General features: G+C 18.0%; 25 protein-coding genes and 1 pseudogene across 25 annotated transcripts in view, besides 1 other annotated feature; 13 read left to right on the top strand and 13 right to left on the bottom strand.

Annotated features, from left to right (window-relative positions):
* The window catches only part of IMC1b (inner membrane complex protein 1b, putative), a gene marked incomplete at both ends in the record, with an annotated part of 1,509 nt that extends 120 nt beyond the window's left edge, over positions 1-1,389 (top strand). The window contains one exon of the mRNA XM_028676844.1: positions 1-1,389. This exon is cut by the window's left edge and continues 120 nt beyond it. Coding sequence (XP_028533293.1) covers positions 1-1,389 — 1,389 coding nt within the window.
* A 2,830-nt stretch (positions 1,390-4,219) lies between these two features.
* PRELSG_0939200 (phd finger protein, putative) lies at positions 4,220-5,989 on the top strand (the record flags this gene model as incomplete). The annotated part of the gene is made up of 7 exons (XM_028676843.1): positions 4,220-4,486; positions 4,603-4,660; positions 4,759-4,810; positions 4,905-5,044; positions 5,151-5,414; positions 5,579-5,650; positions 5,730-5,989. 7 exons carry the CDS (start codon positions 4,220-4,222, stop codon positions 5,987-5,989), a joined length of 1,113 nt encoding a protein of 370 aa, XP_028533292.1.
* A 573-nt stretch (positions 5,990-6,562) lies between these two features.
* On the bottom strand, positions 6,563-7,945 carry PRELSG_0939100 (conserved Plasmodium protein, unknown function; the record flags this gene model as incomplete). The annotated part of the gene is made up of 5 exons (XM_028676842.1): positions 6,563-6,600; positions 6,700-6,757; positions 6,867-6,948; positions 7,113-7,158; positions 7,228-7,945. The coding sequence occupies 5 exons, from the start codon at positions 7,943-7,945 to the stop codon at positions 6,563-6,565; spliced, it is 942 nt and encodes a 313-aa protein (XP_028533291.1).
* An 819-nt stretch (positions 7,946-8,764) lies between these two features.
* On the top strand, positions 8,765-9,487 carry DPM1 (dolichol-phosphate mannosyltransferase, putative; the record flags this gene model as incomplete). The annotated part of the gene is made up of 1 exon (XM_028676841.1): positions 8,765-9,487. The coding sequence occupies one exon, from the start codon at positions 8,765-8,767 to the stop codon at positions 9,485-9,487; it is 723 nt and encodes a 240-aa protein (XP_028533290.1).
* A 307-nt stretch (positions 9,488-9,794) lies between these two features.
* PRELSG_0938900 (conserved Plasmodium protein, unknown function) lies at positions 9,795-11,991 on the bottom strand (the record flags this gene model as incomplete). Its single annotated transcript, XM_028676840.1, has 14 exons — positions 9,795-9,845; positions 9,925-9,998; positions 10,078-10,088; positions 10,176-10,206; positions 10,302-10,323; positions 10,400-10,476; positions 10,697-10,797; positions 10,875-10,932; positions 11,005-11,022; positions 11,146-11,241; positions 11,377-11,506; positions 11,596-11,633; positions 11,698-11,745; positions 11,844-11,991. 14 exons carry the CDS (start codon positions 11,989-11,991, stop codon positions 9,795-9,797), a joined length of 903 nt encoding a protein of 300 aa, XP_028533289.1.
* A 296-nt stretch (positions 11,992-12,287) lies between these two features.
* PIGH (phosphatidylinositol N-acetylglucosaminyltransferase subunit H, putative) lies at positions 12,288-13,710 on the bottom strand (the record flags this gene model as incomplete). Its single annotated transcript, XM_028676839.1, has 5 exons — positions 12,288-12,617; positions 12,699-12,773; positions 12,924-13,036; positions 13,127-13,226; positions 13,579-13,710. The coding sequence occupies 5 exons, from the start codon at positions 13,708-13,710 to the stop codon at positions 12,288-12,290; spliced, it is 750 nt and encodes a 249-aa protein (XP_028533288.1).
* A 937-nt stretch (positions 13,711-14,647) lies between these two features.
* Positions 14,648-17,591, top strand: PRELSG_0938700 (conserved Plasmodium protein, unknown function; the record flags this gene model as incomplete). The annotated part of the gene is made up of 2 exons (XM_028676838.1): positions 14,648-17,065; positions 17,196-17,591. 2 exons carry the CDS (start codon positions 14,648-14,650, stop codon positions 17,589-17,591), a joined length of 2,814 nt encoding a protein of 937 aa, XP_028533287.1.
* Positions 17,592-18,505: 914 nt separating this feature from the next.
* Positions 18,506-18,931, top strand: PRELSG_0938600 (conserved Plasmodium protein, unknown function; the record flags this gene model as incomplete). The annotated part of the gene is made up of 2 exons (XM_028676837.1): positions 18,506-18,666; positions 18,757-18,931. The coding sequence occupies 2 exons, from the start codon at positions 18,506-18,508 to the stop codon at positions 18,929-18,931; spliced, it is 336 nt and encodes a 111-aa protein (XP_028533286.1).
* A 1,325-nt stretch (positions 18,932-20,256) lies between these two features.
* On the bottom strand, positions 20,257-29,400 carry PRELSG_0938500 (conserved Plasmodium protein, unknown function; the record flags this gene model as incomplete). Its single annotated transcript, XM_028676836.1, has 1 exon — positions 20,257-29,400. The coding sequence occupies one exon, from the start codon at positions 29,398-29,400 to the stop codon at positions 20,257-20,259; it is 9,144 nt and encodes a 3,047-aa protein (XP_028533285.1).
* Positions 29,401-32,091: 2,691 nt separating this feature from the next.
* PRELSG_0938400 (conserved Plasmodium protein, unknown function) lies at positions 32,092-41,793 on the bottom strand (the record flags this gene model as incomplete). Its single annotated transcript, XM_028676835.1, has 1 exon — positions 32,092-41,793. The coding sequence occupies one exon, from the start codon at positions 41,791-41,793 to the stop codon at positions 32,092-32,094; it is 9,702 nt and encodes a 3,233-aa protein (XP_028533284.1).
* A 1,918-nt stretch (positions 41,794-43,711) lies between these two features.
* Positions 43,712-49,733, top strand: PRELSG_0938300 (conserved Plasmodium protein, unknown function; the record flags this gene model as incomplete). Its single annotated transcript, XM_028676833.1, has 6 exons — positions 43,712-44,170; positions 44,301-44,501; positions 44,710-45,382; positions 45,564-48,038; positions 48,307-49,582; positions 49,709-49,733. The coding sequence occupies 6 exons, from the start codon at positions 43,712-43,714 to the stop codon at positions 49,731-49,733; spliced, it is 5,109 nt and encodes a 1,702-aa protein (XP_028533283.1).
* A 414-nt stretch (positions 49,734-50,147) lies between these two features.
* On the bottom strand, positions 50,148-52,358 carry PRELSG_0938200 (conserved Plasmodium protein, unknown function; the record flags this gene model as incomplete). The annotated part of the gene is made up of 1 exon (XM_028676832.1): positions 50,148-52,358. The coding sequence occupies one exon, from the start codon at positions 52,356-52,358 to the stop codon at positions 50,148-50,150; it is 2,211 nt and encodes a 736-aa protein (XP_028533282.1).
* A 2,479-nt stretch (positions 52,359-54,837) lies between these two features.
* On the top strand, positions 54,838-63,892 carry PRELSG_0938100 (conserved Plasmodium protein, unknown function; the record flags this gene model as incomplete). The annotated part of the gene is made up of 3 exons (XM_028676831.1): positions 54,838-63,482; positions 63,577-63,694; positions 63,785-63,892. 3 exons carry the CDS (start codon positions 54,838-54,840, stop codon positions 63,890-63,892), a joined length of 8,871 nt encoding a protein of 2,956 aa, XP_028533281.1.
* Positions 63,893-88,982: 25,090 nt separating this feature from the next.
* On the top strand, positions 88,983-96,350 carry PRELSG_0938000 (conserved Plasmodium protein, unknown function; the record flags this gene model as incomplete). The annotated part of the gene is made up of 1 exon (XM_028676830.1): positions 88,983-96,350. One exon carries the CDS (start codon positions 88,983-88,985, stop codon positions 96,348-96,350), a length of 7,368 nt encoding a protein of 2,455 aa, XP_028533280.1.
* A 459-nt stretch (positions 96,351-96,809) lies between these two features.
* MyoF (myosin F, putative) lies at positions 96,810-102,116 on the bottom strand (the record flags this gene model as incomplete). The annotated part of the gene is made up of 5 exons (XM_028676829.1): positions 96,810-96,896; positions 96,989-97,060; positions 97,160-97,449; positions 97,725-98,160; positions 98,262-102,116. 5 exons carry the CDS (start codon positions 102,114-102,116, stop codon positions 96,810-96,812), a joined length of 4,740 nt encoding a protein of 1,579 aa, XP_028533279.1.
* A 2,596-nt stretch (positions 102,117-104,712) lies between these two features.
* On the bottom strand, positions 104,713-105,362 carry PRELSG_0937800 (conserved Plasmodium protein, unknown function; the record flags this gene model as incomplete). The annotated part of the gene is made up of 2 exons (XM_028676828.1): positions 104,713-104,892; positions 105,036-105,362. The coding sequence occupies 2 exons, from the start codon at positions 105,360-105,362 to the stop codon at positions 104,713-104,715; spliced, it is 507 nt and encodes a 168-aa protein (XP_028533278.1).
* Positions 105,363-107,484: 2,122 nt separating this feature from the next.
* PRELSG_0937700 (P-loop containing nucleoside triphosphate hydrolase, putative) lies at positions 107,485-108,573 on the bottom strand (the record flags this gene model as incomplete). Its single annotated transcript, XM_028676827.1, has 1 exon — positions 107,485-108,573. The coding sequence occupies one exon, from the start codon at positions 108,571-108,573 to the stop codon at positions 107,485-107,487; it is 1,089 nt and encodes a 362-aa protein (XP_028533277.1).
* Positions 108,574-110,660: 2,087 nt separating this feature from the next.
* Positions 110,661-112,096, top strand: PRELSG_0937600 (conserved Plasmodium protein, unknown function; the record flags this gene model as incomplete). The annotated part of the gene is made up of 2 exons (XM_028676826.1): positions 110,661-110,664; positions 110,934-112,096. The coding sequence occupies 2 exons, from the start codon at positions 110,661-110,663 to the stop codon at positions 112,094-112,096; spliced, it is 1,167 nt and encodes a 388-aa protein (XP_028533276.1).
* A 1,050-nt stretch (positions 112,097-113,146) lies between these two features.
* Positions 113,147-113,975, top strand: PRELSG_0937500 (vacuolar ATP synthase subunit f, putative; the record flags this gene model as incomplete). The annotated part of the gene is made up of 4 exons (XM_028676825.1): positions 113,147-113,212; positions 113,275-113,356; positions 113,559-113,641; positions 113,820-113,975. The coding sequence occupies 4 exons, from the start codon at positions 113,147-113,149 to the stop codon at positions 113,973-113,975; spliced, it is 387 nt and encodes a 128-aa protein (XP_028533275.1).
* Positions 113,976-114,765: 790 nt separating this feature from the next.
* Positions 114,766-116,884, bottom strand: CA (carbonic anhydrase, putative; the record flags this gene model as incomplete). The annotated part of the gene is made up of 2 exons (XM_028676824.1): positions 114,766-115,238; positions 115,336-116,884. 2 exons carry the CDS (start codon positions 116,882-116,884, stop codon positions 114,766-114,768), a joined length of 2,022 nt encoding a protein of 673 aa, XP_028533274.1.
* Positions 116,885-117,566: 682 nt separating this feature from the next.
* Positions 117,567-118,731, bottom strand: PRELSG_0937300 (conserved Plasmodium protein, unknown function; the record flags this gene model as incomplete). The annotated part of the gene is made up of 4 exons (XM_028676822.1): positions 117,567-117,651; positions 117,769-117,866; positions 117,984-118,184; positions 118,522-118,731. The coding sequence occupies 4 exons, from the start codon at positions 118,729-118,731 to the stop codon at positions 117,567-117,569; spliced, it is 594 nt and encodes a 197-aa protein (XP_028533273.1).
* Positions 118,732-120,072: 1,341 nt separating this feature from the next.
* Positions 120,073-125,685, top strand: PRELSG_0937200 (conserved Plasmodium protein, unknown function; the record flags this gene model as incomplete). Its single annotated transcript, XM_028676821.1, has 1 exon — positions 120,073-125,685. One exon carries the CDS (start codon positions 120,073-120,075, stop codon positions 125,683-125,685), a length of 5,613 nt encoding a protein of 1,870 aa, XP_028533272.1.
* Positions 125,686-126,467: 782 nt separating this feature from the next.
* Positions 126,468-127,949, top strand: PRELSG_0937100 (adrenodoxin reductase, putative; the record flags this gene model as incomplete). Its single annotated transcript, XM_028676820.1, has 1 exon — positions 126,468-127,949. The coding sequence occupies one exon, from the start codon at positions 126,468-126,470 to the stop codon at positions 127,947-127,949; it is 1,482 nt and encodes a 493-aa protein (XP_028533271.1).
* A 1,103-nt stretch (positions 127,950-129,052) lies between these two features.
* PRELSG_0937000 (conserved Plasmodium protein, unknown function) lies at positions 129,053-131,683 on the bottom strand (the record flags this gene model as incomplete). The annotated part of the gene is made up of 1 exon (XM_028676819.1): positions 129,053-131,683. One exon carries the CDS (start codon positions 131,681-131,683, stop codon positions 129,053-129,055), a length of 2,631 nt encoding a protein of 876 aa, XP_028533270.1.
* A 1,850-nt stretch (positions 131,684-133,533) lies between these two features.
* Positions 133,534-136,085, top strand: PRELSG_0936900 (AAA family ATPase, putative; the record flags this gene model as incomplete). The annotated part of the gene is made up of 7 exons (XM_028676818.1): positions 133,534-134,530; positions 134,810-135,106; positions 135,186-135,292; positions 135,413-135,481; positions 135,551-135,582; positions 135,656-135,758; positions 135,948-136,085. The coding sequence occupies 7 exons, from the start codon at positions 133,534-133,536 to the stop codon at positions 136,083-136,085; spliced, it is 1,743 nt and encodes a 580-aa protein (XP_028533269.1).
* A 453-nt stretch (positions 136,086-136,538) lies between these two features.
* On the bottom strand, positions 136,539-140,785 carry PRELSG_0936850 (annotated as a pseudogene).
* Positions 136,539-140,785: a sequence feature (hypothetical protein, pseudogene).
* Positions 140,786-144,179: the final 3,394 nt, after the last annotated feature.

The following is a 144,179-nucleotide window of genomic DNA, read 5'->3' as shown; positions in this document are numbered from 1 at the left end:
AAACCTTTAAAATACGATATAAAAGAAAAGAAGTCGTGGGTTGCATTAACCAGAAATATTCCAATAGACACATGTAATCGTGTTATAAATGTTCCTATAAAAGAAACAAAAATAATCCATAAACCAAAGATTGAACTAGTTGAAAAAATAAAGGAAGTTCCAACTTACTTTGTTCAAAATAAAAATAAGGTAATAGAAGTTCCAGAAGTGAAATTTGTGGACAAAATTCAATATGACCCTTTTGTTGTTGAAAAGCTTAAATATGTTCCAAAAGAAATAACAAAATATAATATTATTAAGAAACCTATAGTCAAAAACATTATAACAGAAAAAAAAGTGGATGTTCTACAAGTTCAAGAAAAAATAAGTTTTAAGGACCAAGAAATTGTAGAAGAAGTTTATCATTATTTTGATAAAGATAAGAACAAATTTCTTAACGAAGATGGAAATACAATAGAAGATGACAACTGTTCAAAAGATAGAGATATGCAAATCAACTTTGAAAATCCCAAGTATCAGTATATAGATGATAATAATATATTACCACCCTTATTAACTCCATTTGGCCCACAAGTAAAATTGACAGAAAATAAAACAGTGGAAAATGTCTTTATACCTAAAGTTGAAAAAGTAGTTGAAATAAGAAAAAAAATTGATATACCAATAAATCTACCAGTTCCTTATATAGTTCCAAAACCGAAAATTATAGATGTAGATGTTCCTGTTTTTAAATTTAATGATAAATATGTCCCTGTTCCTGTTCGTAGAAAAATAATACCAAAAATAACATGGAGTGATAAGGTTTATAAAGTAGATTGCCTTGTTGAAAAGCCTTATTTAGTCTATCACAATATAATAAAAATTATACCAACGGATTCAAAAATAAATGTTAGAGAATATCCAAAAGGAATAACTAAAATAAATCCAGAAGAATTATATGAAGTAGACAACTTGGCTCTATGGATGAGAGTAAATGCAGATTTGAAAAAAGAGAAAGACAAATTAAAAAAAAGTGAAAATTTATCGGAACGCACATGTGAATGCTCAGATTCTGAATGTAATGAGCAATTTTCCAGTACTGAATTAAATTCATCACAAGAAGATACAACTACCATTAAATCTTCTAACGAAAATATTTTTGAAACTCTTCCACTACACCCAGGACATCCTTTGGAAATGGTGCATTTACAAAATAAGTGGATTAAACAAGATACTACAAAGACTCAAGATTTATATGATGAAAAATTTATGGATGCTCATAGAAATGCTATATTTAATTTAACTACCCAAATCCCTCGTGAAGCAGAAATAGAAATAAAACAAATTTCAGAACTTCAAAAACAAATGAGAAAGGGAGAACTTAATACCACTCATAGTGAATCATCTTAGTTGCATAAAGAGAAAATATATATCTAATTTTGAGATTCTAATTAAAAAATCTATATACTCTTGAACTTAAAAATATATAGTATTTATAAATTATTAAATAAAAACTCATTTAAAAATAGTCTTTTGTTTTACTAAAGAAAATTACTAAAAAAAAAAGTTTTTAAAATATTTTAACTTAAAATAAAAAAGGAAAATTTTTGTAATTATGTCTATTATTAATTTTACTATTTCATTTTTATTCTATTTTTTTTTTAATCTAATCCTTTTCTAATTTTATATTATATTTGTTTTTGTTTTTGTTTTTGTTTTTGTTTTTGTTTTTGTTTTTGTTTTTGTTTTTGTTTTTGTTTTTGTTTTTGTTTTTGTTTTTGTTTTTGTTTTTGTTTTTGTTTTTGTTTTTGTTTTTGTTTTTGTTTTTGTTTTTGTTTGTGTTTTTGTTTTTGTTTTTGTTTTTGTTTCGACCTAACATGTTACAATATATATATTATAATTTATATAATAATTATTAAGATTGTAACTAAATAACTTAATTTAAAACTAGGATCAATTAATGTTTATCATTAAAAAAAAGATTATGATAATAAATTATTTATATAATTTTTTCTTTTTATTTTAGAACTATTCTCATTTATAAATTAAAAAAAAAGAAAAAGAAAATTTTTAATAAATAAAAAAAAAAATATATACTACTAAAGAAATATAATTAAAATAACAATTTTATATATATGTTAAAAAGAAAAATATTATTTTCTGCATTTTATATATATAATATTATTTTCAATGCAAATATTTTTGTAAGCATGTAACTTGAAATTTTATCTCACTTTGCGCCTTTTTTTGGAATTTTATTCACATTTTCATTCCATTTTAATTATTTTACTAATATTTATTAATTATATAAGTTACATTTATAATTTTTATTTACTTTATAATTATTATATTTCTCAAACATAATTACTTTTTTTAATCATTCATTTTTGCTCGTTTTACATAAAAAGGAGAAGTATACGATTACAATTTAATATAAAAGAATATATTATTAAAATAATTAAATATATGCTTAACTTTTTAATTTAATTATTAATAATTAATTTATTAAAAAAATTATATATCAATAAATAATAGTAAAATACAATTAGGATAAAAGCAATTTAAACCAATGTTGCACATTTTGTATTTCATTGTAAACATTTTATTTTAAAACCTTTGTAATAATTCAATTGATTTTTTCAGAAATAAATCAAAAAAATACGTAAAATTTACATAAATATATATATGCACTCGGCCGAATAGCGTATTTTTAAACCAGCATTTATTTAAAAAAAATAGTATCTTTTATTTGTATTCAAAAAAAATATTATAAAGAGAATAAATAAGAATAAGAGTAAAATATAAATAATTTTAAATTGTTAAGATTATGAATTTTTGATTTTTTTTTTTTTTTTTTTTGATTTTCTTTTTTTAATTTAATTTATAATTTATATAATTCTTGTATAATTGTAAAATTTAAGTTTAAAGTGAAAATTTTGGGATAATTCAATCATTTAATCATAATAAAAATTGTTGGTAAAATAAAAAATGTTTGTGTATGTTTATTGTAAATTTATCAGTTTTATTGAAAAAAAAACATAAATAAAATAAAAAAAATAGAACTACAATTGAAATAAAAAATAAAATAATTTTTAATTGTGTGTATATATATTACTCCATGTAAATTTTTTTTTTTTTCATTTCATATATCGCTTTAATCGCAAAATTTTGTATATTTTTTTTCTTTTTTAATTTTATGTAAAATATAACATGTACATTGCTAATTAAATACAAAAACTTTATACAACTACATAAAAAAAAAATTCTTGTCGCTGTTGTTTTTTTTTTTTTATTTTATTTTATTTTTTTTCTTTGGAAAATTTGATATCATAATATTATTTATTTTTTTAATAAAATTTCATTGCCATTAATAAAAACATTTTTTTTATATTTTTTTCGTTTGATTGATTGTATTTTTATATTTTTAAAGAAATAATAGAATATTGTATAAATTAAAAAAAATATATATATACGTATCAGTATATATATATATATATATATATATATATATATATATATGCATATTTATGTACTTATATTAAAAAAATAAATTGGACACGTAAGAGTAATTTTAAAGTATTTTAAAAATACAACTGATATTATGTGCAATCTAATTATTATATCATAAATCATACACAAATATATATATAAATGTATAGTTAAATATAAAAATTTTATATACAAAATTAGCATGTTTTGTGTGCAATTAATAATAATTAGTAGTTAGAATAAAAATACTATGTAAATCAAATATGTTACATAATGTTGTATAATAGAGTGTAAAAGCAAATGAAAATCAGAAAGAATATTACATTTATAAAAATAAAAATATATGAAAACTCAAGAAATTAAGCTTTTAGATTTAAAGTGTACAATAAATAACATTTCTTTCATTTAAGAAAAGAATAAAATTTAGGTAAAATATTAAAATTATATTTCTTTTTCATAATGTATTTGTATATTTTCATAAATTTAATAAAAAAAAAAAAGATTAATATATAACATTTAAATATATATTATATGCAAATTTATTACAGAACACATAAATTATATATGTATATATAAACTAAAGTGTAACTATTTTTTTTTATTTTGAATTAACAAAATAATTGTAGAATATTTTAATATGAAGTTTTATACATATTAAATTAAAAAATTTGTATTAAATTTTTATTTCTCGTATATTTTTATTAATTGTATTTTTTATCTAGAAAAACATATAGAAAAAAGTATTGTGATTATGCATGATAAAATAAAAAGAAGAGAAATAGATAAAACAAAAGCAAAGGACGTAGCCTTAATAAAAAATTATGGAATTAATAATAAGAATGAAATATATGAAGACAATGATAAGAAAATAAATAATAAAAATTTTAAATCTGAAAATACAAATTCTACATCAAGAAATTGCAGTGATAATAATGAAAATGATTCTTTCTGTTATGAATGTTACCATGGAGGGAATTTAATTTGTTGTGACCATTGTATTAGATCTTATCATATATATGTATATTATATATATACACATTTTGAACATATATAATAATTCTTATTAAAAAAAAATTCTATCTTTTTTTTTATATATTTACCTGCGTTTTTACTTATTTTTTTTTTAATTAATAGTGTCTAAGTGCAACAGATAGACCACAGGCAAATTACAATTATTGGTATTGCCCACTATGTAAAAGAAGAGGTAATGAACTAGAATTTTTAATTTTATTTTATCTTATTACAAAATATATCTTAATAAAATTTTTATCATTTTTTTTTTTTTTAAAGGTGTATCTATTGACATTTCATGGAAAAAAAGAAAAAAAATAAAAACTATCAGGTAAAAACATATGAGAAATTAAAAAGAAATTATAAATTTTTCTTTACATATATATATAATTTTATTATATATTTTTTCTTTTTTATTTTTATAGTACATATGAAAAGAAAAAAGAAAAAGTTAAGCAAAAAAGTGAAGGAAGCAAATATACAAGCCAAATTAATGTAGGAGAAAATTATCAGGTCTCAAATGTCTCAACATTTTTTTTAAATAATCATTCAGAAAAATATGATGGTATTGCATATGTTCATATATATATATATATATATAGTTTATTCTCTTATTTTATGTAGTTTCCATTTTTCTTAAATTATATCGATAATTCTTTTTTATTTTTTAGAAGTACATAAATCTGAGTTAGTTTATTCACCTTATTTACTGGAAAGAATGAAAGAAAAATTTTTAAGTGAAGGGCAATATGAATTAGTTATCAAAAATGATTACGAGCTAGCAATTTTTATAAAAGAATTAGCAAAAAATTGGAAATGTCAGTTAGGTTGGCATCCTTTTACCCCTGAATATGCCTTCAAAATTTTACATAGAGTTGATTATAATCCCAAAAAAGCTATAGAATTATTGAAAAGTTCAGATTTTAATTTTTTAGGTAAAAATATTAGAAATACTCTATTATCCAATATAAATATATATATATATATATATCCTTATGTTGACATATTATTGTATCAATATAAGTACATAAATTTGTTCAATAGTTATAATTCCTTTTTTTTTTTTTTATTATCCTTTTTTTTTATTCCTCATGTAAAGAAATTTGTGATCCTCCTATACGTAAATATGAAAACAAATGGAGACCTAGAGATAAACGAGGTCAAATATCAGGTAAAGTTTATTAGAAAAAAAATGAAATATATATATATATATATATATATAACTTTTTTTTTATTTTTATTTCTTTTAGATTCACCATATCCTTCATCTGAACTCCTACAAAGTTATATTAAGCGTTCAGTTGAAATTACATTAGACGAAAAGAAATATAATTATAACACTAATGAAAAAAATAAATATTATTGTGAAATAAATAAAAATAATATAATAGAACAAAATTACCCACATGAAAGAACAAGAAATGCTTTAAGAAAAGAAGTCAATGAAGAGGATGAAGATGAGGAATATGAAGAGGAAGAAGAAGAAGAGAAGCAAATAGATATAATGTAATTATGTAAATTCACTTAATAGTTGTAAAATTATAATCTCTAAAAGAATTTCATATATGTTATAGATAGATGTGTTTAACATTTATTTGTATGCATTAATATTATATGAATTTACATTTGTATATATTTTTTTTTTTAATTTGTCCATATATATATATAATTTTTTTTAAAAATATATTATTAAAAAATTTTTTTTTGTTGAAAAAACTATTATATGTTATTTTATATACATTTGTCAGTATTTTAATTAAAAACTTTAAATTAACATTATTACTATATATTATTTGTTCTTTCTTTTTTTTTCTTATGTGTTTTTTTTTTTTTTTAAGCAAAAAGAAAAAATTAAAAAAAAGAAAAGGTACCTAACGTCTTTTATTAATAATAATTTCTTATAAAATATTTTTATTTTCTGATTAGAAAAAATTTCAATTTTTATAATACACAAAGATACAGAAACAGTTCTTTTGTTTTTATTTACTTATTCATCTAAATTGTATAAAGACACTATGTTATAAAATTGAAAATCATTTTTTATTATTTAGAAATACCTTTATAAATTTTCTTTTTTTTTTTTTTACGTTTTTATATCTACAACAGAATTATAATGCTTGCCTATAAAAAGAATAAGAAATGATGAATTAATAATTTAAAAATAAAATAACCTTTAATACAAAATTATTTCTTAAATAATGCTTTATAAATATTTTTTACCTAATGCATATAATTTATGATGAAAGCATATATATAATTCTTCGTCGTAATTTTCTTCCTAATTAAGAATAATTAAAGGTTTCAAAATATTAAAAATGGAGAGAAAAAAAAATGTATGAAATTTATGATTATACACATTTTTTTTTTATTTATTTATATATATATACATATGACACTTGCATATTTACATCATAAACGGTAATTTTTTTTTTTAAAATATTTGATAAGGCTTTTATTTCAATTTCACTCCTATACAAAAATTAAATCAAAAAAAAATATATAATTTTATTCATTAATTTAAAAATACAAAGAGAATATTTTTATAACAATAAAAATTATAAAAAAAGAGAAACGAAAATATATAAATATTATTAAATTAATATATATTATTAATTTTATTTTTATTTCTTTACCCGTAAATACCATTAATAATTTCTTGACAGTAATCAAAATAGGGGTCTACAAAGAATGAAGGAAAAATAATTTTTTTCATTTTGATTTTTTAATATTTAGAAAAAGCTTTTATACCATTATCTGAATTACAGTTTGTATTATTTTGATTACAATAAATAAAATCCATAAATAAAGATTTATTTTGCAATAAGTAAACTGATGTAACGAATCTTAAAATATCGTTACTTAAATCATATGGATTTATACTAGGAAAAATACTAAAATCAAAATTATTTTTATCTTTATAATCGTTTAAGTCAACATTACTTAATGAGAAATTTTCTTTATTTATAATATTTAAAAAATCAGTTATACTATATTTATAATTTTTATTTCTTTCTCTAAGTTGATGTAAAATTGATTCATATAAACAATTTCCGTCAGGAGGAATAGGAAAAATTGTTTTATTTAACTTCTTCAAATTTTCTAATAATTCTTCATACTCTTTTTCTCCAAATTTATTTTTTGATTTTTCATTTCTTAATTCTTCTAATTCTCTCTGTTTCACTTTATTCCTATTTTTTAAAGTTTTTTTAGAAACTTCACTATATAAATATAAATTATCAGTAATTAAATTATTTATATTTTCATCATCATTTTTATTTTGGCAATCACTATTATTTTCCTTATTATATAAAGCATTCAATTTATTCAACTCTTCTTCTAGTTTCAATAAATTTTCACTTTTTTTAATTTTGTTACTAGTCTTTTTTTTTTCTTTTTTTATTTCTTCAGTAATTTTTTTTAGCCTCCTTTTATATTCATGATAACTTATATGATTATCATTCTTCATTTTTAAAATTTCAAAAGATTATTTTTCAACAAAAAATGTGGCTTTTAAAATTTCTTTTAATCACATAATATATAAATTTATTTTATTAAAAAAATAAAATTTTTATTAAATGGTTCCTCTTTATATTTAAGCAATACGGAATATGTAAATTACACTTTTGAAAATAAAGTGTATATGTATATTATATATTACTTATATAAAAATTTAATTTTTTTTTAAGTGTGAATTTCAATAAAAAAAAAAAAAATTAAAAATACTAAGAACAAAATGGAAAAGAAAAAACAAGTGATGGATTAAAAAATAAAATATAAAAAAAAAAAGAGTTCTTAATAATAAATAGTAATATTAAAATGAAATATAGGAAAAAAGAAAAATATATTCAATTTGGTTTATATGCACATAAGGAAATTACGTTTTTTTGTTTTTTTTTCAAAGTACTTTAATCTAAAGAATAAATTTTAACTTGTTTAATATTATTTTATTAAAGAATATTAAAGATATGAATGCTTATTTTATTTTTAATCCTTTCATCAAAAAATAAAAAAATAAATAAATATGAAAAAACAATACTATAGAAGTTTCTAAAAGCTGTATTAGTGAACTGTTGATACATATATATATATATATATATATATATATATATATATATATATATATATATATATATTGATTTTTAATATAAATAGGGTAATATAGTTTGTATTTTTTTTATTAAATATTTTCCACCTTTTTTTTTTTTCTTTTTATATATATAATTAAATTTTATTTTTTCATATGATTAAGTATATTTTTTTATTATTCTTATTTTTAAAAATAAAAATGTCTTGTTTAGATGTTTATTCTATAATTGTACCAACATATAATGAGAAAGAAAATTTACCTTACTTAGTTTATATGATTATAAATGAAATGAAAAAGAAAACTATAAATTTTGAAATAATATTAGTAGACGATAATAGTGAAGATAAAACAGCTAATGTTTATAGAAAACTTCAATCAATCTTTAAAGAAGAAAAATTATTACTAGTTGAAAGAAAAGAAAAACTAGGTCTAAGGTCAGCCTATATAGATGCTTTAAAAATAGTGTCTGGAAATTTTGTTATTATAATGGATGCTGACTTATCTCATCATCCTAAATATATAAAAGATTTCATAAAAAAACAAAAAGAAACAAATTGTGACATTGTTACAGGATCTAGATATAATAAAGATGGAGGAATATCTGGGTGGAGTTTTAAAAGAGTTATAATTAGTCGTGTAGCAAATTTTTTGTCTCAATTTCTTTTGTTTATTAATTACAGTGATCTAACTGGCTCATTCAGACTATATAGAACAGAAACACTAAAAGAAATTATTGAACAAGTTGAAGGAAAAGGATATATATTTCAGATGGAAGTTATTGTAAGAGCAAAAAAATTAAATAAAAAAATTGAAGAGGTTGGCTATATATTTGTTGATAGATTATTTGGGAAATCAAAATTAGATTCAAAAGAAATTTTTCAGTATCTTTTTGGTTTATTAAAACTATTTTGGATAATTTAAAAAAAAAAAAAAGAATGCCTAAATTTTGTTTCTTTGATATATTTTTTGTTCCATAAAAAAAAATAGTTCTAATTGCGATAATATAGAAATAATTTTACATAAATATTTTTTTCTCTTTTTCATAATTATAAAAACAATATATCATTTTTTTCTTTTATTCATTTATTTATTCCTTCATTTGTTTTTTTTTCTCCAAATAGTTCTTAACAAAACTTTTTTACAGAATAGCTCTTTAAATTTTTTCGTGTTAACTTTTTATTTCATTTATTAATTTATATTTTATTTTTTTTTAACTTTTATACCTCCATTATGCCTTTTCTTGGAATCCTTTATATCTCAATATAATATATGGTTTCTCCTGTAAAAAAAGTAATATAAAAGAAAATATTAAGAAAAGAAATATTAACATAAATACAATTTCCATTTAAAAAAAATACCTTAAGATAATTATCAACAAAATAACTATTTTTAGTGTGATTTAGATATTTGAATCTACTTTTCATTAAAAAGACTTCAATAAAAAAAAATAAAAATAATATTTATATATATGCTTTTTATTTTTTATTTTTATCTAATTTTTCTCTTTCAACCTTTCTCTTCCCTTAAAAAAAAAAAATATATCAAATTATTAATTTTATTATGTAATATATTATTAAGTGTAGCCTCTTATTCTATTTTTTATATTAACCTCTTTTCATCGTTCTTATCCTTATATAAATCTTTTTATATGTAGAAAATATATTAGTGAATATTAATCTTTTATTTGATTTTTTTTAATATATATATATATTTTTTAAAGAATGAAAATTATTACCATTTATGTCTTTTATATTAATCTGCATTTATTAACAAAATTTATTATATATAAAATAAGAAAATTTATAGTAAATTATTATTCTTCATTATTTGTACTTTTTTATTAATCTTTTCATTTTTATTTTTTAACATAATTGATTTCATTATTTCTGTTGCAAAGCCGCCTCTTCCTTCTTTTTTTTTAGACAATTGAAGGTTATTAAAAATAAAAATAAATAAAAAATAAAGACAAAAAAAGAAATAATTATAGTCATAATTATAATAAATATAAGTAACATTAAAAATTCAAATAACAAGTGATAATTATATATAGAAACAAAACATTATAAAATATATATTTATATTAATATCTTGTATTTTTTTTTTTTTTTTTAAATATAGAAAGGTATTTACTAGCTTGAATATGAGGGTATGAAAATACGAAATTTGAAGGGGTTAATCCTAAACCATAATTTTTTAATGTTAATATTTTATTCTTATCCTTTACTATATCCCTAAAAATGTTCATTTATTATTATTTTTCCTTTAAATATATATACTTCTTTTTTATTTTTTTTTTATACTATTATACATATAATTCTTTGCTGGATCTAGATACACTTCTTTATGGTTACTCATTATATTATCATCTATATGAAAAGAAAAATATAAAATAATTTACAATATCTATTTAAAAATTCATTCCTCATTAATTTTAATACCTTCTTTATAACTGCTTCCTAAAAGAAATAATTTTAATTATTTAAATGGGAGTTAATATATACATGATTATACACATATATATATATATATATATATATATATATATATATATATATATATATATATTAATAATAGAATACTTAATTCATCCAATAGTAATTTTTTTCTTGTTTCAAATAGCATAGCCTTTGTTTTAATGTCTTCTGAAATTCGACTTTTTCTTGTTTCGTCAGGTTCTAAGCAAAAATAGGAAAAACAAAATTTTTTTTCTTTTAAGCATAAATATTTTTATAATTATATATTTTGTGTTATCAATATATTTTTTTCTTAATAAATGATGACAAATTTTTATTTTTTATTAAATAATTAACCATATATATTATTTAATACATCCCTCATACATTTAGTTTCTTCAATTTTTTTTACATATGTATCAATAAAAAATGGATATTTTTTCTCATATGAGTAGTAACTTTCACTAATATCTTCTTTTAACTTATTCTTTTAAAAAAAAACATTTATGTCATTGTACATTTATTATATAATAATCATCTTATTATACATATATAAGTGGTATTCAATTTTTGTACTTTTCTTTCACTTAAAATATCTCTTTGTGTTCTATTATCTTAAAATAAAATTATAAAAATATTTTAAATATATATACAATTAAATGCTTCGTAAAATTTAACTTAAATAAGGAATATAAGTTAAAATATCCTTCATATTCTCCCTTTTTTCTATAATAAAAAAAAAAAAATTTACAGAACAATATTTATAATTTTTTATATATTTTCAAATTTATTTAGGAGATATGCTTTATTTTATATATATATACTTATATAATGAGCATCATGATTTATAATATTTTTATTTAAGTTTCTTTTTTCATCATTATCATTTTCTTTTAAATGCGGAAATTTCAAGAAATCCTCTTTTTTTTCGTAATCATTAAAAAAAGGTATTTTTCTTATGTATTCCCCCATTTCTTTTATTATATGTTATTTTTTATTTTAACTATATATTCCAAAATTATTTTATCTATATGCATTTCAATATTATTTTATTTATATATATTTCAATATCTAAATATATTAGGTATATAAAAATAATTTATTACAATAATTTTTTATTTTTTTATTTAAAATTTTTTTTATTCCTCAAAAAGACAGAAAAAAAATGAAAAAAATTATTAAAAAAAAAAGAATTCTAATATAATTAAAAGGAAGATAAATTAAAAGATTGAATTTTCTTATAATTAAAAAAAATAAATAAAAAGAAATTAGTCGTTCATTATTTCTAATGCTAATTTTTTATTTATATATATATCAAAAGTTTTTTTTTTTGGATGAGGTATAGTTTTATTACTTTTTTTGTTTTCATAAGGACTAAAGTTTAACATTTTAAAAATATTTTCTTCACTTGAAGAATTATTTTTTGCTGAATATGTATCGTTATGTGATACACATTCTTCTTTGCTACTATTTATATTCTCTTCATTTTCAATATGCACCGCTTTTATATTTGCCAATTTTTTGTAATCAGAAAAAAAGAATGTCTTTTTAATATCTCTATATATATCCACTAATTTTTTCATCTCTAAATTAAAATCCTAATAAAAAAAAAAAAAGAAGTAATTCATAATTATAAACATATCCATATAAATAAAGAAAGATAAATATTTTTCCTATACCTCAAAAACAATAATCAAGTTATTATTTTTTAAAGTTAAACATAAATATGGAGAAATTTCAAATATATAAATAACCTAAAAAACATGTATATATATAACAAAAAATTGTGTTTCTCATTTTATTTTATGAATATATATATATATATATATATATATTTATTTATTTATTTATTTATTTATTTATTTATTTATTTATTTATTTGTTTATTTTTAAGAATAATTTACTTCGTTGATAAAAACACTCTTGATATCATTTGCACAAATAAATTTCAACTGATGTTTAAATAAATTTTTTTTCTCAATTTGTATTCCAACGTCATTTATTAAAAATAATTTTTCTGTTTAACCATTTAAAATTAAAAAATAAAAGACAATTATAAATAATATATATATATGTAATTTAATTATTTATGTTCAAAAAAATTAACCAATAGAATAATTATTGAAATAGACAATAATAAGCGATATATATACAAAAAATAGCAATATTTGAAATTCGTCAATGGTTAAATATCCTTGCCTATATGCCTGTTATATGATAAAAAAAAAAATAAGAATAAAAAAATACAATTTATTAATTATTCCATATTTTATTTTAATTGTTTATTTAAAATTACTTTGTTTTTTCATATCTATTTATTTATCTCATTTTATTTCTTTTTTTCTTTTTAAAAAAAATTTTGATATATTTATTAAATGTTTTCTAATTATATTTTTTTTTTTTATCTTATTCTATTTTATAATATATATATTTTCTTATTTTTAATTTTATTAAAATTTATTTATAATTTTCATTTTCTTTTCTTTTTATCTTTTCTCTTTATTTCTTTTTTATCTCTATAGTTTCATAATATACAAACATATTATTATAAATACATACCGCGTATATGTAATACATATAATATAAAGAAAAAATACACAATACAAAAAATAAAAATTTTCTGTTTTCATTTTTTTCTGATACATATTCAATCCCGCACACATATTCAATTTTCCTTATTTCATTTTTCATTTTTTTTCATTTTCTTCTCTTACAATAAAAAAAATATCATAGAATCTCATTCATTAATTACTCTTTAATTTTCTAATTAACCTTGTATATCATTTTTTAATTGTTTAAATATTTTTTTAATTAATTATAAATATTAAAAAAAAAATTTTAAATATTGTTCTTGTTTTAAAAATTTTAAAACTTAACATTCTTGTTTTAAGTGTTATACTTTTTTTTTTTTTTATTGATTGATGTGCGTAAAAGATTTAATCAGTAAATATATGAAGAAAAAAATTAAAATAAAAAATGAAGACTCACAAAAAATCTTTATCAATTATTTTTTTTTTTTTTTATTTTTAAAAAAATACATTTCATATAAAAATAATATGGATAATATGTAACATAATATAATTTAAAAAAAAAGAAATATTCTAAAAAATTTTTTTTTAAATGAAATATTTTTTTTCTTTAAATTTAAAATGAAATACAATAAAATATTTAAGATTAATTGATTATTAATCTATTCTAATAATAAAGGACATATTAGACATATTTTGAATTTGTTTTTTTAGCTTTTTTTTTTTTTTTTAATTATAACTATTTAAAATTTCCATAGTATTCTTTTTTTTAAATTTTTTGTACTTTTTCGTAAATTTATGCAATACTTAAATATCAACTACTTTATTTTTTTGTAATAAAATTTTGAAAGCATTGTTAAGACAATATATATAATATATAAATATATTATTTTTTATATATATTTTTAAATTTATAAAATCCGCAAGTTATTTTTTCCTCTTTAGATTATTATTATTATTATTTTTTTTTTTTATAAAAAAACATACATATTCATTATAATCGTCAAAAAATAAATAATATTTTAAAATTTTTAGTCTTGTTAAAGTAATTTAGTAACTGTTATATTTTCCTTCTCATTTATATTAATTTTTTTTTTAAAATGGAGAAGAAGAAAAAAAATTATAAAATATCTGATGATAACGAGATTAGCGAAATTAATAGAACATCAAAAGATAGAATGGATCCTCTAGTAAAACTAAAAGAAGAGAGAGAAAAATTAATCCAGTGGTCTATTAAATTAAAAAATAATAGTTCTTCATTTCTAAGCTCAGATAAATTAGATAAAGATAAAAGTGAGAAATATTATTCTAGTGATGAATCTTATAACAACAATAAATATAATAACAAGCTGAATAACAATAGCGATAACAGAAAAAAAAAAATAGATAATGAAATAAATTATTATGAGGATAAAGAAGATGAAATAAAAGAAAATAATTTGAATTGTAATGATATAGTTAAAATTAGATTAAAAGGAAATATGGAAAATAAAAATAGAGTTCACATAAATTTTAGAGAAAAAGATTCTCTAAATGAATCATTAGAAGATGACCAATATTTTATGCTTTCAAATTACAAAGGAGGAGATGTTAAGTTAAATAGTAAATTAGAAAAAAATAAAAAAGGTATAAATAATTCAAATAAAGAAAATGAATGTGAAATTCCAAAAAATGAAAAGTATTTAACTGAAAATATTTTTGATAAAAAAAAAATTCTTAGTAAAGAATTTGATTATATTTCTAGCAATGATAGCTCCGCTGATATTACTCAGAAAACTTTTTCTTTTAATACTCTAAAAAAAGATATAAATTGTTATAATAATAATAATAAGATAAATAATTATACTAAAAATGTGTCTGATATACATATTAGGGAGCCTTTTTATAAAATTCCTAAAAATGAAAATAAAACAGGAAATAATTTTATTACGGGAAACGAAGAAAAGATGAAGAAAGAATTATATCCAAATAGCGATATTACGTTTGATGATTTGGGAAATAATAACTTGAAAAATAAAAAAAAAATAAAATTAACAAGAAAAAAAAAAAATGACAACAATAATATTCATTCTTTTAACTTAAAAAACCAAAATATAAATTATCTCAATGATATAAAAATTGAAAAAAATAACAATAAATCTTCTAGTGGCAGCATTCAAACATTTTTACCTATAACATCTTTAATAAATTCAACTGAAAATTCTTCATGCACAACAATATTTTCGAATAATGAAATTAATGAAAATAAGAAAATTAATAATGATAAAATAAAACATATAGAAGCAAAAAAAATGGCAAGTTTATTAAAAGAAAAAGTAAATCTATTGGAAAAGAAAAAAGAAATTTTAAATGATAAAATGAATGATTTACATGATAATGTATATACCTTAGTGGATTCTAAGCAAAGAGATAATTTAGCAATTCAGCATTATGAAACGTTAATAAAAAACTTAGAAACTAAATACAATAAATTATTTAATATGTATCAAGAATTAGATGAACATCGTATTTCCTATGTTGAAGCTTATAGAGAAAAACAAACCAAAATAGAAAATTTATGTGCTATTATGCAAATTAAAAGTGAAGAAAATCTAAAATTAATACAAGAAATGAATATTATTAATAAAAAAGTTGAAGAGTTACAAGGTCACATTTACGAATACACAAAAGATATTGAAGAAAAAGAAATTACGTTAAGTAAAAAAAAGGAAGAAAACATTATGTTAAAAAATTCATTAGACAAGGCTAATAGTGAAATTGAAGAATTAAAAAAAAAATTAGAAAAAAAATCAAAAGAATTAAATGAAATGGCAGAAAAATATAATTCTCTACAAGAAGAAAATGAAAATATAAAACTTAAATATAAAGAAACTGAAGATAAATATGGTGATATAAATAATTTTTATTTACCCAAAATAGATAATTTGCAGTATATTATTAATAAAATTCTACAAATTTTCAAGTTAAATGACGAAAATATTTTAAATTATTCTAATTTTTTTAAAGAAAATGCTAGAATTATTGAAGAAAAACTTAGAAATAATAATAAGAAATATGAAGATATAATTCTTTTATTAGATAGTAATTTAATAGATCCAATTATAAATGTAGTTAAAGAAAGAGAAAGTGAGTATAAACAACAAACAAGAGACATGGAAAATAAATTTGATGATGAATTACTAAAGATGTACGAAAATAATATCAACAATATTGAATTAGCTAAAAACCAAATTGATCAATTTAAAAATAAACTGGCATCAGCAATTCTTCAAAGAAATAATACCAAGAACAAAGCTTTACTATTGTCCCATGGTCAAGGGCGTTTAAATAATAAATCAGTAATCAGAGAATTAAAAAAAATGAATACAGGAACTTTAATTTATAAATGCAAGTATTACACTTTTAAACATAAACCCGTTTTAATATACATGAAAATTGTTGATAACAAATTTATTACATGGAGTAAAAATACTAAAGGAGAAAAAGGATTTAAGAAGAAAAAATTAATAGACATTAAGGTTTAAATTACACATATAACTTAAATATTTTTATAATTTTACATAATTACTATTATATATATATACATCATTTTATATGTATATTATTTTTTTATATATTTAAAATTTTTTTTTTAAATTTTCCATATAGGATGTTATATCAATAGATTTCGGTATAAACAGTAGACCTGTGTATTGGCTCATAGAAAAACAGAATAAAAAAAAACTAGAAAAAAAAAAAATAGAATCTAATCAATTTTACGATAATGAATACCAAATTGATCCTTATAAGTGTTTCACTTTATATACTAAGAAGAGAGCTTATGATTTTTTTTCAGATGATGAAGAAGTAATTGCTACATGGGTAATAGGTCTTGGTGTACTATGTTATGAATACACTAAGAGTCCTAACATTCAGTCAAGATCAGAATTTATCATTAAAAAAGCTCAACTGAAATTAAAATTATATTGTATTAAAAATAATATAAATTATACTATATTGTGGAAAGATGCTATCAAAAAAACTCAAAAACAAATTTCTAAATAATTCTCCTTTATTTATTTCAATTAATAAAATAAAAAAAGTATATTTTAAACAAAAAAAAAAAAAAAAATACCTTCAGTATTTAAATAAGAATAAATAAAGAGTATAATCACATAAATATATATATATATATAATTTATAATATTCCCATTTTTTTTTTTTTGAAAAATAAATTTTTTTTTTTGTAAATATTAAAAATTGTTTTTTCTATACATGATTATCAAAAATCATTCAAATGATCCTTTAACATTTTGAGATGAATGGTGTTAAAAATAAGTGCTTAACAATTATATATTAAAATATTGTTTAGTTATTTTTTTAAATATATATATATATATATTTTTTTTTTAGAATTTCTTATTTAGATAATGTTTAAAATTATATATATTTAAATATCAAAAAATAATAAGTTAGATATAAACAAAAAATTAGGTGTATTCAAACATTCGTTTACATTTATAATTTATAAAAAAAAAATAATGTAGATTCTAAAAATATTATTTTTCTTTTTTTTTTTTTTTGTATTCCTTCGTTATTTTTAATATTTACATTTTAAAAACTTTTATGCATTTGTAATTTTTATTAAATTAAAAAAAAAAAAAAATGATAAATTGAAATTGCAATGTTTTTTACAATAAAATTTAATTCTTCTATTAATATCAATAAATATTTATAATTTATGATTTATATTTTTATATATTTCCACTTCAATAATTGTTTATTTTTAAAAGGTAAATTTTATTTTTTTTTTTTTTTTTTGTTAAAATATGAAAAAAGAAAAACTAAAAATAAATAAAAATATAAATTATTTTTGAAAAATTTAGAAATTTTTTATTTATTTCATAATAAAAATAAAATTCAAAAATAATACGAATTTTTTATATATATATTTTATATATATTTTAATTTTAAAAAAAATGGGTTTTCATATACAAAATTACATTGCCATGATGGGCAGAAGTATAAATCCTAAAACTTGGAGAAAGTTATGGATAAATTACAAAAATAAACAAATAACACATTTATATAATGATGTAGCTGAATTTACTAATAATCAAATAGCTCAAGTTGTTAGAGTGTAAGTTTTAATATTAAATTTTACAATATTTTTCTCATATACATAATATAAAAAAATATATAATTGTAATTTTTTTTTTTTTTCCTATAGTTATCAGTACAGATATTGGTGGTGGGCAAATCCTTTTGGTATGGGTTTAATATTTTATTTAGGATATAAAGCTTGGTATATGATTTATATGAATCATAAGCAAAGGAAAATTGCACAAGTTGTTGCATCAGCATATGGGCAAGGAGGTCAATGGCTTAATCCCGTACCTAAATAAAACAAAATATATTTCTATTTTTTTATTTTATGTTTTTTATAATATCATACTCATTTATACTACTTTTTCTTGTATTTTATTATTTACCTGTTCATTTTTTTGTTTATAATTTTATATTTTTCTTATTTTTTGAACAAATAAATATGTGAGATTCTTTTGTATTTATTTGTTTTTTAAAAAAAATGTTATTTTAAAAAAACAAAATTTTTTAGTGATAGTTGAAAAATTTTTTGAAAATTAATTATAACCAAAATTTTTTTAATTTAAATACTCCTCAAAATATTGATACAACAACAAAAAAAAAAAAAAAAATATTTCTATAAATGAAAATTAAAAATAATTGTAATAGAAATATAAAAACCAACAAAAATAATAATAAAAAAAAAAAATCTTAAATTTCACAAGCACTTCATTTGTAACTTAATGCAATAAAAGAAAGAAAAGAAATAGACAAATAATTGAATCATAAATATATAAATAACCTTTTAAAAATTCATTTATAATTATTATTCATTTAATTATTAATTATATTATCTTATTTATTTTCTTTTTTTTTAAACATACAATTAAATCTAATTTTACTATACAAAATAGTAAAATTTCATTAAAAAAAAAAAAAAATAATAATAATTAAATAACTTCTTTTTTATCTTTAAGAAGCATTATTCATTAAGATAATTTAAATAAACAAGAGATTAAATAAAAAAATACAATTTTTTTACACTTTTTTTAATAGTTTTAGAAATTATAACTTAAATTTTCCTTTTACATTAATGATCATTGATTTATTATTGTTATTAAATAGAGCTATTAATATTATGTCTAATTTTTTATACTTATATACAGTCATTAAAATTATCGTGTATTTTTCATTTAAATATTTTAAGATTTTAAGAAGCTTATATTTCATAGATTCTTTAAATTTTGTTTACTCTTTTTTTTTTTTTATGATGAAAAACTTAGTTATATAAAATTATATTTTGAATAATATTCCTAATATTGTTATTTTACAAATGTATATTTTAGGATAAGGTGTAATGGAAGAGTTTTCTTGTGATATAAATATATATTTACTTAAAACATATTTTATAAACTTCCTTTTTACTAGTTCACAGAATTTTAATTATTTAATATATGCTGACATTAGTTTTTTTATTATTATTATAAATAATTTACATTTTATAATTAATAATATCATACTTTAAATCTTTATTGACTATATTATTCATTAGATGACTGTCAACGAAGTTGTTATTACTTATATTATTTACTAAATTACTATTAGTTCAATTTTGATTGCTTATTTTGTCAATTAAACGTTTATTTTATAAAATGTAATTACCTATATTATTCATTGAATTATTATTATTTAAATGATGATTATCCATATTAGTTATATTAGTCATGATTGGTTTCCCATTACTGATGTAGCATAAACTTTGATTATTAACATTGCCATTAGGTAGTTGGTTATTATTTAAATTAGTGAAACTACAATTAACTGAATTTTTTTTATTTGGATTATTTTGAACTAAATAATTTTTATATAAATTTTCACTAAGTACGTTGTTGCAACTAGAACTATTTTTAACTGCAGAAGCACTACTGTTGTAACTCATATTTCTATTCACTAAAATACTATTTATATCATTATTTTTCAAATTATGATTAACTAAATTATTACTTAAATTTTGATTATTTATATTAATTGTACTAAATGCATTATTATCATAACACATTCTGCTTAAACAATTATTATTTATTAAATTATAATTAGCCATGTGTTGATCATTTAAATTTTTATGGCTTGCAGGTGTAGATATAATTGACTTTTGATTAATCATATTTCCATTAAAAATATTTTTATTTATTAGATTATTGTTGTTATAAGTTTTATTAGTTAAATGATTATTATATGAGGTTTCATTTTTATTTAAGTTGTCATAAATAGTGATGTTGTCATTTTTATTCAATTGATAATTTCTTAAAATGTTTATACCTGAATTATTCAAATTATTCTTTTTTTTTTCATTAGCATGAACATATTTTATTATATTTCCTCCTCCATTCAAACAAAAAGAATTATCTATTCCATTATTCCATAATGAAATGTTAGGAGCATTGCTGTTAACATCTATACGTGTGTTAACAGGAATATTATTAGCAATAGGAATACTATTATTAATAGGAATATTATTGGTAATAGGAATGCCATTATTAACAAGAACACTATTAGTAATAGGAATGCCATTATTAACAGGAATACTACTAGTAATAGGAATGCCATTATTAACAGGAACACTATTAGTAATAGGAATGCCATTATTAACAGGAATACTATTAGTAATAGGAATGCCATTATTAACAGGAATACTATTAGTAATAGGAATGCCATTATTAACAGGAATATTATTAGTAATAGGAATACTATTATGAGTAAAGGCCATATTACAGGTACTATTTCCGTTATTACTGGGGACTTTAATATTACTAAAAATTTCATTATGAATGCTATTATTCTCATTTTGATAATGAATTGTGTTATTATTATTTAAATTATATAAAGTACCATATGAATTTATGCTTTCATTATTATTTAATGAAGAATATGGTGTATTCACAACTTTACTATTATTAGTTTCATTTTTAATCTTATTTAAATTAGTTGTAGATATTTTAGAACCTTCTTCATATAAAAAGCTTATATTTTTTTTTTCATTATTAATATTATCGAATATATTATCCTTAGAATCATTTATGCCTTTACGAGGTGAAGGAATATCAGAATTTTCTATGTTACTATTATAAATGTCAGTTTTTTTTTTAATATTTATATTTGACTCTATTTTTTTTGAATTTGTTTTTGAATTTTTATTTATTTCATTATCGTTTTCCAGATAATAATTTAACTGATTTTTCATATATTCATTTGCCTTAACTATACCTACAATACCATTAAGCGAATTTCCATGCGAGCTTTTATTATTATCATTATTCATACTATATAAATGATGATTTGTTGAATTTATTTTGTTTTTTGTGGAATTTTTATCATTTAATATTTTTAAATCATTTAAATTAAATAATTCTGGAAATTCTGATACATTTAAATTTTCATTTGTCTTTCTCTTTGTTTGAGTTATAGGATTATTCTCTTTGTTTCTATTACTTTCATAAATGCTTTTTGTATTTATATTTTCTTCATAGCTTATTACTTGAGTTGGATTTTCTTTTTCTACTATTTGAATTACATCACTTTTTAATGAATTTTTTTTATCTGAGCTAATATAAGGTATTCCTCTATCTTCTTCATTCGGTAATATGCTATAGTTTTTACTAGGTGTTGTTTTCTCTTCTATTTCATAAGAACTTGAATTATTATTTAAAGACTCTTCATTATTTGTCCTTTTCATTTCATATAACATATTATCATTCAATGAAATACTTTCTTTAAAATTATCTTCTTTATTAATGTTTTTATAAGAATATACAGTATGATTATCGCTTATTTGTTTTGAATTAATTTTTTCTGAATTAAAATTTTTTGTCGACTTATTTAGAGAATTTGTATTTACTAAATCTAAATTAATACTATCATTATTTTCAGATTTTTTTATATAGGAATAAAAACTTTTTGATAAAATTTCATTTTCTTTATTAAAATACTCTCCATTATTAGAAATTCTTTTTATATTTGAATTAGAAGCATGAATATTTAATCCTTCATTTTTTCTTCTTGGATTTTTTACTTCTCTTTTCTTGGAATTTAAGCTATAATTACTCTCAATAGGGTTATTAAAATAATCATTCATACTTGTTTTTATTTGGTTGTTAATCTCTATTTGTGATGAATTGAAATTATTATTTATTTTACTATCATTTTCATTTGATATCACTTGCGATCTTGTATCATCTTCAACTATATTAAAACTAATGTTATATTTTGAATTATTCTTATTTTCATTTATATTTTCAAATGTATTATTATCCTTTGAATTTCTAGTTTTATATGTGTTCTTAGAATTAATATAATTCTTTGAATAATTACTGTTTCTTTCAGAAATATTATTATTTTTTTTTAAATGTAAACTTCTTGAATCTTTTGAAATATTATTATTAGAATGATTTATTGTTTGATTCATTTTGGTTCTATATATTTCTCTCAAGTTATTCATCTTCATACTTTCATGAAAGGTTGAATTTTCATTTTGATCTGAGATGTTATGAGCATTTATTAGCTTTTGTTTATTTTCATTACTTATATATGAGGAAATACTCACATTATTATCTTCGTATATTTTTTTTTTTTTGATATCATCATTTTTAATATTTTCCATACTTCTATATTTTCTGTTTGAATGATCATTTCTATTATGTGACTGAATTTTACTTTCATTATCATTCTCTGGATTTTTTTTGTTACACTGATGCTTTCTTCTTTTTTGTGCATCAACAATTTTTGGTAATAGAGCACTGAGACCCTTTTTATAAGATAGTCTTTCTACATAAAATAAATTGAAATTATTTTCTGATTCACTTTTTGAGTATAGAGATTCGTCACTTTTACAATTAATAATTTCATTCCTTTTTTTTTTAGAATTTTCACTAGAAAATCTCCTATTAAATGAGCCTTTATAATTTTTTGTACTTTCATTTGCATTATTATTTTTTGAAAATCCGCTATTATTGTACCTATCATTTAATTCATATATTTCCTTTTTATTGTTATTTGGAAGAATATCGCAGTTTTTATTTGATCTATGATCTTCTGATGAATGAAAATAATTTAGAGAATTATTATTTTCATCTATATAATTTCTTATATAATTATTTTTGTCTTCCCGAAGATTACATGATTTACTTCTTTTAAATGTATTTAAATAATTATCAGGTAATGATTCATTTTTTGTATTAACGCTAACATTATTATTGTAATGACAATTATAATTTTTTTGCAAATTATTATAATCATTATTTAAATTATCCATATTATTATAATCAGTACTAAAATAATTTTGCTTTTTTCTATTTTCTCTTTTGGTTGAACCTGTTATACTCCTTTGTGACATTGTTCTTTTTATTTTTTGTAATGTTTCTTCATCATATTGTTTTCTTGAGGTACATGATGGACTTATATAATTGGATTCTCTTTTCAAATTTCTATCATCACTAGTTCCATTACAATCATATAATGACTCAGTTATTTCATCCCTCAAATTTAATTTATAATTTTTACTTAAATTATTTTTATTATAATATTCAGAACTTACTGTATAATATCCCTTTTTTCTGTTTTTCTTTTCAAGCAATTCAGAAGATTTTGTGTTCATCATTGATATCTTATCTTTATTTAGTAGAGAACCGTTTTCAGTTATTTCTGCATTATTTTGTTTATTATCTTGATTACATAGATTTAACACATTATTACTAGTTTTCATATACTCTGAACTATTATATAAAAAGTTACTTCCATTATTTTTTTTCTTATGATTCATATTATTAGGTGATATATTACATTTAATGCTTTTTTGTTCTTTATATTCACCAGTTATTTTTTTTTGTGGTAGATTAGTACTACTGTAATAGCTATTCCCATAACTTTTATTATGTTCTATTATATTTCTATTAGTCTTCGAGAAATTAGAAAAATTTTCCGTACATTCCAAATTAATGTCTTTTTCGTAACTTCTATTTTTTTTTGATTTTCTGGAATTCAAATCTTCAGTTGAAAAATTACTTTTTTTTAGAAAATTATCCACATTCATGTATTTTTTTTTATTTTCATATGTCGATTCAATAGTATTTTTTTCATATGGTAAATTTATTGAAGATTCATTTCTTTTATTTTGAAAAGAAATATCTTTGTTTACACTATTATTATGCGCACTGTATAATGAGTCATGCATTTTCTTTTTTTCTCTGTATAATACTACATTCGAGTCATTGTCATAATTGCTACAATTGTCATAATCTTCATTATTTAAATAATTCTTTTTAATATTTTTCAGTGAACTACAGTCTTCTGGAAATGAAACTAATGATTGGTCAATATTTTTTAACTGTGAATATTCCCTTTTTGTATTGTTAATCATTTTTTCATGGGGTATATTTTTATCTTCTTTTCTATTATTCATAAATTCACAAAACTTCTTTGATCCTTTTAAATAAGGAGTTTCTTTATAAATACCATTACTGTTTGTTCTTTTACTTCTGATAAACTCATCCTTATCATTTGATTTTATTTTTAATTTTGGAGAATCAATTTTCCTGTTATAAAGCTCTTCATCATTACATGCATAAGGTACTTTCGAACTTGATTTTTCGCTTATATAACTGTCTACTTTATCCAATGTGTTATATTTGTAAATTTCATATGTATTTACATACATGTTATTATTATTTATACTTTCTTTAGATTTTATACTACTATTGTTTTCATTATCAAGTTCAGATGTAAAGTAATTGTTCTCTTTACTATCCCTGCTATTATTGTTAAATTCTTTTTCTTTTATAATATTTTCTTTTGCATATGAATTATTATAAATATTCTTATTATATGCTCTTTTATTATCATTTGTATTGGTATAATTAGAATTACTATTTAATTTATTACTAATATTATCATTTATATAATCTTTGTTAGAGTTCTTGTTAGAATTTTTTGAATATGCACTAGAATTTCTATCATTGAATGAATAAGTCTCTATTATTTTTTCTGATGAATGTTTGCTTCCTAAAATAGAGTGTTTACAAATATTGTTATGCATATCATCTAAATTTTCTCCAATTATATTTTCATTATTTAAAGATTTCACAATATTTTGTTTGCTCTCATTTCTAAGATAATGATGTTTGGATAAATTTTTAAAAACTTTACGATTTTGTGACTTTATTTCAAAATCATTATTAAAATTAGTATTGATTTCAGAATTATAACTTGATTCTCTATTATTTTTTTCATTATTCTTCCTTAAACATTTATTTGTTGAATAATGGCTATATTTAGAATTCATTTTACCTATTTTTGAATAGTAATGAGAACTACTATCTTTATTGTTTGTTATATAGCTTCTTTTTGAATTAACTGATGATTTTTTTTTATTTATTTTGGAATTTTTCTCAGGACAGAGACTATGTTGTACTTCAATATTGTTAATGTTAGATATACTTTGTGATTTATTTGAGAGTGTAGACAACTTTATTTTATTACTTTTACTGTTTGGAATTTTAGTTTTTGATTTTTTAATTTCTTCGTAGTCTTCATCTGTTAAAATATTTGAAAGTTCTGAAGATTGTAAACTTTCTCCTTTCGACGAACTACTACTATAATCTAAGTTATTTATACCTTTAATTTTTCTTCGTGAAATTTTTCCTAATGATATGTCATTTTTTTCTTTTTCTATAAAGTCATCACATGAACAACATTTAGTTTTACTTTTTTTGATACTATTTAAATAATAATAACCATTTTTCTTATTTTCATCTATTATTTCACCGTTTCTTTTATTTTCTGTTTCTTTATGTTTAAAATTATGCACAGTGTTTGTTCTATTTTTTGAGGAATATATACTGAATCCATAAGGAGATTCGTTTGATACTTTTTTTGTATTGGATTTTTTTTTTTCAAATGAATTAGATATTGCCTTATGGCTGCAATTACTACTTCCATCAATTTTTTCTTCAAAAATGCTGTTGATGCTACCACTTGAATAATAATCATTATTGTCTTTAATTGCTTTATAGTCATAAAAATTTTCACTTTTTGATCTTTTACTGTTTTTTTTTTTTATTTTCATTGAGTGAGTATTATCTTTAAAATTTTTTTTTGCATATATGTTTTTTTCGTCTATCTCCCTATTTGGGTGATTGTTATAATCGTTGTTGTAATCACTTTCATTGCTGCTACTTTCCTTATTTTTCAAAGTTATTGCCTTATTTAATTTATTTTTTAATGAACTTTTGGTTCTACTTTTTCTTGAATTATAGTCAATTATTTCATTACTGTTCTTGTATCCATTTTCATACTTGTACGAATTTATTCCACTTCTATTTTTTTTATCTTCTATTTCTAATAATCTATTATGATATACTTTATTTGATTTTACTTGTTTTAAGTCACAATAATTTCTTTTATTTTTTTTCGAAATTTGGGAAGATTTATGCATTTTTTCACAATTTATCTTATTATTTGTATCAGATAACTTGTATTTATTATTCATATTATATTCTAAAATATTACAATTTTCCAAATTTGAATTTGTTTCATCTGAATTTAAATGATATTCTGAATCGTAAATTTTGGATTTTTTATGAAAACTATATTTCTTAGAATTATTATTTTTATTTTTTACAGGATTTTCTTTATTATTTTTTTCTTCTTTACATAATCTTTTACAATCTGAAACTATAGTCATTGTTCTCAAGTTTCCATATTTTTCTTTACTATCTACTGAATGATCACAAATAGGATAATCTTGAGAATTATTATGGATATAATTTTTACTATACAGACGTCTTCTATTTCCCATATAATTTTCAGTATCTTCTTTTGAATTTTTATCTTTTATTATTCTATAATCTATATCACTTTTCATATTTCTATGGTTATTAATATCGCCATACAAAATTATTTTTTTATTAGATGATTTTATTTGATTTGAAAAACTTTTCTTAATTATCTTCTTATCACTATCATTATTATCAAAATTACTTATCCTGCTACTTTTTTTATCTTCTACTTGTACATATGACTTGTTAATTTTACAATTATCTATATTATTATTTATATGAAAAATGTCATTTTCTAAATTCTTCCTAGAGTTTGAAGAAGTTTTATGTAATTCCCTTGTATGACTTTCATTAAAAGCTTTTTCACATTTATCAAAACTGTTATTGTTAATTTTATCATTTGTTGCTGACATTTTTAATAATTTTTTTTCTTCGTCACTGTTTAAGTTCTCATTTTCTTTTATACTATCTTTTGATATTTTCTTTTCTTTCTTTTTAAGATTAATTGAAGAATTCCTATTTTTTTTATTCTTTTCATTATATAAACAACTTTTATCATTATATGCATATTTTAAATTAATATCATTTCTTAGTGAATTATCACAGACTCTTATATTATTTTCGTTATATGCAATTTGAGAATTTTTTTTATCTAAACCTAAACGAGAATTTTTATTATGGTATTGATGATCAGAATTATAATAATTTATGTTCCTATAATTGTTATGATTTTTCTGGAAGCTGTTATCTGTACTATTGTCTCCATAACAAAATTTTATTTCATTTACATCTTGTTTCCTTTTTATAATATTTTCATTATTGAAATTTGAATTATAAATATTTTCTTCATTCTTCTCTATATGATTACTATAGTTACTTAAAGGTATAGATATTTTGGCTCTCAATTTTTTATCTTGATTAGGAAAATTATTTTTGCTTATGTTTTCCTTATTAAAACAACTAATATTATGATCACACAATGGCATTTTATTACTATTAATTTCACCTGAAATATCATCTAAATATTCTTCTTTATTTCCTTCGTTACTTCTTATTTTTAGGTTAATTTTATTATTTGTTTTGTTGTTATTGTTGTGCTTTTTCAAGTCATGGAAATTATAAGAATTGCAACTATTTAAACCAAGTTCCTTATATTTCATATTTTTTATATGATTACTGTAAAAAGGATCATACATTGTATTTCTTTTAATGTATGTTCCATGTCTGTTGGTTGACAACGTTTTTCTATTTATTCTATTACTCAAACAATTCATATGATTATAAATGCATCTATTATTCATATATCCTCCATTTGTATCCATATTACTACTACTTATATATTTTGATGTATTCAAACTTGTTGGATTAAAATAATTAAGTCCCTTATTATTTTCATATATTCCATATGGATTTATATTAGAAATTTTTATAATTGCTTTATTTTTCATTCTATTATCTAAGTTTCCAACACTCTTAAACCTAACAAACGGTTTTAAATTTATACCATTAAAATCACTTCGAAGTAATGTTTCATGTGGGGTTCTACGTCTATATAATACATTATTAGTTGGTTCGGCATTTAAATATTCATTTGGAAAAATCATTGAATGAGTATCAAATAATAATTTATTATTTTTTTTTTTATTATGCAACCCATTTTTATATATATCTTCCATTTTCTTTACTATATTTTTAATAAAAGATTTATTTTTTTTTCCTGATCTTAAATTTCTTGGACTTTCTAAATTCCAATCTTTTTGTATTTTTATACGTATTTTATCCCTTTTTGTATTCATATTTTTAAATTTCGGTGTAACGCATTCAGTGATTATATTTTCGGGTTCACATTTTCTGTATTCATCACTGTTTGGCTCATTATAAATATTAGTTGTCCCTTCACATAGTGAAGATGTATTTTCATTGGTATCACAATTAATAAACTTTTTTTTTAGTTGTGTCATTGTTAATAAACAAATTAGTTTTATCTATTTTCTATATCTTATTATTATTATTTTATATTTTATCTATTTTTTTTTTTTTTTATATTTATTGTTGGTTTTTATTTAATAAAAAAAAATATATAATTATGCTAAGAAAAAAAAAAAAATTATATTTCATAATTTAAGACATAAATACGAAACGTATCTATAGATACATATGATATATATATTTATGAAGTATTTTTGACAATAGAATTTTTTTTTTCTTTTTTTAAATTAAAAACAACATATACTATAATTAGTATTTTTAACAACTACAAAAAAAGACAAAAAAAAAAAAAAATTAAATAAATATATTTATTTTGTTTTATAATTAAAAAAAATACATGAATTTAACTATCTTTTTTAGAACAAATTAAGACATTTTAAAATACTTATAAACATAAAACATTTTTGAAAAACGAAACATATTATTTTCATATTTTTTTTTATAATATTATATCTTAATATTATATATTATCAATAAATTAATCATAAATATCAAGAAAACAACAATTATGACAAAAAAATTAAAAGGATTTGCTTTATATTTAAACAAAAAAAAAAAAAAAAAAGTTATTAAAAGGAAATATTAAAAAAAAATTATATCAATATATGTAGGGAATATTTAATTAAAATTGAATTAAATAACTAATTAGTGTATTTATTTTACTTTTTTTTTTAAATATAATAATTTATAGAATTTTTTTTTTTTTTTTAAGTACACGCTCTTTTTATGATACAAATTTTTTATTTAAAAAAAAAAAAAAATAAAAAACAAATATATATTTTTATAGAATATAAAATATTAAGTTATTTTTTTGGATATATCTTATTCTAATTATTTAAAATTTTTTTTATTATTGTGTTCTTTAAGCATAATAATTTATTCTACATGGAGAGTGATGTTGTAGAACAAAATTTTAAGAGCCAAAAAAAATTACTATTTTTTTGTATTTCCATGTATAATTTATGTGTAAATGAGTAAGTTTATTTAATAATAATTGCATATAGTTGTAGTTATAATAAAATTGAATGTGATTCTATTGAGGCAATTACCTTTTTTCTGAGATTCTTAGAGATTTATTGTTATCTTTAATTTTAGTTTAATTCTTGTGTATTAACAACACCTTTTAAATATATATACATACAGATGTAAATTTATTAAAATATAATATTTTCTATATTAAAAAATTGAATAATATGATTTATTTTTAATTTTTAATATTATTTTTAATCATATAATATTTTTCTCTATATATTTACTTTTTTTAATACAAAATTTTTTTACTAAACAATGAAATACTAAATTAAAAAAAATTTTAATTAATTAAGATAGAAAATACTATAATACAAATATATATATATATTTTTTTTTTTTTTTTTTTGTAAATATGTATTTTATTCCTTTCAAAAAACACTTAAAAAATAAAATTGTTACAAAAATAACACTATGTTAATTTTAATTGGTTGAATATAGATAAAAATTTATATATTCAATATAAATAGAATAAATATTATATAAATAAATTTAAAGTATTTTTAATATTATATAATAAAAATGAAATTTTTAATATTTTTATGAATAAAATATATGGAATAACTAAAGTCATAATGCAACTTTTTTTTTTATAATATTGTAGGCACATAAAAATTAACCAGCTGTAATAAAATATTAAAAATAAACATAATAAAATTAAAAATAAAATAAATAAAATTTACACCGGAATATTTTTACTATGTAAAAAACAAAAAAATTCTAAATTTTAGTGAACCCTTTTTTTTTAATTTTAAAATGGAGAATATTACTTTTTTTTCTTATATAAATAATAAACATCATATAATAATGTTCTTGTTTTATTAAAAATATTAAGAACATATAGATTTTAAGTATTTTAGAAAACAGTAAACATTTTATTTGTGAAAGGTATACTTTAAGAAATTAATTTAATGTAAAGGTAAAAATTAATATATTTTAAAGATAATTTTATATATTGTTTATTTCATATAATTTAAATATTTAAATTTTTTCATTAATTTTTTGGATTTCATCTTAATACTAATGAAAATATAATTTGCTTTATTTTTATGTTTTTAAAAGATTAAATCCAATATTCGTATTATACTCAAACGATAAATATATAAAATATTACTAAACAAAAATTAAAATCTTTTATTTACAATAATTGTAATTGATTCAAATAATTTTGTGGTAATCACAATAATATATATATAATAAAATAAATAAAAATAATAATAAATAAATGATATTAGAACTCTTAGAAAACAAAAAGAAAATAATGATATGATACAAATATACAAATAAACCTAAAAATATATATATATATATATATTAAATAAATAGATTGTTAATATCTTCATTTTATATATTGTACATATAAACTTTATTTTATAAACTTTCAGAAATATTAACTATTTTTTTAATTTAATCTTTTTTATATCATTTTTATTAAAAATTAGCATTTAAACAAGATTTAGATAAAAATTAAGGATTATAACAAGTCATGTTATTAAAATATAAAATATGTTACTCAACATATTAATATTTTACTTAATTTTTATATCTATGAAAAAAATAATATTTTAAAGAAACATATTTAAATATTAGACAAATTTAAATTTTATTCTTCTATTTTCTATTTTATTTTTTAGTTAATAATTTTCATAAATGTTTTCATCATATTCTTTTTCTATGTAATCACCGTAATACTTGTTATCTGGTGAATCATGATATTGCATGTTTTTATTTGGTACTTGATAATTTTTGTTATTAAAATTATAATGTCTATTAAAATGAGAATATTTACAATCGCATTTTTCTTTTTCATTTTTTTGATAATTATCATTTTCACTTGAATTGTTTTGGCTTGAACTACTTGCATTTGAGCATTTTTTACCCATATAATCTCCTGAAATATCTTCGTCTGAATAATTTTTTGAATTTTTATTTATGTTGTTTTCACATTTTTTTTTCGAATAATTTATCCTTAAATTATTATTGTATTTTTTTTCATTATATAAACTATTTTCTTCGTAACTATTTGAATCATTTTCATCATATACACTATCATAATCAAAGTAACCTTTTTTTCTGTTTAAATTTACATTTTTATAATTTAGTTCAACAAAGTTTCTTTGTTCGTTACTATTTTTTTTATTATTTGTTCCACCGCTATTATCATTAAAATTGTTTTTAGAATATTTTTTTGCATACTCTTTTTCATAAATTTCATTTTCATTTAATTTATTTTGACTACTTATTGATGATATACTATATGAACTATTATTAGATTTATAATTTGATTCTTCATATTTCTTGCTGTAAATTTTTTTATAAGATGATGAACTAAAACTATTTGCTTCCTCATTGTGACATTTTTCTTTTTTTTTTGTTTTAAGTTTAATCTTGTATTTTTTTATAGGTTCTTCCGTATTTTTATTGCTTACGTTCTTGTTTAAATAGTTTAATTTTCCTTTTTTATTATTTTTATTTATTTGATTTGAAAAATTTGATCCATCTGAAGATATTTTATATTTTTTTACTGTGACTACAGTTTTTCTAGTTTTCTTTTTGTTCAAATTATTATTATCCTCCCATTCCGTTTCTGATTTTTCATTAGAATTTTCATATTCTTCAGATGATTCTACACATTTATTTATAGTGTATCTTTCTTTATTTCTATCACATATGACGTTATTTAATCTCACCTGAATTCCCTTTTTTCTGCTTTTGCTTTTATTTGTATCATTATTTGAGATTTTATCATTTAATTTTTTCCTATATTTAAATAAAATACCTTTAGATTTATCTTCGTCGTCATTTCTTTTAGATATTGTGGCAAAAAAACCTGATGTATCATTTAAGTTAGATCCTTCATCATCTGAAATAATAACATCTACTTTTCCTAAGCTTAATCCTTGTTTACTTTTATTTTTGTTTTCATATATATATTTATAATCTTTTATAGCATATGGTATCTTTGATAATTTTATCACTGCTTTCCGTGGTTCACTTTTTTTTGCTTTTTCTTTTTTATATGATTGCATAAATCCTGTTATAGGTTTTAAATTTAATTTATGAAAATCACTAACGGGGTTACTTTTTATGCGTAATGAATTTTTACTTTTAAAATAGTTTTTATTTGTAACAGGAATATAAAAATATTCGTTTGGCAAAAATTTTGTAAAATATTTATTTGTTGTAGTGGTTAATGATCTGTTTTTACATTCATTTCTATGTTTATAGTATTTTTCTTTTACATTTTCTTTATAATTTTCGATTTTAGAGAACAGCTTAGACTTTTCTCCAAAGTTCCACCATCCTAATTTAAATTTATATTTATTTGTATCGTAATTAATGCAAGGGATGGTTGCCCCTTTAGGCCTATTTATAGTAGTTTTAATTGAAATTTTATCAATATTTTCATTCTTTTTATTAGTTATTTTTTTAATATTTGCATTTTCATTATTTGCAGGAATACATTTCCTATTTCTAGATGGTATTTCATGTTGTACTAAATTGTTAGGATTAAAATAATTATTTTTGTAGTATTTATTTTCATTAGAACTTATATTTTTATAATCAAAAATAATTCCATTATTTCTATTTATGTACATCATATATTCATTATTTGAATTTGGTACATTTTCATTATAAATATTTGAAGGTTGGTAAAAGCTCCTTTTCCTATATCCAGGTTTTAAATTATAACTCTGACGATTGTTATTTAAAGAATATTCTAATGGTACATTTATTTGTTGATTATTTTTAACAAAAGAATCCTTTCTATGTAAATAATTATCTTTTATTGGATTCATTTTTTTATTTGAAATGTTGATATTTAGAAGTCCATTATGTGGTATTTCTGACAAAAACCTTTTTCCTAAATTTTTTTTTTTTTTTTCTCTCTCTTTATTTTCTATATAACTTATGGAATCTGAAAAATTATTTTCTTCCTTTTTGTTTTTAATTAATTTTTTTATGTTAATATTTATATTTCCAATTTTATTTATTGAGTTTTTATGAAAAGAATTTTCTTTTCTTTTGTTTTTCTTTTTACGAATCTCTAATCCTACTTTAAATTTTTTTGTATTTTTAGCATTTTCTTCAAATGCTAATTTATTTAATTTTTTATCATATGAATAATTAGAAGTAGATAATACCTCTAGTTTTGAATTATCTATGTTTAATTTATTTTTCTTCTTATTACTCGTGTTACGTATTTTTCTATTTTTGTTTTTTGATGATTTATGATAAAATTTATCTGAGAAATTATTCAGATTTTTTTTTTTTTCATATATATTATCAGAAGATAAGTTTTTGTTGCTATATATACTAGTTTGTGAATTAGTCAATTTATTTATAAAATCATTCGAATTAATAGGTAAGTTACATATATTTCTATTTTTGTAAGTTAATTTTATATTTTCTTTATTTTCATTTTTTATGTTGTTTTCACAACTAGAATAACTGTATGATCTAAAAATATTTTCATCCAAGTTGTTATTTTTGTGGTATATAAAATTACATATATTGTCTTTTTTTTTCTTATTTATTTCACTTGAATTTAATTTACAAGAATTTTCAGTGCTATTTTTAATGTTTATTGTATCATCAAAATTTTTAAGAGAATCCAAAGATTGTTTTTGCACATTAACTCGTATAAATTTTTTATTTGTATTATTTATTTTATTTTTTTCTTTTAAATGGTTTTCACATAAGTCAGTGTCATTTATTTTTATTTTATGATTATTTTTAATGATACTATCTTTTGATGTATTTTTGCTTGAATTTTTTTTAAGAAATACACTTAAGTTTTCTGAATTTTTTTCATGAAAATCAACTTCATTCAAATTTTCTTCAGAAAATGTAGATGACAAATCTCTTTTATTTTCTATACCAACCAAAATATTTTTATTTCTTTTATTTTTCTGAATATTTTCAGGAAATTTTGAAAAAATACTTGAATTTTTTATTTTATTATTTTCATTATTTAGATTATTATTATTATCAATATATTTTTTTTTTAAATTTATATTCATTGGAAAATTAGTAGTATCTTGTGCAACATTTTTTTTTTTTTCTTTTCTATTATTTTCGCGCAACAACTGTACATATTTTTTTTTGTTCATTCGTAACTTTTTTTCAAAATTTTTTTCTATGTTGTCTTCACTTTCTTCTTCCATAAGAGATTTATTGCTTTTTCTTTCTTCTTTTTCAATTTTATAATCTTTTATTTTTATTATACTATCATCTTGTTTATTTTCATTTGCTATATTTGTCTTATTAATTTTACTTTTTTTTTTTTCGTAATTTTTATTTATTTCACTAAAATAGGAACTGTATGTCTCATGATAATCATTTTTATTTTCCTTATTATTTTCATTTATATGACATAAAGATGAGTCAGATGAATTTTTGTTTCGTTTATTTTTTATGTAATTTTTAACTTTCAAATTATTTTCTTTCATTAAATATGTGTACACATTTTTTTTTAAGCATATTAGTTTTTGAAGTTCAAATTTAATTTCCTTTAATTTTTTTTTTTTTTGCTTTTCCAAATACTGTATCTTAAGAAGCATACAGTTAGCTCTTGTGGCCTTGTCTTTTTGTTCTTTATATTTTTTTGATTCATTCACTAAAAAATAATTCATTTTTTCTTTTTTACGTTGAATTTCAATTAGTTTTTCTTCCTCCTTTTTTATGGATTTTTTGAGCATCTCTTTCTTATTTTTTATTTCATCAATTATTTTCTTTTTGTGTCTTGACAAATTCTCAATTTCATAATCAAAAGTTTTATCAAGGTCTCTAAAATAAAATGTATCCTTATTATTTTCATCTTCGTTTAATTCTAATTCTCTACATTTCATATTATTTATAAGATTACGCCTTTTCAATTTTTTTTCGATACTATATATACTGTTTTTTTCTACAGTATCTATGAATTTACCAAATAAAATTTGTTTATTTTTGCCCTTTATTTTATCATCGGAAAAATATGAAAAAATATTCATCCTATTATAAGGATCCAAAAAATGGTTATGTGAACTACGCCTTTTATTTTTATGTATTAATTTTTTAGGGTCTTTTCTTTTTCTATCAAGGTTATCATTAGGAAATACATTTTCTTTATCTTTTAAAATAATTTTATTTTCAAAATCAGAATTAGTAGCCTCCTTAGAAGAAATATATTCACCCATTTCCAAGGATTCATCAGTTATAGGAGTTTCACTGTAACAATGAGTACGGGTGTTAGAACTTTCATTTTTAGTAAGTGATGCTTTTTTTTTACTTAAATTTTTAAAGGATTCGTAATTTTCATTTTCTGAAAATATTTTATTTAATAAATTATTTTCATATTCGCTTTTTGCGTTTTTATTATCGTAATAATTTTTATCATAGATACTGTTCATTTTCTGGGGATTATTAATATAACTACAGCAACTTTTTTTATAATGATCGTTGTGATAATTCTTATTTGGATCATAAATAATTTTTTTGTTATTTTTGTTTTCTAAATGTGAATAATGATTATATTTTGAGGGAGATTTTTCATTTTCTTTTATATTTTCAAAAAAATTATTTATTTTTTTTAAGGATGGATTATTATAATTTCTATTATTACCATTATCTTTCATGCCTCCATTTGAGTGCATTTTATCTGAATTTAAAATAAAATTTTCTTTTTCATTTTTTATTTTATTTTCATAATCTTTAACTTCTCCATTTAAACTTCCTGTATTTTTAATCATTATATTTTTACTGCTTCTATTTATTTCTTTTTTATTAATTTCATGTTCTCTTTTATTTATACCTTTTTCAGAGTTTTCATTTACTAAATATCTAAATATATTAAACTTTTTCATTAAATAACTATGGTTATCATTCGATAACTCATATAATGACACTTCCTTTAATTGATTTTTTACATTATTATTATTGTTATTATTACTATTATTACTACTATTATTATTATTATTACTACTATTATTATTACTACTATTATTATTATTATTACTACTATTATTATTATTACTACTATTATTATTATTATTACTACTATTATTATTATTATTATTATTATTATTATTATTATTATTATTATTATTATTATTATTATTATTATTATTATTATTATTATTATTATTATAATTATCATTATTACTATTATTATTATTATTATTATTATCTTCATTATTATTATTATTAACATTACTTTCATTCATTTTTGATAGGTTTTTTTCTCCAATTTTTCCTTGTTTATTACTGTCTATAATAATATGGCGTAATAAAAACTTATGATCTTTATCATTACAATCAGTATTCAATAAATTTGCATATTCATTTAAAACACCTTTTGCAAATTTTATCTTTTTTAAAAGCATTAAATCTTTAGTATCTTCCTTATGTTTTTTTTTCAGTAATTTTATGTGATTTTTTATTAATTTTTTAATACTTTTATGATAATGTATTATATTTTTGTTAATTGCTTTTACATAAACTTCATTGCTATTATTATTGTAATTCGTTGAAGATTGATATGATATATTTGAATTATTTATTTCATTATCTATATCATTATTTTCTTTTTTGTTTTCCTGTTTTTCTTTTTCTAATTCTTCAACATAATTATTATTGTCTTCTTTTTTTAGTTCCTCAGATGATGATTTACTATTTAAACTAAATAAATTTAATTTACCCACTATTTCTTTGTTAATATTTTGATTATTCCTTGAATTATTATTTTTGATACAAAATTCATTTATATTTTTTGATGAAAATGAGAATGCACTTTCATTAGAATTATTCAAATGCATTTGTTTTTCACACACTTCTATAATATTCCCATTTAAGTTATTTTTACTTAAATTCTTTTTCTTTTTTATATCCTTATTACAACTGCTTATTACTTGAAAACATTCTTGATTATTAATAGGAAATTCTTTATTTTTATAAATATATCTATCAGTAATATTCATGGTTTTGTATTTATCATAATATCTATGAACTAAGTCTTCATTTTCTATATACACTTTGTTTTTATTTGTTTCTTCAAATTCGTCATCTGGACTTATAATTTCTGAATTTGAAAAAAAAAAATTATTATAATTAGATTTATTGGGTTTGCTTTTAGTAGAAACTTTATTTGAACTTTTAAAATTGTCGTCTAAGTTTTTTAATGTTTCATTGCAATATTCCTTCTTTTTTTTGTCTTCAACATTATTCTTTTTTTCTAATATGTCATTAGTACTATAATTTGAATTATTAAAATTATATTTAATTTTGTCTTTAAAACAATCTTTCGTGGAGTATTTTTTATTTTTATCAATTGAATTAAGCAATACATAAAAGTTTGGTGTACGTTTGTCTGAATTATGATTTCCTTTTTTTTTTTTTTTATCCGCAATAAAACTAGATGAATAACTATTTGAACTTGTGCTTTCTTCATATGCAATTTTTTTATCTAGTGATATACTATTATTATTTTCATGTGGATTTAAAATTTTATTCATTTTATGTTTTTTTTTACTTAACAAATTATTTTCATAATTATTATTTGTTTGTAAATTCAAAGGATAATTACTATTTTCTTTTTTATATCCATTTTTATTTTCTATAATATTTTTTTCTATATTACAATGTTTTTTTATTTTCTCATTTTCTTTCTTTTCCTTCTTTTTTTTCTTTTTCTTTTTTTTCTCTTCTTTCTTGATTTGTTTTTCTTCATTTATAATTTTATTTTGATAATCCCTCCTTTCTTTTTCTTTTAACAATATCTTATGCTTTTCATCACTTAAATTTTTTTTATCGTATCTTTCACCTAAGTATTTATTTACTTCAGAAAATAAAATGTTCGCCCTTTTATCTACTTTTTTTTTTTTTTCAATATCTGAAGATATTTTTTTTAGAAGTTTTTTATTTTCCCTAATATTGTATAAGATAATTTTTTTATTTTTTTCTTCTGATGAACTAATAGACTCCTCTAAATATACTATGCCAAGATCATTGTTAAAAAGAAATTTTTTCTTTTTTTGTTTCCCAATAACAATAGATTTATCATAATTTTCGTTATTCATAGTATTATTGAATAGATTCCTAGTTTTTAAATCAATACTTTTATAATTTAAGTTCTTTTTTAATATCACATTTTTTATTTTCTTATTTTTTTCTTTTAACTCTCTTTTATTAGAATATAAATTTACTTTATAGTCTTCAATATTGAAAAAATCATTTTTTAAATTTATATCATTATGAACACATATTTTTAGTTTACATTTTAATGAATCCATATTTCTGTTGTCTATAAAATTATTATTTTTAATAAATGAATAGGCATCTTTCATTTTATATTTTATCATATCATTTATATTATCTCCATTAGGAGTTGTTTCTAACAAATTCATTTTCATGTTTTTGAGATTATTTATATAAGAATCATTATTTTTCATATCATTTTCTAAGAAATTTTTTTTTTTTATCAATTTTTTTTTTTTAATTTTATTATTTTCGCATGTTAGATCATTGAAAAATGTTTCATTAACTCTATTATTTTTACAAAATTTCATTTTTAAATTAATTTTTTCTTTTTCTAGATTATTATTTTTATTGTTATCATTATCAAATATTTCATATTTATTATTTTTTAAATTTATATGTATTTTATATTTCTCAGAATTTTCTTTTGGTATAGAATTATCTAAAGCTTTAGGGATTTCAATTTTTTGATCATCTTCGTAGATTTTCCCTAAATATTTAGTATTCTGTTTTTTAAATTTATTATTATGTGATTTTTTATCATCATTCTTTTTATTTATATTTATATTTCTTATTTCTTTATCAAGAACAATGCTGTTTCTCATATTAATTGAAGAACTTCTTTTTATATTAACACATTCATTTGTTTCAGAGGTATTATAGTATATATTTAAAATGTGATTGATATTATTTTCTATAGAATAATATGTTTCTTTATTTTGAATATTAATAATTGATGACTCTAAATTTATTAAATAATTCACAAGATTTAAATATTTTATATAAATTTCTTTATTTGATGATTTGAACTCATCGTAATAATTTAATAAACATTTAAACATATATATAGTTTCCGTTATTTTATAGAATTCACTATCTAAATACATTATTGTATTTGGTTTTAAAAAGTATTCCGATTCATTTAAATCTTTTAAATAGACATAAATAAATTTATTTATATTTCTATATTTATAAAAATTATTCGATATATATAAGAAGTTTAATTCAAAAGAAAAAGAATTTAAGATATTTAAAGATCCAGAACAATTATTTAATTTTATTAGACTATTTAAATATTTAATTATCATAGCTTTTTTCTTAGTATCAAAAAAAGATTTTTCTTTATTATAAGAATTTTCTTTTATTCTTAAAAAAAATTCAAAAAAGTAATATAAAAAATTCTTTTTAAAACAATTTACATTTTTAATGTTATTAACTCCAATTATGATTATAGAACTATTTTTTATATCTTTATTATCATTGCTATATTTTTTCATTGATTGTATTTTAAATTCAAAAATTTTAAAAGTTACACTTCTTCTGTCTTTTTTCTTCTTATTTTTGCATAGTAATTCAAATATATGCTTTATATTTTTATCATTTAAATATATTTTTTTAATTTCATCATCTTCCCATATATGTGTATTTTTAATTTTGGTACTATGTTTTTTGCATTTTTGCATTTTTTTTTCTTTTATGATATTATCAGCATTTTCATAAAGTAAAATATTATTAGTTTCTTTTTTTATAACGTTTTCTACTATATTTTTACTCCAACATTTGTTATATTTGTTTTCATTTTTGATATTATTTAAAAAATGAATGGGAATTCTAACATTCAATGTGTTATTTTCTGTAGAATATATTTTGTCACACTTTTTAGGTAGATAACTCGAACAATTATCAGCATCAATCATATTATTTTCAATAAAAATATATTTTTTTAAGAGATCTTTCACAGAATTTTTTATTATCTCAAAATAGCTAAATTTTATAACATATTTATAATCATTTTTCTTATTATACACTAAATCATTTATTATATATTGTATAATCCCTAAAGAAGTATAGTTACCTAATGTTAACATTTTTAAGTCTTTTTCATTATTATCTAATACAACAAGTAAGTTATTTATTCCATCAGATATATTTTTAATTCTTTCCTTAAATATGTCATTATAAATTTTTAAATTTGATTTATTTTCGTTATAAACTTTTGTTAAGACTTTTTCTTTTTTTATATAATATTTCTCTTCTTTTCTATATTTATCAAATTCTTGTTCTGGTAAAAATCGTCCATAGCACTTTATTTTTTTCATAGTTCATTTTTTTTTTTTTTTTTAAATTAAAAAGAAATCTTAATGCATAAAGTTTTATTATGCTTTAAGACAGACAAAAAAAAAAAATTATTTAGCATAAATACACATTTTAAGATTATTTTTTTTTTTTTTCCATTTCTAAAAAAATAGAAATGGGGATAAAAAAACAATTAATGTTTAACAAAAAAAAACTAAATATTTGCTTTATTAAATAGCTTTATACTAAAAAATTCAAATAAAAAGCAAAATCAACAAAAAAATTTTAAAAATTTAATTCGTAAAATTTTAATGACAAAAAAAAGTTTTAATATTTTTGTTAAGCTTTCTCTTATTGTTATTTTTTTTTAGAATACAAATTTAAAAAAGAAAAAAAAACAACAACCAACAAAAAAAAAAATACAAAAAAGTGTATAAAATTATGCCAAATTACTATTTTTTTAAATTTTAATTACACTCACGCTGTTCTATATGAAACAGTTTTTATTAAAAAACAAAAAATATTCGAAAATATATTAAAAATTTTTGTTAGTATATTTTATGTTAAAATTTAAAAACATTTTAATTTTTTTTTTTTCTTAAAGCATATATACATATTTTTTTTTTTTTTTCATGTATCTAAATATTTTTTTTTTTTTCATTCATATATAATTTTTTCTCTGTCTTTATTATATTTCTAATTTATTCCAATGATTCATCAAAATTTTTTAATATTTCTATTTTTGTAAAATATATTCATTTAGGCAATTTTCTAATTCGTTTCATACTATTTTACTTTATTTTTAATATACCTTATATTTTTTTTTTGTTATAAAAACATATTTATTATAATATTCTTATGTATTATTCTTTTTTTTTTTTTTTTTGTTCTTATTTTTTTAGTGCCTACATATTCATTTTAAATATGAAGTATTTTTATATATAAGTTACTATTTTTTGAAAAGTTTCTTTTTAATTGTAGTAGGAAGAAATATTTAGTTATATTTATATTAAAACAATGAAGTATTTGTAACATTTTTTTATAAAAAAATAAAAAAATAAGGAAGACCTCTTCAATGCTAGGTAATAGAAGAAAAGGATACATATAAAAAATGAATACATGAATATAATTTTCTTTAATTAATAGAAAATACATATAATTTATTATAAAAGTTACAAAATTTTATAAAGAAAAAAGAGTTGCAGAAATTTAAAAATGAATATTTTAACCAATAAGCTATTAGTTGTATCTTTAAAATAATTTTTTATTGTTATAAAATAAGGAAAAAAAAACAGCTTTTCATAATACCCAAAAATAAAATTAGAAAATTTCTTGAATAATTTATATTTAAAAATTTTATTATTTGAATTTTTTTTTTATTAATATTTTATTTTATTAATTTTTTATATTTTTTAATTTGTTATAAATTTTACATTTAGATTTATTTTTTGTCATTATTTTTTTATTTTTTATGATATTTATAAAGGTTTTTTTTTTTATTATCTTCTGTTTGTAGCACAAATATATATATGTGTATTTTTTTGAAGTTTTCTAATTATATATATATATATGTAAATATATAATATATCATTAGTAATTATGCATAAAACATAAATACATATTTGTATCTTTTTCTTTTACTTGTATATATACACAACTTTTCCATATTTACAAATTCTATCTAAATGTTTCCAAATAAAAAAAAATTTTCTGAAATTTTTTTACTTTAATTATATAAAAATTAACAATAATATGTATATTATAATTATAAAAAAATGTATAATACTTATATAAGATATTCTGACGAAAAAAAAAAAAAAAAATTATATATATATATATATATATATATATATATATATATATATATATACCTATATATAATTATCAGTAATAGAAATAAAATAAAACAATTATTACTTTTATTTTAATGTAATCGAAGTAATGATTAAAAAAATAATAAAAAATTTAAGTATTTTAAATGAAAACAAAGATGATAATTTTAGTCACATTGAAAATATATTAAATCTTATTGAAGCAATAATTATACATGAAAATTCTTATAGGAAGTACGTAAATATATTAAATGAATTAACTACATTATGCTATGAAGATCCAATAAATTTCAGAAAATTATTATTCGTTAAAAGCGAAAAGTTGGATGATCAGAAAAAGAAGGTAAATCAAATAATAGACAGGATATTAATAGTTTTAGAGAAATATGAAGATTCAAGAAATACTTTTATTTATGCTATTACAAAGCTAGTATTGATTAATGATTTTAATTTAAATATAAGTATTTTGCGTGTATTATGTAATTTAGAATTAAATGAAGAATACAAATATTATATTTATTCTGTCTTTGAAGAAATAATAGCATCAATTATACTTAATTCAGTTGAAGTAATTTTTTTACTTTTTTTTTCATTTATTTAAGTACATATATTTTATCATATATATGTTCATTATATCTAATTAAATACATGAATCAATATTTATTTTAATTTTTTTTTTTTTTTTTTGTTAATTTTAGGAAGAAACATTAGATAATATTTTTAAAGGGCTATGCTATTTACCAAAGGATAAATTTATTGCTGGGTGTTTCAATAGCTGTATACATAAAGTTATTCAAATTTTAAGAAATTCATTTAATGAAAACATTTTAGGATTTTTATCAGTTTTAACGTTAGATAAGGAAAACTGTTTAATTGCATATGACGAAGGGCTTCTAAAAGTTAAAAACATTTTATAAATACATTTTATATAAATTCCTATTTTTATTTCCATATATTCTTTTTTGCTTTAATCTTATTATAATGTTTTTTTTTTTATTTTATTAATATATATATATATATTCATCATTTTTTTTTTATAAATTTTATCTTATATTTATGAAAATATTATATATATATATATATATATATATATATTTAAACTCTTAGATATTAACTGAGGAAATTAGAAAATATAAAGATTACGATTTTGATGATATTCCTAATTATTTTAAGGATATTTATATTATAGTTTCACAATTATGTAGTCATTATTTTAAGCATTGCGAAATTTTAACAAAAGATAAAATACATATGAACTTTTTTTATAAAAAGATAAAAGAAATAATAAATGTGAACAAAATGGAAATTTCTAAAAAAAAATCATTTTTTTGTAATATAATAATTTACATATTAAATAATATTTGTAAATTTAATGAAAAATCTCTATTGGAATTGTGCAATACATACCATTTTGTTGATATGTTGCTAATTTGTATAAAAATGGAACTGGGGAACCCTTATTTATTAAGTGCTAGTTTAGATGGGTTATTGGTTGTTTTAAAAAATCAAGAAACATATAAAAGCAATATTGAATATATATTGAATAATACAAATAATTTAAAAATATTATTACCCTTTTTATTTGGACATAAATATAATAATATATTTAATTTTTATTATAAATCTGATGATGAAATAGAATTATACTTACTTGATGTTGTAAAATATACTTTAGATATTATTGCTTTTTTTTTTTTAAAAGAGGTAGACAAATTTTCAATTAAAGTTAAAAAAGAGTTCAGGAATAGCGATATTAATTACTTTTTGTTAGTATGTTTAGGTATATAATAATATATGTTACAATAAGAAAAAAAAAAAATATATCTATATTTATATTGATGATATTTTTTGTTCTAACAATTAATAATAGGAAAAATATATATATGTGCTTATATATATATTTATATTGATTTATATATTAATTATTCATTTCTTATATATTTCTTTTTTTTTTTTTTTAGAAAAAAAAAATGAAGAAATAATTATAAGAATGCTAAAATGCATTTATTTAATTCCTTTTAATGATTACAAGCACATAGAATTGCATAAAATTTTTTTTATTTTACATGAAAAAAATATTATTGTAAATGATAAATGGAAGGAAATTTATTATTACTGTATAAAGATATTTATAAAAGTTTTGAGAAATGAAGAAATTAAAAGAATTGTAGAATATTATAATTTTAAAAATACTATTATAAGTATTTTACGTATTATGAATCAATTTTTATCAAGAATAATTATATTACAAAAAAAAAATGAATATCTAATTTCAAAAAAAAAGATAGGAGAAGAAAATGATAATGAATTGGATCAGGAAGAGAAAGTTGATTTGAATAAAATAAGTGTAGAACTTTTAAATATTTCTTCACGATATACTGACTTACGTCCTTTTATGAGAAATAATTCAGTAACATATTATTTTTTAGAAATTTTATCAAATGAAGATAACTTATTTAGTGAATTTAACATTGATTATGATATATTAATTGAAAAGACTTGGTGTGGTAGTATTGAAAATATGTTTAAAACTTTAATGAAACAAAACATAAAAAAAAATAAAAAAGTTTGTTTACGCCTTTTAATTAATATTGCTGATATATTTAGCGGTTACTTTTATTCATTTAAAAGCAGCGTGAATACAAATATATTTAGATTATGCAATCGTGAGGAAAAACAATGGAATAAAAAAAAAATATTAGAATATTTTTTTTTAATGAATGATGATGACCGTTTAGATTATAAAGAACAAGTTTACATATTTTTAAAACATTATATGGGAAACCTATTTTCTCTATTAGATATATTTATTCAAAATGATATTTTTAAAGGATTAAAAAAAGATCTACAAGAAGGCTATTTTCCTGGGATATTAAAATATAACAAATTAATATATGAAAAAAAGATAAGTAAATTAAAATTAAAAGAAAAGGAGATAAAAGAGAAAATTGAAAATGCTAAAATGAATAAAAATATTTCACAATATAAGCGCTCATATAAAGAACTTCAAAATATCAACGATAAAAAAAGGAGACTTTTTTTAAAATTAGATAATAATAACTTTTTGCAAACATTTGATTTATTTGTTGACAATGAAATAGATAATAATATAGAATTTATGTTTGATATACCTAAAGTTGTGAAAAAAAAAAAGACAATTAAATATTTAAATACCAAGTATAGAAACAAAACAGATGAAGACGTGATTGCTCTAAAAAAAAAAGTAGATAATTTTGAAGTTAACTTAGATGCAGATGAAAAAAAAAATAATAACAATATTAATACAACTGATTATTTGAATAATTATAACGAACTTGAAAATAACGAAAATAGTACAAAAAATAATTTAAATCCTGAAGAAGAAAAATGTATAAAACAAAATGTAAAAAATTCATTAGATAATTCATATTCATCCTATGGTGATTCTTCATCAAGTTCATTAGCTGAAGAAAATCCTAATGAAACTGTATTAGATAAAATTTCATCTCATCTTTTGAGTTTTGATAGAGAAATTGTCTATGAGCATAAGTCTAATAATTTTAATATATTGTTATTCAATAAAAGAGGAGTCTTTATTAATAGTAGTAGAGGAGAAGTGAACGAAGCATATATATTATATTCTGCTTTAAGAATTTTTTATACTTTAATTATAAATAACATAAATAATGAAAATTATTTTAAATTAAAAGAATATTTAGTAAGAATAAATGTAATAAAAACTCTACTGAACTTTTTAAACCAGTGCAGCTTTTATGATTGTAATGTTTTTGCACATTTTCTTCGTTTATATAGTGAAATTTTTAAAAATAATATAACAGCTGTAGAATCTATGAATATGTTAATTTTCTACAATATATTGTTTTATTATTTTAAAATTATGTCTAGGGAATTTATAAAAAAAATTATAAGCAGTGAATATATTTTATCATATAAGGAACAATATTTTTTTGCTGAGCTGTCACAACTTTTCTATTATTTTACACAAAAAATTATATATATTCAATTTTCTCAATATAATGAAATACAAAAATGGTGTGTTGACTGTTCTTTATTTCATTTTTTTTATAAAAATAATATTTTATTATTATTGTATTTATTTATTTATATTCATAATGTTCACTATGGGTCAGTATATGCTTCATATATTTATCATAAAAGAAATTTTCATTTTATTCATACAATGTTTTTTTATACTTTATTTTCTTTATCTTATTTAATGTGCTTCTCCAAAAAGTTGAAATATTTTATATTATACTTTATAAATTATAAGAGATATATACATAAAGTATTATTTAGGAAATCCATTATTCATGCTCTTTTTTTCTATTATAAATTGATATTTCTTCGAATAGCTTTTCAAAATCAGTTATCTTTAGAAAGAAAGGCCCCTACACAAATATATCATATATCTCCTGTTATATATATACGGGAAAATAGTAAAAGATAAAAATTTTAAGAATGTGCGTATTATTGTTAGTTTTTTTTTTTTTTTTTTTATATAGTAAATGTTATTACATTGTATATATATTAATACTAATGAAAAATGAATTTTTGATTATAAATCGTACATATTTTGTTTATAATAGATCTAATGGCATTCATAATATTTGTTGCTTATATTATATTTTTGCATATTATTCATTTTAATTTATTTCATTTTTTTTATTTATTTACATTTCTTTGCTTTAATTCATCTACTGTTAGGTGTAGAATGGTACTTTTTAGCATTAGGTTTAGATAAATATTATTTAGTATATATACCAGATAACTTTGAAGAAAATATAACAGAAGAAAAAGATATAAAATTAATAATACATTCAGAGAAAAAATATGTTGATATAACAAGAATATGCCTAAGTAAAATAAATGATAATTTTTTTGTTTTTGGATACATCAATTTTGAAAGTAATATAAGTTATGAAGAATATGATATATTTATTAGCTTAAATAAATATTTTCGCGATGAAATTATATCATATTCTCAGTTTTTATCTGGTTCTGACTATGAAACAAAGGTTGATTTACTTCAAGATAATATAATTGTAAATAATTTAAAAAATTATATGAATATAAAAAATATAATTATGACATCTTTTGCCTACAAAGAAATTACTCCAAGTGATCAGATAAAAAAGAAAATGAAAGAAAAAGAAAAAAATAAAGAAGAAGAGGATTATGAAGAGTCTTATCAATCTAACACATATTCAGAATATAGTGATTCATTAAGTAAAGACAATGAAAATAAAAAATCTGATATATCTGATAAATCTGATTCTCAATCAGACGACGAGTTTAATATATTCAGAAGAAATACAAATAAAAATAAAAGAAAATTATTATTTTTTGTTTTAACAAAGAATCATTTATATATTTTTAAATTTAATTTTAAGCATTGGATATTTTTAAGTCCATTCCTTGATGATGAAAAAGATGATATACTTCTTTATGTTGAATCAAGTTTAGATAGTGAAGAAAAAAAAAGAAAACTATTTACAAATGATAAAATATATTTAAAAAATTTCTTAGGAATAACGGCTAATATAACTCATAGTGGTGATGTTTCTTTTGTTAGAAAATGTGCTATTAGAAATACTGTAAAACGTTTTTATCAAAGTAGCAACACAGCTTATACAAATGACCAAATTGTGCTAACATCCTATACTACAACCAATACAACCAATTTGTCAAATGAACAGAACAAAGGTAGAATTATAAGAAGTGAAGAGGAATATGCAGAAAAAAGAAGATATGAATATGCAAACAACTTTTTACTAAAAATTATTCATAAATATAATAATGAGTATTTAAATAGAATTAAATTTTTAAATAATTTTGAAAGTATAATTTCATTGAATTATAAAATAAAACAAAATGAAAGAACTACAGAAAAAAAAATTAAAATGGTTTTGTTTGATGATTACACAAGAGAACTATGGAAACGTTCATTAGCACATTCTTTAAATATTCTTATGGCATCATCGTATACTATTAAAATTTCCATATTTTTTATTTTAATTTATATTAAATATTAAAATTTATTTTCTTTCTCTCTTTCTTTTTTTCTTTATTTATTTATTCATTTCTTTATTTAATTTTTTTTTTATAGGGAATGGAGAAGAAAGTGGAACTAAATGGAATATAAAATAAGAATTGTAAAAAAAATAAAACAAAAAATTATATCTTTAAATATTCATTGTATTATCTTTATTTATTCTTAATTTTTTTTTTTTTTTGTTTTTCAATGAAAATTTTTTAATGAAACATGGTTTTATTTAAATAAAATATCATTAAATTTGAGTTAAAAAAAAAAAAATTTTTTAAAACTCGTTAAAATTTACATAAAAACCCATTTAACTTAAAAAATTTAAAAAAAGAAAAATATAAAAAAAGAAACAAAAACAAATAAATAAATATATAATTAAATAAATACGTAAATAAGCAGATGCACAATTAAAAAAAAACAAATAATAGAACTTGTAAGAAAAAAAAAAAATTTAAATAAATTATGTAAATTCTAATTGAAAATTTATGGAAAAAAATATATTTTATTCTTTTAACTTTTCCATTGAATTTTGTAGTTTTATTAGGTTCTCATTATTATCACTTATTAGTGATGATAGTTCAAGCATTTGTGAATTAATCAATATTAATTCTTGTCCAAATATTCTCATTACTTTATCTGATATTTTTGATGCTTCTTCAATATCATTATTGTCAAAACTTTTTAATGTTTCCTTAGATAAATTATTAAATAAAGCATTTAAAATTTTATCTTCTAATGCTTTTTTATGTTCGTTGTTGATACTAGGCATTTTTAAAATAAAATTTATAGGAAGAAATTTTGAAAATTCATTAGATAATAAACTGTGAGCTTGATTACTTGAATGTTTTAAATTTATATCAACATTCCTATGAAGATTTTTTTGTAATGATTTTAACTGCTCACATACAATTTTACTATAAACATTTCTTTCATTCCAAATAGAAATACACCTGTAAAATTTATTGATTATTTCAATATTTACTTGTTCATCTAATATATATCTTAAAACAGGAATTACAAATATTTGAAGGCCTTTTTCAGCTATTGAATTATATATATTTATATCATTTTTGTAATTATTTCTTAATTCTTGAATTAAATGATTGTATACATAAAATATTGCAATTTTTGAATTTATTGTTACTGTTTTGTCCAAAAATACATTAGTCATAATTTGAAATAGTTGTTCAGGGGGATCAATAAAATGTTTTATATAGCAACATACTCTTTCAATGTCAAACTGTAATGTATTTAAAACTCTTAGAGATTCTTCAATTTTACTTTTAGGAAATATTTTACCATTACAAATTGTCTTATCTCTATTGCCATACTCACTTATATCTACCACACTACTTTCATTTGATATGGAAGATTCTTGTAAAGATTTATTATCATTTGATATAAAATTGTATGTGCTATTATATTGCATTTCTTCCTTGTTTTGTAAGTAATTATGCACATTTTCATTATTCAAAGTAAAAAAACCATTATTATTATTATTATTATTATATTCATCTAATGTTTTGTTATTATTTATTTTACTTGTAGTAACTATATTATTTAAATAATTTTTGCTATTTTCATTAGGAAAACTTTTCTCAGCATAATCAACGGTTAGCTCATTTAGCATATGATTACTTTTAGAATGTGAATTTGATTCATTATTAATTAAACATTTTTTTAAATCATTAATTATCATAGTTGTTTTATCATTTACGTAAAAATTACTATTACCATTATCTAAATTATTAAAAGGAATATTTCTAATGTCTGCTAGTTTATTTAACACATTATTGTTTTCATTATTTGGAGGCCATGTGTTATTGCAATTTTTATTTTTCGTATTCATATTATTATTAATGTTTATATTATGCGAATTGTAAAAATTATTAAAACTCGTTTTATAATCATTATTTGCATTATTATATTGCTGCATCTTTAAATAATTTTGATAAATTAATTCGTCGTTTTTATTTGTAACAGATGTATTACTTAAATCATTATCAGATTTACTTACCCCTCCATTTATAATCATATTCATATTATTTGTTTCTTGAATATTATAATTGTTTACATTATTATTAATTGAAGTCATATTAATCATATTTGAATTATTTTCTTCATTTTTTGATGTGCAATATATTAAATTGTACAAATCCTTATTTAAGTTGTTCAATTCAGAATTAATGCTCTTTTCATTTAAATTAATGTTAGTGTCATTATTATTATTATCACTACTATTACTATAATAATTACTACTATTATTATTATCGTTGCTATTATTATTATAATTATTATTATTGATATGGTTATTATAATTATCACTATTATTATTATAGTTACTATAAAAATTAAATTTTGATGATTTTTCTCCTGAACTTCTTATATATTTTTCTTTATGAAATGAATTATTATTTTTTAAGTTATTACACGGCATATTTAATTTTTGATTCCTCATTGTTTTTTTAAATGATTTTGAGTATTCATTTTTATTATTTCGTTTATCTGACAAATTATTCTTCACATCATCATAATTTTTTTTTTTCAAGTTATGAGAAAAAGATGTATAATTTGATTTCGTTGAATTCAATTTATTATTTTGTGATTTATATCCATCGTTGTTGTATTTTTTATTTCTATGATACTCGTCTTTCAATATTTTTTCATTTTTTTTTCTACTCTTATCATTCCAAAATTTTTTCTCATATTTCATTTTACAATTTCCTTTATGTATGTTATTAAAAAAAAAAAAAAATTAAATTAATCAAATATAAAATTTATTTAAATTTATAATACTTAATAGTATTTTCTTAAAATTAATAAGTAAAATTTCATTTATTTAAAAGATGATTTTTTTTTTTTTATTTATATATATATATTATATATATATATTATATATATATATATATATGCATATATTTTTTTTTTTTTTTATGAAGGCACCATTATTTGATATATGTTATTTATTTACATAATTTTTTTTTATACTTCCATTTTTTTTTTTTTTTGCTCTATCCAATGAGTTAACATGCAATATAAAAAATGGTTAAAAACCATTAAGATTCAATAGTCAAATATAAAAAAACAATAAAAAATATTCTATTTTTTATTTTTATATATTCATTGTCAGATTTATGACAAATGTTATCTTTATTTAAAATTATCATGGTATATTAAGAAAATTTTAATATAGCAAACCGTATATCATATAAAGGATTTTTTAATTTTTAATGTTTTTTAGTTAAATACAAAATATGCTATAGGAAATATTGTTTAAGACTGTTTAAAAAAAGAAAAATATTTCATTTAAAATAATTTTTATTTGTTAATATAATTTTGTGTATATACATATATTTTCATATCTATTTATATATATATATATATATATATATATATATATATATATATATTATAATTATACTATATTATATATATGAATATATTAATTTCATAAATATATATATATATTTATAATTAAAGTTTAAGACAAAAATGATATTTACGTAATGCTTTCGAATTTAAATTTTTAGTATTTAAAAATTTTACATTTTTAAAGTCTTAAAAATTAAATGGACAATTTTTTTTTAATATTTTCTATACTTATATTTAAGAGGAGGACAAACTTTTACTATTGCAGTTTGTTATATATATTTTTTTTAGTATTTCATATTATATTTTACTGCATTATATATTTAGGAAAATGATAACAGAAAAATAAATAGAGATTATTTATATATTTATTAAATTTTATAACAAAAAATTATTTAGATATATGTATCACAAAATAACATTAAAAGAAAAAAGTTTATATTTAAATATGAATATTTACCTTTTTAAAATGAAAAATGATTTGTTCATATCTATGTGTGCTTAACTAAGAACATCTTTGTAATATATAAAATATAAATTTTTTTTTTTTTCATGATAATAATAAAGATGGTGCATCATTTTCATTTATCTCTATTTTTCTTTATTGGTTTAAAGATGACGTATTATTTTATTTATTATATTTTTAATACTTTTTTTTTATGACACTTCTTTTTTAAATAAAATTTCATATATTTATGTGTATTTTTATGAAAATATAAATTTAAAAATTTTTCTTAATTTAAAAAAATTATTCATACGAGTAGGAAAAGGAAAACTTTAAGAAAAAAAATTTTATTCTATTATTTTAATTTTACAATTTTTGAATACTTTTAAAAAACTTCTTATTGTGTGCTTTAGGAAATATTTAGAAATATAAAATATTTATAAATCATTTAAAATATATTTTTTACTGTTAAAAAAAATTAATATGGTTTTATATTTAAATAATTCATTATAGATGATAATTTTTTAATAGAGAACTTTAATTTTATAAAATAATTATTTATAAAGAATTATATTTTTTAATAAATATTTATATATATATATATACACATTGATGAAATTTATACAATAACTTAATTTTTCATTTCTAGCAAGATTTAATAATAATCAGAACAAGTTGTATTAAAAAGTATTTAGGGATTGTATATCAAATATTTGCATCTATATTTATTTATAAAAATTGCTATAAAATTGAACTTGGAATACTATTGTATATATTTAAAAAAAAAAAAAATAAATAATCATTTATCTTTTTAAAAAAAAAAAAAAAAATTTCCTTGATTAATATCTACAGCTTTGTGTATTTTTTAAAATTAATTATTAATATATGAAAAATAAGGGTACAAAATTTATATAGTTAAAAAAAAATATATGTATTTTTTTTTTAATATTTAATTGATAAGTATACCAATAATTTTTTTTTTATTTACTGGTATTTTACGTATTTTTTGTGATTCATTTTATATTATCATAATAGTGATACTTGAAAAAAAAAAAAAAAAAAAAAAAAAAATACAGAAAATACATGTACATCAAATAATGCACTTTTTAAACTAATTTTTACTTATTCTACAATATTATTAATTAGCTTGTTTTTCTTTACATAAAAAATATATATTTTTTCATATAAGTTTTAAAATGAAAAAAGGAATATATTTTTTTTTATATATATAAAAATATGCACATGCACATATATATATTATATATATATATATATATATATACATTTATGCACATATTGTATATATATAAATATATATATATAACATATTTGTTTTTATATCTTATAAAAATATCAATAAAAAATATTATTTAAAAAAATGGTATTAAAAAAAAACAAAAGTTATACAAATAAACCTCCAAAAAGAAATAAATTAAAAAATATCATTGATGATGATTATAGTTCAGAAGTTAGCTTAACAGATATTGGAGAACCTGATTATAATGATGTTTTTGAAGTTGAGAAAATTGTAATGGCAAGATATAAATTTAATAGAAAGAAAAAGAAGAATGGTAAAGAGGACAGTTTAGATAATTTCGAATTTTTTATAAAATGGAAAAATTATGATAGCGATGAAAATACTTGGGAACCTTTTGAGAACTTAAGTTCAACATTAAAAAGTCAAGCAAGAGAAGCAGTTTTAAAATTGAAAGAAGAAATGGATAATATTGAAAAAAAAAGAAAAGTAATTAATATTACTGATAATCAACTAAATGAAAGTATGATAGCTAAAGAGATGAAAAATAATCTTTTAGCAATTGAAGATTCTAAAGATATAACTAACAGAGCAGAACTAGAGAGTATTAATAAAAATGCTTGTATGGCAACAAATTTGAATAATTATTTAATAAAAAATAATACTCTGTTGAATGATATAGACATTAATACTCCTGTCGGGGATAATTATGAGAATGGGGATAATTCTCTAAGCAATAAAAATCGAGAAAATGTCCAAAACATTTTACGTGTTTCTGATAAAAAAAATAATGAATATACTGGAAATGTGAGAAATGATATATTAGAGAACATTGATAACAGTTACTACGCAGACAAAAATAATGCATATAGCACAATTGTGAAAAATAATAAGAATGTATTGGATAATTTTTCTAGTAATAATAATGAAGAAATAAGTAATGAGAATAATACAAATATAAAAAATAACGTTAATATATTAGATAATTTTAGTAGAATTCATAATAAGGAGACAAATGAGTCTCATCTTGCAAATATAAGTAATGAATCTAATACTTTAAATGAAAATCGTGATATTAATTATATTTTTTCAAAAAACACTTCTAATGATGATAAAGCGTTATGTGGTAAACATAGAGATAAAAGAAAATTTGAATTATTTAATGTTGGTAATAATAATGCATTAAATGATGATGTGGGATGTGGTTGTGATAAAAGTTTAAAAAAAGTTAATTTAAATAATAATGGGCTATCCAAAGAAGATTTTTTATCCAAAAAACAATATGATTCATCAAATTTTTCAGAATTGTTATTTATCAGCGATGAAATATATGAGCAGTATGAAACAAAAAATGATTTAGATTTATCTAAAAAAGCATTAGAAGATGAAAATATTAACCATCAAATATTAAATAATGATAAGAACACTATATCCAATGTTACGAATGAACTATTGTGTTTAAAATATTATTATCCTAACATTACTGGAGAAGGAAAAGATGTACTCAAAGAATTAAGAGATGAAAATATGAATGTAAAAAAAAGTAATAATAAATATATAATTACACATGCCAAAAATAAAAATTTTGAAAGTGAAGATATGAAAACTGATAGTAATAATCATAATAATAATAATATTAATAATAATAATAATAATAATAATAATAGTATTAATATTAATATTAATAATAATAATGATAATAATGATAATGATAATGATAATAATAATAATAATAATAATAATAATAATAATAATAATAATAATAATAATAATAACAATAATAATAATAATAATAATAATAATAATAATAATAATAATAATATTAATAATAATAATAATAATAATAGTAAAAATAATAATAATAGTAGTGATAATAGTAATAATAATAATAGTAATAATAATAATAATAATAATAATAGTAATAATAGTAATAATAATAATAATAGTAGTGATAATAGTAATAATAATAATAGTAATAATAATGATAATAATAATAATATTAATAATAATAATAGTAATAATAATAATAGTAATAATAATGATAATAGTAATAAAGTTAATGAAAATGAAAACAACGAAAAAAAAGAAAATGATATTAAATTAAAATTAGGAAAAAAAAATAAGATAGTAGAAGAAACATGCATGATTAGTAATGTTAATTTTTTAAGTAAAAATTTAAAAAAAAAAGTATCAGATAAGAAAAAGTTGCAAAAAAAAACATGCACAGGAAATATTTTTAAGGAGAAATTAAATACATTAAAAAAAAATATGAAAAGAATCTCAAATAATGCATACATGTATAAATTAAATATACGTGGGTTAGAAAATAATTATGAGAAAAGATTTTTAGATTTTGATGAAATAAATGATACAAATGAAATAATAGATAAAGGTAAATTTCTTAGTAAGAACATAAATTTATGTAAAAGTGACCATGTTAAGTTGGGAGAAAAAATTCAAGGAAAAGATAAATTATATTTAAATGAAAAAGTGCAAAATGCAGATAATTTGTATGAAAAAAATGATTCTTGCTTAAGTAAAGGTGACCCTAAAGTTAATTCATTACGGAAAATTAATGTAAATGAGGAAAATTATGAAATAATTAGTGAAAATAATCATAACATTCAAAAAGAGAGAGAAATTGAAAAAACATTTAATAATAAAAAATTGAATATTTCTAATGAGAAAATATGTGAAGAAAAAAATATTATTGATTATATTGAAGTTAATAGAAATTTAACTGAAAATAATATAAACGGAAATTTAATTCATAAAATTATAAATAACAACAAAAATAATATATTAGATGAAGAATTAAATTGTCAAAATATCGATGAAAATGGGGAATGTAAAAGTAAAAATTTTGAAGTTAAGCAAAAAATAGTAGAGTCATATTCAGGTGAAAAAAAAAAAAAAATTGAAAAGGAAGCAAATAGTATATCAACTAAAATGAATGAACACGAAATTATTAAAAAACGTCAGTATGAGTATAATTCCAATAAAAAACATATACCTCCATTTTCACAAGAACAAAATAAAAATATAACAGAAAAAGTATATTATTTTAAAGAAATGAATGATATTGAAAAAAAAATGATATCTTCAAATGAAAAAAAAGATGCACCAATAGTTAACAACATAAATTATTGCATAAATGATGAAATTGAATCAATGCATAGATTAAATAAAAATAGCAATGAAGATATAATACAATATGTTTTGAATGCTTCTAATAAAAATAGTAAAAAAATTAATTTAAATATTTCTGGGAAGGTTAATAAAAATGATACAGATAATACAGACAAACCTAAAAGAATAAAATATAAGGACTCTGAGTGTATAACAAAAAAGCTTAATGAAAAAAAAATAATACAATCTAATGTAAATTTAGTAAACAAAAATAATGAAATTATACCTGTTCATGATAAATCAATTAAAAATAATAAAAATGCCATCCATGCATTAGAAAAATCTGATAAAATAAATTTTTTAAAGCAAATAAATCAAAGTAAAAAAAATGAGAAAATAAAAAAAGATAATGCAAAAAAAGTTAATAACAACGATAGTAATAATGATAGCACATGCAACATTAGTTGTGATAATAGCATAAATGATAGTAGCAATCTGAATAATGAAATGATAATAAATATAAAAGATATACTAAATATAGAGAATGATAAATATGATTATTATATTAATTTTCTTGAAAATATTTTAAACACATTAAAAGAAAAACGTCCCTGTAAATCAGGTGACTTAATCTTAATAGATGGATTAAAATCTGATTTAAGTAGTAAGGGTAATGTTATTCAGAATTCTATATTAACAGGAAATAAAGTGCAAACTATTTGTGATACCAAACATATTTATAATAACTCGAATGTGGATTCTAGGGTTAGTGGAAAAAATACTACCGATAAATTTGATAAAAAAAATAAAAGTTCTAATGAGTATGTTAAAATTATGAAATCTTCGAAAAAAGTTAAGTTTGGGGATTGTAAGCGTAATAATGGTAATACAAAAAAAATGGGATTAAAAAATGCAATGCATATTTCTCATGGTTTTATGGAGAATAATGACTCACAATGCAGTTTAAATAATGAATTAAATACTGGAGATTCAAATATTTCAAGTAATAAAAAGTTAAATGAAACTAATAATGACAAAAAAAAGTCTAAAAAGTTGCCTTCTTTATGTAAAAATAATGAAAAACAAAAAAATCAGAATGATGTATCACTAAATTCTAATAATAAAATATTTGTAAAAAATAAAAATGATTTATTAAAAAATGAAATGAAAGAATCAAATGTTACGCATGCTTCAAATAAAAATACTTTAAATAAGGATAGAATTAATGATTATCAATTAGATACATTAAATATAAATGATATTAAAATGAATTATATGGATAGATATAATCAGTACTATACAGCTATTGACAACCTTGTTTTAAATAATATTAGTGCTCTTATTAAAAATATGAATATCATAAATTTTTATAATGCACAAAATAAGAATTGTATTAATTTTATAAATGGAAGTTTTCAAGTACATCTTTTAGAATCATATACTAATATTTTACTATATTTTGATATATTTAATGATTTTAGAAATTATAATTTTATTTGTAAAAATTGTGAATTTATTAATATTTTATTGGATAATTTTTGTAACTCTAAAACTGTAAATAGAAATTCGAGTGTAGATAATTCATTAAATGATATATCAAAAAATATTATGCTATTCGATGAAATATTTAAATTAAATAAAAAAATGAACATATTTTTTAAAAAAATTTTATTATCAATAAATATAAAACCAAATCAATTTTTTTTTCCTTCAGTTGAGTATTTTGAAAAATTATATTTTTATTTAAATTATAAAAGAGATTCTCCTAAAATTAAAAATACAGAGGAAGATACTACGAGCTTAATTAAAAAAAGTAATAAAGGTATTAATTCAAAAGTTAGTAAATGTTTTAAAGATATAAATAATAGTGCACTAAATGAGTTCGATGGGAATATAAAAGATTATAACAATAATAATGAGAATTGTTACAACAGAAATAATGTTGACAATAGTAAAAATCATATTGTTAATTATGAAAAGGATAATTGTCAAACAAACATTTCAAATATTCCAGAGGAAAATATGGAAAATAACACTATCAATGAAAGTACTTTAAGAAATGATGATTTACCTAATTTAGATAAACACTTACAAAATAAAACAGTAATTATACCGAAGCATAATACAAATGAATATTCAGAAAAAGCATTTACGCATAAAGACCATAAGGAAATACTAAAAAAAAATGCTCCATTAAATGAAATGAATAAAAATGAAGAAATTTTAAATGTTTATCATAATAAAATGAAGAATTTTAATGAAAAAAGTATATGTAATAATGATACAAATTTTATAGATAAACATAAAAGCTGTAATGTGGTAAAAAATTTAAAGTGCATAGTGAAAGAAAAAAATGCATGCATTATGAAAAGTAAACAAGATGATAAAGTTGATATTATTAATCATAGTGATAATAATTTATTGAATACAAATATTGTAAAAAACAAAGAAGAAAATGCGTGTCATACAATAAATAATGAATCTACTATCTTAAAAAAGTTTGTAGATGAAAACATGCATATAAATAATATTAATGGAAATGCATCGAATGTGAGAGTATTCAATACTAATGATAATTCAAATATTGTATTGAATAATATGCTATATCATGAAAATAAAGATATGATAGAAAATATATGCAATTCAAATGATGATGGGATTGATAAAAGGTGCATAAATGTAATTAGTTTATATAATAATTCAAATATTATAAAATATGTAGATATTAATAATTTAAATCGAATTAACAATTTGAGTAAAATAAATATAGAAGAGAAAATAATTACCAATGATAGTTCAGATATCAAAGATACTACGAAAACAATAAATTCAAATAATGATAATATAAAAAAGCAAACAAATGATTTAAATAGTACTAATGGTAGCACATGCAATGCCAATATGAAGAGAATATGCCAAATAAAAAATATTCATGGAAATATTAGCAATAACAAAAGCAAAATAATTAATGAATTTAATGAAGGAAAAAAAAATAAAAATGAATTCATTGAATTTCAAAATAGTTCTTCAAATGCAGGTCATAATGAAAATGAAGAAAAAAAATCTTTGAAGAATAATGCATCGATTGATTTGAAAAATAATGAGAGAAATGATAACATGGTATGCATTAATGGTCTAGAAAAAAAGAATTGCACTGAAAATGTTGAAATTAATAATTTCAAATTCAATAAAAGAAGTAATAGTAATAATAGTACCAATAGTAATAATACAAATAATAGTATAAATTGTAATTCTGATATTACTGACTGTAAAGGTAATTATAATGATAATAATACTAAAAATTTGACGCAAATTCATAATGTAAAGCAAAAAGGGATACCTTTAAATAGTTGTAATGATTCATTGATTAATGAAAAACATTATATATCAGATGAAGAAAAAAAGAACAATCCTAGTAATTTTTATAATTCAAAAGATAAAACATATGAGGAACCTAATGATTCAAAAATAAACGATATGAGAACTATTTATACATATTATGATTCAGTAAAAAATTTTGAAGATGTAAAATATTGTGAAAAAAGAATTGAATTATATAAAAATACAAAATCTATAAAAACAAAATATCATGAATTTTTTGTTAACAATTGTTTAAATCTCAGAAAAAATTATCCAGATATGCAAATGAATTATTTTGGTGCTCATAATAAATTAAATTTATTTAATTCTTATGATTTAGCGGATTTAGATAATTATTTTATTAAGAAGAATGATAAGAAATATATAAGTTGTCATATCTGTTCATATAACGAAAATGCTTGCTACCTCTCATGGATAGCATATTTTGAAAAAGAAGCATTGTTTTATAAATCCCAAAAAAAAAAAAAAAATAGGCATGCAAATATTGAGGAGAATGCATGCTTATTAAATTCTCCTGATAGATCGAGGAATAATGCATGCAATGATATGTTATCTGATTTACGTAAAAGAGAAAATAATTGTAGGAATTCAAACTCTTTTTTTATTACTTCAAATTCTCAACAAAATAATGAACAGAATGATAAAGGTGATAGTTGCTATATATTGGACGATAATATTAGCTTTAAGCAAAAGGATGAAAGCAATGTAAGTGATGTTATTAATAATCAAAATAATGAAATAAACAAAAATTATTTAAGTGGTGATGATAATAACTCCAAAAATAACAGCATTTCTGAGGAATTGAATGTACCAAAAACTAAGGGAAAAAATAAAGATATAATTTTAATACAAGATAAAAATAATTGTTTAAGCAAAACAAAAAATATCACAAATGAAAATAAAAAATTATTGAACAAAAATGTTCAAAACGTAGAAAATGGAAATTCAGAGGAAAATAATATAGAAAAAAATTTATTCGATAGCAAAATTTCAAATTTTGAAAATAGAGAAGTTAACATGAATGATCTTTTAAAAAGAAGTCTTAAAAATAGGAGTATTCAAGAAAGTAAGGATTCAAGCGATAAAATTAATAATATTTTGAATGATGAAAAGGATATAAGAAAATCTAGAAATACTGAAAGTTGTACTATTTCTCATATATGTAGAGATGAGGAAAACGAAGAAGTTGCTGGTTTCAGTTCTAAAAGAAATTATATATGGAATTCTTGTGATTTAATTACTAAAAAAGGTACAAATAATAATAATATTAATGATACTGTTGATCTTAATAAAACTAATAACAATATTTATAATAATGTTTCGGGTGTAACTCTCATAGAATCCAGATATAATAATCATGATATTAGCAGAAATGCTAATAATTATAATCAGAACAAATTAAGAAGCTTAAATGATCATAATTTTTTGTTTGAATCAAATGAAAGATCAAAAATATCTAACAGAAGATTTTCTGATATGAAAAGATTTCTATGTTCAAAGAAGACTTTAATAAATAGACTAAATTCGATAAAAGAAAAAGGCTACATATGTCTATTTTGCAGAAGCTTACTAAGTGTTCCTGACAATTTAATTAAAAAAATACTAAATATAAATATATTTAAAATACCTCAAGAATTAAATGAAGAAGTAGATGAGCATATGTTTTTTAAGTTAGATGATACAGATTTCAGAGAGTTATCAACAAATTCAAAAAGACTTGAACTAAGAGGTATAAAGCTTGATATGCAAAGATTTTGGAATCCCTACATTAGTTTTCCTAAGCATTTTTCTATTATTATTAATAATAAGCATACTATCAAATTACCTTATTTTGACAGAGCAATCAAAAGAGTAGATCGTGAAATCGTCATTCCTTCTAGGTATTTAAAATATGGTTATAATGTTATTATGCTTTCTTTAAAAAATAGAAAGGCAGAAAAATTTCTTATTCCAGAAATGTTTTACTGCTTCACATTATGTATTATTAATAATATTGAAACAAGTACTCTTCACGTAGCCTGTCATATTATTAAGTATTCTATTGTTGAAGAAAAACTCTGTAAATTGCATTTAGCTAACTTAATAAAATCTAAATTATGTGAGGATAATGATATACAAATTGTAAATGGGCAAAATAACACTATCAACTTTTTTTGCCCTTACACATATTCAAAAATAAAATTACCTTGTAAAAGTGTTTTTTGCAAGCATTTAGATCCATTCTGTTTTGCTTCTTGGATTATTAGTCAAAATAAATTGTAAGAAAAAAAAAAAAAAAAAAAAGTAAATTTAGTGAATATGTGGAAAATTATACAAGTAAATAGATACAATAATTTTTTTTTTTTTTTTTAGAGCACCAAATAAAAAATGGAAATGCCCAATATGTGATGTTAGCTGTTTTCCTCATGAAGTTATGATTGACTCATTCTACAAAAATATTTGTGATTCTTTGAATGAGAATAATTTAAATGTAAAACGAATATATTTTATTTAACACATTTTTTTATGTTTCTTTTAATTTTATTCGTATATCTTTTTATTTTCACTTTTTCATATACAGACGGAAGTTTTATATGATTGGGAAAATGAAGATGTTTTAATTAAACCAATAATAAAAAATTTGGATAATACTAAAAAAAATAATAGTGATGTGCTAGAAATAGATTAGTAAAACATTTCTTCTTCTAACCATATTTTAATGAAATTATATCATTTAAAATTTTTTTTGAACTTTTCCTATAATTTGAACATAATACTTTATCAGGAGTAAATAAGAGCTAAAGAATTCTTAAAATCTTTTATTTTTTTTTATTTTGAATAACGTTTTAAGATGATTATAATACGACATAATAACTAATATTATGTAGACGTTAATTTTTTTAAAGGAATATTTTACAAAAAAAAAAAAAAAAAAAAAAAAGTATAAAAAAAAATAATACTCATAAAAATTACAAAGATTAATAAAATTATAAAAGATATTTGGAAACTGTATTATTAATCAAATGCATAAATGGCATCGCATGTTGGCAAAATTAAAAATATTTTTTTTATAAAAAATTTATTATTTTTTAAAAAGAAAAATATAAAATTTTGCCATAAAAAGAGTGTTATGATACAGTGATAAAAGCTTAATATAGTTAATTTTTATATTTACATTATTATGAAATTCACAAATTATGTATATACCTTAGAAGATTATACCTTTACAATATTAAATATCTTAAATTAAAAAAGATTATATTTTTCTAAAATAACTTTTAAGTAGTGAGAAAGAAAAATATATTTGTTATTTTTATTTCAATGAAATATATACAAAATTTCTTCATAAAAGAATAATTCTATTTAATTTAATTTTTGTAATGAAAAAGGAGTATTTTATAAATAGTAACATATTTTTAAAGTTTTATTAAAAATATTACTGATAAAAATATACCATTCTTATCAAGATGGAATTATTTCATTTATTATTATAACCAGAATAGTGGTAAGAAGAAAATTTTTTAAAAAAGAAATATTTTATGATAAAAGAATAAAATGATTCATACATAAAAATATAAAATGCAGATTATATATATATTTTATATTTTGGTAATAAAATAAAAATTACATTTTACATACTTATTTTATAATATTACAAATTTTTAATTTTGTTATTTTATTACATTACTGCAAATTTATTTATACAAAAATGCTATTGTGAATATATAATAAATGATGTTATATACATATGTTTTTTTTATTTTTTTCTTGTATTTTAATATATTTATTATTATTTCTATTGTATTTTATAAATTTCATTTTTTTTTTTTTATTAACATTTATTTATTTTATGATATTTTTAATATATTAATATAAATATATTTATACGGTTGCATATTCTATAAATAAAATATATCAGGCCACGTGCACATTTCTTATTGTTTTTTTTAACATATTTTTTACTTTATTTACTACATTTTATAATATAATATTCATTTTTTTACTGATATTTTAACCAATGATTTTGTTTTTTTTTATGATTTTATTCATATAATGTGGTATATAAGTTGGTGATTGAATAAAAAAATTCATGTATCTACTTTTCATATTGTATAGAATATATTAAATTTTTTCATATTATTTTTTAATATTCTTTATATAACTTCATTATATTTCATTATTATATTGGTTTTTTATACATTTTCTGAATATTTTATATTTTTATTATTTTTTTAATATTATGAATGATTTTCCTACACATTTTATGGTATTTAATAATATATATATATTTTTTTTTTTTATTTTTAATTTATTATTTCATACAATTATTTTACTATTTTTTGTTATATTTCATGTTATTCTTTTATTTTATTACATTAATGTTAGGTATTTACATTAAAATTACATGGAGATATGGCATAAATAACATCATGTGATCGTTTTATTTCAGTGCATTTTTATATATTTTATTTCATAAATTTTAATTTTAATGAATTCTACATTTTCTGTCATTTTTCATTTTATTTCATTTTATAATATATATTTTATAACATATTTAATTTTTTTTTTTTAATTGTATCTTTTAATTTTTTTTATTCTTTTTTATGTATTTCATACATTTTTAAATGTTGTTGATATATAAACAAGAAGACATAAAATAAATTGCATCCACATGCTTTTTTATTTTATGTTATTTTTAATTTATTGAATTTTTTTTTCATAATAATAAACATTTTTCATAATTTTATGTTTTATATTAATTTCAATTTTACTACATTTTTTAATATTTTTTTTATTTTTTACTATTTTTTAAAATTTTGAACTTTATTCTGTATTCTCTTCATTTTTGTATCATATTATAGTTGTGATTTATTTTACTTTGTTATAATAGTATTTCTACTATCTAAAAACAATGTTTTTAATAGAAAAGTAGATGAATGAACCTTTTTATAGTATTTTTGTTTTGATATATTTTATATATTTTTATTTTTATTTTATGTTTTTAAGAGGTTTTATAAGTTCATTTTGTTTTACTGTATTGATTATTGTTTCTTATTACATTTTATTATAATTTTTTCGTATTGTTTTGTTTTTATTTTTTTTATTTGTATTTTTACTTTTTAATCAAGAAAAAAAATTTATCAGATTTTATAAAAAAAAATTTTACAAATGAGACATTTTTTTTTTTGTATATTTTATGTACTAATGTACATTTATTTAACATGATTTTGTAAATTATATATATAAATATTTATAATGAAATATATTTTAATTTTCTGTTTTTATTATAATTTTGTACTTTTTTATTCGTAGGAATAATTCAAAAAAAATGAATGCAGTGTATTTTTTTTTTTTTTTGTGTAAATCCTTGACGAATTTTCATTGTTTTTATGGAGCATAATTATTTATATTATATATTTTTTTTTTTTTTGTAATTTTTTTGATAAAAAAAAACTTATAGTTTCATTGAAGTTAAAATCACATAAAATTTAGAATAAAAAAGATTTAGAATTAATAATGTTTTAAGTACATTATGCATACGAAAAATCTTAATTTGATATGATGTTATTTACCTTCAGATATTCTATAAACGTACATATTAGTACTCTAAAAATATATTTAATATATTAAAATATTATTAAAATGCAAATATATTTGGTGAATGAAACATTTTTTTATATAATAGAGATTAATTTAATAAAAATAATAATATGCTATAAAATGCAAATGAATTATATTTTTAATATACCAAAGGACCATTTTGGTAGTCATCTATACTTTAGTATATAAAAAATTAAAAAAAAATTGAATGATAATTTTAGTCACGTATTTTTGATTTGGTTTATTTTAGTGGTTACAACTCATAAATAATTAGAACTAATAAATAATAAAATTATGAAAATTTTCAAAATAAAATTTACAAAAAATTAATTTTAACATGTTATTTTTTACACTTTTTTTTTTTTTTTTTGTATTCCTTCATTAGAGAAAACGTTTTTTTTAACAAATTTTTCAAAACTTTCAAAAAGATGTTTTTTTTAATAAAAAGGAAATATATCAGAAAAAGGTGATATATACATACATATATATATATATGTGTTTATCTTAAAATAATAACGTACTAGAGAAATGTGGAATATGATAAATATTTATTTCTAAGTATATCATTATTTTCAAATATTTAATTTAATGACTCTGAAAATTTCATTTGTAGTAAAAATAAATTCTTCAACTAATTCAACAATTGCTATTTGCATGCATGCAACGTAAAATGTAGTTTTTTAAAAATTTTAACAGTTTTAATTGTTTACAACATATAATATACCTTTAACAACTGTATAATTTTAAATATGTTTCAACGTTTATTTATTCAATGTATAAGTAAAATGAAAAGCATTATATACATATGTGTATTAATAAAAATTGAAATATATGTAAATTCTAATACTTAAAAAATTGTTCGTGAAATAGGTGTATTTTATTTGCTGCTCTTTTAATTTCTTCTGGATAAATTTACAACAATAAAATATGTTAATGCACACTTAATACAAAATAATTTTTATATTTATTCATATTTTATATTGGAAATTAATACAGGTATTATTGGACAATGAACTTTTTCGTATACATTTAATAATTGTAATGGTAAAATGTAGAATTTTTTATAAAGTTTTTTAAGATTTGTTATTTAATTGTTAAATTAGAATAACTCTTTTACTTTTACATATAGATATTTCTTTCATAACTTAGTAAAATTTATATATGTATATATATTCCAAAATAATGTAAATAATTTTCTTAAATAAATATTTATAAAATTAACAATTTATAATGCATAGTGAATATATTTTATTAATATACTTAATAGATAGAATACCGAAAAAAAAATTTATTTTCCTTTATAAAGAAAAATTGAAATTAATTTAAGATTAATAAATTTTCTAATATGAAAAATTGTTAATTTTGTATTTTTAGTATAAACTATATTGTATTTAATGTCTAATTCATAGACCATTGAAAAATCAATTGTTTTTATGAGGAATTTAGAGAGAACTAATTTTTAAATTATTCTTGATATATTTAAAATGTTTATCATAGAAATATGAAAATTTATAAATTTTTAATTTTTACGAATATTTATATATTTTTCTGTTATTCAAAAGGCAGGATGACTATATAAACAAAAGAAATATTTAAAAAAAATATTTAATGGATAATGATATTTAAGTAATTACAAACTATTGTATGTAATCAATTGAAAAAATTAAATTTTTGCAAAATTATTTAATATAAATATTAATATGTACAAGTTGTTATTCCAAAAAGAACCATTTTTTTCTTTGTAACAATGGAAAATTTTCAATAACAAGAAAATTTAATATATTTAAATTTTCTAATTAAATGTTTAGAAAAAACATAGTAAAGAAATAAATAAAAATATTTATATAAAATTTTGAAAGAATATTGGCATCATTTAATTTTGATAGTTTTAAAATTATATCTTTCATATTTTACAAATTTTGCTATTGTATAACTGATATATAATCTTCTATTTTTAAAAATAATAAAAAAAAAAAATGATTTTTGATTCATTCATATAGAAGAAAGTAATCATATTAAATAAAAATTTTATATATTTTAATGAATGCACATATATATATATATATTTGTCTTTCTTTTAATATACAGAAGAATCTAGTAAAATAATAACATTATAGGAAAAAAAAAGGTTTACATAAAGTGAAATTTTTTTTTAATTCTCATATATTCCTTGAAATTTATAAATTAGCATTAAATAAACTTTTTTATCAGTTGTGGATATAATATTAAAAGAAATAAATTTATAAAAAAAATGAATATATAGAATAAATATTAAACTAAAATAAATTACATATATATATATATATATATAATTCGTAAAATAAAATTATTTTTCAAATATATTCATATTCTAAAAAAGAATTTAATCATAATGAGTTTATACATTTAATATATGCAATAATAAATATAAAAATATATCTCATTTAATTTAAATAACATAAGATATTTCATGGGATAAATTTATTTTTAACTAAATATAAAGGTTATTTAATATTTCGTATATTTTATAAATAAGCAATTAAAAAAAAATTTCTATTTTACTTCTCATATTTAATATTCTATTATTAGGTTTTTATTCCAATAATTCTTTTATTTTTTAGTATGGTAAATAAACATATGTATATAAAATATCTTTATCTTAATAAATATTAACTATGTTAATTTTTAACTTAAAAAAAAAGACTTCGTAAATTTCAGGAAAAATACATATCTATTTTAATTATAAAAATTATTCACAATCATGAAGTAACAAATTAAATTCAAAAAGTGTCTATAATTTAGAAATAAAATATAGTACGTATGAGGTTATTACATATGCTAATTGTTAAAATATATATATTAAAAATGTTTTGAAATAGGTTATATTTTATATTGATAAATTTTAGTATTTTTTTCATTAAAATTTGGAAATTAATTTAATTAATATTTTATCAAAAATTAATAATATATAAAGGACTAATTATAATTAAGAAAATGAAGACAATATAAATTATTTAATCATTAATTATCATTGCATTAATTATTTTATAACAATACTATATATTGAAGATATAAGATAAAGAAAACATGACATAAATATCTAAAATTTATTTTCATTGATACCAAATACAATAATTTATTTTCTTATTTACATAGTTTAAATTATAATTTTTAATTCTCTATATTTAAAACATAAATTCCATATAATAAAGTTTCTTTTTTTTTAATATTAGGGAATTATCATAAATTATTAATTATTTAAATTTATTAGGACTTAAAGTAGATATTTGTTTTTTCTTATTAGTAATTTTTATATTTCTTATACATAAAAATTTATTCTTCAACATTTTAAAGTTATCCATAAAAAAAAAAAAAATGGGTTGTAATTATCCCGTACTTTAATCTAACAAATTATTTGAATAAAATTTTAATAAAAATATATCCCATATACAATATGTAATGACAATATATGGAAAAGTAAGTGTTAGAGAAAAATTGCAGATATCAACGAAATGAAATGGAAGAATTAAAATATATTATATATTTTTTTCTATCATTCCATTTTTATATGCGGTTGATATGCAAACATTATATAATTTTTATCAAAATAGAATATCATTTATTTAAATAAAAATATAAATAAATCCAAGAAGAAAATACACTTTATGGCATTATAGAATTTCCTTTTACATGAAATTATAAATGTTTATCATATTATATTTATATAGAGAGTTGTTATATTGAGCAAACTATAAGTTATTATATCTGTTTAAACATTTCATAATTTTATATTGTTCAATTATTTAAAAGCTAAGAAATAATTATTATTATAAATTCATAATTCTTTTAAAATATATATATAGCATTATTTTGAAAAAAAAGATATAATTAAATTTTTACTAAAAATTATGAAAAAGTAAATGAACTAATAAAAAAAGAAGATACTTTCTAATAAAACATAATGAAAATTAAACATATTATAGGTTAGTAAATAATCAAATACATCAATACTAGATATATTTCGTTTTTTAATTGGATTTTGGGTATTTGAGTTAGATTATATTACTTTTACATATATTATAATGTTCTCTGCTGAATTGTGAATTAAAAGTATTTGGAACAAAAAAAAAAAAAAAAATGCTTCCAAATCCTTAATTATATAAATGAAAATATTAAAAACACATTTATAAATATTTACTTATGTAATTATAATATGCTAGCTACATATTTATTCTATTAAAATTTTTTTTATTTCTTTCTTTAGATTTTACGCGTAAAAAATTCATTAAAATAAGGGCTAAAAATTTATTATCTAATATCACAATTTCATGAAAAGAAAAATTTATATGCAAATAATTTATGTTTCTGATATATTTATTAAATAATTGTTTTAACTTATTATTATCATGGCTGATTACAAACACAACTTAAGGATGGATATTAAACTGTATTTCCTGATTCAAATGTAATTATATTAAGTAGAAGTAAAAGTATATATATATTTCTTAATATTTAAAATTTTGAATATTTAAAGTGAGAAGGAATTATTCAGTGTTTAAAATATTTTATCAATCTAATTTTTTTTATAAAGAAATGTATTTATCTTTCTTAGTTACATAATTTATTTTACTAAAATGTATTATATATATGCTATTTATTGATATGAACCAAATCATTTTATCAAATAAAAATACTTATAATAAATGACATAATTTTAAAATTTGCATAATGCAAATTTTTAATATGTAAAAATTTAATTAAGCTTAATATGATACAACGCTAGAGTTGCATATGAAAAATGTAACTTTTTTAGAAATGTATAATGATTAAAAATTAAATTTTTGTGATTTGTAATTTAACATCAGTGTATTAAATAAATACCTTATGTATGATTTTCTCCTTTTGATTATATGTAGCATCTGATTATTCATATATGTTTTTAATCTAAATAATTTTTTTTCTCTTTTTTTACACAAAGGATTATGTAAAAATATGCCATGTGTATGTACTAGTATTCCTTATGTAATTATAATAACACACTAGTTAACCATTTTTTTTATAAATTTTTTTTATTTTTTATTAAAATTATTAAGTTTATTATTTAAAATTATCATAGCAATAATGAAAATCTTACATTTTAATCACAGTTCAATAACTAATATTCGTATGGCTTACTTTTATTCTTATATTAATTTTTTTTTTAAGGTTGTAATTATTCAAAATTTAAATATACTAGAATGTTGTAATAATATTAATTAAAATACTACAATAGTCTTTTATATAACCATAATTTATATATATAAGATACTTCATACATGCTTATAATCTGTAACTTAATATAATTTTCTATAAAAATTTAATTATTTTTAATAATACACATTTATCTTTGTTTTCCTCATACATATTTTTGTTTGATCCTTAGAATAAAATAAAATTACAATTAAGATAAAGGTTAATAAGTTATGTATTGCAAAAAAATTTATAAAAAAAAAAGAGAAAAATATGAAAAGAAAAAGAGAAAAAATTTAGAGAAGAAAAATGAAAAAAGAAAAAAATAAATTTAGCATTTTTAAATGAAGATAATTATAGGGATAAAGCATATATTCAAAATTTTTAAAAAGAAAAACATAATGCGAAATTATATTAATAAAATAAAAAATTTTCATTTAAATTAAATATTGTATCTCCCTTTCGTTATATTATATTTTTTTCAAAACTTTTTATATTGAAATAAATAAGCAAAAAAATATTTAAATATTATGATATAGATGTGTTTAACATATTTTTACATGAATATATCTAACATTCAGAAATTCGTAAAATTCATTTTCAAACAAGAATGTTATTTTTCACTAGGTTATTTACATTTTATGCTGAATAATGTTTATATAATTAAATTTTTTTTTTTAAATACACTAAAATTTTAATAGCAATAATGAATAAATACAATTTAAAGATTTTTAAGTAGTATTGTTATACATTTACAAAAACTGCATGCTTTTTATCCTATTGTATCAAAGTAATTATCTCTTTAATTTTCAATTTTTTGTTAATCTGAAACATTAAGATTTATGAAAAATGCATTAAATAATAATCATTCTCTTTTAATGAAATAAATATTATATTTTAAAAAATTCTGATTTATTTAAGGTTATATTTTGTAAAATTTGTTGCATACAAACGATTCAAATATATTCTTTGATATTTGCGAAAGTTTTTTCAACTATAACAAGTTGACTAAAATGTATGTTATAGTAATTAAAGGAATATAATAAGAAAAAGCATAAAATGTTAGTAAAAGAGTAAAATTAAAAAAAATTGTAAAAAAAAAAAATATTTGTAAATAAAGGAAAAATTATTTTATATAAAATAGTATTAACAAGAAAGAATGAAAAAAAAGTTTTGAACAGAATTTTCTGTTATCCTGATTTTTTGTTACTATAAATTCATTAAAATAAAAACAGCAATATAGAATAATTTAAAAGAATTAAAAAAATATAAATATATAAAATTTTCAAGTTATTCTTTTATTCTTTTATTTTTTTTTTTGACTACGAATGTAATAGATAATAATTGATAGCAAATTCTATTTTATCTAAAATTATATAAAAAGGTAAAATTTTATTCTTTTATATTATATTTAATACTTTTTAGCTATAATTATCTCCTTTTTTTTATTCCTTTTAGTTTATAATATATTTTTTCTTATAATTTCATTTACTTGGTAATAAATTACAATATTACAGATACAAGAAATGGAATTCTTTAGAACTTTTTTTTATTTTTGTTCCAAAGTATCAAAAAAAATAAAATAAAATAACTTTTACTCACAAAGTTCTTACATTGTATTTTTAAAACAGAAATATCTTCTATATAAAAGCATGGAATTGAACTAAACAATGCCATTATTTTTTGAATCCTTTAACATATATTTTAGATACATATTTTTTAATATATATTTTATAATATTGAACTTCACCATTTGTTTTAAATTAAATAAAAAAGTTATATATAATAAAAATGGTAAGCATATATATTAAAAATATAATTTAATAAATGATTATCTTTTTGTTTAATAAAATTTCAGTTCAAAATATGATTCATTAATTGATCGTTCTAGCACTTCTATAGTATTTTATATAGTAAAATTAATAAAAAGTGTTACATAGATTTATACTTATTTTGCTACTTGATATATTATATGTTACGAAGATTTTTAATCATTTATAAAGTATACTCAATAATAATATTATTATTTATATATCTTCTTAGTTAATATACTTATACTTCAAAGTTATTATACACGCGTTATTAAGTAATGTACAAAAAAAATTTATAGAAAACCTTTTTTTTTTTTTTGTATATTCTATTGTATACAAACTATAGTGTTATATCTTCTGTGCATACATGAACAAGTTATAATTTATTTATGTAATATTCTTTATTAATATTAATAAAAATAAGTCTGCAGTATCATACATTGACCAAAATCCCAATTTCATAATTCACTACATAAAAATATTTTTTTTCAATTAAGGCTTATAAATTAAGCTATATGTACAATTGTGATATAACTCTATATTTATATATTTACAAAATCATTTCCAATACTATTCTTATAGAACATTTCTATTTAAAGCATTAAGCAACTGTTGTTACAATTCCTTTTGTTATGTGGATAAATGACAATAAAAAATTAAAATATATAGTACGAAAAATAGAAGATATAATTATAGAATTATTTAATTATTTAGAGAAATATGTTTTTATGTATATAATAATTCATATTAAACTCTTAAGTGTACAATTTCGTGTATTTTCTGAGAAAAAATTAAAAATTTCTTTCCACTTAATATTTGTCTTTTTATTTTTTTTTTAATATGTATTCCATGGTATTTAATATTTATTTGACTATTAGCTCATTATGGCAATTCAAAAGATAATTGTTGCTTTATTTTTATTTCATATGCTCAGATACCATGTATTGTTCCAAGACTGTTAAAATAAAAATTCTTTATACTGCTTTTTTATAATATAAATGATTGTTTCATATAATACAAAATTTAAAGAAAATATATTATCTAATAATTTTCTACAATTATATTTTTAATTTCTTCTAACTTTTATTTTATGTCTATTAGTGTCTTATATCCAAAATAAAAGTTCTACTCTTTATTAAATTATCATTGATTCAAAAATAATAATTTTAAATATAATACTATAAAAAATATTTTTTTAAGGTTTTATGGCATTAATCTTGCAATTAAATCAAATAAATTCATTTAAAAAATATATAGAAAAAAAAAATAAAAAAGTAGCATCTATATATATATATATGCTTATGAGTTTTTCATTAATATAGATTAAATATATATAAGAATTATCTCTTATAATATTATTTTCATATTCAAAAAAAAAAAAAAATAAAAATATTCTATGAGTTATAAAATTTAATAGTTTTCATAAGAAATATCCAAAAGTATTTCATTCATAATGTTTTTTGAATAGAATAATATAGATCTTAAAAAAATTACAAATTTAAGAATAGAACTCTTTCAAAACAATTAAAAAAAGTTATGTAAGTGAAAAATAAATTAAAATATATAATGACATTTTATAAATAAAAAAACAAAAAATATTCTAATATATAACTGAATGAATTATAAACAACCACATATTATGTTACAAAGAGATTATTGCTTTTTTAATATATAAATTTTAAATTATATTAATATCCTTAAAATTAAAAAGGGTAAAAATAAAATTAAAAAATTTTCACTTTCTATTTTGCAATCTTTTTTTATTAATTTTCACTTTAATATAACACTTTCCTTAATTGTATAAAAAAAATTTATATTAAATTTATATTCACGTATTAAAAAAAATGTACATGACAAATTCATTATAAATATATATATACATATGAAAAAGAGGATATACTTTTCTTTCTTTTTTCATTCTATATGTTTATATATAAATAAATAAATTAAAAACTTGATTGATTATTTCTTTATACATATATAACTATTATTTAAAATAAAAGTATAAAAGACATGGCATTTTATATATCTCGAAATAGAAATTCTAGCGTAAAATTATAAAAGGGATAAAATTTATAAATTTTTTTAAAAATTAACTTGAATATTTATGTATTTACATTATTTTAAATGAGTAAAAAAAAAAAAAAAATAATATAAAAGTATACAAATTTTCTATTCATTCATTATATTTAAAAATTTTTAATGTATATTCAATTATAACTCATCCAATTATTTTTATAATGCATAAAGAAAAATATTTATTATTATTAATATGAGGAATAAAAAAAAAAATTAAAACAAGTTTATAGGAACAATATATTGTATAATTTTAAATATATTATGGATACTCATTTAAAATGAAAAAATTTTTTAAAATAATCTTTTATATACAAAATTAACATAAAATGTGAAAGTTTAATTTTTTTTTTATAATTCTGAAATTTGCATTTAATACATTTATAATTAATAGTAAATTATATATATTACAATACATAAAATGAAACAAAGGTGTATCTTTGTTTTTTTAATATATTTCCACATATCGAAACACAGTTTACTTTAAATGTACAAGGACATGAACATATGTACGCAGATTTTTTCACTTGTTAAAAATATTTTTAATTCTTTATAGATATAATGGAAATTGCTTAAAAAATTTTTTACATATTAAAATGTCTTAATTTATTAAATGTACTTGTAAGAATACGCAGAAATGTATAAAAAATAATGATTAAATGATTAGTATTCACTATTTTATGTAAAAAGGAATTAAAAGCATAATTACAACTAATTATATGAGAACAGAAAGAAAAAAGATATAATAATATTATTTAAAGTAGTAATCAAAAAATATATTTGAAATTATATGAGAAAAAATAATTAATGAAAAATTATAATACACATAATTAATATTGCTTTGACTCTCTAACAAGAAATAAAAATATAAAAATTTATATAATTTTTAAAGAAATACTTTTAAAAAAGAATAATATTTTAAGGCATTTGTAATAATGAAATATTCCTTTACATTCCATTTCATTGATTCGATAACTAATTTTTTTTTAATGTTTAAGTATATAACGAACTCAAAAAGAAAACAAAATAATTATATTTATATAAGATAAGATAATAGTGAAATATATTTTTTCTTAATTGTTTTAATCTTTATCATATAACTGAAATTACACTCTTATTATTTTTTAGAAAAAAATAAATTTTTGCAATACAAATCATAATATGGAAAATTTTTAGAAGGGATATTGCATATGATAGTAATAAAAGATTTTCATAAGAACATTTGAGTATGAAAGAAAATATAGAAAAAAAAACTATATTTTAAAAATATAATTAATTCTTACATTAGAAGCTAAATATTTGATTAAGTTTCAAATAGAAGGGGAAAAAAAGTTATTCTCCTTATTTAATTTTTTTGTTGTGAATTTTTATGTAATATATTTACTTAAAATGCTAAAATTAATTAAAACTAAAATATTAACAAAATACCGATGAATACATGCATTGTCATAATCCTAGAACTACATTAAGACTTTTATTTCAATTTTAGAAAACTAATTGTATTTTAAGATTAATTAGAATAAAAATTAAAATTTGATATATCTATTCTACCGATAATTATTTTAGTTAAAAGTTTATCTTGGATTAATAATTTATCATCTTATATATTTTTTATTAAACAAGAATTTTATAAATTTAATAATTGCAGAGAATAGTAGCAAAAATTCTAATATTATATCAATAATAAAATACTAATAGTTGATAAATAAGAAATATGCAGAAAATTCAAATAAAATTTAATATTAAAGAAATAAAAAAAAATAAAATTATAGTAGATATGTATTTATTTTTTTTATAATATATCATAGAATTATGTAAACGAGTTCCTATTAATTTATACATTATATAAAAATCTTAAGTTAACAATAACTAGTATATAAGTATTTAATGCAAAATTTTTCCATTTTTTTTTATTTAAGTAAATTCTTCATGAAAGAAAAGAAAATATAAAACAATTATTAACGTAAATATGAAGATTATTACTTTAAAAAAAGTTAAGAATCAAAATCTAAACAAACAGTTAATAACCTATTAAAATTAAGTAATATTTTATTTTTAAACTAGAAAATATACGTATAGTCACTTTTTTCTATATTTCTTATTTCTTGTATTTATCATTAATATTTTAAGAAAATAGAATATACTTTTTATCATAAATAAATTATTTGATCTTATTTTTCACCTTATGGTTTTAATAAGTATAAAAAAAAGATATTAATTATGATATATTTTTTTTTTTTTATCTATATTCAGTTTCTCTATCTTTACATAAATTGAAAGCTTTAGAAAATTCTTAGAATTTTTCTTCTAAAATAAAAATATAATAGAATAATAGTTTATAATTAATCCTAACATAATAATAGTTGCTTATTCTTAATTATATAAATAAGAAGTAAAAATATATCAAAAAAATTTTATATTTATTTAAAAATACACTTTTATAATTATATATGTTATGAATTATTAAAAATATTAGAATTAAACTAGTAAGTATAAACATATAAAAATAATTATATAAATGTGTATATAGTACAATTATAAAGAAGCAAAATATAAATACATGATTTTCATATATTGTGAATTCATTCTTGAAAAAAAGTTTAAATTATTTATAATTTTATAAAAACTCTATTATATTACATTTTAAGAGTCAATATGATTCGCTTTTTAACAAATACCGATTTCTTTAAAAAATAGGTAAAGAATAATAAAATATCTAACTTTCTCAATATACTACTTATGGAAAAAGATATAAAAAAGTATAAAAAAATGCACCAAATTATTTGTAAATTAATAATACATAAAGATGAAGATTAAAAAAAAACGAGGGTAAAAAATTAGATATAAGAAAAAAAAAAAAACTCAAAAAAATTCATAAAAAAATCCAAAAAAAAAAAAATAAGATAAAAACAATTAGTCTTGTTATATTAGTAAGGAATTAAAAAGTTTTTAAATGTTAAAATAATGAAAACATATAATAAGAGTTAAAAAAAAAATGAGCTACAACCAATATATATATGAAAAGAAATTAGTTTCAAATAGATTCTTAATTATATAGTAGTTGGCTTATTAATTTACCTGTTTATTGGTTTTTTTTAATATATTATTGAGCAAATAAAGTAACAAAATATATATAAAATAATCTCTGCTAACATTATTATAAATTAATTATTATAAATAATGTATGATACCTTTATATTCATATTAAATAATATGAAATAAAAAATTTAAGTTATATAAATATTAAAATCCTTTTAAATCAAATATTTTGATTCCATATTTTATTTATTTTGAATACAATAATTAATTTATAGAAATTAATTACAGTTTACGAAAAATTTTCACTTTTTTTTATTAAAATTATTTTCTGAAAAAAATTATCACCTTTCTCGTTTATGTATACATATACTATAAAAAATTTTTTTATCACATTCATTAATAAAAAATTACAAAACTACTAAAAATGCCACCAAAATAAAAATAATGTATTGTATTTTTTAGTTTACGTATTTTTTTTTTAGATTATTCATTTAGTATATTTTTTTTAGTGTATACTATTTATTATACACAATTTCTAAAATATACTGCGTGCGCAGATAAACCATATATTATTTTTTATTCTACTAAAATTTCATAAAGTTCATAATATTCTTTATTAATTAAAGCTCTAATATTCACTAAATAAAAAAAATTACTAATATGAATCTTAATAATTTAAGAAATGTAAGTATTCATCATGGAGAGTATAAATTAAAAAGTAGTGAAATTTAAAAAGAAAAAAAAAGAAAATAATAATAATTTTAATAAAAAATAATATATTTAAGTAAATCAAAATAAAAAGAAAGTAAACAACAAAAAGAAATAAAAAGTTTAAATACTATAAGACAAAAAAAAAATAAAATAAAAATAAAAATGATAAAATAAAAATTAAATTATTGTAGAATTAAATCATTATAAAGTGAACATTTTTATTGTCGCAAAAAAATTATTATATGCTTTTTTTTTTATTTACAAAAAAGTTTTTAATTATACCTATTTTCTTAAAAAAAACAAAAATTATTTGACAAATAAGCAACTTTTAATTCTTAAAGATTCATGCACTTACTTTCATACTTTATATTTATACAATCTTTTTTTAATTCTTCGATTCTTTAACTTGTTATATAGTTCATATTCTAACTGTTTAAGTTTTTTATTCTTTTTTGTATTTATATATATAGTAGTAAATTTTATATTTAGTTATATTTTCTATCTTTATATATTTTTTCTTAAGCATTTTTATAAATGCTCATATATAATACATAAATATATTAATTTTAACCATTAACTTGGCTTTTTTTATTCTTAACTATAGTATATTTCTTTTAATTGTAATTTTTTTCAGGAATAAATTTAGACATACATAATTTATATTTTTTTAACATATTTTTACTCGATATTAATCTATTTTAATATTTCTTTCTTTAAATTTTTTTTTTCAAAATAAATAAATATTATAGGAGTCTTATTTCTATTGCAATAAAATTTTCGAGAAATTCATAGATATATAAAAAAGAATAATGAGAGATTAGAATTCTTACAGTGAAACTTAAATATAAATATACAAAAAAGAATTGTATTTATTGAAATTTAATTTTCTATGTAATTAATATATATTATTTTATATTAAGAGTTCATTTACCTTATATATATATTTCAATTCAATAAAACTGTATAAAATTACAGAATACTTTATATAGTTTTTATGTATTTATTTTTTTAAAAATATAAACTATACCCATTCTTATTACGTTGTAACTTAAAATTTAAGCAATAAATTAAAAGAATATTATTTTAAATCATTTCCATTAGAATAAATTATTAATTCATACGATGAAGGCAAAGTTAATTTAGCATATTTTAAAATTAAAATTTTTTTTAAATATTAAATAATTCATAGGCTAGTTTATACCAATATGTAAAATTTATAATTTAAAAATAATTTGTTATCGTTATAAAAATATGATTATTAACAAAATCTTTTAGTCTTATGGAAAATTTTTCAAAAAAGAATTATTTTAAACTTTCTTCCATTTAATATTTTTATATAAATATAAAAACGCAATTTTTTTGCATTACCATTAATATTTTTCAAAAGAATGTTTATTTGTATTTCTAATTAAAATTTTCTATTTAATTTTAACATAAATAGTATAAATACTAGGGATTATTTTAACTTTATATTTAACTATAAGATATTTTTTATAAATATTAGTTGCATAAAAGCTTTAAACTTAAAAAAAAAAATGAGGTAACGTTACTAGTAAAAGTGCAAGTTGTATAATATTTTAACTAATTATGTTATAAATAAATTATCAGTGGTAAAATAAAGAACAATTTCTTAATAATTTTTTTATTGAAAAAAAGTATTAATATATCTAGTAGAATAAAAGAAGATCCGAAGAATTAAAAAAATAATTTAATAATAATAGTATTAAAAAAAAAAAAAAAAGCATACAACTTAAATGAAGAACTATTAATAAATTACATTAAGCATCATGCAAACACGTGCGAATATATTTAAATAGAAACACTAAAAAGACTATTTAGAACCAAAAAAAATATTAACGGGTAAAAATAAAAAAGAAATTGCACGTAATTTGAAAAAAAATATAATTTATAAAATTTATATTAATATCAATGCAAAAAATATTTTATCAAAAGGTATTTAATGGCAAAGGATATTATATACATAAAATATGTACCTGGAAAAGAAATACTCGAAACATACGAGCATTGACGAAACTTTATTTGAATTAAACAAAGAATACAAGTATAAAAATACAAATTTATGCAAAATAGAATTTGGTATTCAATATGGGACATCTTAAGAGAAAGATAACATTTGATTAATGAGATATTTTATCATTATGAATTATTTTTCATTTTTTCATATTTTTTTAGTATCCTAATTACATAAAATTTATATGTAAAAAAATATTTATTAGTGAGATGAATATTTCTTGAATTTCCTTAATATTTAAAATTTACTTTTTTTTTGATTACATATATTTAGATAGGTACAAAATTTATAATTACCTTTTATTTATGTCAGCATGCTTATCTATGATACTTAAGCTTAATATGTAGTTGCACTTGGTATAGTCATACCCATTTTAAATACTATTATTTCTATTTTAGAAAGTATTTTCCTTCTTTATTATTAGTACTTTCAGTTTTGTAACTTTTCTTTTTTTTTTTTTTTTTTTTTATTTCTACATTATTAAAAATATTATATATTACATTTTTATTTAATTGATCTTATTTTTATTTATCTCCCAATACTTATTTTAGCTATTTATTATCATGCATTATGTAATTTTGTTTATTATAATGCACCTATTTATTTTTTATTATTATCGTTATAACTCCACATATTTTTACCACAGTTGTATGTTTGTTTTTTGTTGTTTATTATTATATATATTTTCTATTTTTATTAATTTTTTTAACATGTTTAATATCATTATACATATATTCTTTTATTTATTAATATATATATTTTCATTATTAATATAATGTATCATCACATACCATCTTATGTGAATTTTATATGTATTAGTATTATTATTTATTTTAGCATTATTAAATTTTATTAATTTATTTTTTTTATTATTAAAAAGAGTTTGCTTTATATAAAATATATATTTATTAATAGCAACATATGTGGATAAAAAATAATAAAAAAAAAAAATAAAGACAGAAAAGACCTATGGTTCTTTTTAAATTTTTACCTTTTAATATTTCAATATTTTAATACTTATAATTATTTCACATTAATTTTAACATTTTTATTATTTTATAATTTTTTTAAATACTTTTACTATTTTACACTTTTCTATTTTACATTTTGACATTATTTTAACACTTTTATTGCTTTATTTTTTTAATATTTTTATTAATTTATTAGTCTTTATTGTTTTATTCTTTTATTATTTTTAATTTTTTATTATTTTATTATTCTGTTCCTTTAGTATTCTTATTATTTTTTGTAATGTTTAATACTTTTATTATTTTATTCTCTGATACTTTTATATTTTTATTACTTTTAATATATATTCTTTATTTTTTTCATTTTTTTATACTTTTATATAATCTTTTATTATTTTATTTTTTCTTTTTTTATTTTATTCTTTTATTGTACCTTTTACAATTTTATTTTTATTATTATTTTTTCACATATTTATTATTTTTTTTTAATTATTTTTTTCTTATAATAGTTTACACTTTTATTATCTTATTCTTTTATAAAATTTTATTCTTTTATTATTTTACTCTTCTTTTTATTATTTGCTTTTTTTTTTTTTTTTTAGTATTTCACTCATTTACTTATAAATTATTGTACTCTTTTATATATTCTTAAGTTTTTTATTATTTTTCTCAATATTTTATAATTTACATTTTTTATTCTTTATTCTTAATTTTTGCTTTACTTTCGTAAGCTTAAAATAATTTTTTTTGTGCACACACTATTTCATTTTATTATTATTTTCTATAAATATTTAAAAAAAACTCTTCTCATTATATATGCATATATTTTTTTTTTTTATTTTATGGTTCTTGATAAAATGCATCTTAATATAACTTTTTCTCGAAGATCGAGAAATATATTTCAAAAGAACATAAATAGCACTACAAAAAAAAAAAAAAAAAAAAATTGGGCTTTTTTATTATATTAATATATTTCGTTTCTAATGAACATGTATTTCCTTTTTTAAAATATATAAATTAATTATTGAGATATATTTTTTTTTTATAGAGAATAGATAAAATCATTTAAATGCTGGAGTGAAAAGAATAAAAAAAAATAAATAAAATATAAATAGTACTAAATATACAATATAATTTTTAAAAATGCACCAAATTATATTTTTATGGCATATACATAAATTCTTTTTAAATGATGATTTTGATTAAAATGTTCTATTCTTTTTATAATAGAATCATATCTATTTCAATTTTCTTTATGTTTTCATTTCATTTTTTAGAAAAATGCATTTAGATAATTTGATGTCTCACAGAAATGCTCAAAAAAGTAGTCAAAAAAAAAAAAAAAAATATATATATATATATAATAAAATAGATTATGTAAATACAAAACAAATATTTTATGTATAATATTAAAATAATATATTTTACAGTTTTTCTTTTTTTGCATACGTATTTACATAGTTATTAAATACTTTTAAATGTTAAGAATATTAATTCGTTTAAAGTTGTTTATTCTAATTAACATGCCTTTTTTTTAAAAGAATAAAAGGTAAAATATGTGTATTCTTCTGAATAAGTTTAAAACTTCATTTAAAATTAACTAATATTTTTTTATTTAATGTTTAATGATATTAATTTATTCAACCTTAGTATTATTTTATTCTTTTATTTTACATAAAAAAAAAAGTTACATATATATTGAAATAAGAAGATGAAAATGCATATTTTATAATGTATCATATGCATATTAAATATATCGTTTTTTTAATTCATTATTTCTTATAAATTTCATTATACAAAATATTCAAGTATGAGTAAATAATGCAAAATTATCAAAAAAATATATTTTTTTATTGGTTCATGCAGTTTTTTGTTTTGAATTATTAAAAAAATTATTATTTATTTATTTATTTTCATGTGGAGTAAAGTAAAAAAAATCAGTAAATGTTTCGAGAAAAAAAAAAAAGATCAATATAAAATGATTAAATTTAATAAATATATATTTTTATATATTTTATTTTTATTATATTTCTATTTCATTTTGGAGTTACTATTTTTAAATTAAAAAATTTACATGTGCAAAAAACAATTTAAGAAAAGTGAGTATTATTTAATAAGTATATCTTCTCTATTTTAACAATTATATTTTTATTTTTCTGAGTAATGAAAAGCTTAAAAAAAAATGCATTTAAAAAATGTAATTTAATTTAAAAAAAATATATTTTTTTTATGCCATGAATATTTTTATAAATTTAATCTTTTTTGAAATTTTCGTATGCACTTCAAAATTCTTGAGCTACATTCGACGCATCAAATTTTTTTTTTCTTGTACGAGCACATTTAAAAAAAATTTTTTTTTTAAAGGTAAAAATTTTTAGTTTTATGTGAAAATTTCACTTAAATAAGTTTGTAAATTTTTTATATGTGTTTATAAAAAGTAAGTATGAAATTTGTTTTTCTCATTTTAAGGCTAAAAATTGACTCTGAAATATTATTTTTATTTTTGATTGATTTTTGTGAAAGAACATTTAATATATAAAATTTATTGGAATAATAGTTGTAACATTTGTTCATTAATGATTGCTAAATTGTATATTATTTTTACCTTTTAGAACCTCATATATATATAATATATATGTGTGTGTATACGCGTGCATTAAGGAGAAATTGTTTAATAACTATTTAATATTGTTTCCTTTGTTTTAAACATAAAATATATATGATAATGAATTTACCGATGTATTGAAAAACATTGGTGATATGCCAACATTTCAACTAAAAAGAGAAAACATAGAAAACAAAAACAATTTTCAATGAAAATTAAGGCATTCGTACTTTTTGATATCTTCTAACTAGTTTCTCTGATAATATATTCATTTTATAAAAGAAATCAATTTTAAATTAGCTATTTTCTAAATATAAACTTTATAAATGTTGTCTGCTCACTATATTAAATATCTAAAATATTAAATATTCAACGTTTTATATTTAGTCATTTCATACATTAAAAAAATATCCATAGATGAAAAAATTAAAATAAAATGAGTTATTCCTTAGATAAAACTTTAAGATAACTAAAATATTATAATAATACATAAAAATTATTAACAATACATTAAATAAAATGATTAAAAATATTATATTCAACAGTTCTTCAAAATTACTAACTAAAATAGTTAATAAATAAGTATTTAAAAAATATTCTTAATGCATTAGAGTAATTAAGAAATGTATTTACAATAATTATTTAGAATTATTCTTAAAAAATTAAGAAAATATATGCATAATATTAAAAAGGAATTTTTATTTAATTTGGATAGTTAAATAATAGCAGTAGCATTTTAGAACTATTTTTAATAAATCAGTAAAAATAGTAAAAAAAAGAGAGTCATAATAAAAGTACTAAATATATTATTTTATAAAACACTTCATTTATTTTATTGTTCTTACTATTTTTTTTTCTCCCATTTTCATTATAAGAGCATTTGTATTTCTGATTTTTGTAAATTTTATAAATTAAATTAATATTTAGTTACAATTATCTACAACACGTAATAGAATTATCTATATATTGTAAAATTATTAATAATATATATATTTGAGCATTTTTACTGTTTTTAAAATTACAAACCACATATAGAATAAATGAAATTTTCTAATTTACGTTGTGCGTACGTTGGGTCATTTTCAATAAGAAAGTTTATCCCGTAATTTCTACGATTCTTTATTTTGACTATAGATTTAAAATGAATTTTGCAACTTTGTGCGATTTGCTGTGGATAACCCAATGAAATACTATTAACTGAATATTCTATTTTATTTCCATCTCTAGATGTATAACTTGGTATTAAGTTATTTGTAGCTCTTAATCCATATATTGCAAGTGTATCAACATTATGTTCTCTTCTTATGACTGTTCCCACTATTGTTATTTTATCATTAATTATCATTCTCTCATCAAAATCAATTTGCATGTGGGTAACATCATAATTCAAACTTGTATAAATTCTGTACAACGAAGGAAGAGATTCGTAAGAATCAGTAATCATTTTGTTTACAACATGGGTATGAACCTTGTCATTCGGGTCTAAATCACTATTTTTTATCAAGTATGAATACTGAAAAAAGCTCCATTTTTCAAAGTTACCTCTTATAACTATTAATTTAGAACTGTTTACAACTATAGTAGATAAAATTAGTGATAAAATTAATATTATTTTCATTTTTTTATTTAAGTAGAAATAGGTATATTCTTCCTTTAAAGCAATTCTGAGAATATAATGAATTAGATCTTTTATAAAATTCAACAATTCTATATTTTTTTTTTTTTATATATATATTCAATGGAATTATAATAATTTATATATTAAATATAATTTGATTTTTTGATAAAATATGAAGAAAACCACATATAAGTATTAAATTTATTTTTCAAAATGAAATTTCTAAATTATAAAACTTATTTTTTTCTTTATAAATAAACATAAAACATAAAAATATTCTATTATAATTCTTGGATTAGTTTAAAAATAGTTTAATTTAAAAAATTAACACATATATTTTTTTTTTTTTTATTTATATAAAAAAAATTACAAACATGAAATTATATTATATATAAATATATACCACTATTAATGGTGTTTTTCTACTTTACATGAATTGCATGATTTTAAAATGAATTAATTTTTTAGTAACAATAATCTGGAGTTAAATGTATTAAAATAATATTTTATTAATTATATGTATCCTATATATATATAATAAATATATTGAAATATTAATATAAAACAAAATTAAAAAATTAGTTTTATATTAGAAAACATCTGTATACTCTTGGATCAAAAAAATATTTTCATATAAAGAAAAAAAAATTCATAAAATTTTTATATTATTTAATTTTATACTGTATTTCTTTTTTATATTTTTAATTAATATAGGATATTAAAAAATAAAATTATCTTTGTTAAAAATAAAAAGACGTGAATTTCTTTTTTATGCATGTTGAATACTTTTTAAAAATATTTACAAAATGGTTTAATTAAAAACCACCTTTTTTTTATATTTAAAAACATTCAAACTATTTAAAAAATGAATATTTAATTACTAAATTTACATTTCAATTAATAAATGTAATATTTATATAAACCAATAAAAAAAATTACTAATTTTTCAGATGTTTTATTTATGTAATATAATAAAAAAAAAAGTTTTTTTTTTTTTATCTACAAAATTGTAGATTTAGTATGTAAAAAAAAAATTTTTTTCAACTAGATTAAATCAATGAAATTGCATTCATTAACTCAAAATTTTATATAATAATTTTACAAAATTTTTAATTATTTTATGAAATTAAAAATTTCTCATTTATATTATATTAACTGATAAAATTATCAATAATTTTAAATATGAAAAATATATTCTTTAAAACAAAATTTATATAATATATTTTGTATCGTATCTTTATGTAACAAATGCAAATGCAGAAAAAAATATATAGTATATATTATGTGAATACCTATTATTTTTTTTATTGTATTTTTTTTTAAACTTATTCTGCTGAGATAAATGATAATTTTTATGTATCTGATATTTTCAATATATGCTGTTTCTTTCTTTTTTTTTATATATATTTTATATTTATATTTTATATTTATATTTTATATTTATATTTATATTTATTTTATTTTAATTTACATTCTTATTTTAATTTCTATTTTAATTTTACATTTTTAATTTTTTTTTTTTTAATTTTTTTTTTTTTTTTATTTTTAATTTTAATTTTTTTTTTTTTTTCGTTTTTTTATTATTTTATTATTTTATTTTTACTTTTGCTTATATATTTATTTTGTTTTTTTACTATTTTGTTTTTGTTTTTATTTTATATTCTTACGTTTATTTTTTACTTTTATTTTTTCCATTTTTTTTTTTTTTATTTCTTATTTTTTTTATTATTTTTATTTTATTTTTTTTTTTTTTTTGGTTGTGCACATTAATTGAAAATGTTTAAATTCATTAATTTCAAAAATTACAATTTAAACTATAATATTTTAAATAAAAATAAAAAATTAATTTGTTTTTAACTTTTTTAATATTTTGATCCAGTATTTTTAAATACGATTATTTTTTAGTATTTTTTGTAAAAAGGTTTGAGTTTTTTTAAGTATACTTTTTAATTAACTTAATGAAATAAATTAAAAAGTTGGTTAAAGGAAATTTGAAATTAACCATTATATATATATATGCATTATTTTTTATTATAAAAAAACTCTAATAGTTAAGAAACATTTACCCTAAAATAATTTTATTTAAAAAAAATTTTCCCTTTTATATTAAATGCCTATTCTTAAAAAAATATATAGTAACTACAAAAAAGATGAAAATAAAAATGAAAATGAGAAAGGGTGTCTTAATTCTTCTGAAAATTCTTATGCATTAAGAAGAAATAATGCAAGAATTAAAAATTCTGAAAAATCATATTATAATTCAGTTCCTAATTCCAATAATGTTTCTTCAAATAAAAATATGTTTAAACTGGGTAATAATGAAATTGAAATTGGAAATTTTGAGATGCTAGAGCATATTGAAAAATATGATAGTAATGAAAAACATAATTATCTAGAACATTTTTTGGATAATGAACCTTATTATATATTTGAAAACTTAAAAAATAACAAAAAAACAAAATTTACAAAAGATAAACTTTTAGTAGAAAAGAATAATCTAATCAACTCACAAAATTATTTTCATAATACATATAAAAATTATGAAACAAAGAATAAAGATATAAAAAGTTCCTATAAAAATGAAATTTATTTAAATGATTTTCCTAAAAATTCATTGAACTATTTGAATTCTTCAAAATTTATTGATATATTTCGAAGAAAAAAAATGATTTCTCATAAGCTATGCTATTTATCATTTTTGAATAATAATTATAGAAAAAAAATTGACAAATATAGAATAAGAAATTTACAGAAAAATAAAATAATTATAGATAAGAAAAAAAGAAAAAATACAAAAATAAAAAATAAATCAAAAAAAGACACAGAAAATTGCAGGAATCTAAATTATTCTCCTTTTGGCGGAAACCTTAAAATAAATAAAATCGTCAACAAAAAAATAGATGATCCCTTAAGCACATTAAGAGTTTACAGAAAAAATTATTTATATAGTTTTAAATTTATAAATGGAAATTATTCAGGATTTATTAGAAGAAAGAAAACCCCAATAAGAATTAGTAAACTGTTGAAGCTTCAAAAAAAAGGAAAAAGAAACTCCAAAATGTTCGGAAATATAATAAATAAAAATAAGCAAAGTCTTTTTGAGAGAAAAAAAAAAATGTTGAATTTAGAAGATAAAAATTTTGAAGGAGAAAATGGAGTTACAGAAAAAAGAGAGGTAGAAGAAAAGCAAAAAAGTGAAGAAGGGAAAAGTGCTTTCATAAAAGTTATAAAAGAAAAAAATTTAAATGATGTAAAGTACAATTACGAAGCAAATGAAGAAAAACAAGAAATGAATGACTATAAAGCATCATTAAAAAAATGTAGAAATAACATAAATTATTCATTATTTTTAGAGGACAGTTCAGCTGTTGATGAACCAGGAATAGAAAATAAAAGTGAACAAGTTATTGATTTTGACCATACTAAAAGTGGCCCAACTCTTAAAGAAAATAATAGAAAAATTAATAGTCAAGTGAATCTAAATAATGGTGATAATTTTATATTATCATTTAATTCAAAAGATTATAAGGAATCAAGTTATGTTTATCCTAATGAAAAAGACAAAGAATCATCTATTTTAAATAAACATGACAAGTGTATAAATAAATTAAACATTGAAAGTAAAAATGAAGATGCAACACTTGATATTAAAAGGTTGAGTGAAAATAAAAATATGCAGCTAAGTGATAATCTGAATATAGATTTGAATATAAAAAATTTAAATGAAAATCATTTAAATGATAAATGTATAGATGATAAAGAAAATAATCAATTAGGTATGATGGAAAACTCTATTAATGATTATATAATTGATTCATACTTAAATAATAATTCTGAGAATTTTGCGACAGAAAATTATAAAATTTCTGATTTTGATAATTTTTATGTTAATGATTCTATTCAAACTTTGATAAAAAATTGCGATAATATTCTTAAAAATAACAGAGAAAGTGATTTGTTAAGTAATTTTAGTGAAAGTAATGTTCGTATGGATAGTAATTGTGAATTAGATATCATTCATAATTTAAATGAGCATAATTATTTAAGTAAAATAAATAACTTAAAGGTAAATGATGTTTTAAAAGAAAAAAATGATTTAGTAGAAATAAATAATTTAAAAGAAAATAACTTTTTAAATGAGAAAAATGAATTTATAAAAAAACAATATTTAGTTCAAAATAATTCTTCAAATAAAGAAGAATGTACTATTAAAGAGAATGATTCAATAAAGAGTAATTCTTTCCAGAATTCAGATAACAATATTCAAAATATTTGTAATACAAGAACCTGTTTATTAGATAAAGAAAGTTTTATTAATAAATATGACACTTTAACATCTTTAAACAAATTAGTAAGTAATAATTCTGATACCTTTTGTAAAGAAAATGTTGATTTATTAAAAGTTAAGTACGAATCAGATATATGTTTAAATAATGAAATATATAAGGAAATTAATTTATATAAATATTCTGATAATGAGCAGAATAAGCATTATTTAAATATGACGGAAAATTATCAAGATTTAAAAAATCAAAATACTGTAAAAAATTTATATATAAAAAAAAAAAAAAAAAAAGAGAAATGTAAAAATCTCTTCAATTATAATTTATCTTTTACAAAGTTAGTAACTTCAAATAGCTTATGTGATATATACAAAAAATGCGATATAAAATTAAAAAAAAAGAAAATTAAAAATGAAACCATTATTTATTTACGTATTCCTAAAATCAAAAAGAAAATTTCTATTTTAAAGAGGAAAAAAAAAAAAAAAACTGAATTGAAGCAATTAATAAATTTTCAAAAAGAAAAAAAAGATACTATAAACAACAATAAATTAAAAAAAAAAAGTAATAATTTATTAAATAAAAAAAATATAGAAAAAAAGAAGAAAAAAAAATTCATTAAAAATATTACCAATATCATTAGAACCAATGAACATTACAACACTGATAGCATGTATGAAAAACTAAATCATATATCATCTTCTAAAAATTTCTTACAACAAAAATGTTCCACTAAACATAATATTTGTGATAAAAAAAAGGAAATTAATGGCAATAATGATAAATGTATTACCAATAAAAACAATTATGTGCATAATATAAAATATAATAGTGATGATTATAATTTTCAGAATAAAAAAGATGAACATAATTTAAAATATTGTAAAATGAGAATAAGTAACTGTTACATAAATAAAGACAATTATATAAATAATAATAATTGTAATAATAATGTTAATAAAAAAAATATTAGTTACGAAAAAAGTAGTGATAATAATAATGATAAAAATAATATTCGTAATAGTGAAAATGAAATTAATAAAAATTATGAAATAAATGAAACTATATATAATAAAACATTTGAAAGTAATATAAGCGATATGCATAATAATTATAACAAAGATAGTAAAAATTATAATAAAAATTGTAATATTATATTAAAATTCTTTAATGAAAATGAACATTTAAGAGACTCAAGCTTTCAAAAAAAATTGAACAAAAATGAAAAAAGTTATAATTCTGAATATATTAGAATGGAAAAAATGATAAACAATATCATGAGCTTAAACAAAAAAAATACAAAATCTGATGAATTTATGATTAAAAGTAACAAAAACAATTGTGAAGTATTTCTTAATACATACAATTCCAAAAAAGTAAATAATACTACTAAAAATGAAAATATAAAAACAGCATACAACAGTGATCATAATAAAGTGTTATGCTTAAACCTTAATATTCATAAAAATGAAAACAATAAAATAAATGTTATAGAAACGAAAAAAAAATTAGTAGAAAAAGTAAAGCTAAAAAAAAATAAAGAAAATGCTTTTATATATTTATATGGGTATAAAAATTTAAAATTTGGTGAATTTTGCTTAGATCTTCAAACACTAGAAGAAAATTGTAAATTATTTCAAAAATTAAATTTAAGTGAAAAAAAAAAATTAGCAATTAAAAGAGATGATATAACAAAAAATTATTACAAGAATTTATGTATAAATGGAAAAAATGAGAAAATTTGTAAAATTATTAGTGACTCTTTTAGTATAGAAAATTTTTTAACCTTTTTTACTCTTATAAAAATTAAAAATAAAATGAATGTATTTCTAAATGAAATCAGTAGCATTATACAAGAAATAAATAATTTAATTGTCTATATTGATAGAAAATTATTAGAAATTCCTAATATCATGTCTAATTTTGAAGGTATTAAAAACAGAAAAAATTCTTCAAAATTTATAATAATAAAAAAATTTATGAATTTTTTTTTAAATATAACAACTATATATAGTGATATTTGTAACAAAGTAAAAACACAAAGTTCTGTTTTTGCATTTATTAAGTTTAACCATGAAATAATTAACAATTATTTACTTTTTATCAAGAAATTTTCAAACTATATATCATATAGTGCCCTAGAAATACAAAACTATTACAATAAAATAAAAAATGTAAACAGCAATATAAAAGGAGTATATTTAAGCAACGAACAAAAAGTTTTTTATAGAAATATTTATAACAAGCTAACTGATCACCTAAAAAATAATTATGAAAAAATATTAATTTTTAAAAAAATTTTAGATATATATTTAATAGAATTGAAAAACTTTAAAAAATATCAAAAACAATATATATTTAATAAAGTAAATATTTTAATTAGCTCAAAATGCCCATATGATCTTTTAATTTTTTCAATAATAATTCAGTGTAAAAATTTATGTGAAATAAGTATAAGAAATATATGTAACAATTTTGATTTTAATAATTTTCAAAAAGAAAAAAATTTTTACTTTCTTTTTTTAAATAGAAAAATAAAAAATACCTTTCTAAAGAAAATTAAAAAAATAGTAAGTGCCGATGTATATACTGAGTTAAAAAAAATCCTTTTTTATAAACAACTTAATAGACTCATGAATAAATCTTTAAGTATAAAAACTGAAGAAGAAAATAAATTAAATAGAAATTATGAAAATAATTCTCAAGGAGAATTTTATAACGAATGTTTAATTAGTTGTTTTGAAGTTAATAAAATCAATTTAAAGAAAAAAAATGAACTAAGAGAGGATCAAAAAGATAATAAAAAAAAAAAGTCTATAAAAGAAAAAAAAGGAAGGATAAAAAAAAATGATAGTTTTCTATCTAATGTTACAACTAATAATTTATCTACATGCTCTTCAATGAATAATTATGAAAATATGAAATATTTAGAAAATCTAGATCAAATTTTAAAAACTAACAACACATTATCATTAGTGAAAAATATTAGAAAATCTTTAAATATAAACAGTCATTGTAAATCTAATGATTCTTCAGAAGAAAAAGAAAAACTGATAGAAGAAAAGAAAATTATGAACTCCTTACCCAATGTAGAGCACAAAAACATGAATACAAAATATGATGCCTCAAAAAATTTCATTATGTTAAATTCATTAAAAAAAAAGAAATCTTTAAAAAATGAAATAAATAGTTTAAAAAATATTTTCAAAAATTATGAATTAGAAGCAGAAACAGAAATAAAGAATAAAAACAACAAAAAAAATAATACAAAAAAAATAATTTTTGAAGAAAATGTAAATAAATTTTATTTTGATAGCTTTAATGATAATTATCAAAAACCATGTAATTTATCTATTTGTAACTTAAAAGAAAATATTTCAAAAAAAAATTATATAAATCATAAAAATCTAAAAACAAAAAATTATAGTGAATTCTTACAAGATTCAAAAACTAATAAAAGTAATATCGGAGTATATGAAGAACATAGGAATCAATCTTGTTTAAGTGATATTAATGGAAAATTAAAATTAGAAAAAAATAACTGTCAAAAAAAAAAAATGAAAATCATTGAAAACATCGAAAATATAAAAGAAATTGAAAAAAAATACAAAAGATTAAAAGATATCGAAAGAAAAGAGAAACTTAAAAAGACATTACATGAATTAAAACTAAAAAAAATAACAAAAAAAAATAACATGAATATATTAAAAAATAGAGCATTAAAAACAAAAAGAGAATTTTGTACATCTTTGGTTAAAAAAGATATTAACGGATTTAATACTATAATAAAATTTAAAATAAATAATGATGGGTATTATGAATCACAAAATAGGAAAAATCAAAAAACTTTTGTTGATAAGCAGCAGGAAAGGCATAATGATTTCAAAAGTGGATTTTATTTAATAAACAAAAAAAAACTTGAAAACATTTTTGATAAGGATAACAGAAGTAATTCATATGCAAATATTGACTATATAAATGTATCTTCTAGGGATATAAACGAAATAAATATACTTAATAACAATGATGATGATAAATTTCTATATTTGCAATTAGATGAATTTGGTATTTCCAATAGAAGAAACATAAATGGTTCAAGTAAAAATAACATTCTTAATAACCATTTTAATAATTTAGGAAAGAAATCAACTAAGAAAAATGAATGTGAAGAATTATACAAACTAAATATTAATAATAAAATTACTATAGAAGAAAAAGAAAACACTAATTTAGAAAAAGATGATGCTAATACTTTAGATAAGAATATCATTCATGATATGAAAAAAAATGAAGAAAATGAAGAGAATGTTCATGATTTGAATTTTGACAAAAAAGTATTTCAATCAAAGGATTCTGATGAATCATTTATATCTGGCATCAAATATTCTAATGAAAATGGTAATACATCACTTTTTTTAAAAACAAAAAATTTCACTTCACATAACATAAAATATAAGTTATCTGACTATTCTATGCATCTAAAAGAAATCAAAAATAATAAATTTTCAGATAATAAAGAAAATGCAGATTACTTAGATAACCAGACAAATAATGATTACATTAAAAATATGATGATACTAAAATCAGAAAATTACAAAAAATTAAAAGATTCTAATTGTTTAAATAATATAACTCCTGGAAAAATGAAATTATCGAAAAAATATTGTGAGTTAAAAAATATTTATGAGAATCAAGAAAAAAACATATTTCAAAAATTCTTTAAAACAGAAAAAAAAATTATCCCATATATGGAAGAGAAAACAAAAAGAAATAAAAAAATTGAAAATTGTGATAATCTTTCTAAAGATAAACTCAATTACGAACTAGGCCAACAACTCCAGCTAAATATAAATTCATCAAAAATTCAAAATGCAAAATTAATAAATTTCCAAAGCGATAGAAATTCTCATATTAAAAAAAAGTTTTTACCGGAGCCTTTTCTTATATGTAGTACATATAAAACAAATGAATCAGTAAAAAGAAGACAAAACATTGATAAATATGCTAAAGAGCTTAGAACTTTAGCTTCAGAAAAAAAAATTGATAGATCTATGAAAAATATTAAAAATATAGGAAGTAAAATTAAAAAAATAAATATTATTGAAGAATTAGAAAAAAAAAAAAATGATCATACAATAAATAAGGAAATTTTTAGAGATGGATACGTTTTGTTAAGCAATAAAAATCCCAAATGATAATATTTTAATAATTCTAAAATATATTTTATTAAAAGTATTATTAATAAAATTTTCTCTAAATTTATACTTTATACCAATGTTTTAAAATTTATATGCTTATATTATTTATATTTATTTTTCTAATTTTAATTTTTTTTTTTTTTTTTGTTTTCTATGATATTAATATATTAGCTTATGAATTTTTAGTATACTTTTTTTTTTTTTCGTTAAAAATTTTCATAATTCTCTGTCTATTTTCTATTTCCTTTTTATTTTTTTGTTTTTTTATAAAAAAAGATATATGAAATACATAAAAATTTCAAATGCAAAATTTTTTCTAAAAATTTAAAACAAATTTTTAATTTCATAATATTAAAAAAAAAAAATCTGAAAATTAAAAAAAATAGAATTTTAATTTAATAAATAAAAAATTTAAAAACAAAATTCATTTAAAAAATTTTATCACCTTTTTTATTACTAGCACTTGAAAACATTTAATTCTATTAACGGTATTTTAGAATCCAAATTATTATCTAAATAATTACATAATAATAAGTAGTTTTCCTACAAAAATATACACATTTTAAAATTTTCTAATATTTAATTCAATGAAAATTAAATATAAATATATATTAAATGAAAACATATAATTTTACATTATTTTCTTGTTCAATATTTGGTTCAGGTATGTATGACTCGCAAACATAAAAATCCTCAGGTATAATAAGCTAAAGATACAAATAAAATCATTATTCATTAACTTAAAAATAACCATAAACTTATTTTTAATTTTTTATTTTTTTTGGTTTTTTAATCAATAGGCTTACCTCGTCTGTTAGATCAAAATTGTATTGTTCTTTTAATTTTTCAGTTTTTGTAGGTTTGTAAACACTGTAAATATTACTGATGTTACTATAATTACTTTTTATATACATTGATTTTTTCTTTTTCCCCTTTTGTTTGTCAATATGATTTTGCTTATATTTATCTATATATCTATCATATATAGTATTTTTTATAAAATTGGAAACTTTCTTTTTTTCTCTCTTATAACTTGAAATAAAGTCAACTTTCATATTAGCATGATTATAAGTTTTTCTTTTCATTTGATTTTTATCTAAAAATAAAAATTGATGATCTAATATAAGTATTCAATCTTATAAATAACAAAATAAAAATAAATAAATTATAAAATGTAGTTATAAATAATCTAATAGAAATAATAAAATTATTAGAAAAAATACACAATTAGTCATAAATAACCCAATTATTAAGAGAAATGATTAAATAATATTGCACATTCAGTATTTAAAATATTTTTAATAAGTTTAAGATTGCACATAAAAAAAAAATTCAAAATAATAATATAAAAATAAAAGAATAAATATCTACTTGTTTTATGAAATTTCAATGTATCATTTCTACAATTACTGTTCTTTAAATGACTGTGACTATTGCCACTACAAATGCTTAAATTACTGAATCGAAACTTATTTTTTATATTTGTTTTATTGACATTTTTATTGTTAAAAATTGAATTGGTAGGTCCCTTTATTTTACTTTTTTCACTCTTTATTATATTACCAACACTAATAAATGGCTTATCTTCAACATAAGAATTTCTATTTTCTTCTTTTAACGTATTTTTTTCATTAGTTATACAATTCCTGAAATCTTCATTTTCATTTTTAATATTAGTTTGATGTTTATATTTAAATGTATGAATTGTGTCATATTTATATTTTAAAGCGCTTTCACTTGTATCCCATGTTTTCCTTCTTTTAAAGTTGTTTTTAGTCTTTGAAAAATTATTTAATTTTTCTCCCATCTATAAATGATTTATAATCATTTATTTAAAAAAAATTTATATATATATATATTAATTTGTATCAAAAACATGAATATATATATTTTTCATTTTTAGCTTACAGCAAAAGAATGTCTATGTTTCTTTGTTTCTATATATATAAAAGATCCTACACGATCATTTTCGTTAAATTTCTTACTTAAACTAGTGAAGTAATTTTTTTTTTTTTCTTCTTCTTTTATTTCATTTTTAATAAGTGTATTATTAGTTTTTTTTTGATGATCTATATTAGCAATTTTTAGACAATAATTAATATATTTTTTTTTCATGTATTTTTTAAATGCTCTCTGTATTTTTACTATATTTTTTAAAACATATTTATAATCAGATTTAGTAATATACATTATCCAATTTTTCCTAATAATATTAGAAGCATTAACCCTTTTTTTAAAATATTTTTGAAATAAATAATAATCTTGAATAAAAAGAATTTGTCTTTTCATATATAAATATTTTTTTCTTAAAATGTATTTTCTAAAATTTTTTTGTATAATAAGCGAACTATTTCTTAACTTTAAAAAATATATTCTTTGTTTATATACATTAAAATAATATAAAATAACTTTTTCTATATTGTGTAGTTTTTTCTTAAATAAATAATTATTATATAAATTTAAGCCGGATTCAATTAGTTTTTTTGCTCTTTGTTTTTTAAATAATATTTTAAGTCTGCAACCATATAAAACAAAATTTAATAACCTTCTTTTTCTTTTATACAACCAGAATTTATAAACACATTCTATAAATTTATTTTTTTTTTCTTCATTTTTATTCAAAATTTCATTTATAATAGATAAAACCCCAAAACGAAAAAAAACTTTAGTTTTTCCAAAGGTATATTCACTAGTATTAATCTCTAAGAACTTTAATACTATTTCACAAAACATTTTCGGTGTTAAAAATTCTTTCATTTCATCTTGTAAAATATGACTATAATTTATCCAAACATCATCGTATAAAACGCGACAGGGAAATCCATTTTTCATTAGATTCAAAATGTCCACCATTCCGCTCATAACTAGTTGATTAAGAACTAAATTTTTATTAAAAAATCTTGCTTGCTTTTGTTGATTTGGTTTAATACACCTGATGAATTTAGACGATGTTTTATCTAATTTATTTGTTAACATTTCTAATTGTTTTTTAAAGTAGGAGAATATGGATTTTACTTTATTTTTATAAACATTATTTGCATTATTACAATAAGTATTTTTTAATTCAATTTCATGATTAGATATCATTTCTTTAACAGAAAGTTTTCTTTTATTTAGTTTTGTTTCTTCAATTTTTAATTCTATTGCTTTTGATTCCTTTTTAATTTTAATTTTTTTACTTTCATATTTTTTTCTCTTTAATAAATTTACACTAATAAATGAATTACAGCTGGATAGAAAGTTTTCAATATCATTTGTAAGTATATCAACATTTTTATTAAAAAAATCATTTGAATCATATAATACATCACCCGCATAATGAGAAATTATAAAAGAATTATTTGAAAGTTTATAATTTCTTACTATACATTTATATTTAGCTGAATTAATAATGCTTTTATTTAGTTTTTCAAAAAATAAATCATTTTTATTTTTCTCATCAGATTTATTTGATGATATTAGCAAAGCTAAATCTTCTAGTATTCTATATATGCTAACATCTCTTGAATCTCCTATTAATGAAATAACATTACTATTATCATTATAATGCAGCTTTTCAATGCATAAGTTTTCTTCATAATGAATTTTTTGTTCATTATATATTATTTGCTTCAAAAAAAAAGAGTGTAATATTTCATTTGCATAATTAATACACAGTTGTTCAAAACCATTTATTCCTTCTTGAGAAAAATTTTCAAATCCATATATATCTAGTATACCTATAAAATAATTTTTATCATTAAAATTACTATTTTCTTCTTCATTATCCTCATAATTTGAACTATTTCTTTTGTTTTTATATGATTTTCTTTTTCTTTTTTTTTTATTTTCATTTTTTTTTTTGACTTCATTGAAATCTTCATCATTTGTTATATTTGCCTCACTTTCAAAATTATATTCAGTATTATTTTCAAAGTATTCTTCGTTTTCGTTTGTGTTCAATGAATCGTTTACACGTGAGATTATATATTCAAATAGCAAATGATATAGTGCTTTTGATATCACGTCACGATTGTAAATTGCTTGCTGATATGTATAGTTTTTTTGTGTTTCTCTAACTTTTTTTATTGTCAATATTTCTACAATCTTATTTATATCAGAATTTTCATTTTTTATTTCTAATAATTTATTTAAATTTTCGCATACTTCCATATTTTTTATTTCTAACGTTCCTTCCTCATTTTCATTCTCAATGAAATCAATATTTCCTAATAGCAAAATGCAAATTAATGTTTTATAAATTTCTTTTTGCTCATTTTCAAATACCCCTATACTATTGAAACATTTTATAATTACATCTAAATCATATAGGCATTTGTAATTTTTATTATTCTCATTTATATATTCTTCATAATTTAACTTACTTTTGTTTTTATTTTTTTTGTTTTTTTGGTTTTCTATTTTTTCTTTTTCTTTTTCGATATTTTTTGTTTTTATTTTTTCTTTTGTTTTTTTCTTTTTTTTATTTTCCATATTATCTTTCTCTTCTTCCTCTTCATTTTCTATTTCATCTTCTTTTTCATTTTCACTTTCTTCTTCAAATTTTTTTATTTTACTTTTTGCTTTTAAATAATTGTATTTATACCATGGTAATAAATTGAATTCACTTCTTAATTTTTCATTTTGACATAATGAATAAAAAATATGATAATTACTTTCCCCATATGGAACATCAACAACTCTCGATTTTGCCAGTAAATATGTTTCAATAGATGCAGAACATAGCATTCCTTTTTCATTATAATTCAGTTTCATTAATTTACCAAATCTACTACTGTTATCATTTTTTATTGTTTTAGCATTTCCAAAGGATTCTAATAGTGGATTACTGTTCTGTATTTTTTCTTCATATGAAGGTATCCTTTTTTGCAAAGAATTTTTGTTACTATTTGGATTATTAAATTTATTCAATTTTTCCTTTTTTTTATCTATGCCATTACTATAATCATAGTTTATATCACTTAAAGTATACTCATCACATTCATCATTCTTAATATGTAAATTGTATTTATTAAAATCATTATTATTACTAATATTATTATTTTCTATTTTATTAAAATTTTTTTTATTTTTTTTTTTTTCTTTATGACAAAAACTTAAATAGGTAAGATATTTTAAAACTTGTTTTGATGATTCTGTTTTACCAGCACCACTCTCTCCACTTATAATTATTGATTGACTTATTTTTTCCTTAATTAAGCAATTGTAAGCATCATTAGCTATTGAAAATGGATGAGGTATAGCAAATAAATTATTCTCTTCTTTTATCCTATTCATATAATTTTCATCATATATTCCAAAATTTTCGTAAGGATTTATAGACAACAATATATATCCAATGTATGTATAAATGCAATTTCTATTTTCTTTATTTAAGTAAGCTTTATTATATCTTTGATAAATGTTTTCTAATAAATTAGGAGGATTAAGATAAATTAATTCAGTATTATCACTACAACCAAAATTCGTATCCATTGGTAATAAATATTTCACATTTTCTGTTATGCTATAATTTATATTATTTTTTGAAGAATTATAATCATCGTCTATATATATATGAATCTCTACTTCATTTTTAGAAACGAATTTTTTTACTTTTCCTTTAAAAAAACAAAATATTGTATTTTTATTTTTATAATAGTCAAAAATTTCTCTATATAACGGTATATTTTTCTTTTTAATTGAATTTATATTTACCCATACCAATGAATTCTCATAAATATAATTTATATCTCTTAATTCTAAAGATTTTTGCTTAAACATTTCTAATCTTATTTTAAATAAATATTACTCTAATTATATATTTATATAAAAGATATAACAAAAAAATAAGGAAAAATTCTGAAAAAAAATTATTCTTATGATTTTTATATAATTTCGAAATTATTTTTATTTATTATGTTTTTATTAAATATTTATTACAAAATTATAATAAAATAAAACTTTCATATTTTTTATACTTGTACAAAAAAATTCAGAAAAAGACATATTTTTTTAAATTTATTAAGAAGAAAAAATAGAAGTTTTGTATTTCCTATGTAGGAATATAAAATAAAATTCTTTATTTTTCTTTTTTCTATAATAATAATTAAAATTACAAAAACGTAAAAATTTTCTATATAAATTATATAAATATGTTTCTTCTACATTTTTAATTTTTATTTTCAATATTACAATGTCTAAGGTATAAAATACAAAAAAAAAATTTGAACACACACTAAATTTTTTAATGAATTTTCAAAATGAAAAAAAATAACAAAACAAATGTATATTATTATATATATATATAAAGAATCTTTAAAAGAATAAAATATAATATCAGAGAAAATTTTAATTATTTTTCATTAGTAATGGATAAAATTATATTTCTACTATTTTAGTTTTTATATTTTTCTATATAACATAAAATAATTACTATTATATGTGTAAAAAAAAGAAAAAAGAAAAAGAAATTATCTTATATTTCCAAGTTTCCAAATGATATTCATAAATAATAATTAAAGAAAAAGAGATTTCATTAAGGAATTCAAAGGTATTTTAATTTAAAAATATTTATGATACAAAAAATTAAAAAAAAATTAATTTTTTTAAATTTTATTTTCTGAAACATTAATTTTAAATAATAATCACATTTTAAAGAAGTAGATCTTATAAAGGTATCAAACATTCTGAGATTATGAAAAAAAAGAAACACTTTTTGGGATTTTATGAAAAGTTTGTGTTAAAAAGAACCTATGCACAAATCTCTAAGGAAAATTGAATTATTTCAATATTTAAATTTTTCTTATTCTTGAAACTAACTTTATTATATTATTTTTAATTTCCTTAAAATTTAATCAATATATTTTTAATTTTGTATAGAGCTAAAAGAACATGATGTTTTGAAACAAAAACAAAAAAGAAATAATTTATTATTTTTCATTATTCTCAAAAAATTTAATATAAAAATATTTGTTTATTTTAATAGAAGAAAAATATTAAGAAGAGAAAAAGAAAATATATCTTAAATATATATATATGTATATATTGTTATTTAAATAAATTTTTTATTTCACTTTTTTATTAATATTATACTATACATTTCAAAAGGATTTAACTTATATGCTATACCTTAGTTTTCAAAAAAACTTTATAACTTTATATTTATGAGTACATTATATAAAAAAAAAATAGTAAGGATTAAATAATTTAAAACGTTAATATAATATAAATATATTAATACAATATATTTTAAGTAGACAAATTAAAATTGAGATTAATATTTTAATTTTAAAAAGTAATTCCTGATTAAATCAATAAATTTTAATAAATTCAGTTATTTTAGAATAGAAAGTTTATTATTTAATTTAATATATTAATTTTTTGGAATGTTCATTTATAACATATATAAAAAAAAATTATATTTAAATATAATATTTTTATTTTAATTCTATAAATTTTTTTTGTCTATGAAAATATTTTTTTTGAATTAACTTATTTTATGCTCATATAAATATAATGGTTATTCCACATTTTACTTTTAACAGCTAAGATTAATAAATATAAGTTATGAATTACTTTAATAAAAAAAAGTATATTAATATATATGAACTTCTAAAACAGACAATTTTATTCAAATAAATTTTAATGATAATAAAAAAAAAGAAAAAATTAATTTTACCTAAATTTTTGGTATGTTCTTTTACATGTAAAATTTATACTTATTTTTTACATAAATTAAAAATTTAAATTAAGTAAATTTACATTTAATTTTATATGTTATATATTTTCTTTCTTTTTTTCACCAGATATAGTAGAAAACTAATGTATGATATTTGTTTTTAAGTGAATTAGTATGTAATTGTAAAAAATAAAAAAAAAAAAAAAAAAAAAATATGTATAAATAAATTTTTATTTTATGAAAACTAAAACATTAAAAAAGGTAATATGAAAAGATAATCATTTAATAAATTTATTAAAAAGAAAAATTTTCACAACTTTATAAAATTGCTTATTTTATAAACTTTCGAAGAAAACGATTATAAAGGTAAAATTTATGATTTTTTTTTTAACAAAACCCACCATTTATATGAAAATTTATCCCTTATAAGAGTGCATCTCTAGTAAAAATCTGTATAAAATATTATATGTATAATATTTTTTTATTTTTTTTGCTAATTTTTTGCGATCAAGGTTAATGGTATTCAACTATAAGATAAATTTTATTGTTAATATAAAATTCACATATAGAATGATTAAAAAATAGAATAGAAAAAATCTACCATATAAAATATATTTTAAAAAACATAAAAAACCAATTTTCATAAGAAAAAATATTTTTGATTATATAATAAAAAAAATATTTCTATACTTTGAAATATTAGCAACAATAAAATTTTTTTGTTTTTTTCTTTGTCTTTTCTATATTAAGAGGAGCACAAGATAAAGGATTTATAATTCCATATGGATCATAATACGGATTCATTGGCATATGCATACCCCCGTAATACTGAGGTATCCCTCCATACATTGTGTTCATCCCATTAAACATATGATAGTTCTATCAAAAAAAAAAAAATTTTGATAATTAAAGTATTTTAGAAACATTTTATTGAGAATTCTAGATTATTTAAAAATAAATAAATAAAAAAAAAAATATAAATTAAATTAGAAAAATCTCATTTATTTTGAATAAAAATTTACAGGATAATCTATGGGGGCTCCATTATTTTGAAACATTAAACTTTGATTTATAGCTGCAGCTGCTTGCATAGTTGTTGGATCTACTTGTATTCCTGACTCATTAATACCAGGTGCAGTATATTGAATATTATTTGCATCAAGTGATGGATTATTTTCATGCGTAACTGTATAATATCCTCCTACATTATTTGTTTTTCCTAAATTTTGTGTAGATTCATCATAATTATTATCTTGTGATGAGTTATTGTGTGTGTCTTTTTCGTACACATTTTCTTCATTTCCATTATTTGGTGTAGCTTTTATATTTTGCGTTTCAGTATATTGCATTTTTTCCTTAAAATAAATTTAAAATTTTTTTAAGAATCAGAAAATAAAAAAGAAATTTTATGTGGAAATATTTAGAAATAATATATTTAAATTTTCGAAAAAAACAAAAAAAAACACTATATTTTATATAAAAAAAAAAATAATTAGTAAAACAGAAATAAAAATAAAATTTTGTTTTCAGAACATGATACCATGAAATAATCCACAGGTTTTCCTGAACAGTACAGTTATTTTTGTTAAAAAATTAAAAATTTTTTCTTAACGTATATGTATTAGAAAAAAAAAAATTTTGAAGAAGTAAGCTTTTATTTCTGTAAATTAAGAATTACAACAGCAACGAATAAAAAGTAAATAAAATGAATAAAAAGTGTAAGATGGTTTTACGAGAGACTATTCCCTTTTCGTGAATATTTCATAAAAATCTTAATTGTTAACTCCTTAGTCTTGTATTTACAATTAAATCTTTTATTAAAAAAAAAAAATGAAATAAATATTTAAATAAGTTCATGCACTTTTAATGACATAAAATAAAAAATTAAACATTAAATTTATGTTAAGGTAAAAATTAAAAATAAAAACCAAAAATATTTTTTATAAATGGTGCATCAATCTGTAAAATTTTGCAACAATTCTATAAATTCTTATGAGTTTTTCTTTTAATATGTAGGTCTTATTAGGCGAATTTGTTTATATATATTAATATTAAAAATTGTTAGTTATTTTAAAACATTGTTTTCTTATGAAATATTACTTCAAAATTTTGTATACTTAGCATCTTTCATAATTTTTTACGAAATATAGTAAATACATTGAGATTTTCATAATTTGCACATTTTATTTAAAATTTCTCCTTTATATGTTTGTTGCTTATAAGTTTTTGCATGTAAAAATAATTTTTTATATCATAAGATTTTATATAATTTTATTTTCCATATAAAAAGCATTTTTTTCTTTTTATTGAAGGAATTAGTTAAAATTAAGATTTTAATTATTACGTACCATAAGAATACATGAAAAAAATTATTTTATTTTTGTGTGCAAAATAAGTGCATATGAACAAAATAAAGTTAATTATTTTCTTTACTTTTATTTATAAACATAAATTTTATGTTCAAGTTCTGTTTACTAAATACAAATTGTAAGTTATAAAATAACCATTAAAAACAAACTCAATTGTAGTAATACGGAATACTTTAATTATTTTAATACATATATAACTTAAAGATATCTTCTAAAAAATTAATTCTAATTCTTTTTTTATTGTAAAAAATGGAATTATAGGAATTTTTTGCTTCTATATATATTTTTATTCTCTCAAAAACTTATATTTTATCTACACAATTGTGTTCCCACGTTGTTATTTAAACTAACATAATTTATTCATAAAATCGTATTTTTAAGGCATACAAATAAATTATTTTCTTAAGAATATTTTATATGAAGAATTAAAATAGGTGAATTACTTTTTTTTATTTTCTTATCTATGAAGTTAAAAAAAACTTCATTTTAAATTTACAATTTCCTGTAGAAAATTATCTCTTTACATTTCTTTTTTTATTTTTTCCATATTTGCTAAATAAATTTTTAAATTAAAAAAAAAAATTATTATTATACCGTAGTATCTCCTTAATTGTCACGTAGAAGATTAAAAAGTAATACTATTTGATGAATTATTAATAGAAAATTAAAATTTTGAAGTCTCTTTTTAAAATGATAAGATATTTTTATTAAATTTCTATTCGGTTTATTTTTTTTACAAGTCATTAGGAAGTCGGCATAATTTTGGATTAAGTACTTAATAAAGTTACATATCTAAAATATATTAAGAATATGATTAAATGTTTTAGATAATTGAAGCATAAATATTTTAATAAAAATTAAATATTTATAAAACACGTACTTATGTTTATAAATTTTTTTTTTTTTTATCCAAATTCATATTTTCCATTTTATATGCAGTTTAAATTAAAAATTTATTTTTCCAAGTAAATTTTTTTTTTATTTATAGAACTATTTTTATTAACTTAAATAATTATTATTTTATATTACATATTATTAGTAATTTTCTATATATATATATATATATATATATATATATATATATATATATATATACGTATTTTTATAATGGTACAATTGTGTGAGAATTAATTATCATAAAGAAAAACTTTGAGTAGTGTGTTTTGTCCAAATCTTTCATTTCAGAAGACAAACACAATAAGAAGTTCAAACTCTTCAAATCATTCCTATTTTTGATATGTGTAAATTTACTTTTTTCATTCGATATTAAAAAAATTAAAAAAGGTTTTTCTATTAAAAAATTATTAGTTATAAAATCTTTTTTGCGAAATATATGAGTTTTTAATATATCATTAAAATTTTGTGGTATTAAAAATACTTGCTTTAAATCACTTGATTTATTTATAGAAAAATTATTAGTATTTTTATTCTCACATATTTCAACATCATTCATTTGTTCATTTAATTTCTCATTAACAGACAAATTAATGGTATATTCAATAAATTTATCCTCACTGCTTAATTTTGTATAAAAAAATAGAAATCTAAATTTTTTCTTTAAATTTAAAATGAGAGTAAAAGCATAATCTAATAAATCTGAAGTATTTCTTTTTACATAACTATTATCTGAAAAAAAATTTACTTTATCATATTTACAGAAGTTCCAAAAAGATAAAGAGTCAATAATCAACGCTTCAACAAGAATCTTCTTTTCTAATAAATTTTTTAATGTATTTAAAATAACTAAAAGATGACCTGGATTAAATATTGGAATATAGTAAATATTAGAAAAAGAATTATCTAAATATTCTTTTTTTAGATTAATATTTTTATATTCATCGGTATTAACAGTGCTGCAATTACTTATATATTTAAGAAATTTATTATTTATTATATTTTCATAATTTTGATAGTTAAAGGATAAATCACAATCTAAGTAAACAACTTTGCAATTCATTCCTCTTAATTCTTTTACGGCTGTAAGGTCAACTAGTATCTCTGTTAATAATAATGTTTTTCCACAATTTTCTTTTCCATATATACATACACTATCAGATTCTTTTAAGATTCCATTTTTTATACACTTTTTTATTATTGAGCAATCATTAAAGTAATATCTTTTTGTAACTTTTTCATATAAATCCAAGCATGTACAATCTATTTCAAAATTTTCCGTATTTTTATTTGCCATGCAAATTTTATGCAAAAATTTTACTCATATAAAAAGAAAATAATGCTTATGCTCTTATAAATATAATTTTATAATTCTTATTAACCTCATATAGATATGTCTTTTGTATATATTAGTGCTATTCTTTTTAATAACATTTTTATCTTGTAAATGCAAATCTATGCAACTACTATTTTCAAAAAAAATTACTCCTTTCTATTTTGTATGTCTTTAAAAGATAGCAAAATTTTTTTCTTTAGCAGTATGGGTATAAAGAAGAATGCAAATGAAATTTAATGAACTTTAGAAGAAACCTATTTTTTGTAATATTGTGACATTATTTCAAATAAAATTAAAAAAAAATTTAAACTGTCTCTTTGTTTTTATAGAATTACTTTTACAATAATTTCTTTTTTATAATATGTTTATCATAACTGATATACAAGTTTTTATATAAATTTATTTGAATTAATTTTTTTATTTGTAATAAAATAATTTTTTTTGAAATTTTTATATGTTCTATAAATTTAAATATTTTATTTACATTTATGCTCTCTTTATATTTAACTATTAATGAACAAATGAAAAATTGTAAAAAAAACATATTTTCATTAAATATGAAATTTTTATTTTGATCTTTTTATTAAATATTTTATGAATGACTGTAAAACATTTTATGACTTAAAAAAAAAAATGCAAATTTCATATACATAATTTCTTTTTTTTTATGTTTGTTGCGTTTTTAAAAAATTATAATTGCTTAAAAAAAAAATAATTGTGCAAAAATGTATTCATTTATTAAATATTTCTACATAATTTTTTTTAATATATACTTCTATTTATAAAGCTTTATTAAACAAAAAATTTAAAGACAATTCTTTTTTCTATATGATATTAACTTAGTATATTAAGAGAAATAAAAATTGAATTTGAAAATAAAATTCCAATAAATAAATATTAAGTTTCATTTATTTTTAAAAGAATATTTTTTTTTTTTTTTTATAAATGTACTTTAAATTTATTTTTTTATTTATAAAATGAAATATCTTTTTAAAAATTAAAATAATTTTTGACTTAGCATAAAAGAAAAAAAAAAAATACATTTTCATTGAAAATAGAAATTTAAAAAAAATATACTAATATTTACAGTTAAGTATTATATATTTTTTTTTTTTTTTCGACAATTTTTTCTAATAAAATAAAATTTCATTGTCTTTATTTCCGTTTTTATCAAGTATCATAAAGCAATTTTAATTTTAAATAAAAAAAGAGGATTAATTATTTATTTAGAACTAAAATGTTTATTAAACTACGTATATTTTTAGAATAAATATTAAATTTATGAAACTTTTTAAAAAATTATTTAAAAATTTTTATACATTTAAATAATATTTTTTAATATGTAAATATATCTCATAAAAAAAAAATACAAATAAAACGAAAAAAAAATATATATGAAAAAAAAAGAAAAAAAAAATGTATGAAGACATTTAATACTTTAAAATAATCAATATAAAAATAATATTAATATATATATAAAAAATACAAAAATAGATGTGAAAAAAAGGTAATAATCCATGCGAATGCATATAAGAAAAAATATAAAAGCACAAAATAATATAAACGAGAATATCTTTTAAAATACAAAACTAAAATCTAAGTATATTGAAAAAAAGAAAATATTTTTTCTTAAAAATGGCTCTTAAGTAAAAATTTCAAATAAGAATTAAAGTGAAGCGTGCATGACAAAAAAAAAAAAAAAAAAAAAAATTTTCTCTATTTCAAATTTAATATTGTTTTTAAATTGATAATGATTAAATTGTAAATTTTTTAATAAAAGTGTAAATTTACTTTATTTTTTTTTTTTTTTACTATCTATTTTTTTCTTTTTTTTGTTCTTATGTGGAACTGTAAAAGTTCAGATACATTTTTTCTTTTAGAATATTATTAAGCTTCATTTTTAAGAATCCATAAAATTTTATAAATATAGCAAAGATACTATTAAACTTTTTATTTTCTTATTTATTATTTTTAAATATATATTTCCTGCTTATTTGTAATTTCAAGGAAAAAAAAAATATATCTTTAAAAAAATTATATTTGAACTAATGGGTAAATATATATATAATTATAAAAAAATTAAAATGTATGTGTTTGTATTTTTTAATGTTCAAATGGAACATAACACTTATTGATTGAAAATTTTATTTATATATGAATTATAATTTTTTATTATTTAAAATTTACATAATTTCACAATAATATGATCTCTAAACAAAAAAATATAACTAAATAATTACTATAAAAAATTTAAAAATAGTACAATTTACATATATATATATATATTTATATTTATATTTACATAAATTAAAAATTTATAGATACAGCAAATGAAGTCTTTAAAATAGAAAGCATATTAGATAAGATATTACCAGAAAAAGATTTAAATTTAGTAACTTTAAAAAGTGTTAGGAAAGATGTAGCTGATCATTTAAACGTAGATGAATCATATTTTTCAGAAAATAAAGAAAAAAAAGACTTACTAAAAAGAATTTTAAAAGAAAAAATTTTTAAATTATATAACGAACAAAAAAATGAAGAAGTAGAAGAAGAAAAAAAAAAATATAAAAAAGAAGAAATAAAAAAATCTACATCAAAGAATAATACAAAAAAAAAAAAAGTTATTGAACGTGATGAAGAAAATTTTGATGAAGATAAAGGAGATTCAGGAGATTCTGAAGAAGTTTATGCTGATGGTTTAGAAAGTGATAGTTCGTTAAAATCAAAAAAAAAGAAAAAAAGAGAAATAAATTCTGATGATGATAATCCTCCAAAAAAAAAAAAAAAAGAAAAAATAGATTCTGATGATGATTCAACAAAAAAAAAGAAAAAAAGAAGTATCAATAATAATAGTAAGCAAAAAAATACTCACATGACTAAAAAGGAGAAGTTAAGAAAAATTGTATTAGAATTAAAAATAGGTCCCACTATTTTTAAAGACTTAAACAAAGAAAATGAAGATGAATATAATAAAAAGCTTGAACAACGAATAATTGAGTTTTGTGAAAAAAAGCAAATATGTTCAGAACAAAAGAGATTGCCAAATCCAAATGAAATACAAGAATATAGAAAAAAACAAAAATTAAAAGAGGAATTAGATGGTATTGATCCATCTAATATTATAGATTCTAGTACAAGGCCAAGAAGAAGAAACCCCAATTTATATATAAGTCAAAAGTATTCAGAAAGTGATGAAGATGAAGATGATGAAGAAGAAAATGATAATGATGAATCTGTAGTTGAAAGTGAAGAAGGAGATGAAGTTGTAGATGAAGATACAATTAAAAAAGGAAAAGGATTAAAAAAAAAAGACAAAAAGAAAATGAAAAATGAAGATGATATAGATGAAGAAGATGAGATGGAAGAAGAAGAAGATGAAGAAGATGAAGAGGAAGAGGAAGAAGATGAAGAGGAAGAAGAGGAGGAAGAAGATGAAGAAGATGAAGAAGAAGAGGAAGAAGATGAAGAAGAAGAAGAGGAATGAGATGAAGATGATTAATAATATATAGGGAAAATAAAAAGGAATAACAGAATATAAAATTAAAAAAAAAAAGTAATTTTTTTATAATATTGTTTTAAGTATATAAATATTTTCATCATTTTTAATTTTTTATAAATACTTTTTTATTTATTTCATTTTAATTTTTTTTTTTTTATTTTCTATTATTCTCTTTTATTATTTTAAAATTATAATAATACATACCTTTAAAAAGTACATATAAATATGCATTAAATGCTCTCTATTTTTTTATAAATGAATAAAATATATAAAAATACATTGAAAATTTTTTCTTTTTTTCTTCCATAATTTTTTAAAAGAAAAAAAAGGCTACATTTTATGTCATTATATACACTACATATATTTATATGGATTAAAGGTTATTTAAAATGGAAAATTTTTAAGCATGTTTTATCAAATTTAAGTGTATAATATATTTACATATTTATAATTTTTTTAATAATATCCTTTTTTTCTAATTAAAATTTTTAAATGTTCAAACATTTTTTTTCTTTTTAATTTTTTTTGTATTATTAATATATAATGAAAAAAATTTCAAATATTATACTAAATGATTTGTCTCAAATTACTGAAACATAAACAAGTTTCATAAAATTAACATAAATTTTAATTTTTTTTTCAATGAATATAATAAAATAAATAAAAAATTCTCATAGATACCTATTCTTTTTTTATGCATTAATTTTTTTTTTTTTAGCTTTTTTTAATGAAAAATAAGGTTTCTGGTTTAATATAAAAAAAAAAAAAAAAAAAAAATTTTAAATTAAAAATTAAAAAATAAAGTTATATTACTTAAAAAAATAAGTTTTATTTTTATTTTAATTCCATATATTCAGAATAACTGTTTAATTCTCATTAAAAAGGGAAAAAAAAAAGAAAGTAACAAATATGCTTCCATAAAACATCTTTAAATTTTCTTTTTTTTTAATATTTTCAATTTACACCTTCGTAATAAAATTTTAATTTTTAAAAAAATATATTGTGTAAAATAAAAAAGGAGAAATATTATTTATTATGGCATCAAGAAGACATAAATTTTTTAATGAAACAGATTTAAAAATATATATCATAGGAGATGAAGTTAGAAAAAAAAAAAAAAAAATTGGAAACAATTTATATCAAAAAAAATTATTTTTTTTTAGGATTCTGTAGTAGGTTTTTTATTGGCAGGAATTGGGTTTCGTGATGGATTAGGGAAAAAAAATTTTTTTATAGTAAATTCAAGTAATAAATAAAAATAATGTTACATAAATATCTTTGTATATTCCAAAAATAATAAATATTATATGATCATTTTTTTTTTTTTATTACTTTGTGAAATTACAAAAATAAAAAAATTCATTTGTCCTTATTTTATTTCCTTTTAATGTTATTTTTATTTTGAGATAAACATATTTTTATTTCATTATTTTTTTTTTTATTTAAGAAACAAATAAAACAGAAATTGAAGATGTTTTCAAAGAATATACTTCAAAACATGACTGTGGTGTAATTTTAATGAATCAACAAGTAAATTAAAAAAAAAAAAAAAAAAATAGAATAATTATTTAGTATTTTGTAATATAACAAATTATCAATACATAAAACCTAATAATCTAAAATATGTTTGTATAATATATATATGTACAATGTGTAAATATAAAAAATAATTAAAAATAAAAATTTTTCTTTTTTTTTTTTTTGATAGATAGCTGATGAAATTAGATATTTGGTTGATTTACATGATAAAATTTTACCAACAATTTTAGAAATACCATCAAAAGATAAACCATTTGATCCCAATAAAGATTCAATTATACAAAGAGTTAAACTTTTTTTTGGAGGAGATATTTCACATTTATAATGAACTTTTAATTTTAATTTTAATTTCTTTTTTTTTTTCTTTTTTTTTTTTTTTTTTTTGTAAAAATATATTTTTTTAAAATTACAATGGATGTGAAGGTAAAGGGAAGAATACTTTTATGTATTTTGATTTTTGTATATATTTATGTAATGGTGAACCTTTTTATTCAGCCATTTATTATTTCAGATCATTTGATTTCAATTTTTTTTGTAGACCCGTGGAAACTAGCATTTTTAATTAATTATTTATTCGTTTTTTTTTTATCATTTATCCTTTGTTATATCGGACTTGTATTACTGAATTGTCAAACATAAAAACTAAATTTTTATATTAATATCAAATAGTTATTTAAAAAAAAAATAATAAAAAAAAATAAAATAATAAATTAATAAAAATAAAAAGAATAATAATGAAAATAATAATTATATATTATTTATATACTTTTAAAAATTGTACAAAAATAAGAAAAATTGATATATATATATATATTATAAAACAAATATTAGAAAAATAGTATATACTTTAAGAAACTGTTTTATTTAGAAAAAAAATTATAGCAACATATAAAATAATTCAAAAATAGGAAAAACAATACTAAACCGTAAAAGTACAATAAAATAAGATAAATTATATATATCATAATTAAGGTAAATAAAAATTTTTTTAATAATTAATAATAGATTAAAATATAGAAATAAAAAAATTATTATGAAAAAATGAATAATACTTAAATATAGTATTTTATGTACACAAAAAAAATATATTAAATCCTATAAAAAAAATTTTTTTTTTAATTATTATATAAATATTTTAACGCTATAAAAAAAAGGTAAAATAAAAAATAATTAAAATATTGATAACTAGAAAAAGATTTAGTTGATGCATCTTTAATAATATTAATAACTTCTCTATCTTCCAATGTAGACAATGCTGAAGATATTAACACTTGAACTGGGAAACCTTGAATTAAATAAACTTTTCCATAATTTTTGGAATTATCTTCTACATTTTGTAAAACTCTGTAGTTATCATTATCACTACCTTTATAATCAGATGTATATTTTTTTAGCATTTTATAAAAATCTAATATTAATTCAGTTGATACAGGTAATGGTTGTTTAGCAACTTTCCAGTGAACATTTTCTTCACATAAAGGTAAAGTTGATGATCCATGATAAGATAAAAATTCCATATTCTCAATATTTAGCATCATCATTAGAGAATCTAAATTTAAAACTTCATCTAAATCTACTAATGTAGGTTCTAAAAAAAAAAAAAAATCGTATATGGAAATATAAGTATATATGTTCACATTCGAATATGCATTATTATGTTTATAATAATAAGAATCATTTTGTACCTGATCCAACAGGAACTTTATATGATGCATTTAAAATAGTTCTTAAAAATTTTTCCGATGGTAATCTCTTAAAGTGATCAATGGTAGATTTGTTAATTTCTGCACTAGTAAATGTGATGGATAAAACTTGATATTGATTTTTTATTTTACCACTTTTAAGTCTTTTGATATATTTTTTCTCCAATTGTGAATTAGATAAACTATTCATTAAAAAAGAGACAAGATAGGAATGATAATTGTTCTCCTTTTTATTTGTATCATTTTTGAATTTATTATTTAAATTAACTTTTGTTTTGGAGTTTTTCCATTTTTCTTCATCGTATTCGTATATATCATTTGTATAATGAAAAATTTGCATTTCTATTTCTCTTCTATTACCAGACCCTTGAAATGTATGCTCACTTGGAGAATGGAAATGAATTTGATCTGCATAAAACATAGTTGGATTATCAGTAGTAAATAAAACACCAAAAGGTATTACACCGTTATTAGCTGCTTTAATTTGAAAAATATTATCTTTTCTATTAATAACTAATTTCTTTATTAAATATTCATAATAATAAAAAATATCACCTTTCATCCAAGGTTTATTATAATTGTTCCAAGCATAATCATCATCGTAAAATAAATTTAAGTAAACATCTGCTATATTCTTTAAATCTCTTTCCTTTAATCCTTGCAAATGTAAATCAACTGGTGATTGATACTTCCCATTTTTGCATTTCCCTATACCCCAATTATTGCCATGCTGAGAATAATCTATATCTTTTAATTCGCTATACAAAAAATTTTTGTTGAAATTGCTTTTAATATTGTTCATTTCTCTTTTATAATTTTGATTCTTATTATTAGTATTATATTTTTTATCAGGTGAAATATCCTTGTGTGAGCTATTTTTATTTGATTTATGTTCATTTAAACCTTTTTTATTCAAATATTCTTCATTTGAATTTTTTTCATTTGAATGTTCCTCACTTGAATTTTCTTTATTCGAGTATTCTTCATTTGAATTTTTTTCATTTGAATATTCTTCACTTGAATTTTCTTCATTAGAGTATTCTTCATTTGAATTTTCCTCTTTTAAGTCTCCATCATATGATACATCTTTATAATTGCTATCTTTTATATTTTTCATTGATTTATTACTTTCCTTATACTTTTTTATGTCTTTTAATTGGTTTAATTCATTTCCCATCCTATTTAAATTTTGTGCATTTTCTTGTTCATATATATTATCAAATAATTGATAATCTTTTATATCATAATTCCTTTTATTCCTTTTATTTGTCTTTAAACTTAATAAGTTATCATTGTTTGTTCTCATATCATCTGTATTAAAATCTCTTGAATTTCTCAGTGAGCTGATTTTCTCTTTTTTTTTTATATTATCTTCCTTAGACTTACGACTAGTATTTTCAAATTTAAGAGAATTATCTAACTCATATGTAGAGTTCTTTAGAATTTCTAGCATTCTCCTAGTTTTAACATAATTTAATATTTCTAAACTATAAAAATGTAATATTATTATGAAAAAAATTATATTCTTCATTTTAAATTACAATATATTAAATATATAAATAGGTACACATTTGTTTTTAGTAATCAAAAACATTAAATTTTATAGATATAATATATATATATATATAAATACATATGCTTACATTTATATATGTTTTTTTCTATATTTTTAAGTATTAATATTTGTTTTTATAAGTTTCATATAGTATAAAAAAAAAAAAAAAAACCTATTCTTAATATTTTTTATTATATCTTTTTTTCAAATTCCAGGCTCCCCCCAGAAAAAAAAAAAGACTAAACAAAAATAGATTAAATCTAATAAATGCATATAGGTGCTTAAAAAAAAAAAAACGTATTTTTCTAGTCTTAAAAAAAAGAGCAAAGAAATATCTCATAATTTAATTGTATCATTTAATCTTTAAGCTCCCTTTTTTTTTTCTTTTTAATAATTATTTACATCATTTAAAAAAGAAAAAAATTAAATTAAAATTGTAAATTATTGTTAGAAAATAAAAATTTATGATGGAACTTTTTAATTAACATTAAAAAAAAATTCTAAAAAATGGTATATATAATAATTTAAGAGAAAAGAAATATATACATATTAATTTTATAAAAAAATATAAATATTTATACATTTCATTTCTAATTTATCATTGATAATAAAACAAAGATTCAATTTCAAATTTTCATAATTTCAGGCTTGCTATATATTAAACCTTTTTGAATAAATTTGGATTCATAAAATCATAATTAATACAATTTAAATGATCGTCAAAATCACATATATTCAAGTATCTATAAAAAAAGGATAGTATATATTAAAAAAATTATAAGTATTTTTATGAAAAAAATAAATAATATATTTACTAATATTTATTGTAATTTTTTTTTTTTTAAACTTAAATTACAAACCCATTATTTGAAATATTTTTTTTTAAAAATTCCTTATTTTCACTAGAAATATTTATATGAATTTTTTTCCATTCGGATGTATCGTTCTTCAGATAGATCTAATAATTTTATGAAAAATTAAAAAATTGAAAGTTTAAATATATACATATATATATATATTTATATTAACATATATTAATACATATTCAAATCAAAATATAAGATTATTTTATTACATTTAAGCAATTATCATCGCTATTATTTAGCTTTGATATTTGAACTAAACAAATTAGAGCATTTTTATAATTTTTTATTAATTTATCTGAAATTAATTCACAAATTTTTATATTCTTTATATCATTGTTCTTTGAATCATCTGCATTTATATGATAATAACCAATAATTTTTTCTTCTTTATTTTTGTAATAATTCTCTACCTAAGTTATAAAAATTTATTAGTTTATATATTATTAATGAAGGTATTTTTTTTTTTTTTTTTCTATATTCAAAATAGAAATCAAAATAATGTATAAATAATCAGAAAAGCAAACTATAATTATAAATTAGACAAATATAAAAATATATTTTAAAATGTCTTATAGTAGCTTAATTTATTAAGTTTTCTATAATATTAACATATATATGTATATTAATAAATTTCATTTTCTATCTTCATATCATTTATTTTTTCATTCCAATAATGAAGTGATATGTATATTTCTCTTTTTCTTTTTTTAAATAAATTTTTTTATTAATATTTTTAAAAGTTGCTACCAGTGTAAATGATAAATTTAAAAAAGGAGCTAATATGTGAGTATGAAATAATGGTATAGAATTAGTTATTAAACATTTTTTTTTTTCTCTCTCATCTTCAAAACATTTTCCTATTAATATTCCACATACATCATCATAGGAATTTTTTAAAGCATGCATAAAAATTTTTGCATAAGCAGAATTCTCAATAGTTATCTCTGTATCATCCATCTTTTAAATAATCTATTTTATAATTATGTAATTTATACTTAAAAATTTCTCTATATATTTCTTAATCAGCTATTTTGAAAAATATTCAATAAAAGTTAAAAATAAATACAATATTACCTTTACATTTACTACTCTATGAAATAACTTATTATTTCCAAATAAAATATTAATTCATAATATATATATATAATACGCGAAAAAAAACAATTCTTATTACTTAAAAAAATTTTGATGCTTTTATTTAAAGTAATTGTTGTTTTTAAAATATATTTTTTTATTATATTCCTGTATATATACTTTAAAAGGGTCTATCATATTTTATTTAATAATTTTTTTTATCAATATATAATTATACTTTTTTTTAGGACTATTTTATTAAAAAAAAAAATAACACAATAAAATATAATTAAAAAATAAGAATATATTAGGAGATCAAACAAATATACATTTCCAAAAAAAAAGGGAGAAAATAAATAAATTATGAAGAAAAGAAAAGAAAAAATTACAAAAATAATAAAATAAATAAATTTAAAAAATATATAAAATTATAAAAAATAATCGTGCGCAATAAGTTACAAAATTAGTATAAAATATGCTGTAGACGCCTTCTTTGTAAATTTTTAAATTATTATTTTATGATTTGCTCAAGAAAAAGAAAATAATACAAAACAAATATCTTTATATTGTTACCAATACAATTTTATAAATTGAAACATTTAAAAAAAAATTAGAAATTTTAAAAACAAAATGAAAAATATATAATACATATTTTATTCTAATAAAAAGAAACAATATAATTTATGTGGAGAAAAAAAATTAACAAAATTTTTTTTTTATTTTAATACCTTCATTTTTCATAAATTAAAAGAGATATAACGAGATATAACTTATATTTTTGCTTTTCCAAATAAGAGTAGAGATAAATGAATTATAAATATATCATTCTTAAATGTGTATTACAAAATTTATTATTGATGTATATAATATATATATATATATATATTTTTTTTTTCTTATTGTATTTATTAAAAAATAGGAAAATAAAATTTTTTTGTTTATATAAAAATGTATTTTTTCAAATACTAATTTTCCATGTATATTAAAAAATGAAATAACTACATTTTGCTGTTATTTTATATATTAAATATTAACAATATAAATAGGAATATTAGAAATAAATAATTATAATTTTGGGTATCACCGAAAGTAATTATATATATTATTGGTGAGAAAATAATTAATATGTTATTTATAAGGATAATAGAAATAAAATTTATAAACAAATGATTGCTATATATATATATAACTTATATATATTGTATTTTTATTTTTATTAAAATAATGTATGCCGACAAATTATGTATAGCTTGTTATGGAGATAAAAAAATATTTGGTAAATTAAAAAGTTTTTTTAAAGAAGATTTTTATGAATTATCGGATGTAAAATTAAATGAAAGAATAGATACATTAAATATTAATTTGAAATACACATTTTATAATGGTCCAATATTAGAATATTTTAAAAATGAAGAAAATTTATTATCCGAAAGAGCACTTATTTATATTTATTTTTTATATTTAAATGATTTAGAAGTGTATAAAAATGAAAAAAAAAATTTATTAAAGAGGTGGACTGAAGTATTGAATGATGAAAATGAAGAATTTTTAATTGTTTGCACTTATAACTTAGTAGATAATATAAATGAAATAAAAAATATAAAAAAAATAATTGAAAAAATAAAAGCGGATTTTAGTTATAATAGTTACAAAAGCAATAAAATTTTAAGTGTTCCCATATTTGAAAGTGAAAATTATGATTCTAATAAAAAAGTAAAAGAATTGTATGATCAATTTAAGCTACGATATTCCGATCAATTAAAAATATGTATAGAAAAAAAGTACAATATAATTAAAAATGGATATAATAAATGCTTAACTAATTTTTTTAGTTATGTAGATTTAAAAAAAAAAACATTTTTAGAAAAGAAAAAAAAAAAATTTCATATTTCGGATACTTACGTAAATAGTGAAGATACTGAAATTAATGAATTTATAGAATTTTATAAAAAACATAATGTATTCCTATTTTGTGATGAATATTTAGATATCAAATTTTTTTTGGATAAAAACAACTTATCCTATTATATAAATTCACTTGAGTTTATTACTGATTATGATGAAAAATTATATCTAGACATATATAATAATTATTTATCACTATTTATATGGAATGAAAATTTATGCTTATTGTACTTAAAATTAAAAATGTTTAAAAAAAGCTATATTTTATATAATACCATTGCAAAATTATTTATAAAAAATTTGAATGTATATATAAAAAAAAAAAAATGTATTATACATTCTTCTATTTTATTTGAAAAAAATTATTTAACAATAGGAAAATATATAAGAGAAAAAAAAATTTGTTCTATACATTTATTAGAATATATATTTTTTAAAAAATTTACTATCTTACTGTTTTTAAATAAATTTTCTTATATCTCAAGCAAAGCTTTAAAATTTTCTCAGTTCTTTTATACTAACAAAATTTTTATATTTATGCATAACTTTGATCGTTTTGAAGATAATTTAGACAAAAATTCCACAGATATTAATTGCTTAAAAAATTTAAAAAAAAAATTAATAAAATATAAAAACAAAGGAATAAAAAAAAAAAATGAAAGAAATCTTAAAAATGGTGCATCATATCATACTATCGATAAGCAAAAATACAATTTAAGAAGTGGTGAGGTTGAAAACGATATAGAATATAAAAAATTAAATAAATATAAAAAGATGGTTATAAATGAGTTGAATACAATTTTTAATAAGAAGAATACAAATATTGACAGAACAATTCTGATAGAATCAAAAGAAAAAAAAAAAAATACAGTAAAGGAGACTATTAAGGAAAAAAAAGATAGTAATACTGATATTAATCAAATTATAAATAATGATGTGGATACATTTAAAAATAAAAATGATAAAATAAGATTTATACTAAATTGTTGTTTCATAAATAAAGAAAGTTATTTCTCAATTTATTTTTATAATTTGGCTAATTTAATAAAATTTTTATATGAACATAGAAGTTATTTTTATCATGAAGATAACAAAAAAAATAAATGTGATAAAAATATAAAAAAAAATACGAATATTAGTAGATATTTATCGTTACAAAAAAATATTATAAAATTAGGATATAAAAAAAATTTTACAAAAAAAAAAAAATCCAAAAAAAATCTGAAAATAAAAACAAAGAAAAGTAATTCAATAAATGACTCTTCATCACAAATTTCCTCTTCCTTATCTGAATTGTCTGATTCTAAAAATAGCAGTAATCATTTCCTGAATAATGATTTTTATATAAATGTTTCCAATATTTTTAAATTATCTTTTGTTATTTTAAAAAATATATTAAATATTTATAACACATATTTATCAAATGATGAAATATATATTAAAAAAATTTTTTTTTTTAATTTCTATTCAAGTTACTTAGAGGAAAAAAGGTTCGAAAAAAAAATAGAAAAAGCAGATTTAGAAGATCTTAAAAATACAAAGAAAAATGTTTATTACAACTTCCCAATTTACCACATAAAAAATTTTTCAAAAGATAACGAAAAAAAAAAAAATTCTTTGCTGATGAACATTATGAATAAAATCATTAATTTGTGTCATAGAAAATATAACAACGTTTCTATAATAAACAAATTTTTTATGGCTATTTTATTATTTGAAAATAAAATTTATAAGAAGTCTTTTAAATTATTAAAAAAAATTATTCAAAAATCTAATTTTGATATTCTTACTTTTTTGTGTATGCAGCTCATATTATTTCATTGTGTAAATAATAAGTTTTACCATTTTTGTTGCTCCTTTTTTTTATCAAATAGGTATATTAGAATATTACCGCTTAAAGATGTGAATATTAATTTTGCTCATTTTCAGAATTATCAGTACTATTTGTTTTCTATAAACAACGAACAATCAATTCTAAAACTAGAAGAAGAAAAAAAATATGAAAATTATTTTTTTAATTTGTTGGAAAAGAACTCAGTAACCTTTGAATTGGTAAAAAAACAAGTAACTAATATCATTGAACAAAATAAAATTAAATCACACATTATAAATAGAAAAGAAATACACCAAAAAGAAAATAAAGAAGTAATAAGCAAAGAGAAAAATAATACTAAAAGTTTTAATTCAGAAATAAGTGAAAAAATCAATATTCTTCCTAAAATAAATATCAATAAGTTAATTAAATTCGAAACAAAAAAATTTTGTAAAGATAATTTCGTTTTTGAAATAAATCATAATTTTTTAAAGAGTTTAAAAAAATTTAACTTTTCTGTTTCAAAAAATGAAAAACATAATGATATTTATATACCAAAATCACATATTAAAATATGTGTCCAATCCAATTACAACTTTTACATTTTCGTATCAAGCATGATTTTTGGTTGCGTTAATAAAAATGAAAAAAATTCTCATTATTTGAATGAAAATCAATGTAAAAAGGAAAGAAGTAATTATACTGAATTTACAAATAAAAGTAGTGATTTGAATATTCAGCATATAGAAACACTTCTAAATTTAAAAGTACGGGAATATATTTATAAAAAGAAAAAAATAATAAAAGGATCGAGAATTAAAAACTTATTTGTTGAATATAATGAATACTTGGATTTATTTATTTTTTCTTCATTTACTCAAGACTCATTTATTGATGAAATAATTATTCAATTGTGCAGTGAAAAGGATAATAAAATTTTATATTTAACTTTTTGTAAAGACAAATATATCATTAAAAATGGCCTAAACATAATAAAATTAAACATAACTAATATTCTTGAGTCAAATAAAATAATGTGGAAAAATTTTAATTTTAAAATTGATTATGTGTTTCTTATAATAAATGATTTTGCTTTTTATCAGAAGATAGGTATCTTGCCTAATGGAAATTTACTAACTCCATTTTTAAATACTTATAGCAATTTTATAATTAATAACAATGTATTGATTGATACAAAAAAATATACGAACTTCTTTTTAAATCAACTTATTTCTCCTCTTTATATTAAGATAAAAACATTGGATTCAATTTTAGACTGCAAAATAATTACATCATATTTAAATAGCACATCTTTAATATACAATAATACAAATTATATCAAATTAATTATAAAAAATAATGATAAAAATATTAATTATGAAAATGCAAATATTGATGATGAAAGTGAATTAATTACAACAAAAATATATAATAAAAGAGAGAATAATGATTTAAAAAATATAAAAATTGTTGTAAATAATAAAAACGATATCTCTGATGAATCATGTGAAAATTTAAATTTAGGAAATTCAATTATTTTTTATATTGAAAAAAATGAAGATACTCAGATTCATAATATTAAGGTTTTAGATGGATTTTATTTTAATAGTGAAGATAGAAATTTTTTACATACAAAAGACGATAATGAAATTGATAAAAAAAATTGCTTAGAGAAAAAAGATGAAAATAAAAATAAGATAAAATTATATGAAAATTTAAATGAAACATATGCAGTGATATCTTTTATACCAAAAAAGGTTAATAATAATATAAATGATGAAAATTATAAAAATTATAATAATAATATAAACAGTGAAGAGGGTAATATCAATGATAATATGAATAATTATAATATCATAAATAATGATAATTATACAAATAGTACTGATAAGTTGAAAATGAGATGCGTATTAAATATAAATTCACTTGAGAAAAAAAGAAAAGAAAGAAAAAGTGATATGTATAAATTGTCTTGTGTTAATTATATAGGGAAAATAAAATTTATTGATTTTATTAATACAGAAGATATTTCCTCAAGATCATGCTTAAATAGTCAAGTAATTATAGAAAAAACATTTGAACTTGTAAATATTTTTAAGGAAAAAATAAATACATACAGATCAAAAAATACCATGTTGTATGAATTAATAATGAAATTACATAATGATAATTATTCCATATATTTAAAAAACTTTAGTATATCAATTTTAAAAAAATCCATTACACAAATAAAAAATGTGAAAATTTTTTTTTTAAATAATGAAAGCATTAGAGAAAAAAAAATGGGATGTGTCATGAATAAAAATGATGCTTTTGATTTAAATGACTCTAGTGAAAATGATGAATATAAAACAAGCGAAATTTATATAAATGATTCAAATGAAAAATACATGAAAAAATCTGGTGAACTTTGTTTAAATAAACAAAATTCAACTTCTAGTAATAACAATTTAAGTTTTGAAGAAAATTATTTTTATGATGAAATTAATATAAATACTCATATAAAGGGAGGAATGTCTATTTTTTTACTTTTTGAAGTTCTATATCATAACATTGTCAATGAGAAGAATAATCCGAATAAATGTTTGAATTATGAAAATATTATTGGAGATATAAGCATAAAATATGAATACAAAAATCATTTTATTTTGAAAACCTTAAAAGATAAGAAAAAAGAATGTATTTATAAATTTAATGTTTTAATACCTCAATTTTTACTACCTATTAATATTCATTATGATATACCCAAATGTGGTATGCTTCATTCCCCTTTAAATATCAAAATAGTAATATCAAATAATATCAATGAAACTATTTGTATGAAGTATTATGTATGCATAGATAATGCTGAAAAAACGAATAATGAAAATGAGTATAGTTGGCTAATAAATGGATTTAGGAAAAAAGTACTTTTTATTTCAAAAAATTCTTCATATACCATCAATTTAAAAATAATCCCTTTAAAGATTGGTTTAATTAATTTCCCGCCTATCTATTATTTTATAAAATTAAATAATAAGTGGATTGAAATAACGAAAATTTTAAAAAAAAGTGAAAATTTTCAATTAATTATTTCCCCATCTCTTCATTTTGTTCCTAAAATATGGGAACTAATATAAATGTTTCTCTATTTTTTTTAGCATGCCTATTTTTTTCGAATATTTGTATATATTTGAAAATATTCATATGATTACTCAAATGCTTATAAATTTATTCAAAAATATTAACCTCAAAATTATTAGAAAGGTTTAAAAACATAAAAAAAAAGAAAAAAAAACCCATTAATATATCTTTGTATAGCAGAACTAATATGTCTACTTAAAAATTTTCTAATTCATTTATATATATACAAAAGTTTTTTCTGTTTTAAATTTTATCTAAAATGAAAATGTTTAAATGTTTATATACACATATGTGTATATTTTAATTTGTTTTTTATTTATCTTTTTTTTTAATGACAAAATCATTAATATATGCAATTTTTTTAGTTTTTTTTTAAATTTTAAATTAATTTACATTCCTACATTTTCATATATATATGTATATTTTTTTTTTTAAAACAATACAATAATTTTTAAATTATCCTATTTAAGATAAAATAATTTAATATAAAATAGTATAAAATAATAAAATAATATACTAATAAATGAATGTATGTACCTAATAATTGATCAGTGTTATACTTTTCTAATTCATTAAATTATTCATTTCCAATTAGAAAATCCATAAATTCTTTTCGAAAAAAAAATTTTTTTTGAATGAAATTTTTATTAAATTTATTGTATGCATGATTTTTATTTATTTTTTTTTTTTTAATATAGCTCCCTAATTAAATGAATAATTTATATAAAAAAATAATAAAAGATAAAAAAAATATCGAGAGTTCTCTATTTTGCAAATAATGAATTTATATTGCATCTTATCTAGTACAAGAAATAAGAGCATAAAACTTAAAAGTGGAACAAAACAAATTTTTTTTATTAAAAAAAATTTCTTTTCTAATGAAAAAAAGTATTTTAAAATAGGAATTGTAGGGGCAGGGCCAGCAGCTTTATATTGTTGTAAATATTTTTTAAAAAATGATAATATAAAAGTTGACATTTTCGATAAATTACCAAATCCATTTGGGCTTATAAGATATGGTGTAGCTCCTGATCATATGCAAGTAAAGAATACTTATAAAACTTTTGATCCAGTTTTTTTAAATAAAAATTACAGATTTTTTGGAAACGTAAATATTGGTGTAGATTTAAAAATAGAAGATTTAAGAAGTTATTATAACGCTTGCATTTTTTGTTGTGGTGCTTCTGATATTTCTTTACCCAATTTAGAAAGTGAAAAAAGAAATGGGATTTTTCATGCAAGAGATCTCATTTATTTTTATAATAATTATTATGAAGAATTAAGGTGTAAAAATATAGATAACTATTTAAATTCTTATGATAATTTTTCTAATTCTGTTATCATAGGGAATGGAAATGTTTCATTAGATATAGCTCGAATTTTGACTAAGTCTCATGATGAGTTGAAAAAAACAGATATTAACAGTAATTTTTTAAATGCAGCAAAAAGGCATAATTTTAAACATATTTATATTATTGGAAGAAGAGGATTTTGGCAATCTTCATTTACAACTGCAGAATTAAGAGAATTATTAAATCTAAGTAACATAAAAGTTATATTAAATAAAAATAACTATGATTTATGTTTTCATTTAAAAAACTATGATGAAAATTCCAGTATAAAACAAAGACAAAACAAACTCTTTTTAAATATGGTCAAAAATTATGAAGATCTTGAAAAAAATAAAAATTTATATGAGAAATATAAAATTATTGAATTCATTTTCTATTATGAAATAAAAAAAATTAATTACATCAACAATTATATGAAAAATTTAGAATTTGAAATAAATAAAAATTTGCAAATATCTGATCCTTCTCTTCAAAAAAAGTATTTAACAACACCCTTACTTATATTTGCTACAGGTTTCAAAAAAAATGCATTCAATGAAAATTTATATAATAAATCGACAGAGAAATTTAAAGAAGATATTTTAACAAATAAATTTGGAATTTTTAAAGCGGGGTGGTTTGATAAAGGAGCTAAAGGTAATATAGCTAGCCAAATTCCAAATTCTAAAGCTATCATTTCCCTTATTTTTAATTTTCTTCAAAATACTACAACATTTTTTGATAATGATATATGTGATTTATTAAATAAAAAGAAAATTCATTTTGTCAATTTTGATGATTGGATATATATTCAAAATTACGAAAAGAAGGCAGGGATGCAAACAGGTAAAATTGCAGAAAAATTGAACAAAGTAAAACAGTTATTACATATATTAGATGAAAGAAAACAAAAAATGAATCCCGCTTAATTTATATATTATTGTCTTGTGTTCCTATATACAAAATTTATTATGATTTGTTAATATATATTAATTTTTATATCTCACGTTATTTTGTTAACTTTTCTTTATTCCCACTTTTATATATTTAAACATGTTCATTTATATGATACATTTACATTTTTAAATTTAATTTTTTTATTTTTTTATAAATATGTGAATATATACAAATTATATTGTCTTTTTTACTCCATTAAAGCGAAATATTATAATTTTTTTTTTTTTTATATATTATAAATGAAAAATATAACTATTAATTCAAAGTTATCGCATTTTTAGTTTTTAAATTTTATTTTTGTTTTCATTCATGGAAATAACTGTTTCTATATTTCATATTCTAGGCATATTTTTAATAAAAAAGACCTTCGTAAAATTTCATTTTTCGTATTAAGAATAATTTTTCTATATATATATATATATATATATATATCATAAACACATATTTCCTTTTTTTTTCTTTATTTTTTTATATGTTTTAATTTTGTGCCTTATAGCGTTTTTACACCCTAAATTTTTTATATGATTATAAATAGTTTTTGTGTTTTAATTGAAAATGAGAATTATTCAAAAAAACACATTACAAACATTCATTAGAATGACAAATATATGATTTAAAAAAAAAGAAAAATATTTATAAACTCTCATTAAATTTGCAAATTAAAAACAGATATATGTATAGAAATATTTAATAGGAATTTATATTGTGAAACGAAGAAATTATGTTGAATTTTCTTAATATGTTAAGAAAATTCCTTTTGTAAAATTTTAAAAAATTAGAGGTCACATAAAAAAAGTAAGTATAAAAATAAAAATAAAAAAAATTAAAACAAAGTAGTTAGATGCTAATTTTAAAAATATAGCTTAGACAAAAAATTTTCTATTAAATATTTTTTATTGTTAAAATTGTAATTAAATGAAAGCAACAACGTAAAATAATTTTTTTTTTGAAAAAAATTTTTACTTTTTTTTTTATTAAACTTTTCATATTAACAATTTTTTATATTTTTATTTTTATATATCTTAGAAGAATTTTTTTTTTTTATCCCAATTTTCATTTTTCTTTTTTTTTAATTCTACAATATCCTACTTGGCATTTTCCTTTCACATAAGTTGTATTTTTGAAACAATTCTTTTAAGGGATCCTTTTTTCTTGGGATTATATGACCATTTTTTATGATCATTGCATCAAAATCATAATTATTTGTTTTTTTTATTGGATTAAATTCGATTTTGGGTAATTTTTTTTTTTTTTTTTCATTTTTAAAATTTTGTAGATTTGATGTATTTACCCCTTTATTAAATTTTTTTGTTTTAAAATTTATTTGAATCCCAACAGTTCTTCTGAATATTTTGTTGGAATTATATTTTTCCTTATCTGTATTATTTACATTTGATAAATGATAGGGATTCTTATATAAAAAAATTCCATTTTTTAAATTATTTTGTTTATTTGACGTCAAATTGTTACTGTACTTAGGGTTATAATAATTAGGTCTATATTTAATACTATTTTTTTCATCTGTATTAATAGTTGCTTGGTAGCTTTTATAATTTGTTTTATTTATAAATGATGGTTTTATTAGACCTTTAGTTTCTAAATATCCGTTGAATTTCATTGTATTTTTATTTATATGACTATTAGATACATTTGTATTGGGGCATTTATTTTGATATTGATAATTATTAACATTATTATTTTCATATTCAATATTTGATAATTCAGAAAAATTTACTCTTTCATTCGAACTATTCTCACTTTCTATGATAAATGATTTTGCTTTTTCTTTTTCATTATTATTTTTTTTTTTTTCTTCGTTTGATTCTTCATATTTTTTTATTTTATCTTGCTTGTTTAGATAATCAAAAACAGATAATCTTTTTTTATTTAAATCAAATAAATCAAATTTATTTTCATTTATTTCTCCTTTTTTTATTGTTTCATCTTCTTTAGTATCCTTAATTATGTCGTTATTATTATATTTCTCAGAAATATCATATGATGTTCCTTTTTTTAGTATATTAGCACTATTTTGTGAAGGAAATTTTTCTTTTTGGAAACTCTTCTTTTTCTCATTTCTAAATTTTTTTTTATTTATTATTGTTTCTGGTTCCATTAAATTTTCTTTACCATTATTAATTGTACTTTTTTTTTTTAATTTTTCATCTTTTTTTTTTTTCTCTTTTTCACATTTTTCATTATTATCAGTTGATTTATATTTTATCATTTTTTTACTTATAATATCATGTTCTTCTATTACTTTACTAATTTTTTTTACTTTTTCATTCTTTTCTGCTTTTATTTCCTTTTTTTTTTTATTATTTTTTATCTCTTCAATTTCATTATCTTTTTTTTCTTTTTCTTTTTCCTTTTCTTTTTCTTGTTGTTGTTCTTGTTCTTCTTGTTCTTGTTCTTGTTCTTGTTCTTCTTCTTCTTCTTCTTCTTCTTCTTCTTCTTCTTCTTCTTCTTCTTCCTCTTGTCCTTCCTTATATTTTTCTTCTTGTTTTTCTTCTTGTTCTTCCTCTTGTTCTTCCTTATGTTTTTCTTCTTGTTCTTCCTTATGTTTTTCTTCTTGTTTTTCTTCTTGTTCTTCCTCTTGTTCTTCCTCTTGTTCTTCCTTATGTTTTTCTTCTTGTTGTTCTTGTTGTTCTTCTTGTTTTTCATCTTGTTGTTCTTCCTCTTGTTCTTCCTCTTGTTCTTCTTCTTGTTCTTCTTCTTGTTCTTGTTGTTCTTGTTGTTCTTCTTCCTCTTGTTCTTCTTCTTGTTCTTCTTCTTGTTCTTCTTCTTGTTCTTCTTCTTGTTCTTCTTCCTCTTGTTCTTCTTCCTCTTGTTCTTCTTCCTCTTGTTCTTCTTCCTCTTGTTCTTCTTCCTCTTGTTCTTCTTCCTCTTGTTCTTCTTCTTGTTCTTCTTTTCCTTCATATTTCTCTCCATGCATTTTTTTTTCCACTGAAAACATTACATTTGTATCATTTTCTTCATTAGATAATTCCCTTTTTCCTATTGTATTATCATAAAATTCTATTTGTATGCCACTTTTCTCTTCTGCATTTTCATTTATATCTGTGTTGTTCATAATTTTTTCTGTATCAAAACTTTGTTTCGATTCAGTTTTGATATTAATTTTATAAATTTCGCAAAATTCTCCACTATTTTCATAATTAATTTTATCTACATAACTATCACTGAATTCGCAACTTTCAAAATTATCAGAATTATTTCTTAGATAATTTTTTTCTGAAATATTTTCATTTATCTCACTATTTTTTCTACTACTTTCAGTTGAACGTACCTCTTTAATTTCATTATTTCCAAGATTCTCTAAATGCTCACAATTTATATTTAAATATTCATTTTTCATAAGATAACTTTTTCTTCTTTCAAAATAGTTATTAAATTCTGAATTTTCATTTTCTGCATTAATATTTGAATTGTTTTCTATATCATCATAAATTTGTTCTGAAGAATGTGAATCACTGTCCAATGAGTGCACATTATTTTGCATATTTTCTTTTTGTATTTTATTATTTTTTAAAATTCTTACATTCTCATTTTTTAATTCACTTTCTTGTGACTTTTTCTTTAACAAATTTTCTGTTTTAATATTCCCCTTTATATCATTGTCTTTATATTCACAATATTCAGTCTCATTAAAAATTATATTTTGTTTATTTTTCATTTCCGTTTTGTCATCAATTTCTTTACTCATTTTTATGACACCTTTTTATTTGCAATGGACTTTTTTTTAAGTAAAACAGTTTTGATTAAATTTTTTTTTTTTTTTTATAAATTTTAAAATATGACTATTGAAAAAATTAAACGTATTTAAAATTTTTTAGAACCAAGAAAAAGAAAAAAAAAACAGAAATAAAATATATTAAAAGTATGTATATTTCTGACCTGTTCTCTTTTTTACAACTTTTAATAAATGAACACAAAAATTATTTTAGTATAAATATAGCGTGTGTTATAAAAATTAACATAAAAAATGTGTTTATCAACTTATTTAGTATATAATGTCGAAAATAGCTTTTTTTTTTTTTTTTAAATTGTTGTAAAAAAGGAGATCCTGTTCAGAATTAAAATAAAATACATGTTATCTTTCAAAAAAACATCCAATTAAAAACTCAAAAAAAAAAGAAAAATTATAATTTATTAGTCCCTTAAAATTTTTTATTAAATTAGTTTCTTAATTTAAATATTTAATTTTTATTATTTTTTTTTGTTACATTTGAGAAGGAGCTTATTAATCATTTTGTCTTAATTTTTCAAAATTCTCATTACAATTTAAGGGAGAAGATGTCGGTTTATATACACTCATAATCATATATATATATTTTAAAGTTTAATAAAAAGAATCTCATTAAAGTTATTTCTTTTAAAATTAATTTTTTTTTTTATATCATTTTTATTAAATTAAATTGAATTTTGTTCATTTAAAATTAATACACAGCAATTTTTAAAAATAAAATTCTTAATTTATATCTAATATTATAAAATTAAAAATGAACATTCAAATAAAATAGCATATAGTTTACAAGGATTAACTATTTTTCATGAAAATAGACTAAATTTTTTAGTAATGTAAGAGAGTAATAATTAAAAATTCCTTTTTTTTTTCAACTATAGAAAAAATGATAACATAATTATTATACACCTTTAAAAAATATAAATATCTTGTTAAAATATCAAATTCTCTTACCCTTGAGAACTTCATTCAATTCAAATTTGCTTTCTAATTCATATTACTAAATTATTACCGATGTAAATATTTTACAAAATATTTACTTTCAAATTAAAATATATTCACATATATAATTCATAATTTTCCTTAAGACAACTATACATTTACTAATAGCATTTGTCCCTCTTAGTATTTTATAAAAGAAAAAAAATTATTTTATGTTTCAAGTATTAATATTACTTTATTCCTGTTATAATTAAGTAGTTCGTATAATATATATACTTACATTTTTTATTAGTAAATTAAAAATGAAATTTTTCCTTTATATTTTAAAATAAATTTACATTTTTTATAAAATATGAGGGAAATGTACATAAAAGTTCTGGAGTATGTACATCTATTATAATTTTTTTTTTTTAATAGTGTGAAATATTAAATTCTTATAGTTTCATAAAGTATAGCGGTACATGTTTTTTTCTATTTAAAGATGAATAAATTATATATATATGTATTTTTTCTTATAATAGATGAAAAAGAATGTCCAATATAAATAATAAAATGAGGAGGACCCTACCATTTTTATTTTTTTTGTCACACTAATAAACCTACAAATATATTTAATTTTTCTATAGAACAAAAAATTTAAAAAAGACATATGCCATGTAATTCTTTTTAATTGAATCATTACATGTTAATAATTTGAACAAAAATGAAAAAAGAGAAAAATCCAAGAAGCAAAATTTCCATGTACAAAATTTATTTAATTTTTTTTTCTTTATAAATAAAATATTTTATCTACGTTTTTTCATTTTTTTTAAAAGAGAGAACAACAAAAATCGTATATATATTTATTTGAAATAAAAATAATACTAAAGATGAATCTTAGTGAAAAAAGAATTCCATTATGTTGTGAAATATGTTTAAAAAATGAAAGAGATGTATCAAATGAAATGATAAAAATAGCAGCTCACAAATGGCTATTTTCATTAGGAATAACTATAACATTAGGTAGACATGATCCCAATAAGATAATTTGTGAAATATTAAATAAATATTGTGATTATATAGTTATTGAACCAGCTATACCTATAAAAATAATAAAGGAGTATAATGAAAACTACGAAAATAATATGTATGGAAAATCATCTGCAACGCATTATTCGATTTATGAAATAAATACATATGATAATTTAAACATTAATAATAAAGATAATTTGAAAAAAAAGGAAATTTATACAAATAATTTAATAGCAAATGAAATAGATTCTAATAATATGAATAATGATAAAAGTATAATTCTAAAAAAAAAAGATATTTTAAGTAGCCCTAACAATTTAGTTAGCTCTCTTGCTGTTTCCCCAAATATTGTTTACTCATCACCGTTTTGTAATGAAATAAAAAAAAAAGAGGAATTAAAAAATTCGTTTAATCTATTATTTACTATACCTATTATAGGTGAAAAGTCTATATCATCAATGGAAGAAGATCCAATAATATTACCAAATTTTTGTTGTATAGTAAATGTAGTGACATATTATAAAAATGATGAATTCATGGAAGAGCAATTTAATGAGCCAAGTGAAAATGAAGATGATGAGAAAAAAAACATTCCCATTTATTCTCAATATATATTGCCTCATTTACGTTTCCATAAATTATGGGATAGTTTATACTATGAAGAGAATATAAAAAAAGATTTATTAGAATATGTATCTGCATTAATGTTATTTGCTAACAAAAAAATTGATTGTAATTTAATAAATTATAATCATCTTGTATTGCTGTATGGGCCACCTGGAACAGGAAAGACATCTTTATGTAAAGCATTAGCTAATAAAATTTGTATTCGTTTATCCAACATATATACAACTGGTTATATTAAAAAAAAAAAATTATTTTTATTTTATATACTATATATATATATATATATATTATTTTATTTTTCTTTAAAAATCCATAAGTAATTTTCTCATTGAAAAAGTTATAGAATTATACTAGCGATGAGAAATTTATTCTTTTTTTTTTTTTTTTAAATATATAATTTATTTTTATATACATATATATATATGTGTTTAAGAAAGCAAAAATTTACATACATCTATAAAAAATTTTTGTAAACACAAAAATAAACAATAGTATTTTTTTTTAAAGGTATTTTGATTGAACTAAACACGCATACTTTATTTTCAAAATGGTATAGTGAATCAGGAAAACAAGTTTTAAAGCTATTTAATAAGATTAAAAAGATAATAAGTGATTATGAGGAAAATGATATTTTTATTTGCTTATTAATAGATGAAGTCGAGAGTTTATCTTCTGATAGAAAAAGATCTATTGATAGCACGGAACCCTCAGATAGTATAAGAGTTGTAAATACTTTATTAACTCAAATTGATTCTTTAAAATATTATCATAATACTTTACTTCTAACGACATCTAATATTTCAGGTAAAACGAAACAAAATAATATATATATATATATATATATATATATATATATACATGTATATCTTTTTTTTTTTTAAAGAAATGATCGATGATGCTTTTATTGATAGAGTTGATTTAAAACAATTCATAGGTTTACCAAGTGAGGAGTGTAGATATGAAATTTATAGAGATTGTATAGATGAATTAGTAATATTCTATTAATCTCTTTTACATTTATAAAATTCTAATTTTATTTATTATTCATTTATATATAATTTACTTATTTGTTTTATATTTTTTTTTTCCTTTATTTTTTTTTTTTCACAGATAGAAAAAGGAATAATATTTTTTTCATCAAAAATACCAAATTATCAAAGAATTCAAAAGCTATTGAAAGTAAGAATTTAACAAATTTTCATTTTGAATGAATGTAAATTCATTACATTTTTTCATTTTATTTTATAGAATGAAAAAGATAAAATAAAGGAGGAGTATATGTAATATATTAAAATTAAAACAATTTTGTCTATAAAAAAGTGAAAGAAATTTTTTTTTTTTTTTCTTTATTAGATATGGAAATGAACTATTAAAATGCGCAAAGGAGAGCAATGGGTTTAGTGGTAGATGCTTAAGGAGGATACCCTTTCAAGCTTATGCTTATTTTTGTCAAGCTGTAATCAATTTAATACATATAAAAAGATATTATATTTATGAATTACATACATTTTGTAATTAAAGGAATATTTTTTAAAATGTATAAAAAAAGAAATTTTGTTATACAAGTTCAAATTATTAATATAATAAAATGAAGTAAATTGACTTTTACCTTTTTATTATTAAATTCTGTTATTTATTTTTTCAGACCTTGCGTTTTTATAATTCTACAAATAATAATCAGCATAATGTTTCAATTTCTCTTGAAGAATTTTTAGTAGCACTTCAAAAGGCTATTAAAAAAGAAATCATAAATAAAAATAAATTGTTAGAGCAAAAAGCTTAAGACCTTGTATTTTATATTTTTCATTATCTATAAAAAAAAAAAAAATAGTGCCGAAATTATTTTTTTTAATTTCTTACATTAGCATTAATCAACACACGAAAGTTTTTTTTTTTTTAAAACTTCTTTAATTTATATAATATTTTAATATTTTTATTTTATTCAAATAAAAATCTTTTAATTTGTTGTAGTATATATTTCTTTTCTTTTATCAAAATTAAAATATATAAAAAAATAAAAATTTCAAAATGATATAGTTTTTACAATAAAAATATATAAATATATGCATGAAATAGATTATGTATACAGATATATGTTTATATACATACAATAACTATATTATAAATAATATATAGATATTTCTTTAATTACCTATATATAATAAATATAAAACTAAAAAAAATTATAAGTTTAAAATAATAAAAACAAAAAAATTTTTTTTTTCTTTTTATGTTTGATATTCTCAATTTATACCATTTATTTCTCTTTCCTTTTTTAAAAGATTTATATGCATTTTTAATTAATTAATTTGAAAAAATATAAAAAATAAATAGATATTCATAAAATACTCTTTATAAAGGATATATTTATTTGAAATATATGAAATAAATTTATTATAAATTTTTAAGAAAAGGATTTCAAATTTTTTTAATAAATCATCTATTTTATTTGATTTAAAGTAAAAACCTAATTCAATAGAATATAATATGAATTTTAAATAGCTCTTATTTTTGTTGTTAAAGGAGGAAATATTATTTTCTGATAGAAGTTTAGAAAAGGAATCATATGTTTTCAATATATTCTTATTATTATATAGAAAAGAATTATTTTTTGAATCTTTTTTTATTTCTTTGTTTTGAAAAGCATTTAAAGGATATGCCAAAATGATAAATTTATCTTGAATTACAATTTTCTTTTCTATAAATATGCATATACCTGGAATTTTTACTTTTATTATTAAAGAACTTTTTAATGTTATTTTTTCAAGAATTTTTTGACTTTTTTTTTCATTTAAAAAATTTGACAAAAATATTATTTTTTTCTTCTTTTTCTAAACATCAAAAATTTTTATTGTTCTATTTATTATAAATTGTTTTAATCTGTTATTTGATTTGTATTTTGGATACTCAATACTTTAAAAGGTATAAATATTCTATTTTTGTGTATATTAACAAAAAAATTGTAGTTAAATTATATTTTAATTTTTTTTTCGTTCGTTGTTTTTTTTAGTAAATTGAATTCCTTTTTTATATTAAATAAAATACGTTTATATATGTAGATATTCAATCTGTTTATATTCAAATTTGAATATACTAAAAAAAAAAAAAAGGATACTTTTTTTTATTGAAATTGTAAATAAAATTATTACAACAGTAACTTGCAAGTAATTAGAATCTTCTAATATTCTTAATATCTTATTTTTGATATTTAGTGAGCGAAAATTGCAAAATAATTTTGTTGATATGTATATATTTTTTTTTCTTACTTGTTAAAATGTATTCTTGTTTATACTTATCTATATGTTTTTCATTATATAACTTTTGTATAACTTATTAATTTAAATAGTTCTTCTGAAAAGCCTATTTTCCCTTTTATTGGAGATTCAAGAGAGTTTAATTCCATTTGAATTTTATGATAATTTTTATTTCTGTTTCATTGCAGGAAGATAAGGAGTAGTTTTTTTTTTCAGAACATTTTGCATAATGATATAAGAAATATTCATCCTTATTTCTTAATGAATCATAATGATTACTGTTAGTTTTAATATGTGATACTCTATGAGTGGGGATGTGATTATTTTCTAATTTTACAAAGGGTTCGTTAGATATAGCTATATATAAGGAATAAAAACAAAATAATAAGGAATATTCATTAAAAAAAGAAAACTTTATTCCTGATTGGTAAATAATAAACTTGAAGACGTTTTTATTTTTAATATAATTTTTAATCTCTTCTTTAATTCTTTTTTCTAAGTATATTTTTAATTTTAGAATAAAAATTTGAATTTGTTTATTTTTTAAATGAAATGGAAATGAAAATTAAAGATATTTTTTTAAATTTTACAGGAATAATTTCATCTTTCAATTTTCTATTTTCTATTTTCATCAATTAAGAATTTTTTATTATAGTAAAAGATAAGATCATTAATTAATTGTATTTCATTGTTAAATTTATTACTGTAAGGAAAATAATTTTTATAATCAACATAAAAATAGTATCTGCGAAATAATTTTTTTCTACAAAGATATAATTCACTCATTTAGAATCCCTTTTGTTTTTCTTTTATAAATGATTTTATTGATATATTTTTTATCTTACTATATATTTTATTTTCATATTAAAAATCAACTAAAGCTAAAAAAACACCAATGTAACATTTCTGCTGAACTAAATTAAATAAATTAGGAATATATCTTTTCAAATTGATCTTTTCATATAAAATATACAATTCGTTTATATTTAAATTAAAATATCTAGCTACTTTGTTATTAGATTTCATAAAACTTTTGATAGTATTTATATATGTAAAAACACCACTTTTTAATTGTTTTTTTTTTTTTTTTTTTAAATTACCAATGGGTTTGTATTTGAGGGAAAATTATCACAGAAATTATTTTCATTAAATATAGAAAAATATTTGATTTTACACTAATATATATCAGTTTCCTCATTTTTTTCTTTAACTACCATTAATATTATTATAATTAGAAATATCATTCCTATTATTATATATGTAATTATTTGTTATAAAATTATCTCCTTTTAATTTTTTATAATTATCTTATTTTTCTCCATCATAATATAATTTTTTTTCGATTTGCAATTATAAATATTGTAAAAATTTTGTAGTCTTCTATTATTTCTAAGAATATGTTCAAATTTATTTTCATTTAAATTATAAGTTTCATAGCAATATGTTTTTTTAGTTTTTTTATTATTATGAAATATTAAATCTGTTTCTGAAAAAAAATATTTTTTTCCTTTTAAATAAAAAGTTTTATAATATTTTATGTTTTTATCAATTTTATTACTGCTGATTAAATTATATTTTTTAAAAAAATCAATAATTAACTAAAATAAAATGAATTTATTTCATTATTATTACACTTTGTTATTTTACTAAATTTCATAAAAATGCCAGAAAAAAAATAATTTCCCCATTTGTTCCTTTTATAGTCAAATAGATTATCGCATTTGTTTTTTATTTATATTTTCCTATATATATTACTTAAAATATCATATTCACTTTTATATTTTATTTAGTTATCATTCATTTAAAGTCTTGCTCTTTTACCTTTTTCTGTACTATTATATATTGCAAATATTTTCTTCTATTTTCATTTATAGATTTATTTTTTTCTTTTACTTATGATTTAATAATATTATTATTCCTTGAAATATTCTGATTAGAAAGTTTTAAAAAATCTATAATGATGTACTTCGATTTATAATAACTATTCTTTCAATTTTTTTTTCATTTCTTAAGTTAATATATTTATTTACTACTAAAATGAGTGCACTATTAATATTTATATATAAAATTTTATCAAAAAATAAGATTAAATGAAATGGATAAGGATTGTTTGTATGTTCATCTACATTTATCTCATAATCAAATGAGATCTTAAAGAAAATTTCCTTCTTATTTATTTTATCTATTTTATTTATCTTATAATTTTTTCTTTTATATATCTTATTTATGTTTTTTTTATCATTTATTAGAATTGTTACATTTTGGAATTTCCCTTGGTAATTGATATCTTTTTTTGAAATATTTTCAAAATTCTTGTTAATATATTTACTATTATTGTTATTTCTAGCTTCCTCTTTGTATGATTATTTATGAATTCAAATTTTTTGCTTTTAATAAGTATAAAAAGAGAATTTTTACAATTTTTAGTAAGCTACTATAAAAAGAGTATATTTCTTTCATAAAAAAATGAAATTTCTTTTATTTTTAAAACAATATTGATTTTATTAAAATTGGAAAATGTAACATATATATTTGTGTATTTAAAATTAATATTAGGTACATATCTTATAAACCATCCAAATATATCATTGAATATGTTATTGTTTGTTAAAAACTAGGATAGTAAAAGGAACTTTTTTTTTTCATAACAATTATCAAATTTCTTGTTTATATTGAAGTATTGGAATATATTTAAATTCTTCAATTTTTTTTTTAAATTTTTATATAACTTCATATGTATATACTATTATATATAAATTATTTTTTAAATAATAATGAGATAATGTCTAAATCGAATTTACATTTCTCTTTTTTCTTCCATTTTAAAAATTTAGTTACGTTATTTTTAACTTACTATGAAATAATAATTTTTTTTTCCATAGAAAATAAAATATTTATTTATTTTATTTTTATTTTTTATTCTTTCTTCATTTTCTTCTAATTTAAACACCATAATTTCACCATCTATTATTATTATTTCTCACTTAAAAAAAGAAAATTGAATACAACTTTTTATAGTAATATGCTTAAAATAAAAAGGAAAATAGTAAAGTTTTAATTTTTTTTAATTAATCTACAATCTAAAACAATATTTTCTAAAATAATTCTATCAAATAATCCTTCAAACATTAAGCACTCTTTTAAATTTAAAACATAAAATTTTTTTATTAACTTTCCTTAATACATTAAAATCAACGTAGCTTAATATATTATGCCATAATCTTATAAAAAAAAGGCATTATTATATAAAAAATAAAAATAAAAAATAATTAATATTATTTTATGAAATTTAATAAAAAGATATATCTAAGAAAATTTAAAACTTAATTTTTTTTACCGAACATGTATAATTTTATTTGTTTTTTATTGGGAATACAATTTTTTCTATTATAAATTTTTATTTATATTTTATTATAATTTTGTTTTCCCTTTTTTCTTAATCTTTTTTATACATATATTTCCTTAAAAATGTGCTTTAATAGTACTTAAATTGTTTCAATTAAAAATAAGAATATGTAATCACATTCTTGAAGTAATAGAACAAAAAATAAAAAAAATGAAATGCCTTAGTTTTAAAGGGAAAATATTTAGATTTTAAAACTTTTTTATCTTTAAATAATTACAAATATATAATAAAAATAGTTTATTAAATAGAGTACATATATTATATTATTAATTATTATTTTATTTTAATGGACTTAAAGGGAGAAAAAAAATTTTTTTCAAATTCATTTATGTATCCTTTTATACTTAATAAAATTATGGAAAATGAAAATATTTTTATATTTCAAAAATATTTTTGATATAATTTCCTATTGACAAAAAAAAAGTAAATAAATTTATCTTTATAAAACAATTTAATTTATTATTATTTTTTTTTACTTTTTACTTTATTCTTTTTTTTTTTATTTATTAATAATAATTCTATATCAATAAGTAATATTCATTTGACTAATCTAAAAACTAAAGATTCTTATTTTCCCAGATTTTATTTTTTTTCTTTTAACTAAGTATTTATTTAATAAAAAAAATAAAATAAAATAAAAATATATATGTAATTATATAAAAATAAAACCGTTACGTTACTAATTTTAAAACTAATAAAAAATTATTTAATATTTAAAGATATTATTTTTTTTATATTACCAAAAGTAACTTTAAGTATATATGTTAATAAAATTGAATCATTGGTAATATAAACATCTAAAATTTTTGTTCGTGTATTTGATGTTTCAAAAAGAATAATTACATAGATTTTATATAATATTAATTTTATAGCTATTTTATTTTGTTGTTTAAAGTATGTCATCTTTATATATTCAAAACATTTTTATTTTGAATATATCCCTTTTTTTTTTTTTTATAAGTGATATACATCTTAATATTTAAAAGATATTTATTTCATTTTTTTTTTTTTTAGTATTAATAAAAATAAAAAAATATATAAAGTATGATGAAGTAAAAGTACAAATTTTTATTTATATGAATAAACTCTTACACAAGCCAGTTTTTTTTAAATATATAATTTAAAATAATATTACTTGCATATTTGTAGTAAACATCGTACTTTATCTTAAGAAAAGCTCAAGATAATCTTTGCACAAATCTAATATTTAAAACTTTTTTTTTTATTGTTTAAACTAATAAAATTTTAATTTTATACCTATAAACGTATAGAAAAAGGTGGAAAAAAATATATTATCCTTGTTAAATTACTAAAAGTATTTTTAGATAGTATTTTTTTTTTTTTTTAATTTATCATTATTTATAAAAGAAAAAGAATTTACAAAATTTTTACTAAATTATAAAGAAGCATAAAAGTATATTCAATTAATAACACTGCATTTCTAGTACAATGTATTTAGAGATAATTATGTGAAAATGCTTAATACTTAAGTAAATAAAAAAATTCTAGTTCAAATATTTTTTTTATCCTATGAAAAAAAAAAGGATAGGTAGATATACCTGCATGCATGTTATAAAAGTTGTAAATGTATTTGTTTTATATTTTCTGTTTAATATTGAACTAGTTTTTTGTTTTTTCTTATAATTAACATTTTTCCTTATTACTTTAAAATTTATTTTTAGAAGTTAGAAAATAATTAATTATAGTAACATTGAAATTTGTTCATGAAAAACAAAAATTATTAATTTTTATAAAATAAAGTAATTGATATTTTATATATAAGCCTAAATAATTTTTAATCGAGTAATTATTATCATATAAAAATAAAGCATAACGTTTTTAGTAGCGATATATATATTTATATTGGATCAAAAAAAAAAAAAAAAAAAAATAAATATATAATGAATTTTGTTATATTCTATTAAAATTCTTTATTTTTTTATTTATACACCTTATTCTAATATTTTCATAATTTATTGAAAATATATACCACAGAAAAAAATATTGATGCAACTTCTAAACTTTTTTATGAATTATCTCACAAATAATTGTGCTGAAAGTAGATTAATTGGAACATGAAAAAAAAAAAGAAAAAAAAAGTCACTATTAATTTTACTTTTAAGGATTTTTTTTTTTTTTTTTTTGAAGTATATATTAAAAAAAAATATAATAATCTTACATGTTGAAATAAATATTGTACAAATGCATCGATATTTTTTAATTATGCATTTTATGATTTTTTAGAGAATATAAACTTCCTATTTTTTATAAGAAAAGGAATAATAAATTTTTTTTTTTTTATATATTTCATAAAATTAATTTAAAAATTTTTTTAATCTAGAATAAAGTACGTAATTATATGTACGTATATTCATCGTAAAATATAAAGATAAATTTCTTTAAATTTTGCATAATTCTATAAATAAATATAAAAAAAAATATTTCTTAAATAGAAATAAAATAATTTTAATATTTTTTTTCTTTTTTTTGTTTTTAATTAAGAATAATATTTTTAAATTATATAAACGTTTACTAATTTCTTTTTTTTTATATTTTGTAAATATTATTTACTTGTTCCAATTTTATGATCAAACTTTTATTGTTCTTTAAGAACAAAATATAGCTTATATGCATATATATTTATATAACTATTTTATCTAAAATATTCAAAAAGATTAAAACATAAAACTATATAAAAATTATTATATTTATATTCTAAAGTATATATTTTTATATTAGGATTAGTAGAGATACAATAATTATAATTTATTATTTATTATTTATTGTTTATTATTTATTATTTATTGTTTATTATTTATTATTTATTGTTTATTATTTATTATTTATATTTTTTTTTATTTTTTTTTTTTTTTTTTTTTTTTTTTTTTGTCTCATCTATGCACACAATTTATTTATGTATATGTATATATAAACAAATATGTTAAAATAACATTTTTTAAATCTTTTTTTTTTTTTTTAATATTTATAAATGTAAATCATATTTAAAATATACCAATATATTACACCATATAAATTTTAAGTTTTATTAAATAGGTACATTTACCTAGTGTTAGTGCTTTTTATATTTTGCATTATAGCTTTAAGTTTTTAAGAAGTTTGATTTTAATAATTAAAAAAGTGATTAAAAAAATAAGTTTTAATAATATTTTTAATATATTGAATTTTGCAAATATAATTAATGAATTATTATTTAAAT

Source organism: Plasmodium relictum, assembly GCF_900005765.1.
Source record: "Plasmodium relictum strain SGS1 genome assembly, chromosome: 9".
NCBI lineage: Eukaryota > Apicomplexa > Aconoidasida > Haemosporida > Plasmodiidae > Plasmodium > Plasmodium relictum.
This window is presented reverse-complemented; position numbering and strand designations above follow the sequence as displayed.